Source organism: Rhopalosiphum padi, chromosome 4, assembly GCF_020882245.1.
Source record: "Rhopalosiphum padi isolate XX-2018 chromosome 4, ASM2088224v1, whole genome shotgun sequence".
Classification (NCBI taxonomy): domain Eukaryota; kingdom Metazoa; phylum Arthropoda; class Insecta; order Hemiptera; family Aphididae; genus Rhopalosiphum; species Rhopalosiphum padi.
Window position 1 is genome coordinate 28,930,330 of NC_083600.1, and position 144,179 is coordinate 29,074,508.

A 144,179-nucleotide genomic window follows, 5' to 3' on the forward strand; every position below is an offset into this window, starting at 1 on the left:
TTATTATAGCTTTCGGCTTCTTGTACGGTAGTGCGGCGCGGCGGCGGCCGTTTCTCAAAAATGTCATTATTATTATTAGTAGTAGTACCTACTACTATATTGTTATTGTTATTGCACGCTATTAGTGTTAGGTTTTTTAAAAATTTATCTCTGTCTCTCTCTCCCCACGCGCACATTAAGCCACATTCGTACATTACATTATTATTATCATCGTTCACTTTCCACTCGAGGAGGTACACTATGCTGCTGTGTGTACCTATAGTGTTTTAAAATTCTATATACATATGTAAGTACTCAGGTAGCCACACACAACCGTACATAACTACGCTACACCGCCTTATATGTGACATAGGTAAATAGGTGTACTGCACATAACATATAACATGTAGTCCGCCTTCACCTATCATTTTGTCACTCTATATTATAATTATGGATACAACCTGACCGGATGTGGTCGCAGCAGCGCAGCTGCTGTTGTACAGATGTATTTACAGCTTATGGTCACACGTTTTTTTGCGGTGCAGTGTTTATAATATTGTATATTAATCACTTAGGTTTTTAAGTAGGTATGTACCGTCGGCAATCGCCATCATAAGTGACCACCGCCGCCGCCGCCTCCAAGTGAGCGACCAATACTGTATGAGGCGTGTCGTATGGTAATAAAACAATATGATTGTACGCGAATGTATAGTAATAATATTATACAATATAAATATTAATATATTATATTATATTATTTTCTCTAATACTTAAGAACAAGCAAACACAACGACGAATGTCTTGATAGAAATATTGACTTTAACGCAAAAATACATGATTATCGGATAATTATTGGTCACAAACTAGCTAGTAATATATAACATTATTCAACGTATAGGAAGCTAATCCAGCATAATAAATAATAATACATAATATATATATTAAATATATTATAATACTATGATATAATTCAGTTCGATCAATTTATTTTGCCTATACCCATATACCAATTTTCATATTCTCATTCGGGTACTTGAAATAGTGCTTTTATGTGTCAGTGATGTCAAGTGCATATAGGTAATAGCAGTGGTGTTCCCATGAATTTTTTTGAGAGTATACTATATCATCAAATACGCATGTATTATGGATTTATGGGTATACGCAGTTACCCATAATATTGAAAAAAAATCTTGAGAGTATACGGCGTATATGTAGTATACCCTATGGGAACACCCCTGGGTAATAGATATTTAAGTTTGCTTAACTTAACTTTATTCCAATTATTTTAAAAATGACAGTATACGTACCAGCTATCATTAAAAAGTAAATTCTAACAACAATAAGGTATGTCATATTATAATATAATAGTTCTATAATGTTAAATAAGTAAAGTTATTACAAATTATATATTATAGCTACTGCAGCGTATAAAAACTATCATAGCTGTTTATTCAAAATTACCTATACTAAACATATTATTATTGGATATACTTGCATAATACATATAACATACGTAATATACCTATATGAATTACTAGTTATCCCCATGTACTTTGTTGCCTGTACAAAATGTATCCGTGTTAAATTTGGTTGCATAATGCTAAAATTTAGCGTAACAGCTTAGGTGTGGATAAATATAATATTTTTGGATTTTTGATTTTGTGTATTGATGCTATTTCCGACATATCAACTTTACATAATTGTCATGCTGTTGCTTCTTTTTTTTTGAACATTTATCAGCTGTATTTTTTTACCTATTTTTTTTTTTGTTGAGCTACCCAAATTTGATTTCCTTTTCATTCTTTTTCAAAACCCACCAACTCATAAAGTGTCAATAGCGGGAACCTGCAAAAACAACGAAAAAGTTTGGTACTATTTTACTACATTGACTATATTTTAAAATACAAATTTCTAATAATAACTAATGATTGGTAACATCATCGATGAAAAAATAATTAACTCAATGTGTGTGATAATTTATTTAAAAACCTAATAACTCGATTTTTTATTAACTTATAGAATTAGAAATAGGCTTAAAACCTATGTACAATATAATAAGGTATAACAGATAGAACTGACTTTTGGAATAACTTTTGATCTAATTAATATTTTTTTTTTTTTTTTTTTGATTTTGATGATAAAAAGATATATATAAGTCAAGTAATTTATTTTTAGAATTTTTTAAAATATTAATATTTTTTGATTAAATTAATTTGGAACGTAATAATTTTTTTTTAAATATGATTTTTAAGAATTTGCTGACATGAGTATATATTTCTTAAATTATTTACTCATCAAATAATATAAAAAATTTTTGTCATACGATTAAGTAGCAAATATTTTTTGTTTATCTTAAACTTAAAAAAAATTAAGATAATTGGATTAGTAATCTCAAAAAACATGCGTGACAAAGATTTCCATTTTCACATCTATATAATATATAAATAGATAGATAATACAACATAAATAGAAATATATTTGTAAATTTGTAATATCAATTATCATCATCAATAAATATGAATAATAATGATTATATATGTGTTTGTTTTATTAGTATTCGATAATTTCGGAAATAAAAAAATGCTGTCGAAATGTTATAGGTATATATGTTCACATTTTAGGTTTGATTGTTAGTTTATTGCAGTATTACTATATCGTTGATTTTTTGAATCTACGTCAGATTATCTATGTGATCAATTTTGACTTACATTTTATCGAATCACGAAAATCGAGTATATTTTTTATATTTATGGTTACCATTTATTAAAGTTACAAAAAAAATTAAAACAGGTTAGATTTATAATATTAATGGTAACCTGCAGATGTAAAAATAAACAAAATAGAAAATAAGAGAATTTTTGTATATAATCTTTATAAGTACTTGTATTATATATAATACAAGACTTTGTCATCACATCCTTACTGACAAAGGATTAATATGTAAATCCTATGAATTATAATAGGTATAGAAACTATGAATTTTAATAGAAACTCTTCATTTCATAATATAAATAGGTACACATTACACTCTATAAGAAAATAGGACATATTTATGCAAAATTCACAGTTAAAAGGATGCTCACTAGGGGTTTGTAATAAACTTACAAAAAACGGTTATTAATTTATTTATTATATAGAGTTGCTATTGGCAAATACAAAAAATAAAATATTTGTTACAGTTGAAAACATTTCAAAGTTCAAATGTATAATAGATAGTATAATATATTATGCAAATTATTTAAACGATTAACATAATATTTATAGAAGTATTCAAGTATTATATATAAATAGTATTTATGTACTGTATAATATATAAGGTAATACACATCATCGGTTATTCGGTTCATTACTCATGGCTACAAATTCGACACGCCCTGGCATAAATATATTATTATATAAATAAGGTAAGTCCACTGATTACAAATTATATATTATAAGAATAAAATATTATGTATAGTACACCATAGTATACCACACTATAATAAGTGCAAAATAAGTAGGTATACCTAAATAAATTCATAAATATTACATGCATGATATATATATATATATTATATAATCTGATATTATACTTACTCTTTGCAGGTAGGTATTATAATAATATTAGATATATACTTATATACCTATAGACTATATAATATATATAAATATATTTATGGAATTTACCGGCTTATCACCACAATAATTAGAAATATATACTTACTAGTTATTGAAATAATGTAATTTATATGTCGCATATGTTATATATATTTAAGTATATTTTTTATTATTGATATTCAGCATAAATTATTACTAAAGTTATTAATATAATAATTATTGAAAATGGTTAAATTGAGTTTTATCTTCATATTATGTAGATCAAATTTAGAAAAGTAAAAATAGATTGGCGAACATTTGGTAGTGAATTAGCTATTATATGATATGATGTTTGGGTATCATTATGTTAAAACAAATGTTAATAGGTTTCGTCTTCGATACAGTCAGAATTTGAAATCTAACTATATACAGTTAGAATATTTTTAAAAAATACGTTTTATTTATAATCTGGTGAACATCAGTGGTGTAAATAGGATAAAATATGGTCAGGAAGGCTCAAGCCCCCAGATAATCTTTTTAAAAATGATTTCATATATATATGTATAAATATTGTAATTTGTAACATACTTTGTAAAAATATTATCTTAATAAATTAATGCATTTATTTTGTTAAAAGAAAATCAAAACAAAATAATTTAATATTATAGAATACATTTTTATAATAAATTAAGATATTTAATGCAATTATTGTATATACGTCATCGTCTCATTGTTTTTTTTAAATATTAAATACATTTTCACTATTGATACTATAATGTCATTGTCAAAATACTTAAACTGTCGAACTTATCTTGATTCGTACAAATACACATAATAATTTGCATTGTGGAATATGATTTTTCGCGAGTTGCTATTATGTATACTTACTAAAAGGGTAATTTCTATATCAATTTAATCTTATAGCTATAAACATATATTTATCCAAAGAAAATAAAGCAAACTAAACAAATTAAAACCAATAACGTAAACTTCTCTTTGAATTCGCCACAAAAAATAAATAAATTTCCCGTCTGCGGGCTGGATAAAGTTCATCAATGTACCACGTGAGTACCTAAAATACCTATTATTACCTATATACCTATACAAAATGCATATAGAAATATTATAATATATTGTATATCTATTTATTTAGGTTTACGCGGCGCGTATCAACGGCATAGTACACCTAATACCGGGTAAACTATTATACATTACCTACATACATTCAACATCAATATACGTGTATTATATTGTTGGTATATATAATATGGTTACAATAAATATTCGAACATTTGGCGAAACCGCATATAAATCCGGGCGGCGGCGGTGGCTTGCTCTCGCTCAGCGTGCCAAATGTGGGCGTGTACATCGTATTACAAAATGGCGTACAGGTGGCCAACGGGAAGCCAAACGTCAGACCGCCCACGGTGGGGGGCGTCGTTTTGGATAGCGGTGACGATGACGATGACTGCGGCGGCGGCGGCGACGTCTGCGGGCTCGGCACCGGCATAAACCGGTCAGTGTCGATCGCACGCCGTCGTAACCGCCGCCACCGCGTGACTTTTTAGGAATTTCGCCGCGATGTTCCGTATCGCTATTTTTTTTTCTCGTTAACACGCCGCGTGGATTCTCGTGGTATACACTCAACAGGGGTAGTCTTCTAAAGAATCACACACACATACACACACACACATATATTTGATCTACGTACACCGGTTCCTATTATATCCATACCTAATATTTATATTGTATGCTTTTAGACAATATTATGATGTCGCGTTATATAAGTTTATCCGACTGCGATGATTTACAACGATTATATCATTAGGTATATACCGGGTATACCAATAGGTTAGGTACGCGATAAACCTATAAATATAATATATTGTATACGACGCGACGAGTGCGCGACCGACCCGAATCGAACCTGCAGTAGTTGAACAAATCTGTACCTATCTAATATTACACATGTGTATGTGCACCGCATTTATTGATATATTGTATTAGTGAATTTATTATTATGCGGCCGCCGCCGCCGCCGCCAGCGTCATCGGCGATTGCGACGACTGCGACTCCGGACTGCAGCGACGATCGTAACCCGCAGCATTTGAACACGGCGACCGCGACGACGATGGTCACGTGATTAGGATGCCGCGGCCGTGCAGAGAGACATACGGCGACCAAAAGCCGCCGTACAGTTACATATCGCTGACGGCCATGGCCATATGGAGCGCTCCCGAGAAGAAGCTACCGTTGTCCGACATCTACAAGTTCATCAGCGACCGGTTCCCCTACTACCGGAAAAACACTCAAAGGTCAGTTATCCCCTGCGCAAATTACTATCAAATATACACTATAAACTGTAGGTATATTATATAGTTATATAGTATATTAAGTATATACTGCGTATAACTGTACATACCAACACTGTACGCGCACCTGTGTATTTTGTATGACCAATATAAAGACATCCGTCGTAGATTTATTATTTTGGACACAATATATTAATCAAGTACCTACCCGTATTATATTAAATAATATAATATATACCCACACTTATGTATACGTTATGATTTATTCACCACGACCATATTGTATATATAGACTATATATACCTGTCCATATACCTACGACTATAATAATACTCGTCAAAATAGACGCCAAAGTCATATAGGTGTTCAAACTGTAATCGATTTATTATTGGTGGGTCATCCAATGTATTTCTATGTTTAACCTCTCCCCACCTCTAAAAAGAATGTAGCCCTAATTATATGCACCACTGATCATTGTTTCGATTTGTTTACGAAAAATATAGTAATAATAATAAGCTATATAGGTACTTAGGTGTATATATATAGGTATATATAAATATACAAATCATCGTTTCATCGGCGTATAAAATATCTGAAATAAATGTAATACTTCACAATATTAACACCATTGTGTTAGTGTACAAATCCGCGAGAGGCACCCAATATTATATATTATGCTATATACCTATGTGTAACAGATTAGTTAAACACTTTTTTAAATTTTCATCATATACATACGATACAATCTCACATATTTGTATAGGTGTATTATTACATCCATTTGTTTTATTTTTTGAGTAGTTGTAATACTTTGGTAGTAAATAAATATATATATATATGCGTATTTTTGTATTAGTAATAAGCTGAACTTTTGAATATTTAAGTAGGAAATCGTTTATTTAAATCTTAATAATAAACACATCTATAAAAAATAAAAAATAAAATTAGATAGGTATAGATTATAATAGCGAATTTATATTATATCATAATAGTTAATAATATTTTAAAACGAATGTAGGTATATTACATTTATATATATTTACATTAACTCTTTAATGCATAATTTATGTGATTAATATTCGTCATTTGAATTTTTTGGAAAATACCTAACCCGCCAAAATCATTCTTAGTTGATATAACGTTGCGTATTATCGTGTCTTGTCTTAATATACAAGTTTAAAAATTAATATGGTTATAACTTAAAACAAATAACAATTGAGCAAAGTCATTATTCATTCAGTGGATATTGTTTACCAGAGGTAGGAGAAAAACATGATAAAAACATGAAATGTATCCGTATAGCAGACTATACAAAGTATACATTGCAATGGTCTTTAACCTTATCGGACTCGTGACCCATTTTAATAATTATTTATTTTTTACAACCCGTACCTATATGTTAAAAAAAATATCTAATTAATAAATACCATTATTTGATATTATATTTGTAAAACTAGACTAATTTAATGAATTTATTATTATTATTATGGATATATGTTCGTAGGATTGAATAAAAAAACATTTTTCCTAAATTATTTGGTTTTTAGTCATTAAAATTATGAATTATTTGCGACTTTCAACTCAATTCTAAAGCTCACACGACCCACTGGTTGATGACCATCACTGTCGATATAGACTGTAGACTATAGATACTTTTTAATAATAAATAGGTACTATAATAATGTCATCAACTATTAATAATATTATAGGTAAAATTTTTAATCACTGTCTAAAATATACTTATTTAATATTACATATAAATATTATATTTAAATTATTTTATGATAAATTATCATTATTTCGTCACTCCCGTCCAAGATTCAATGAGCCATTATTATTTGTAATTTCATGAAATTTGGTATTCTATTTAATATTGCAATGTTTTTTCTTTTTAACAACAAAATTTTGAATGACACACATAGATAACTTTAAATTTCACACTGTACACGTTATACACGAGAATGCATTATTTTAGGTCCTATGATTTTTCTCAGAGTCACTTTAAAAAATATTTCATATCGTACCATTATATGGCACCTGTATAATATTATTATATCTTTATATTGCGGCTATTAATAAAAACTACTAACTACTAAAACTAACTAGTCCTGTTATAACGTGACAGTGTTTTGCCGTTATTCATTTTTGCAAATAGTGAATACTATATTATACAGCAAATAGTATTGATAATATAGTTAAATATATCTACATGGTCGTATGTACTTTGAAAATTGATATATATATATACATCATTATTATTTCTCTGTTTATTGATACTTTTAAAATTTTGGTACTTAAATAGTATATATATACAAGTATATTTTATTATACTGTAAAACGAATAGTGTATATATAATACGCATAAGCACGTGCAGTTTGAACACGGTAGGTTCGGCCGACGTTGGTGCGGTCACCCATCCGAGTTGACGGCGAGCGCGCGCGTTCGTGTGGAACGAATTGATCGCTGCGTGACAACAGAAATATAATATATGTTTATATCTGCGTATTGTATATTATATATCCTTACGTAAGTTTCAGCCTATAATATATACATAATATATAGGTACATGGGTTAGGTTAGGTTAGGTTAGATACACTGCATCACAATAGATATGATGTGTTTATATGAATTTAGTACAAATTATATAACTTTCAAACTAAATCGTGTCTATATGTATACCTAAATACATCGTCAGATATCAAAGCATTATTATTTTATGTATATATATATATATAAGTTAATATATTTTAATATTATATTGTATAAATACTTTATTAATCTCCTGTTAAGTGTTGATTGCATGTTGGTATACTATATACTATACTATACAATAATACGCGTATATCTTTGAATAAATAGCTGCGAAATTAATAACTAGATGATTGTAATTACTTGGAAACTTTTTTTTATCATTATTCCTTACATTCATTACAATAAAATATTTGCTCGACAATATTATATTATAAGTTTTATATATGTACAATTTATTTTGTATATATTACGCCTCTATATTATATAATTATTATAATGTTTATCTAATGTGGGTGGGTGAAAAGGCACTCCAGTTGTCCGTGAGAAGAAACTTTTTGAATCCATCTTAATAACGGTCTATACATAATATAGATCTATACGTATTCTAAAATATTGTCTTTATAATCTTAAAATTATAAAAATTTTAATACTTTAATGCACATAAATATTATAAATAATTATTATAATAATAAATTACTCTCCGTGGATCACATATTCTTTAAATGCCCCACCTATCAACATGCTCCAACAAGTTTAAACATTAACACCATATCACCTAAAGAAGCCACTCGGTCCCAGATAAGAATAAAAACATATTGAAATCTTCATTGCGACAGCCGATATCATAGTAAATATATAAAATAACCTGCCAAAAATGCTTATATACAATAATAATTATTGTACCTATATCCTAAGATAAAATTATATCAATATATATTATTTTAAAATTTTTTATTAATATCTAAAACATTAAAAGTTTAAGCTATTATAGCGTTAATAACCTATGTATTTAAAGCATTAAAAATAAAATAATAAATGTTGTTTTCAATTCAATACTTGTCTATAAATAATAAATTTAAATATTTATATAGAAATTTGAATGCATTGTTACGTCTATTACGATGTAATAGTAATAGTAATACACAAATCACAATATCATGTTTATGTTTATATAACTATTAAATATTAAGGTACTGACGTATACTACAGTTCATATTGGTACAAACAACACATTTTAATTAAATACTTCAATATTAAATATTTCAATAAGAACTTTTTTAATTTATTCCCTGTTTAATTTATTAATTATGTAGAAAATTACATTTTACATACATATTATAATATAGTATTAATGATGATATAGGTCCTATTTGTAAGCCACCTACATACATTTTAAAAACAACAAATAAATATAAGTTTATTATATTATCATTATTATTATATATATATATATATATATATTTGACAATAAATTAGGATAGTGGTTTGACTATATACTTAAAATTAAAATGATTCTATATAAAAATAAATTCATTATAAATATAATATATAATAAGATTATATAGAATATCAAATTTAACTGATATATGTCGTGTTATAATAATTTAATTAAAATAGTTTTCGTTTTTTCGATCTGTGTATATGGAATTGTTGTGAATTGTCCATACATTTTTATGTATACCACCTATGCAAAAAAAAAAAAAATAAGTAAAAATGAGGGAACAAATTATTTAATTAAAATAGAATATTAATATAGTTTTCTAAAAAATAATTTAATTACTATAAAAAAAAGTTAAGTATTTTATATTGTTTATAAACAATAGATAGTACCTATAAAAATGTCTATTATATAAAGAGTACTTAAATTTCAAGACATATATTAAATAAATATTATATATTTCTTTTTATTATACTTTTACATTAAATAAAATTATATCAGTATCGGAGTTAATGACAAAATAAAATATAATATTATATTACCTAAAGTACATTAATTATTTTAAATGTATTGATTACATACTATTTCTAACAATCTAAATCTTATAGTTTTATATAAGATAGTTTTTATATTTAATTAAAGTTTATTTGATCACAAATTACATACCTAATATTTTATCTATTAAAATAATATATGTACACCTGACGTATATTCATAATATACGATGTGAATTCACCATCTTTTAAGAAAAATATAACAGGTAGCCAGGTAGGTATGATATTATTTGGAAAACAAGTTTTTACATATAAAACATATTATAATATTAGTATCTATACTGGCTACTATATATTTTATAAAAGTTGTTTTTAGAAATCATAATTAAATTATATTACAATAACTTAATTTTTATTATAAAAGAATTACGCGTAGATATTGGTTTGTTTGAATAATCTATTTTATACGTAATAAAATGATTGTATTAAAATAATTTTATTATGGTATAAATTATATAATATACCTACTAATTAGTGTTTTAATGTATAAAATCCGCAATTTTCAATTATATTTCAACCTGACTTGACTTGACCTGCAGTTATACAAAGTTTTATCAATGCAAATATGCTATTGTATTGCCTGTAGTTATATATTAGTTATATTTTCATTCTTCGAACATACAATAATAATGCCCTATAGACATTCAGTTTTATCTAATCTTGAATAAAACATCATACGAGGCATATTCGAAAAGTAAGGGCCGTTTTATTATAAAAAATTATAATCATAAGAAACAGATTTTATCAGCGCATTTAGTTTTCTACAAACCTACTTTAGTTTTCCACTTAATCGCTACTTACTTCTAAGCATTTTTTAAACCACTGCACCAGCTTATTACCTCTCTGCATAGAAGCTTCTCGCCTGAGATTTTAACCAGTCAACGACGGCGTTCTTGAGTTCTTTGTTGTTTTTAAAACGTTGTACATTAGCCATCGAGCCATTGTTTGAAGTGCAAGAAGAGGAACTATAGTCGATACTTGATAGGTGCTAGGTTAGAAATTAGAATTGTACGATGGGTCGTGAAAGCTGGTCAAAAAATTCCAAACGAAAATCTTGAATTTTCTTCTTAGTTTTGACAGTGGTGTGAGGACGTGCGTTATCGTGAAGGTTAGGTATAAGTCATATACATATTATAACCATGAATTAATTAATTTTTTTTAATTTTAAGGGAGCATATTATTTTTCTATTTTTGAATGCGAAAAAAATATTAGCAACGCGTAGAATTTATAGCTTCCTATAATAAGTATGCCTAAATAAAATGATTTTATATTTTTTTTTTATCTAAAGAATATACGTACTATAATATAATAGAATACATAGCTCTCAAATAATACCTATAACTATAAATTGATATAATTTAGAAAAAATTAAAATATAGATAATTTACTTGGAATAAATATATTATACGGACAAAATAACAATATAGTTAAAATAATTAACATATATTTATTCATTACTAAAAACTATACCAAAACTTTATATTATAAAAAATTATGAGGCAATAATATACTATCTGTGCCATTTATTCCTCAACATTTATTTTACTGTAATTTCGCAATTTTATTTAATTTAGTAAGTATAAAAAGTGGATACCAAAATACACAACATTTAATTGACTACAAATTGCATTATTTCAGTTAAATAAACAAAATAATCACTAAATTAAACCATTTGTACAGTCAAAATAATTATAACACCTCAATAAACGAAAGAACGTATTTTTAGATGTAAGTATGATAATATATACTTAACTGAAATCAACGATTTTGCATATTTTAAAGGTATTTGAAATATAGATTGCAAAATATTTATCATTTTTTAATCTGCTCGATTCAAATTAATGTAATTTAATACTCAATGTACTGTAAAATATTGTCATCAAACCAACAAATCAATTCTCAATATTAGTAAAAATGTATAAAATATTATATTTATTGATGTGAGAACATTATTTGACATTCTATAGACAAGTTGTCAAAATGCTAACGTTGTTTATAATAACAGTATTTTTTTCATTGGGATGAAATTTAATGATCATATTTAAAATTATTACTATTCAGGTCACACATGCATAAATATATAAAGTAGCTATACCAGTATATACATAAATACATAATATATACTATTACATAAAAAAGTATAGGTTGCATAATAATACGTAGTACTTAAATATTGATGAAATTGCATTTAATCTCGATTAAATTAAATACAATTAGTACACGCATGCACTGCATTTCTGATAAAAATAAAACCACATACATATAGGATGCAAACAATTTAAGGTCGAATTATTTTTACGTTATTTATCGATCACGCCCAATTTGCGATCGGATTAGTAAAAAATTGATGATTAAATCATAAAAAAAATTGTTTCTCTGTGTAACTTTATAGATATTAGATATTATTAGACTTTAATACCTACATTTTTTATTTGTTATCAAAAATATTACATTTTTCTAGTAAAGGTTAAGAATAAATATAATATCAATATTTTCCCTGATCTTTTATTTGCAATAGGTAAGTAATAAGTAATAATTAATAACTTTTATGTTTTTTTATTGTTGGTATTTCACGTGATACACAATACGATTATAATAATATAATGAAAGAAATCAATTTGCCCTTCAAATACAACTCGTACCTATAGGATATAATAGAATTTTTAAATTGCCTATTGGCCAGTTTTGCTTTAATACAATCAATATTTGCTCATATATTATTATATGTACATTGTACAAATTGTATACAGTTTTTTATTTCAATTATAACTTGATAATTTATTGCAGAATTATTACGTCGAATGATGGAATTCAATATAAAGTTTGATCGAATATTTTTGCATATTTATATTGTAAAAACCTACTTTATAAAAAAAAGGCATAACCAACAAATTTAAGAAGTTTTAATAACTATAATTAGTGATATCATGTTAAAATAATATATGCATTTAATATATTATGGATTTTTACTGCGAAAAATCAATGATGACAATAGGTACACTCGACACCAACTGTTGTGCAGTAAAGCGATTAGCCCACTCGCCCTTTTTTTTTTTTTTTTTTAAAAAATCGCGTGTTATTAGATCACTAAAATTCACGCCATATGAATAATAACCACTATTATAAGACAATATTAAATAACAATATTATATTATATGACCCTTTTTCACATATATTATAGCATTATCTCTATAATATTATATCCTATCACACCGCGTGTTTCAGGTGGCAGAACTCGCTGCGACACAACCTGTCGTTCAACGACTGTTTCATGAAAATCCCGCGGCGACCCAACCAGCCGGGCAAGGGGGCGTACTGGACACTGCACCCTGACGCACTGGACATGTTCGAGAACGGATCGTTTCTGCGGCGCCGCAAGCGGTTTAAACTGCCGGCCGCCGACCGGGCGCTGTTGGAGGCTACGTTCGGCCGGCCGTCGTCGTCGTCCGCCGCCGCCGACTTCGACACCGATTCGCCGCCACTGCGGCCGTTGCCGATCGGATTTCAGCGGCCGCCACCGCCGCCTCCACCGTACCGGAACAATGTCATGTCGTCGGACGGAGCGACGTCGCCGATCGGCACCGAACAGTCGTTGTCGCCGCCGTCGATCCACGCGGCCATCGGCGGCACCACCGCGGCCTTCGCGACCGCCACTTCGATGGCCAACCACCTGCACCGGCACCACAAGCCCAAACCGTTTACCATCGAGAGCATCATCGCTCCGGGCGGCGCCCGCAGACGTCACTCTTCCGACGACGAGCCGTCGCCACCGGATGTCCCGCCGCCGACATCGTCCCCCACACCACCGCTGCCGACGTCGTCCCCTACGCCACCGCCGCGGACCGAACGTACTCATCGCCGGTACCCGCCGCCGGTGAGTCTGCTACCGTCTCAGCCGCATCACCTAGTCGTCGACCACCAGCAGCAGTTCCTCCACAACGCCCACCACCACCACCCCCACAACGGCGCCGGCAGCAATGGATACGCGGAACTGTACGCGTACTTAATCCAACAGCAGTCGTTCGCCGTGGCCACCGCGGCCGCAGCGGCCGCTTCTAGCATATTTCCGGGGCCGTCCGCGCCCCTGCCGCCGTTCCACTACATGCCCCACCATCACGTCACCAACGCCGCCGCCGCCGCCGCTGCCGCTGCCACCGTCTTGCCGCCGTTCCCGCAGCTGGCCAACTTCACGAACCTTCATGACTGCGGTACGGCAAGTGTAATTTAATATAATACATAATACATAATAATTATTATACAGTTTTATGTGGTTTTTTATGGACACGCTAGGACGCGCATAAGTCTATCTTGTGAAATATTGAGGGGGTTCAAACATTTGGTAGCAAACTGACCGGTTTTGCCACCACACCCCTAAAAATGAATTTTTACATTTAATATAACTCATCATAATAAAATAGTAAAGGGTTCTCATTATTATAATAATTAAAATACTTACAATCATAAAAAATAAAAATTATTAAAGTACAATTATTACCATTTTTAATTTAATTTTATTAATCTATTACACTTTTAGTCAAATGTATTTAAAATAGTTTCATTACTTAAAGCTTTGAATCTTATATTTTTCAATATATAATATTGAAAGATCATTAAATTTATTTTATTGCGTGTATGTTTTTAGCTATATGGTATTTATTTTCCTCTTAGCAGAAAAACTTCTTTCGCACATATAGCAGAACTAATAGATAATGTTAAAACAAGTTGGATCATCTTATAAAAATTAGGAAAATTTTGAGGTGAATTTTTTTTTTAAGAAATTAAATAATATTTTTCCCAATAGAGCCGTATATATTATAAACAAATAGTGACTTAATTGGGTGGTATGTTACCATAAAAAATAAATTGATAAATATATAGCGTAAACTAATAATAATAATAAATTGTCCCTAATCGATTCTATAATCTGTACAAAAATATAATATTGTTTGTTTAATATTTTTAAGGGGCTTTATCTTCAAATTATTTTGTAAGCACCCCTCCTGATCTCCATCAATGCTTGTGCGATAAACACGCCCAATGCTCTGTGGGTAAGAATACTGACAGCGATCGGATTTATACAAATGATACATGTCTTACTACTTACACCAACTCTCGCTTATGTTTATACTTGTGGCTTATCGACGGTATATATTGTACTACTTACTTGATATTTATGTGTGTATTACACTAAAATAATGTTGAACGATTATTTTACCAAATGTTTTCTGATAAACCAATCGTCCAATAATACGTAAATTAGGTACAATCGTTTCCAATTTCTGAGAAATATACGATTATTGTATAGAGACATATGGACTATATGAAAGTATGAAACTGTCTATTCTGACAGAGAATAACTTTTAAACAATTTTTATGAGTAGGTGACTATTTATGCTTTTTACCTTGACGGTCTATAATAAATAGACGCGTAATCTTCAAAAAACAGGTGGTCGAGTCGGAAGTGATCAAGACTTGTTTCACCACTGAACAACACGCCGTATAATATAGGTGTAGGTACTATTAGTATGTCTAAAACCTACGTGAAAATGGAAAACTGCGATGCAAAAACGGTTAGTTATACGTATATCACTATACTTCACTAGATAATCGTGGACCGAATTTCATCGCCGCATTTCAAAACATCTATACATAATGCTCTTATAGAAACGAAAAAAATGTACGCAAAATTTTAAACGATTTCATGTTTTCAAATGAAATATACTGATGTACAATAGATACATAAATAATTTTACAGCTATAAAAACATATTATAAGTTATCTTATATAAAATTCTCGATAATATTATACAACATTAATTAATTTGTAAACTGCATATTATTTATTCACTTTTAAGAACACCCATAGGTACCTATACCATTCAGTTAGGTTATGTTATATTATGATGTGTATAATTAATTTAAACACTTTTAAGCGTTTTCGGTCAACGAATTTTTTTATTATTATACTCTTTTTTTCCTTTATACTTTTTTTAAATGATTCATAACCGTTGAACCCATTGTCCACGTTATAAACGTGTAACGAGCCCACTATTATATTATATAAGCATTAGTGTACACAAGCGCACACGCATACTCACTTACACAAAATTTCGTGTTATAGTTATTGTTGCATGTGTTGTACACGTCGTGTAACGCTTCATAAAATATTATGCATTGTTTGAAAAACTAATATTAATATGGTATGCTTAAATTATCATTACATTTGTGTGCATATGAATACATGATATAGGCACTGATACGTGTACGTGTATGGTGTATTCTTATGATATAAATATACTTTATGGTGTTTTGTTTTCTATTCCGTCAGAAGACATTATATTGTCTATTTTTTATATAAAACACGACCATCGCGCATCGTAACGAAAAAAAAAACACATAATTTAATAAATTTAATTTTGATATTAGTAGGTGTCGCACACAAACTATATGTATCTTGTTCTTTAGACGCCTTGTTTACGTTTAATTTAATACTTTATAATATTATATTATTATTGTGCACTTGTACATTACATTATTACCTACTTAAATGGATATAAGCATGCACACAACACTCAACAATAATACAAGTATAATAATATTTTACCACAGAGCCGACAAGCGCTGAGAACTGAGAAGGAAGAACTCACATGGGGTCCATATAATCATTGATCAAATAGTAATAGTATAATACTATATAATATATAATAATAGAACCTATTATTTAATCAATGATATAATATTATAAATACACCTGCATATCCAGTCGTGTACTCGTGTATTGTTGTAATGTTGTAGAGATTATAAATTTAAAATCCTATTTATTATATACATATAATATACTTTGTAGAAGTTCAATCTTCACTGAAAGTATTGTTAAAAATATCCTGCCCTTATTCGATCCTGAATATTTTTAACAGGGCTCGGGACTTAGAGTATTTGCTTATTTTTATGGATTGATTTAAAATGTACCAGAGTGCTATGGAAGTGTATATCATGTTACAATACGTTCAATTATGAAATTTGAAAGTGCGATTTTTTAAAACATATTTGCTTGCTTATTTCCAGTTTTTCTGATTATTTTTGCTTTTTTGACCAGTTTTTCTACTTTTCATAGTTTTTTTCAGTAAATTCCTCGGAAAATCTATAAACAATATAGCAAAATGCCTCGTAAGTGAAGTTTGATTTTTTTTCTAATATAAAAATTTATTTTTTTATTTTTATTTTTTAGTTAGAAACTTTTCCTAATTATTTTGTTTCAATATTTTTTGTAATTTTTAATTATAGCATTTTTAGCACAGTTAAAAATTATGTCTAGTACCTACTTTATCATGTAAAAAAAAGTTTTTTTTTTTTATTATTAAATATTTTTGCTGAAATTTAAGTTTTTTAAATGCTTATTTGAGTGCTTATAATGATGTTTTTAAGTGCTATAAGTCCCGAGCCATGTTTATTACTATTATCGATAGATGGAAGATTTGCCAATCGTTTGTGTAATTTTAGATGGGAATATACAATTATAAAATATCTATTAAATGAACGTGACAAAATTTGTAAGTTGATTTATAATTTTTAATTGTTTACTTTCACATTACGTTTATCACAGTATAATTGATATTCTGTGGTCGTACAGTAACATCAGAGTGTATATTTGTGGCTACTTCCTATTATACGAATTAAATACGTAAAAATGTAAGATCCACAATGGCCAAAACCCAAAACACATATGTATATAACATTTCTTGTTCATCAACTTAAACGTCGTACATCCGGTACAAGATTAATAATATTTAAATACTACTACTTGATTTACTGACAAATATTTGTTTAAGCGTGGATATTGTTGTCTTATTTTAATAATATAATATTTTTGAATATGATTTCAACTTGAAATTTATAAAAAATAAAAATACAATGTGTTTTAATTATTTATATTCCCAAGAACGATGTCGTTCTCGCAATGAGAGTATAATAATATCTTCTGTATATAAAACAGTTACCTATTTGTGTTTTTAAGTTTAGGAAAGAGGTGGGTATATATGATTACATTTAGTAGGAGTGTGTTCAGTGTTCATGAGAATATAAAAAATACTCTAAATATATATTATAGCATATAGCATATTGTTGGTACCTATATAGAAATATAAATACGTAATTACGATATTGTTATATTATTTTCGGTTACTCGACACAAACGCGGGAAAAAGTAATTCTTTCAACTCGTCCCTCGAGTGTTGATGGTATAATATAAGTATAATATTTATATACGTGTACATACATGATATGTATATATTTTATACTTGTATATGTGAACCTACTGTTCGTGTTCAATAATATCGACTTAAAGTTCACGTTCCACGCAAAGGTGGCTTATAACTTACTAGTTCCGCCACTGGGGACTGCAGCGATGAGGGTACTGCGACCCGATATAAAAATAATAATAAGTGACTTCTCGAAGGGCATTGAGCACTTCCAAACTTATTTTCGAGGGCGTTCTTCAAACTAGTATGAGTGATTTGATATAATAAAAAAAACGACCAGCAGAGAGTGGGTATAAACTGTGTATACATATATATATTATACTCGGGTATACAAAAAATCCTCCGTGAATTGCGTGACTGCAAACTTGATAAAACAATTCGGATCACTTTTTTCTTTTATAATCTATTATACTATATAAGTACTAAATATACATATTACATACGTACTTATTATATTATTAGCCCGTGCGAGATGTTAAATTAAACGGTTAAGAACTATATAATATATATACATATTTATATCATGTATGATTTTTTTTTTAAGTTTTCTACTATTTAATGGGAATAGTTAATTATTTCATACACAGAAAGTGTGCCAAAAAATATACATACACGTATATTATTCAAATATTCTTAATTTTTACGTTAAAAATTAAATCTATTAAATTATAAAACGCTATTTTGTTCGAATTAAATTCAAACCCATATACCTATAATACTGATAATTTAATTGCATACGATTTGGCAACTATCATATTATTATTATTATTATTATTTTAATTATCAAGCACTGGTCGAGTGACTTTCCGCATCAGACCAATTACTACTCAGGCGTATATATACTATATTATACTATAACATATATTATAAGTATATTTGTATTTAATAGTAGTGCTGTATTGTGTATAATTTTCCACGGGTTTTTGTCCTCTTTTTATACTAATATTTGCTTGCTAGTTTCATAATCATATTGGAATTAAACAAATATCAATTATAAGTGGTACCTGCCTACATAATACACATAAGAAATATCGTTATAATAGAGGTGGGGAGCAAGCAATGGCAAGAAACAAAATCATAATTTATCAAACCGATAATAATAACTGTTTCATATTGATGTATGCAATGTGTGGGACTTTCATGTTGCGTTAGCTTTTTTCGCATAATGTAACTATACACACACGCGCGCACGCTTATATATATATATATAAATTATAAACCTGCTCATGGATAGTGTAAAAAATCAATAAGAAGATTAATTGCCTGTTTATGTTTGCACACGATAGGTCGTTTTTTAAAACACACAGCTAAGACAATATATAACGACTTGTATATATTATGTATATTATACATACAGGTACTTCGCTCATGCTGAATATAATTATGCTATATGATACAGAAAACGATTTAGTGAATTTTTGAATAGTAATTATTTGAAGGTCAATTGAAGGATTTATATCTTGCTGTGATTTAATTAATTTCCATAATAAATATAATAATATATAGGTACGTGAGTTAAAATATGTATGCACACACACATTATTTAGCTATAACTTTTTAAAACAAATATAGAAGAACAATTTTACTTTTTGGAAGGGAAGATTGACAGTTATTTTTTTTGTGTTTTTGGAAAATAATGTACTAATACTTAACTAATTTAAAAGGAATAAACTACATAAAATGTATATATTTATGTAAATTACATAATATGCAATTTTTTAATTAAACATCATGCGTTAAAAATATTTGATTTTTAAATCGATTCTAATGTTTTATTTCTTAATTCTTTGATATTCAATAAGTCAATATATAAATTTAATGTAGGCGTAGTGACGTGAGTGAATGACCGATTATCACTAATTTTATAATTTTATTTTATTGTTTTATTTTTATTTATGTTATTATTATTAATCGACTAAACACACTTAAAGTGTTATCACAGCGTAAAAGGGGTTGGAACCAATAATGATAGAATATAACGATTTTCGAAAGGTGAAAAATGGTGTTTATAGGCACATCTCCACTTAAGTTCTTACGAGATTAAGATCATCAGACCTAACGTCAGTTTTGTGGTGTAAAGAAAAGCAGATGTTTTATTTAATAATAAAGGTGTCGGACGCATTACGCGCGAACGACTACACACCACTATACTATATTATAATATATATATATATATATATTTAGATACATATAAACCTAAAATACTTATTATACGCACCTGGAGCCCGGTGTTGATTTTCTTCCGTGTATTACAATACCTATACCTATATATACTACTGGCTTCCGGAGGGGGGTAACGGCAAGTATAAAATCTTAGTGCTGAAGGCTTTATATAAACGTGTAATTAATTGATAATCATCTTTTGGGTTTACACTTTTTTGTTATTATTACTTACGTACCTATATTATATAATGCCTTTTTATACACGTACATAATATAATAAAATACAATAATATAATTGATATTAGTTTTACCATTGGCGCATGTGGAAGGCGCAACAAAAAATACACACATTCAAGGTTGTGTTTGTATTGTTCATATTACAGTGGAATCAGTGGAGTTACACAGATAGTCGACACAAAAATTGCAATTTTTTTTTGTCACCTAATTGGCTTATTTCATTCAAATATTAGTAATATTGGCCTATTGAATGAAAAATAGATTATAAATAACGATTATTTTAAAGGAACTTTTAATCGGTAGGAATATAATATTATATTAGTATTAACAACTGCTGATTAATCATGAGGATTATACATAATACGTAATAATTTTAAAAAAAATTCATTAAAATTAAAATTTAAGAATATAGAAAAAATATGTTTAATAGAAATAATGCTCAATGAAATATTATATTAAACATAGGTGCATAGCTAGGTATGTTTAAACTATAACGACAATAATAATAATAATATTTTCTTTATTACGGAAATAAAATCCAACTAAAGGTTGTTTTTTTTTAATAATATAAAATACATTTTTATAATAGATTTTAGTTTTAAAATTGTATTTACGAGAAACATATTTTATATAGTTTTATTATATAGTTGGGCTCTCTATATTCTAATTATGGACCAATTAAAAAAATAAGTTTCAACCATATACAGAGTAAACTATGTATACCTACTATGGTAGAAGTAACTACTTAAACTTACATTCTAAAACTTTTCAATATATTCTAATTTATATACATATTACATAATAAAAATTAATTGTTACTTATACATGATACATCATAAGGCACTTGCAATAATGCTAATACGTAAAAAACAAAATAAGAAAAAAATAAAAATATTTAAGTACTTTTATTACAAGTTGATAAAATACACATAATATTACATAAATATATTAATATTTTATATAGAAAATGATTGGTAATTTATTTATTTTTGTGGTGGAAGAGAAGGGAGTTGGTTCGATGAATTTAAATATTAGATTAAGTATAGCAGAAATTAAACTTAAATTGTAATACAAAATATATTAATTGTACGAAAACACTTAAAAATCAATATCCACCCTTAAATTTTTTGTACTTTAAAGATTTATTCGAGAGAAGATTTACTTAATGTAATATAATCTTTTGAAAAAATATTTTTTTATGGCTTAATTTCCATGAAAATGTGTATAGCCATTCAAAAGTGGTGGCTATCGCAATATAAAATAAATAAATATTTAGTAAAAATATAATATAATAACTCATACAAAAAAAAAACGACTTAATTGTATTACTTGGTTAAACACTTTTTTTTAAATTCAATAGATGCAATTAATTATATATTTAAACATCGTATTGTTTTTATAAATTACTCTGTATAATCTGGCCGTTATTTTAACACTAATCCATCAGAACAAAACAAGTTAGTAAGTATAAGGAAGAAAAAAGTTGATTTGCCAATTAAAAATAATATGGTTATTAATTTAAATTATTATTAATCTAACCTAAATATAGTATTTACACATCATATAGGTACAGCGTTAACCACTAGATTATTGAGGTACCTTTATTTCATTTATGTGATTAATGTTATCTACGCCTGATAAAATAGTATATATATAGGTATAGGTACGTTATTTTCCGTATGTCATTAAAAATAAATAATAAATGATAAACCTTTGATGAATATACCTTCACGTAGTTTTATTGACTTAGGTCAATACCCATTATATTATTATCGAACATTATCATTTTTCAAGCTAGAACCAAGTTTAATGAATAATATAATAATTGGAAAGTTTAAAGGTTTAATGGCATTTGGAGCGAAATACGCAACATGTTTTAAGTAAATCATTGATAACATTACTTGGTATTATTATTATGATGTTTTTGAAAACCTACAAATAACATTTTATCATATTTCATTTCTAAAAAAACAACACTAACAATTTAATATTTTATATTATTAAATCAAATAAAAATTAAACTAGATAAACACGATTAACTGTTATTTGTTGGTTTTTTTAGTATGATTTTATAATATATATAATACATATATTACAATAAAGTTTCATACTTTTCAATAAAAAAATGTATTATTTAATTCACATATAAACGGCATATTTATAATTCGCCAATGTAATATAATTATAATCAATATAATATGTCATACATAGATTTATTATATTTTTTACATCATGATTATACCTTGCTGTTTAGTATATGCACCAAAAATAAATTGTTCATGATGATCTGAAAGCTTATTGTGTTCATTAAAAAGATGCCTATAATTTTTTTTATTTGTCATATTAATATACAAAAATTCACAAATTTGTAATATTATCGTTGATTATAGAAATATTAATATTTATAATAATTAATGGAACAAATCATTTGTTTTTCTTTTGACATTGGTGAAGGGCTTAACCTTAATAATTAATATTGCACATCTTATTGATTGCCTATACGCCAATTGGCATAATTACGAATTTGGAATCAATAATAGAAATGTATTCAATCGTTTTTCATTAATAAGTTATAAACTCTAGTTTTAACAAATAGATATGTATATCATACAAATCTTTACTATTTATTATACCTACGTGGTATCGAAGCAAAAGAGGTTTACGTATAAGTCACAGTCTGGCTGCTTTATACACAGTCATGTACCATTATATATATATATATATATATTTCATAGGTATATACCTATTTTTTTCCAAACGCCTATTAGTTATTAAACACAGACATATATATCATAAAATATTTTTTCTTACGTTAAAACTTAAAAGCAAACTCTACGAAAAGTAAAATAAAATCGTAGTTTTTCGCATTTCGCCGGCGTAGTAAATAACAATAATAATAATAAAAAATCCGTCGTACTCATTAACTTTGCCGCCTCTTGAAGGTCTGTACTCCGGGGCCATAAAAAATAAACAAGACTGAAAAGTAAGTTTATATTTTGCGGTCCCGTATATTTGTGCAACAGTTCTACACCTATCATCTACACATACGCACATAAATACAATAATAACAACTTGTGTAGGAAAAATAAGAAGAAGAAACCTTTTATTCTTATAACCGCAAATACGTTCACCCGACACCTGGGCCCGCGTGGCTGCGCGCAGACGAAAATTATACGACCTGACCGCTGCCGATGTGTGTCTTAAACATAATATGCTATTGTATCGGGTCGGTCGGTACACACACACACACGCCGCTCGCGTTTATCTTTTTAAATTCCAATTACCCGCCCTACACATACATACACACACACTAACACCCATTATGTTATGTACTATATACTGTTGTACACGTATATATACCACAGCAGAGTAATAATATTATACGCTCATAATATAATATATGTGTATAGAGACATATAGAGTTAGGTATAACATATACGTGTAATATACTTGTGTCGGGTTGTTCGCCATCCGACCGCAAAACACTTCTGTGCCCTCTCGACGGTAATATTATAATATGTATAATGCGTGTACCTATCTTGTATGTGTAGCAGACGCACGCAGACGCGCGAGCTAGCGCACCGCTCGCTAATAATAACGTTTTACCTCTTCTATGTAGGTAATATATTATACTTCCTTTTATGTTGTTTTTTTCACACGCCGTCCGTCAAACTCGCGGTGGTGAGACGACCTATACTCGTACACGATCGGTTCGAAACTACCTATAAAGTGTTATAAAATATAATAATATAACGTTTATCTATATAGTATATATTGTAATAAATATGCATAACATGATGTTTTATAGATCCGATCGAGTCCTCCTCTCTGCGTTGCACGAACGGTAGCGCTCGATGTAGGCATATTATATAATAGCCAGTCGCAGAAATTTGAATCCCGAACATTAAACAAGCGCTACGATTAATATATACAATGGTCTTATGGCGATCATAATTATTATTGGCATACGAGTATTTACATGCGTTATTTATGATGCGTACTGAACGTAATAGCAGCTCAGGTATACGATAATGATCCAAAGATGTATTAACATATATGACTGGAGAGTACCAGCACGTCATATAGATGTGACAATCATTATATGGGTAACATATAATATGGTACTGAAATAAAAAACTATGGAATCTTGTGAAATGTGGTGAAGAATGTAGTAGGTATATGATGAAAAAATTACCTTGATAGAGAGTAAAACTAGCGAAGATTTATTTTTAGTTGTTAAAGAAAAACGTACATAATATCATTCATGAACGTGGAAAAGAGATTGAAAAACATGCAGTTGGACATACACCCCCATAGTTGAGACATACAGGAGATTTGCATTGTACAATCATAGAAGGCATTATTGGAAAACAGATGTCTGCGGGACGTCCTCGTAACTCACATTATATGAGATGAATTAAAAACAATGCAAGAGTCAAAGCTTTTAAAGAACTATAATAAAAGGCGAGCATTCGCCTATAGTGAAGAATTGGAGTTATAAGCTTGCAATATACAAAAATATATATATGTAAATAATGACAATACCTAATCTGCACCGGTGTACATATATATAACAAACTATATCCAAATGTCTTAGTTATAACAGTCTGCCATATTAAAATAATTTCCATATATAAAATTGCAAATAAGTAATAAACGATTAATTTGACAGTATTAATAATATTGCCAATAACAAATATTTATTTTATTTATGTATGGTAATCGCTAATGATTACTTAAAGACTCTAGTTTTGCAAGTGTACCGTAATTGGTAATTTTTTACTACACTAGCCGAGGATACGAAAAGTTATAGCTTTTGTAGATGCTGCTAAATTAAGCACATGAAGACGCTCTTTTATTTCCTACTAATTTTCTCAAAATCTCAGTAGTCGACAATCGTAATAAGCTATGCGCGACGAACATAATAATCTAACTATTTACAAGTTATGCATAATAAACATATTTCGTGTGTTCTTCTTCGTAAAATCGTATACCTTTAGGTAGGTATTCTGAAACTCATCTCATTACTCTATGTATACTTATTTCAGTGACGCAATACCTAATTATATATTGCCTTGAAGCTCTTAATAGTGATAACGTCCAAATCGTTTTACACAGATTAAATTAGTACTAATATATAAAGTCAACAATAACACCGGAAACATATGTTACCCAACGAATTCGTACACAAATAGCCGTTGTGAGAACTGAAGAGGTTTACTATTATTTTGGTAATTTGTATTATTAAAAATCAGGTACTTGTATAGTTATTTTTATTATTTTTTCAGGGGATACGTAATGTTTTGTGGTAATTTCCGTATAGTATTTATGTATATTAGTTTAATACTATTTGTGCTTTCATCTGATATGGTCTTTATTATTATTGTACGATATATCTTTAAGTCCACTAATAATAAAACGATCATATTATTATTATGAGATGAGACATCTATATCGTTATACATATTATCAAAATATTACAAGGTATTCGCCTGCAATAACACGTGTACATTATCATCATGCGTATGTTTAGGTATATATAATATTATAGAGATCGTATAGCATGTAGGCACGTTGTTATTTGTTTTCACACCTTGCGTATAATGTATAATATTGTAAAGGAATGAAAAAAATTTTCATGCTCCGGTAACGTTGGCGTAAAAACGCAAACGAATTTGTAACAGTGCGCTTTTCATATTGAGTACAATAGTCTCGTGCGCGTATAATATTTTAATATCACGAATGAGTGGAAAAATAGCTGATCTTCTTGAATGAAAAAAATCTGGAAATCATACTGTACCTATGTACAACCTATACCTACCTGGTATACCTACCTATATATTCACAAAATCGGTCTTCTATAAATAACGTAGTATCTATACAGTATTAGTGCATTAAAACCCGTTTAAGACGCTCTCGCTTACAACGGTTTCCCTCTTAACACGATCATTTACCAGAGTCCCTTGAAGACAAATTTTCGCGTAATACGAATTCTTGTTTAATTCGTTTTTTACGACTGGTCCCTCGCAGATCGTCTTAAACGGGTTTTACTGTATATATTAAAATATATTAACAACGAAACGGTAAAATCAGTGATTGTACCTATATGTATTAGATCTCGTCATTGCACTTCAACACATCCATCACGTGAGTTTATAATACATCATCATATCATGTTTGACGTGAGATATAATAATATAATATGAAAGGTGTGGAAATGATAGAATGAGATGAGTTGCGTGCACTTGTAAGTTTTAAGATGCGAAAAAAAGACCCCTAAAATAAATCGCAACGTGGGTAGGCATAGTTTGGTGGTAGCGTAAATAGAGTGGCGGCGGCTGTGGCGGTGACGATGATGTTTATCTGCACAACTATGGGAACCACTAGGAGGACACCGTGTATATTATATATATTTTTATATACCTACGCGTACGTACCTATATTATTATTATTCTTATTATTATTATATATATATAATATATATATGTATAATACGTGTCCGCATGTACCGCCGCCGCCGCCGCCGCGGTATACCCGAGCAACCCTATAATTACGGACGACACTCGAAGCCGTCAGTGTTTTCTCTTTTGTCGGCTCTCGGAGCGCACGTTGCGTGGGCGTGGCCAAACACTCCCGCGAGCCTTCCATCGTATACGCAAACACACACACACACACACACATACTATTATATGTTATGTATATGTATATACACACAAATGAACAAACACTGAAACACACGCATACACAAACAGCTTGGACATTCCACAGACACGACGACCATAGTATAAATAGGTGTATACGATATAATAATAATATTCCGATACACCCGTAAGCTTTTTTTTATACATATAAATAATATAATATATATTGTTTGATGTATTACACACACACACACACACATGCGCTGCACCACCGAAGCGATGATACCGCAGTGTGCGCGGAAAAACAGAAAGAATCGTCGTCGTCCTACGCCCTCCCCTCGGCAGCGTGCGGGGGCCGCAAATAATATAATACATCATATATAAGTGTGTATACGCTGCGCCGTCACACGCGGCATTCGTATAAGTACCCATACTCGTATTAAACGGTGTTGTATATTGTAATTTCGACGAAACCATATACTCGTATATACCTATATATATATATATATATGTAATGCGTGCGCAGGATTATGAATATTTGTAAACCCAATATAATATATATATATCGTGTATAAGCATATCTAGCGCGCGCTGGAGCTCTCGATTAGTTTCTTTGTATATATATGCGTAAACTTTATTATATATTATACGGTATATTGTAGTGAATACTGAATTACAATATACATATACAGGAATACGTGCTAGACGCGTATATTAAGCGTATTTAAATTATAAACGCAATATATTATAATAGGTATGCGATCATTTATAACACTATTTATATGTTCCTGCAGTACGGTATATTGTATAGTGTGAGTGGATGCACGTTGATCGATGACCTGCGAAACAGTTAAATGACAGTTATTACAACACGAAACAGCAGTATTCTTTGTCAACCCCAAACGTATTTCACCCTCGAGAGTGTTACTCATTTACATTTTGCGATACAGCTGTCGGTTAACTTTTACGTATAGGCCACGCGGTATTATCGTGATACTGAACTTTGACGCAGTCATTGAAAGTTCATAGTTGTCAGTTGCGTAATATTTACGGGGGTAGATTAGGAAGATATCCCTTGACCTCCGTTTTATTTTATTTTTTTTTAGTCTATATTTATACGATTATAGTTGTGTTTTTTCATTTTATCACTTTATCCGTACTTAGGTAATAAAATGCTGGGACGTTTGGCACCGACAATTTTATTTGTATATACCTCCCATCGAAAAACTCCAAAATACACCACTGATAGAGGATAGTAAGTTGTAGATAAGCAATATAATATAGGTACACTACGAATATCTCTATGCGTTTCTTGACACAAACGTTGCCGCGCAGGTTAGACACAATTATAGCTATTTAACTATTGTATCTTTAAGTTTACATTAATTAATTGTTTGATTTCATTAGATATCTGCACAAATGCACAATCGCATTATTGGCATTATATATTACTATAACGTCTATAACGGATGAATGCATTCGCTATAAGAAGACAGTAAAGGTTTGTTTAATCGATACATTTAATAAGGATATAATTACACATTTACACACAAGTACATAACTAACAATTTTTTCTATAACGTGTGTACTGTGTACATAATATACGTTTACCTACAACTAACGACAGTCGTACACATTTTTTTATTCTCATCGTATTTCTAGATATTTGTCGTAATCGTAATTCGTAATTATTATACGTATCAAACAGATCGTTTTAATAGATAGTTGAGAAGTGTAAAAAAAACTACGTAGGTACTAAAACGTGTGTAAACACCCAAAATAATAATAAATAAAATAAAACTGTTTCTACGTGAAATAACTCACGCCATAAATTTTGGAAATATCGATTCGCTTAATCGTACAGATTTATAGTCGTTATTTTTAATTTTGTTGTACATTATTCTTCACGTACACACACGCGCGCGCACACACACTCGTATGGTTTGTATTTTGTACGCACAGTGCTTAGGCAGAAACTATATAATAATATTATAATATGACGACGACGTTGGACGTCTTTAAGACGCACGCGTATATATATATACCTATCCAAGTCCGAAATAGATTAAAGGGAAAATCGGTGATTCTTTATTATTATTTTTTTTTTTTTCGTTCTCCTCGTAAATTATTACCATAGAACGTATATACATAATAATAATATATACTTTTTAATACCAAGTCTGTTCCACATTATACGTACCTATATAATACATGTGTATATTCGAACGGCGGCGGCAAGGCGGCGTCCTTTGCTTCACACCAAATTTGCCGGGCACACAAACAAAACGCGCTCGCGGATAGGTACCGTATAGAACCGGTTGATTTATATTATATATTATTATTATTATTTATACATATAACTAAACGTCAATGTGCGCGCGCGCGCGTGTGTGTGTGTATACAACTCGAAACCGGTCGTGGGCCACAGGCGCAACACCTACCTACCGTATTCCCACACACACACACATACACTCACGAGCCCAAATATATATTGGATAAAGGGAGACCCGCCGTCGCCGTTCGCCTTTATTACTATTACGATTGTTATTAACATTTTAATGGTTATTAACGCGATACCGCGGCGATGGTGGTCAGTGAAACGCGGTATCCAAAATGTATACACTACGCACACATGTAGATTTTATTATTACGATGAGAGCGAGAAAGAGGAAAACTAGTAAAATAAATATCAGTGGCGATGTGTGTGCGTGTCGGGGTGTCCGCGCGCTCCGGCGTGTGTGCTTGTGTGTATATTATTATTATAATATGTAATAATAATGGTAACGGCCTCGATATACAATATACATGTTATATATTATATATTGCGGTGCACCTATATAAAAATATGTAATATGCCTACCTACCGTACGACGTGGAACCGACGAAATTTACGACTTTCTCGATAGCGTTTGAGAGGTCCGAGTGGTGTTGTTTTAATAATAATACGACTACGGTTTACGATAATAATAATAATAATAATAATAATAATATGATAATAATATGATAATCGTATATTATATTAGCGTCTGTCGATACGCAAACATTTGTTTTGCGGTTTCTATGCTGCCAACGCATTTCCATTTTCCGTTCGATATGTATATAATATTATTATTAAGCGTATTATTTGAAATTTATTATTTATTTATTATCTAGCATGGTCTGTTGCACTGTGTACACACGGTGCGTTCTTTACGATAAAATGGACTTGACATTGGTCCAATACTCCAATGGCTGCAGTTAGCACATAATTATATTCTGGAATTCGGAAATCTATAGATTCTATAGATTCATAATAGTATAGAATGATGACTATAATATCAGTATATCACCTACGAGAACACGCATATCATTAAAATGTTGAAACGGGAACGATTTGGATTTTAAAAATATTTCATCAATAAAAATATCTTATCAAAATGAAATAATATTTATAACTACAAAATCAAATGTAGATAATTGGCTCTTTTTATCAGGGTTTTATTTTTTTAAATTATAGCTCTTTTTTTTAGTTGCATTATAAACTGAATATTAATTGTCTGACATTTCATATTGATTAATAGTTAATATATATAGGTATTATTCAAATAGATAAATTGTAATATATTATTTAATGATTTATTTATTGTATACATCGATATGTGCTTAGAAACATATTCAGGTTTAAGATCTGAAGTTAAAATGTAAAATATATATAATGTCAGTTAACTGACAATTGCCTATTTTTTTAAAGAATCACTGATGATATTATAAGAACCGTAAATTAATTTAAATAATTTAAAGAAATAGGTAACTAGTTATTATAAATTATATAGTATAAAGTAAAAAATCCATTATACAAAATTCTAATTAATTAATTAATTCTATTATAGTCCATGCTAGACATTTAAAAGTCTATCTATTACATGTTATACATATTTTAATGTATAACAACAATCATAATAATGATAATATATTCATTATTCAATGTCTCAGTGAGTTTTTGGTTCAATTTTTACGCTATTTTAAATTTTAGTTATATTATATAATAGGGTAACAATTAATCCAACAATACTATATTATAAAGTAGTTATTAATAATTAACAGTAAACGACGTTTGTTTTTTAAATATACCTAACACTATATTATTCCATATTTATAGTAGCAATAGCAATATAGTATAAAAAATTACCCAACATACGTTAATATAATTTAATATTTATATTGTAATAATGATTATGTCATTTATGATATGTGGTCGTCGTAGCGAGGGTCTCCGCGACGAGGGTGATGATATGAATATTTTGGGTGGTCGTCGTGTACAAAAATATAATATATTATACAATCGAGTTTTTTCATGTATATAAAGTATATAGGTACTGAATAATATAATGTTTATTATACACAATGATATAGCGATCGGAGGGACTGGCCGTGTTTGACCGCATTGATTACATAATGAACTTCATAAACACTACAGGGTGCCGTTTATTTGCGTATTTAAAAACTCGGCAACACCGAATGTCCAATGTTATAATGTTATATACTAAAAAAGAAAAAAGTACATTTATAGTACTTATATATAGTACAGGAATTCAAGATTCGAAAATATTTTTTTGGTTACTTATTTATTTCAAATATACAAATATTCAGATTACAAAGGATGGCAGCAAACACCTAGCGCACCGAATTACATATTATAACAGACATACATGCTTACATTATATTTTAATCGCTGGCAAACCTATATTATTAAGTATATATTTGTCTCTAGTAGGTATGCTTCTTATTTATATACGATCTTTGTTCTTTGAGGAACATTAATTTTTATGCCATATAAACACGTACATAATACACCTCTGTATACCTAGGTTAATTTATTATTTTTAAACGTTGTGATTTTCGCGTGTAATTCGCGTGTTTTACGATCTGAAAATACGCGCATAGGTATATATATTATTATTATTACGTATTGTTTAAAACACTTATTAATCATTGAACCAACAACAATGTATTATGTTCATATAATATAAGTATATAGCGAAGTTCTTTGCGCTGCGGCGTTATTATTTTAATAACTCGTATATAATTATTAAGAACATGTTGTACGTATACAATGAGGGGGGAGGCTTCGATTTATCGTAAGACACTGATTTGACTGTGATTATGATGAGTGTCTTACGTTAAATCGATCGGCCCGCACATATAGCATTAATCATTATAGTCTTATAAAAAAATAAATAGCCACGTATATAGATTGTATGTCTAGGCGTGTGTATGTGTGTACCTGTCAGCTGTGTGAATAATAATATTATACTCTATCGTTTACATTAGACCATAATTATGTCCGATTACTGTTACTTGTAGTCAATTGATTGTGGTACGTGTGTATTGAATGTCGAAAGTTCTCGTCAAGACTTGTTCGAGTAACTGACGCGGCGAACCACCTAAAGCTAACAAAAGTAAAAAGCTGTTACACAAAATCATCGACAGTAATGATATAAAATATTATTATATACATATTATTATAATATACGGGTTCAACGTTTATTGTTATAATGTAATACGTGTGTGTTTATTATAATAAGTATAGATGGTCAAATGTTATGCTGCTGCTGCCGCGCAGTCGACTATAGGTTCATATTATTTTAGTCCCGAGTTACTCGTTGCGGGACAAGTTAATGACGCCTCGGGGCATATACATAGTTTTTATTATTATCATCATCATTATTATTATTTTTATTTATTTATTATTTTACAGCCGTACGCACGTAAACGTGTAGGCGATTAAAATGCAAGAACGCCCGGTTTTTTACTATATTTATTTATTTTTTAATTTTGTTATTTTTTTTTTCACGTCGTCCGTTTCTTTCTATATAAACAAGTTATAATCAACGCGGCGGCTCGACGTAAAAAGAAAACCAAACAACAGTAATTTAAAAAAATATATAGTTACTCCGCTGCGCCGACGGGGTTTGCGCGCACGTCCCGGTGCCGATGTTACGGATATGTATAATAATACTTCATATTGTAATGCGGTCACAGCAACGCAGCCACTTATCACGCGGTATTATAATATTAATATACACCTAAACGAAATGTCAGAGAAGACCTTACACCGCGGACGTAATATTGGCGCAGCGTGTCCCAATAATAATTATTGGAAAATCTATTAAGTATTTATGTGCAACTTGTTTATATAAGTAATTGTATAAATACGACTGAATTATACCTACGACTTGCGTTCCGTGTAGTATTATATTATATATATTAAGCCACGGCGAAACAGTTTATATTATATATTTATCATGATATAATTATGTTATAATATAATCAGTTATGGTCAAATGATTTTGTCACGGAGAGGGACGAGGTTGATTTTGTAACATGCACTTTAATCATTAAAAACATATTTTTAGTATTATAGTACAATTTATTAATTTAAAACACAAATAAAAATGTTAATTAATGGTTAAAAATTGTACCTAAATTAGTAAATCATTCAGCAGTATTCTTTTTGGCCAGTTCATCTAATAATATAGGTAGGTACTTCACTTGGAACTAAGTATCTACTTTGCGAATTTTTCTTTTAGCCTAAAGCACGTTATAAAAGTTATACTTCCACCAGAGTTAACAATAAATTTATTGTTTTTTACAATCTGAAAAAAAAATATGATCTTATTATCAAAAATTGTGAATAAATATTCATATTTTATCAAATAATTTAAATAATTTTCAATTTAGCCATCAATGAATTGATATTTTTACATATACCTAACTTTCCATGTGTTCGAGTCCAAGTATATGTATAAGTACTTTACAAAATTGTAAACATATCCGCATAATAGGTATTTATATTTTGTAGAACTATATAGCGTCCAACTCTTTCCAGTATTCTGAAGACTGGATACAGCCGCCACTGGTTCCGCGACGACGTATTTTTTATACTGCAACAGAGACGTGTACTCGTGTACAGCCTTTATCACAGTAATAATTTGTTTTGGGGTGCAGACGTGCAGTATATAGGTACGTCATACATGATATTATGGTGATGCTGCAGCGCAGTGTGTACGTGTAAATACGCTACCGGACCTATATGGGCAGTGTGTGTGTAAACACCTGGTTAGGTACCGATTGTTATTGTCGAATTACATACGCGTTATATACATAATATGTGTGTTTATGACGAGTCGATGCACCGCGAGTAGAGACTTGGCGGCGGCCGTAATGGCGATGCGGGGGCGGGGGAGCCGAAGGAAAAAAAAAAACCCGTCGCTTCCATCTAATACACAACGCGCGCACGGACCGTCGTCGTCGTCGTCTTCGTCGTCTCGTCGCGGTGCGGTGAAGAAGCATCGGGTTGTGGAATGCGGGATGGAGCGGGCGGCGGGGTACAGACTCGCATCACGTCCGCCGCGTCGGCTCGCGCACCCTAATTACTGGGCACCGGCTAATTGCCCCACACCTGGACCGTACCTGTAGTAACCGTGTATGTAATGCGTACGCGTTACACGTATGATATATACGTTCCTATATATAGGTAGATGGGTAGGTATGTAGGTAGGTAGGTAGGTAGGTAGGTAGGTATAGGTAGATAATACGACTATGCTCTGGCCCGCGCCGCAACACCCATAATAATATTATATACGCGCGTACGAGGAGTATAATATTATATACACGACGTATATCGGACTTGCAGAGCCGTCTCTCGCACAATCCTCATCGTCGGTCGTTCCACAGCACATGATCCTATTTATATAAATATATAATACGGCTATATATGTAGTATACTCGTGTGTGTGTGTGTGTGTGTGTGTGTGTGTGTGTGTGTGTGTGTGTGTGTGTTACTCGGTCTACCGTGTGTGTTTGTCGATCGCTAATGGTTCGCCGACGCGCAACGAAAAAGAAAAAAAAAATTATAAGACAAAACGTGTTCGTGTACCTATATAATCGAGAACATAATATACATGGTTATAACATTACCGCGGCAGGTATACACGAAAACGCGATATTGTATTATTATTATATATTTGCGTATATCTAGAAGAGAAGAAGAAAAAGTGTGATATTATTAGCGTGATGAAGACCCATGTGTAGTATCGCAGTGTGCACTGTGTATACTTATAAACCTATAAATGCACACGATATTATAGCAATGGTAATGATGATTACGATGGTGGTAACACTCGAGGTGTGGTAACCGCCGCGACGGAACTTTTAGCGCGTATAATATAATATTTTATACACATTTCTCCACAGTCTGCGCCGTCTTGTTATTTTTGATTTAATATTATAATATTATTTATGAATAACTGCACGAGATAATTTTAATTAAATTTTATGCGTTCGAGTACGCATCCCGCATTAATCATTTCTATATGGTATGCGTCGAAATATTTTCAAACTCGCGCCTTAATAGTGGTGCTGAGGTAGGTAATGGAGAACTGGAGACTGGAGAGATATTATAATCACGCTTCAGACGGCGATTAACCTAATTAGATTTTATGTTTTAGGTAATCATAATTATTGTTTTTAAAAGTATAATTTTATGGTCTCGTAAATATTATTAAATCTGTTTGATTAAAAATTTATAGATACTTAATAATATATTCCGAAAGTTTAAGCTATACTGATAAACACAATGCTACTATATATAAATATATATATAAATTACTATTTGCTATCATAGATTCATAGCTGTTTTTTATGCGGTTTGAACGTTTAATAGTTTTCGTTTTATCGGATTTAATAAAATGTAAACTTTACATACGATATGTCCGTATATAGATTGAAAAAAGTTTCACAATGTTGCATATCCATTTTATGAATGATTATCTGCACTTTTTACTAAGAGAAAAGTCTTAGCTAAAGAACTGTTATGCTATGTGCTGACTGCCGAGTTAATATTATTTATCGTTACGCCGTAAATTTAATATTTATACAAAGTGCAATAATTTGAATGCCTTAATAACCTAAATTAATGACCTAATGGTGTAATACTGTAGTATTTCGTATATAAACGTGCAATGTCCTGTACTCATCTTAATATACTTCTGATATTATAATATAAAATATATTGTTCTGTTGTCAGTTATACCCACGTACATATTATTGTATGTAATACGTGTTCGTTGATGAGTAATCGACGGACCGTTTAAAATAGAATTATTTAAACAAACAGACAACAGCACAATGACGGGCATCGTACCTATATTATGTACCTACTCTATTTGGCACCACGTTTGTTGGCCAGATTAGTTAACAACGTACCTAATTGTGTTGAAGGCGCACCGTGTTCGGTACCTAAATAAAACATAGTTAAGTATTTGATTAATGTTCTTGTGTATACATTGTGTGTCTTGCTATACTTATTCAACTGCTTTGTATACAAACATAATGTTTACATAATATACCTACATAGATACATCATTGTACAAACGTAAGTACTCGTATTAGTAAATAGGTAGAGTCATATAGTCATCTAGTCATTTGTCATAAAAATCAACAAGTTATTATTAATAATATGCCATTATTGTTTGTACTATCAAGCTATTAAGTTGAAGTAGTTAAACGCGTTTAATAAATGATTGATTTTCCACTAGATTCGATTAAAATATTTGCATTAAATAATGTTTATTAATAAGTAATAAAACTTTAAGTACGTGGCATTTTAGTCTATTACAAAAACGTTATATAATAAATAATGTGTTTCTTTGGTAGAAAAATATTATGTGTGGACAATGGACATAAAATAGCCTTAGTCATGATCTGAATAATAATGAGTGGGAGGGTCAAAAAAATCCAAGATTTTTTTAATTTTACGATTAGTCGAAATTGGTTTTGATAAACGGTCTATTGTAATATAAAATATTATATTAATATAAAGTGATTAGATACAAAAAGTGGAACGTTGCAGTGCTGCAATGTAATTATATTGGAATATAATACTATATGTATATAGGGTGCATCTTAGCCGTGAACATTTAACAATACAATTACCATTTGAATGATATGTAGGTAATATATGCATATAAATAACTTCCAGGTGATCAGGTATAGGTACTCAAAACTCAATAACATACTGAAACTATAATTTACATAAACTAATAAAATGATAAAATTGTAAACAAAGTAAATCTTTTTATATATATATTTTTTTTATGAATTATTCTTAACATTAAATTCGAAAAATTTAAACATTAAAAATTATATCGTTTTATAGTTTTGTTGGTTTAAATGCTACCTACCAGAAAAAAGTTAGAAAATGAAAATAATTATTTTAGTGTTAGATAGTAGTACTATATTTTTTAACGCTTTGTTATTACTAATTTACTGAGATTAATTCTTTGTATATCTGCTATTTTTCCCAAGAAACTTGGTAACCTGTTTTTTTAAATTATTTAACCTCCCAAGTTATTTCAGAGAAAATTCAATAAAATTTTACTGTAATGCATATACTATTTAAATTAAAAGTGGTTTCCAAAATATTTTTTTTTACAATCGGCCAAATTACCTTAATTATTAATTGTATGATGCACGGGTAGGCTGAGTTGTTTTTACTACATGTTTAAAGTTCATGATTTTGACTAGGCACTTACATTTTTGTTGTAAACTAGATACAATTGCTTAAAGAATCAACAATTTAATGGAAACATTATTGAGATCAATTTTCTCTACTTCTATTATATATAATGAATTGGTTCGGCCAGCCTATCACTGAGATTGAGCAAATATAATTTTACATCGCCTGCGCCAAGGGCCATAGACCAATGAATTAGCCCAAGAAAATGTTTTGGGTGCAGCACACGAACTTTCTGCTGCGCGCTTATGGAACCATTTACACATTACAATAATAAAAAAAACCTAGGTACTAGTTTTTACAAAAAAAAAAACGTACTTAGTAAATATTGACTTTTAAATATTATTGCGAGTATTTTATATACTTGTACCTATTACGTATTCATATTTCATAACATAGGTATTTGAAATCAAAATCTGCATTTTTATATACCAACATACATTATTTTATTTATCTGTGGGCTGTAGCCAGTGCAGGATATTCTTTAAGAATTACTTAGTAATAATTAATTTCAGAGCCCATCTTTAATAAGAACGGGATGAGTAGGTATCCACTATCCACGAATCCACGTTTCAAAATTATTTTTTATATCGTAATAACATACAATTTTACATTTAGAATTTTAAGCTATGAATCAAAGTAAAAATTCAAAATAATATCATTATAGTGTGATACAATTATACCAAACAAAAAAATATTATAGTAGGTCGTAATATACTTAACTCTAAAAAAACTAAATTATATTGCATATAATATTTTTAATGTTATACATTTATTTAGACAAACCTGCAATTTAAATTCGGAATTATAAATTTTCTGATAATTTAGGTATTTTAATTTTATTTCCTTCCTCTAATGTGTAACACTCGCATATGTAACGTTTAAATGAACATAGTTATATTTATTCACTGTTGATATAAATGTGCACATGTGTTTTACTTATATAATGCTAAATAGGTATATTTATTGAGTTTATATGGTTAGTAGTTTATGGCCTCAGGGGTATATTATAATAATATCATATACAATGCAATTCTTTAAGTTTTGGGGTTTAAGATTTACCAATATCTATAAACTATACACAATTTATAGTAAAAATATAAATTAAAATATAAATTTTCTCAATCCCACAAGTTGAAAATAAATCAAATCACATTAATAATATTATTTGAAAACGCATTACTTATCATAGATTAATATAGATACGTGCCAGTGATACGATTTTTAAAGGCGACCGAACGCCTCAACACAATTGCTGGCCCTCGAGGGTCACTGCGAGTTGTGACCACGAGGTTCGAAAGTCGATTAGTTCTAATATATTATACATTATAGTTGTTTATTATACATAATGGTTTCATTTATTTGATCAACGTCGGCGAAACAAAAATTATAGTTTAAGTCTAAGCAAACGAATGTGCTTTTAATATTTAATACGCAATATTCACATGATATACTCGTATTACAATTATAGGTACAAGTGTATAATACCGTGTAAATCCACATATAGATACAAGATACAAGTTACATAATAATATAATATTATAAGTACAGGATGCAGTGTGCACTGCACCACTGCGCAATTCAAATGATCTAAATTATAACTGCATATAGGTACCACTAACATCACCTATGGTTTATATACAATATAATACATAATACAATAGTATTATTATGTTCTTAATCATGTGATGTTCTCGTCGAGTTTCTGGCCAAGGATATTTATAATATTTATTTTGTACGGTGGTTAAATATAATTAATAGAATGAAGAAAGTTGTCAGTCATTCCAAATAAAATTGAAATTACGTTTTTTTTTTTTAAATGCTTGCCAAATAAGTTATATCAATTATTTAGATAAGTCGATAAAGTATGTATTTATGTCCCTTTCAAAGAATACAGCTGATATTTGTTCTATTATTTCCAGTATGTATAATTCCAGCCAGTTCTCTTTTAATCCCCAATTTCTCTAGTGCATCAATAAGCAGTTATGTTCAGTTTAAATGTTTTCTTATAAAAGTTAAAATGTGTAAAGGTAAAGGGATATGTTATTTTATTTTTAAATTTACAATAGTAAATCATATATTATGTGTATATAATATATCCGTATTTATTAATTTCAATCTATATTTTAATATAATTTATTAATAGGTTACTGCGCGCTTGATTATATGGTCTACACTGTAAAAACATATTTTATTGAAATTTGAATATAATTTGTGGCAAGTGGCAACCGATAATCAACTAACTTATTTAAATTTTATTTGTATAATGCAATATACTACAATATTATTACCAAAATATAAGTAGTCGCGCATAAATAACGTCTTTGAGAGGTATTGTACACATTTGTAATAAAATGTTCGTAAATTTAAATATTCAATTCGTAAATTAGGCAAAGAAAAAATTAAATTAAAAAAAAATAAATAAATTTGTCATTAATCGATGACTATTACAATAATAATATGGCAATATTTATGTTAGTGTATAATAATATTTAAATTGGACTTTTGTAGCTTGAATTTTTTTTTCAAGTGTACCTACCTACACTTAAGTTTTTAATAATTATATTACTGTAGGTATTATTTTTTTCTGTTAAATCAATTGACATTGATATTCTGCGTGTGCAAATGTATGCATCAATATTCATTGTTATTTAAAATGTATACACTATAAATGTATATAATTATTAAAAATTAGTTATTCCTATGTGTCACTTGACAAACATATTTTATACATAGCCAATTTGTTATATTTACTCAGCATCACATAATAGAGATGCCTACAATTTATTTTTAAATAATGAATAATATATAACATATGGTGTATTTGTCCTCTATTATTTTCGTTTTGCATTTCTGATCACACTAAGGTTATTAGAAAATATTATATTATACCTATTTAAAATTACTATAATATAATACAATCAAATTTGTATAGGTACTTGTATTTTATACCTACGCGTATGTAGTAGGTATATTTCAATAATTAATAATTCATATTATATATTAATAATAAAAGTAGCTATGAAATAGGCCTTGAATCAAGAATTTAATTAAATAAATTAGTATTTTATTATACAACTAGTATATATCTACATACTACATGTACACATGTACAATGTTTAAAAGAAGCAATTAATGTACAATAATTCTGTAAATTATTATGAAAAATAGCATATTATCAGAAAAATAGATGTTTTTAATTTTGGCATAATTTCAAAAAATGTTTCTGTCACTATATGTATATGAAATTAATATTAAATATTTATTCAACGTGTTATTAAATTAACATTTAAATGTGTCGCACGTATATTTTTTTTAATCCTAAACCGTAAAATATATAACACTATTATACACCTATGTGAAAACGACTTTATTAAATTAAAATAACCATCACGCATTCGATTTTTTCTTGTTACAAAGATGTTATCCTAAATGAAGGTATAAGTCAATAAAATAAAAAATTGAAATTATTTTCTTATTTATTTAATATTTACTTACTTATTAAAAATAATGATTTTTAACATTAAAATCTTGTTCTGAAACTATGTTAGCTTCCCTTCGGTTGATTACATTGGTATACGGTATACCAATATTCTAATCTAAATAAAGGTACAATATAATGCATCGCAAGGTGGTTAGGTATAACATAATAGTATAACAGCTACCTCATTAGCGTACCCATAAATCATTTTATTAAAGTTATCATTAAGCTTCAACTTCCATTGCTGACATTTCGAACCATTAACGATCAATAAAATAAATACTGTAATTACTAATAATTATTATCACACACGATAATTATAATGGTACGAATCTCACATTCTCACTAATGAATATCCTAAACAGGTACCCCAAACGGATATTAAATATTATAGAAAAAGTATCTACTTATAAATTTATAATCGAATATTTACGTTAGGTACTAATTACTATAGATATACACGTATTGCATAATTATTATGATTGTATTGTCATTTACATGCAATATTGCAATGTGAGATATTATTGTCTAAAATGTGTAATTTGTTTATTATTTATTAATTATTTTATTATTTAGTTTATTTATTATTATACAATGGGTACCTATATAAGGATACACTGTAATTATAATAATATATACCATCGCGCCACGTGGAGGGTCTCTGGAATATTTAAATATCTTGCAACGGATTAACCAATGAAAATTAATTTTTAACACGCAATTAAGTCGTTAACGTTTTGTTTTTATGATTTATTTATATAAATATTTATTATACTTTTATCAAGACAGTTAATACGAATATAGTTATTTTTTTATGGGTGTACACTTTAAACATAACATATACGTGTGTATATAGATACATAATATTTTAATACAAAAAATTTAAATAATTATGTTTAAATTACCAATGCATTATTTATACAAATTTTTATAATACTGTAAATTATACGAAACTTTCGTTGTGTATGTCGCTATCAGCATTCTACATTAACGATTAACACGTGATGATGTGTCATGTACGATGATGTTCTCGAATACTTATATTTGCTATTTGGACTCGACGAGCATAATATTGTATAGATTGTTTGTTACATTTACGATCACCGAAGTACATTACTTAACATTTTGTATATCACCATACAATTCTCCTTATAATATATTCACTTTTTAGTATACGTTTTTATCATTCGAACTAGCTGATTTTTGGGAGTATTACTAATCTTTTTGTGGTATTCGATAAGACATATTATGAACAAAGTATTTTTTTCTTATGAATGTAGAATTATGTATTTCATTATATACATTCGTTTTTAATTATGTACGTCACAACCCAGATGATATATCTATACGTCGTTTTAAAGGAACTAGTCCGAGCTACCTATCATTATTTAAACGTACTTGGAAAATTTGTAATGGTTTCTTAGATTCAATTCACTGCTCTACCACAAGTCATCACATTTTACGGTATCTATAAAATAATCATCTATGTTTGTAATGTAAAAAATATGTGTATATACCAAGTTATTGCGTTTGAAAATATCATATCTGAGACATTCAAATGGTCTATTCAGAAAATGACAAACAAACGAGTGTCGCGATTATCGTATAATATGCTGCGTTAGGAAATTGTGTTTGTTTTTTTAACTGTTAATTATTTTGTTTTATGACAATTAGCCATGTACGCATGTATAGCATGCGTTTAATACAGTGTACCTACTCACTGTCACACTGTATTTGGAGGTATACGCGCGCGGGCGAGTACGTAGTTCTCGGCGAAGTCGTCGTGCGTACAGTCGTGTAGTCGCCGTATACAGACCGACACACACGGACACGAGACCCATAACACAATATAACGCGCTATAGTTATAACGTGTACGCATCATAATATTATATTATATGGATGTAATATGCCTACGAGACGCATATGCGTGTGTATGTGTGTCTATATATTATTGTACCATTAAATGGAATGCCGTAGCGTCAAGCTGTCTGCTCTGTTCGGGCACTCGGCCGCGTATAGGTATAACGTTACTATATTTATAGGTACCTACGCGTCTGCGTGTGCGTGCGAGGGCAATGCACACACGTCGCGTCCTCTGCAGAGAACGCGGTGAAATAATAATAATAAATAAATAACCCGATGGAATATTATTATTATTACTGTACGCCCAAAGTAAATTACGACCACCACGTGTGTGTGTGTGTGTGTGTGTGTGTGTGTGTGTGATGTGCCTATATAAACGTTTGGCCATTACCGCCGCGACACAAGACGTGTTATAGTTATATTTTATACATACTCATATTATAATATGTATAACGCATATTGTTATTGCTTTGCATCGTACACCACTTCGTGATGTGTTGTGTGTGTGTGTGTGTATATATAGACATATTATAGTGCTGGGCGCTCGACGTACCAAAACGAGCACCACATTATTGTGTTTGTCGACGAAACCGAGAATTCATGACTTATCTGGTTTTATCATGCTTTATAAATTGACTTGTTTTTGGAGCCTTTAGATTATTTCGTTATTTTTTCAAAATAATTATTTTATATAATGTTAATTTTAACTTTTTAAAGTATAACAATTATTCCGTATTCATTATGACTTCCGCCTAACTAAAGATTATGTTTTAAATAATAAATTATTGAAAAATTGAGAAATTACCATTCAAAGTGCTAAGCTGAATCGATCCATTTAATAAACACTACTGATTGAAACTAGTGACTTGGTAATTTAAATCTACTTATTGAGTATACTTTATAAAATATTCACTAAATACACTTCGATAAAAATAATCTTGTTTAGATAAAAATGAAAACGGCACAACACTTTTTTCATACGCTATTTTTATTGTTCATAAAAATATACGTGTTTTCATTTTTCTGTGCTAAATATTTAAATAACCTAAGCAAAGAAACCATAAACTAATCTCATTAGTGTTATTATCGGCATATAAAAAGCTTAGTATATGCATTTTTAGTATTTACATACCAATCATATTACACTATTTAGTATTCATATTTCATACGTTATTATTTGTATTAAATATTATAATATCCAACTTAAATTGCATATAAACTTATTTATTATTATAAACTTCATTATCATATATCCATGTATAATTTATTGTACTCTTGAACTATGAAATAACTACAGTTGTACACGTAGTACAGCACTCATTTATATATTCGAATGCGTAGTGTCGCCAATATAATATCATATTTATAGAGAAAATTTAGTGCGGACCGAAAAAATATATTGTGTAAAATCGATTTCGTATCCGAGGTTAATGGCGTTAATACTGCAATCTGGGATTGCTTAATTGACTCCTGTATAGACCCAGTGATAAATTAATATTTTCGGATATTAAAACAATCCGGTTATCCGTATGGGTGACCTCGCCACGGTTCGTGGCTGTGGATCCTATATAAGCTGTGTATTATTGTGTGTATACCTACGTTGAGCGGTGTTTCAAGGGTATAAAAAATAATAGAGAAAAAAAAACTATAATCTAAATATTAGTTATACGCGTCAATATTATACATGGTATTATATATTATATTAGTCGGCGTGCATTCGTGTACGGGACACATCTTCTGACCTCTATACACACACGCTAATCGCCATATAAAACGGCTTATTATTAGTTTACAGCAACGTTTATTATTATTAGGTATTATTATTTCTTTTCAGCCGTCGATTTGGTTTTACTATACTTTTTTTTTGTACGTTGTTATCCGCTTTCTTGTATATAATAAAGTTGAAATTCCTATGTGTTTTATATACCAGGTATATTATACCTACACCGTCCTATTATATTATATTATCATCATGTTTGTGTGTATAAAAACCAAAATTATAAAAAAAAATCATTTCGTGGTAGCTCCTTATTTTATTCCAAATGAATATGTTATAACATATTATCAGCAGTAAATATCGTTATAGTAACGCATTCTATATAATATAACATAATATATTATACGGTTTAGAGAGAGGGTAATATCGATAAAAAGCAATAGAACATATAATTTGTTTTTCTCTAAAAACCAATACCCGGAAATTGTGTAATACGTAAATTAATTAACTCATTCGTATTTATAAATAATATTAGAATATATCGATGGAATTTTTTATCAAATTTTAAAACCAATTAATGCACAAATTTTAGTAGGTATTATAATTCAATTACAATTTATGAGTGTTTTATCATTAACCTTGTTTTGCATCATTATTAATTTATAAATTTAAAACCATAAAAATGATTTAAATATTTTTATTTAAAATTATATTGTACATTATAATAAATATAATTAACGTTTTATTGAACTTTTACAATATTTAGTTGATAATAATATAGTCTTCACCATTTGTATTTTTAGGATGATAATACAATAACTATACCATGTTATAAAATATAGATACCTATTATTTTTATTATATACAAATCAATTTAATATTTATTATTTGGTTTGGCCTTAATAGATAATATATTAGCAATTATAACGTGTCTAATTTCTCATTAATAACCACAATGCCAATGCGGTGACCGGTTTAAAGTAATAGAACATATAAATGTTTTTAGATTGATTTATTTATTTTAATTGTCAAATAATAAGAAACTTAATTGATTGATTTTTTTTTAATTTCAGGTTTGGAAACAATGGTTGGACCATTAAACTTTGCGAAGAGGAGACGAGACGAAGCATGAAACTTATTTTCTTTGTTGTCAAACCGTTCCGTATAGACTTTAAATGGTATATTATATGTACATATACGTACTGTTGTAATTGTATTATAGCGTTTTAATATTAAAACAAAATGTACAATATTATATAAAACAATTTTTAGACGAAATCCTTTTATTATAATCTGTGTTTATAGAAAACAATAATGATATCTTAGCTTTAATAAAACATTATGATGTATAACTACCTAGTGTCTAGTACCTATTTACTCTATATCTGTATATTACATTATTGTATTTTATGAATTAATATTGTCCGTAGTATTTTGACGATGATGTAGATAGCCCTGTCAGTTGTTATTATGTCTAAAAAAACTATTTAAGAAATATTCAAATATATTAATAATAATAATAATCATGTTTTATATTATGTTTTTGTGCTTCTATTATGAATAAATTAAAATACAAAAATTAACAAAATATACGACAAGTGTACTATACTAATTATCAGCAAATATACACAGCAGTAGTTGAAGAGTATTGATTATTTTCAGATTAACCAACCGCATGTCTTCTATAATATCAATTTTACATACTATATATACATGGTATGTATGGGTTTTGTAGGTATAATGTGATTTTTAAACGTAAGGTATACAATCGATTTGTTGGTCGTAAAATATGATGCATAAACGTGAATTATTATATAATCCTTCGAAAAAAATTAATAATTGTTTCAGTTTGAAACTTTTATGTACTATAATAATAATACACGGTGTTGGATTAATAACAGAGTATCGGAATCGTTTGCGTTGTGTCGAGAGGGGTGAGAAATCGTGCGGCCACGGTTAATTCGTTGAAAACGTATTATTGTTAAAAAAAAATAATATATATTACATAATATATTATAGAGGTACTCCGCCTAATATATTTATAATAGCTGGTGCCTATATAACGGCAAAACTTCTTTTTAATTTCGTTCGCTGCTTTCACGCGAATATAATAAATAATATATGTACGGACACGAGCGTTATATTATAATATAATACGCATATGAAATTATAAGTACGAACGACGCGTTAAATACGGCTGACGTAAAAATAATAAATACTTTAAGCGAAGCGCCACTGCGCGATTCCGACGACCCAATAACTACGCTGCCGAGCGTTTACTATATGAGCACACAATACCATATATATATATATATATATAAACACGCCGCGTGTATGCATCACAAACGCATTGCACTGAACTGTTTTTTACTTGGCAATTAAAAGGAAAACAAAATCATCTCTTTTGTTATAATACCTATTTCCTTTCGTGATCAATTTGACGTCGTTTGCCGCATCACACTGCACATCACTCGTTCTCTCTCCGCCGCCGTTTTTCTTTCTCGTTATACCTACTCAAAAATATTTTCAATTTTTTTTTTCTCCATATCATCATAATATTATATGCTCATCGAGTGTGGACCGCAAGAACGTGTAATTATCACGGGTCAACTGGCGCGCGCAATAAACGCAATTTAAAACATTTTGTATATTAGTGGCCAATATAACCACCTCTATTAATCCACTCCAAAATCCGTCACGACGACGCGCTGTATAATGTACCGCAAACGAGCAAAATAATAATAATGACCAAGTGCCGGTGTACGCACATATAAGCATATTGTCGGGTCATCCGCGATGAGGAATCCCGTGAAATTTCAATGTGGCACGATTCGCGGAATCGAACCATCGGTTCGTGAAGAGGAATAGATCCGCGGTTACAACCGCAACGTCGCGGTTTGGTCCACTGCACCGACGTTGTCGAAAACGACTAGACCGCTAAATGAAAATAATAATTTAATAATACTGATGGAGGTAATAGTGCTCAAGATAATATAATAAAATAGTGTAAAACATGAATTAAAACCAAATATTTTTTATAACATAACGATGATTGTATAAACATCGTCTGCTACAACAATCCGCCCAGTAAACGAAATATATAATTATATTATATTATGTAATAACCTTTAGAGCAAAGAAGAAGTAATTTCATGTAAATACATAATATATTCAGTACAGCTTATCAAATTAAATAATAGAGTTTGACATAGTTCAAATGATTTTGAATAAAACCAGCTAATAGTTGTGTCAACATGTTTTCACATACTTATGTGTATTCACTTCGTTATATTTTCATATTTCTATAGATACATAAAAATGAAAAGCTAAGGCTTGAAAATTTAATTATTCGTAGATACACTATCAAATAATTATGTCGTGACTTATATGATGGATATACAAATAGCGAATTGTAAATTCCTACACGAGAGTTGCCGGTAGAAAAATTGCATACGTTAATTCCTACAACTGAGATTTGTAAATTCTTACACAATAAAAATAATTTAAAAAATACTTAATATAACGTTCCGTACTCAAATTGCACACTAATCTTTCACCGATCGTTTATCTTTGGTTATTGGAATTTAATAGTATGGAGTATAAATTATGTAATAATATATTCGCACTCGTTACAATCAATAGTAAATATACATACATAAAAATAAAAACAGTAACAACTACAAATAGTAACATAAAAACAAAATCAGTCAAATTATGCCGACAAAGAAAATTTGATGAATGACAAAATATTAGACACGCCAAACGACTAAATATTCAATGAAAAAAATTAATAAGGTTAAGAAAAATATTCTAAAAAATTCTAAAGTTTCTAATCGAAGCCACACAAAATATAAAATATTTTTACAATTATTGAATTATGAAATGTATTTTATAATATTTATAATACCAGATAAGCGAATAGTGTAGGAACTTACATTCGCACATATAAATAAAATCAATAAAAAATAAAAAATAAAAATAAGGGAAATATTAAACATATTTAAACGTTGTCTAATTCACTTCTTCTAAAAAGACCATCTAAAAAAGTCAATTGTTTTAAAAATATTATACAATGCATCTGTTATAATTGTAAATATATAATATAATATACCTAATTTTGGCTGACGTAAATTGAAAATGCTTAAAAATTAACTATATACAAGACAATTTTATATGAGCGATATCCAATAGATGTAAGTATATCCGCTGTTGGGGGATTCGTGATGACTGGCGGCAACTCTTAAATACAGTGCTTTGGTTGCTTTGCACCTTTATAACACTTCTGCATTCGAATAAACTGACATTATGTATTTTCAATAAAACCGCAAAGGTTTATTATTTTTGTGCGGTCGTTAATAACGGGCCGTGGATTCGCACATAAACCCATGTTCATATTATATGTGTATAATAATACACCCGTTATTCACATATATTATAATATCATATACCTATTTGTATTGTAAAAGAGAAATGATCAACTCGATGACATCTGCACATCTGCAGCCGCCGACCAACGTCTGCATCAGCGAAATAAATATAATATATTATCATATGTAATAATATAAACTCACTGGACCGCGATCGTATGTGTGTGCATTGGCTATATATAGGTATACGATGTGTGAATATTCTGCGTACGCAATATTATTATATTATGTCGTATTCGGCTTTTGGGCTGCGATATAATGGCGAGTCCGACGCACGAGAGTAAACTAGATTCCATTCCACTCAAAGTGTTTTACTCGACAATATTCTCCTTATTCGGTCAACCGTGTGCGTAATGCGATTATTATTGTCACGGCCAGTTCTGTATGCGCCGTATGTATACCTAAAATAAAATTATAACATACAATTATTGTAACAATATAATGTTTACAATAACCCAACAAACGCGTATTGTGAAAAGGCGATATGTGTTAACATTCGCGCAGTCGGTATATATTATGCGTTTTGAGTTTAAGAAAAATATTCTTGCCTTACGCATATTCATTGATCACAATAATATAATATGCATTGAAACACATGCAAGTCACCGGTGTTACGATCAATCAAAAACATGCCCCGTCGCTTTTATGTATATATAATATATAGGCGCCTACACGGTAGGTATATCAGGTATCATAGGCAGGATCGAGCAGTAATCAATATAGGTAAAAGTTACTTGACTGAGTAACTATTGTGACTTTTAATCGGTTATATATGATTTTCAAGAAACTTTAAAATGTAGCTATAGTTTCAATTTGTATAGAACATTTAAATAAAAATAGCCATGTAGGCATCTATAAATGTATGTAGATATCTATACATTTTTATATTTTTTAATTTTTTAATACAGAAATATTTTGAATAATAAACATCGATATGAAAATTGTCTTTTTGTTTCAAAAATATTATAATATTTGCCTATGAATTTAAAGTTTGAATAAAATCATTATACAATTGAAAATATTCTGTTTTCAAAAAACTTAGTATGCTATTAAACTGACTGTGAAAAATACACACAAAATAACATATCACATTATGAAATTTGTAAAAACAAATTATTTAGCTTAAATGGATTTTGGGTGTTGGATTTTTGAAAAAGCCTTCAAGTTACACGTATCTGGGTTAGTTTGGATAAAAGGAGCAGGTTTAAACTTTGAATTCTAGAGCTTATAGAAACATACCCACTTCTACACGCACACATCACTGTGTTTAATTATAAATTATGTATATAATATCAGAAGTGAATCTAGGAATGAAAAGAGAGGAGTTAAACACAAAATTGAAAATATCCATCTAATACAATGTATTAATTTCGTAGTTTTAAAAAGTGATAAACCACAATATATATGATATGATTATGATTTTATAAATAGATAAGTAAATAAAATTCAATTGTTACGGATACAGATTTTGATTTAGACATACTATGATAAATTTCGGATGCTTAGTAAATTTATATTATTTTATTGTATGTGTTTGATTCCGAACACATATACTACTATACACATATACATATATTACTGTAAATAAGAATTTATTTAAGCTGTTATTAGTGTGCTCAGGCATTTTGGCTACAATATTTAAGTTATTATTTTTTAAAAAATTTTAAATTATTAAATCGCAAGATAGTAAGTCTTTTAAAATTTTAACTAAACATAATAACTTAGTACAATTATTTATAAGTAAGTTGATTGATAGGCGATAACTATATTGTCGTATAGGTCCTGAATAAGTGACAAGTGGAAATACATTAATTGCGTTCGCAATTCACTTCATCTTTCTTACTTTTTCTGTGACTATAATAGACATACTGGATTATTCCTATATTAGGTATATTTGTATATTACGATTTTCTTACACCTTTCTATATGTCAACTGTAATTATTAGCGAGAAATGTATCTATTTGAAGTATAATATACCTATAAGGTGAGTTTCACTCGACACAGGTAACCCTTTGTGTCCAATCTTGTATGATATTCGATGTTATATAATATGTATGCAATATGCATAATGTGCATGTGTATAAATTCAAAGATCGAGAGAACGTTATTAACAGTTTATATTTTAAACAACGATAATTATTAATAGAGAACGCATAGAAAAGGAAGAAAAAAAATTTATAATATTAAAGTGTGTTATTTAAAAGAGACTAATAAGAACAACAACTTTAAACTACATTTAATGTATGTAAATTACGCGCTTTAGTTGTAATATAATACGATAATGACCAAGTGTAACAATTAGCTCGTGAAACGTTTCAACACGTTGAGTTCGCAAATGACGCGACGAGAGAAGGCGCTGACAAGACGGTTGTCCATCTACACATATATATATGTATTATTATGTATGTTGTGTGAGAATTAATTACGCACATTAGAACAGGTTTGCCGTTATTAAATTACCATTATTGTAGTTGTTGTGTATAGTTGATATGTGTGCATAAAAATTTTTAATTTACTTTGGTTACATATTTTTCAGAGAAATTGTTGCTAAATATGTTTTACTTTTTTATTTATTATCATAGTTGAAAATTCGTTGACATAATTTGTCGATTTAACTTTAATGTTTTGCTGTACTACCTCACAGCACGCTGGAAGATTTTTATAGCCGTTTATACATTATATAGGTATATTTATATATATGATATATGTGTATATCACCTAACAACAAATTATACACTTATGTGCATACACAATTGATAATTTTGTAATACTAAAACTGTTAATTATTATGTTCTATACTTATTTCCTCTATATGTACCTACCCTACATAAATCACATAATATTTAACTGTTCTTTTCAACTTTTTAGTAGCCTATAGGAGTCTTTTCTAGTATAGTCATTTTTATCAAACGGCAATAGATAATTTGTTGTAATTCAAAAAAAATTAATTATAGAGACATGATACTTTCTAATATTAATTATGTTAACATTTTCTTTATACAATGCAGTTTACAAACTATTTAGATTAATTTGAAGTCACTAATAGGTTAGTTAATACTTATTTGAAAATTCAATAAATGCACTTCTTAAGTTGATCAACTAAATTGTTTTTAATGATTTGTCTTCAGTTTTAAAATTACACCTACCTATGTAATTTATGTTTGCACTTTTTCATGTGCATATATCGTGTGACACGACGCATTTGGTTGGATATTGGACAGTTATTGCTCTAAAAACTCATATAGATAGTAGATAAGTCGTTGTGTTGCTTGAACCTTTCAGCATTTGCGTTTAACATTAAACTTTGCTGCTCATCGATAGACCCTTATTCTATAAAATTACTGTTATTCATCCAATTCAAAATTTTGGATAATAAGAAAACTTATATTTAGGAAAAAGAGGTTTTTATCGTCGTCAATATAATGAAACATTTACAACGCTTACAATTATCACAGTGTGTTCACGATTTCATTTAATTCTAAATATTTCAACAAGATGACCATGTATAGAAATCAATTTTTGGACGTATTTAGGTACCTAGAATGTACCTACTAAATTTTATGTGTTGTGAAATTTTCAAATTTTTAACACTTACATCATGTACATTTGAAATACAATATGTATTATTCTTTTAAATGGTAATTTATATTTTTAGAACATGATTTGAATCAATTTTTTTTTTTAAGTCGATTTTATAACTAATTTTACTCAAAAATTCAAAATTGAATGCAGGATTTTACATTGAAATGTTATAAAATGTAATGAGAAAAATACAATTATCTACTTAAAAATCAAAAAATTGGACGATACGGGTAAAGTAGCCAGTAGGTATATATTTTGAAAAAAAATTTTTATTTCGTTCTAATTTGAGTGATGCCTATTATTTAGACAGTTTTGAAGGACCAAATTTTTTAGGTCAAATAAGCTTAAAAAATTCGTAAAATCCCATAGGTGTAACTTTAAAAAAAATATATGTTTTATTGAATTGCGCATGTGTGTAATGAAAGTGTTAACAATTTTAAAATTTGATATATTATACTATATTTTAATACATCCTAGGTACCCTCAAAAATGCATTTCATTACAAGGTCGTCTTGTCAAATTATTTTGAGTTATATGAAATCGTGATCACACTGTATATAATATACATATATTCTACAGTTATATAATGGAGAATCTAGTCATAAAATGTCAATAAAAAATACTTTTATAGTATTTGGTTAGACATCAACAGCTTTAATAAAATACCTGGCCATTTTTACATATTCGTAATAAAATTCTTATAATCCCCGATATACATTTAAATATGTTTAGATATTTGCAGTCTTATAATAGTACTTACTTTACATACTCTATAACATATAATTTAACCAGTGCCAGCTTGAATAAATTTTTGTTGGTGGCGCTTGGAAACATTTTATACGCAGATTCCTGGGTTTCTTCCAAATCATTATTTTAATACCTATTTATGAATTATCTATTATAGCTAAAAATTGTATAAATTATTATTTTTTATTTATATGTAATTATAAATTTAATAATTAAATCATAATTCATTGTATTATTTCAATATAATATTTTTCAAAGTGAAAATTATAGTCTTATTGGTAGACAATTAATGATCATTATTTGTGCACTGTGCCACTGTCATGTAACAACCAAGCCATTAAGCGACTAATGAAGTCTGTTTATATAAATAAATTACAATTTATCTGTATTCGGGTATACGTACTCACAAATTATTTATTTTGTATTTTTTTGTTTTGTAGAATATATAAATATATAGATAAATTTTAAGCTCTTGTACTCACTCAATTCATCATACAAGTTTTTAACGGTATATGAAACTTTTCTATGCATTTTAAATATAGATAATTGTCAAAATAAATACGTAATTTAATATACGAATTAAATATTTTCCACGTTTTTTTAAAACTTATTGAACACAGTATTAAACAATCATAAAATATAACAAAGTATTATATTATTAGGCACCTATGTGTGATTTGTATAATACAATTGTGTAACTCGACTATCGATGCGTGAATTTTTCCGGTGTTGAATAAATAATTGTCAACCGTTCTGAGTGGATTCAATTCATTTTCTGTTTGAGATACCTTTAAGACAAGTACCTATATATTAAATGGTGGTATACCTATTAACATATAAATGTATATCCGGTATCCACCGCAAACATATAATATAATTTCGATATCGCGTGATAATGGTGTATAAATGATTTCTTCGTGGGTTTCAGTTGAAATAATTGAATGAGTCGTCCGATGGTAGGCAAGCAAAATAATTGAAAAAAATGTGGTTTTGCGGCAGCGTTACGGGGACCCGGAGCGTCGTGTTAAAATGGCCGTGAAACAGTTGCAGGGAATCCCGCTCCGACGATCGAGACGTGTCCGCCGAATGTAGGTATATGTATAATGATTTTTGTCACACGTTTAGGACCATCCGGTTAACCTCAATCGTTCAACGTCCACCGTTTAAGATTAATAACGAATTCTATACTCTGAAAACCCGTAAACTTCGTATCGGGACAATCGATTGTCACGACTCGCGGAACGCAATGTGTACGCGCTGGTATGTATATTTTTGTGTTGACGTGACGTTATACTGCAATTGACAATAACGAAAACAGTTTCTAAATATTCATATTATAACATAGGTAGATATAGATATACCGAAGTATTTTTTTTTATTTTATTCTCGCAAATCTATACAATTTTTACATATAATAATATTATTATACTTCAATATCGTTTCTGTTTTCGTCATATACAAACGGGCGCCGCATTGTTTGATCGTTCTTTATTTCAATTGTTGCCACAGCTCAGAAAGACGATTCACTATGCAGTGCATTCGCGTACCTACACATATATACATATTATAATATATCTATTAATACTTTCACGTTGTACAGAGTCGTTCAAATCTCTCGCTATAGAAGACGGTCCGTCGTGTGGTCATCATTGATTGTTGAACCGTTTTTTTAGGTTAATATGATTGTAAAATACGTAAATACGGTCAACACGTTAAATTGAACTTTTTATGTATATATATATCATATTTCGCTAAAGTGATTGAGTTTCTCCATAGAGCCAATCATATCTTGCAGGCTGCAGTGAACGTTTTTTTTTTAAAGATATAAGTACTTAAGTACTTAGTTAATCTTTTGTCAATCCCTTTATAAATTTGTTTAAATTTTATCTTTGACACAGAATACATAGATTTATATATAATGGGTCTAAAACTCTAAATTCACTATTCAGTTATTTTTTCAAATTGTTAGCCAGTGTTACAACTAGGCTGTCCTGTTGGTGGGTATTTAACATAATTATTTTTTTAATCTTAATATTTTTTCACATCTGATTCGTTATGCCAAATTTTTGTGTCATATAGGTATATAATGTACCTACCTACCTATATCACATTTATAATTTATCTATAATCAGTTTTGTTTTGTTTTAACTTTCTTAAATTTTGTCAAATATTTTTTGCTATTATAATTACTTAATATATCATTACACAATACTGCTGTTTGGCCTAGGTACGTTATATATTTAAATTATTACATTTTACATATATAAATTGGTATTTGCGTGCAAGTGAAATAAACACTTCATCTTTATGGGTTAATGCTGCTTATATATACAATATGTATTATGTTTTGATATGTTTACATGAATACATCATACATCATTTAATCCAAATTATCAACACATGCCTATTCATCATCTAAATCACAATAGATTTATTTAGAAATATCCTAATAATTTATGATCATGTCCATAATTATTATTAAAATAAAAATTATTTATAATACATATATGTATGCATCATTTCGATCGTGTGAAAAATATTATTTCCTCATCGTTTCTATGAACTGTTACGTTTAGCTTTTTTTGTTTAAAATATGGTGTTAATGTTGGTAAAGATAAAAAACCTATAATATTAAAATAACTAAGCACTCTTATACTATATATTTATATTTACATTTCTTTAAAATACTAGTTTAAAAATTGCATTTTGTTTGAACGGAAAAGTTTTAAAAACAACAAAATTAATGCTCGTAAGGGTACACACTACACGCAATATCGTTTTATATTGATTTTACTTTTAAAATAGGACACAATTAATATAGCCCCATTTGTTCACTTTATTGTTATATTTTTAGTAAATTACGAATTTATTAAGAGATTAGATTTACAATATGCAAGTTATTATAAAGTATGTATAACATTTAACTGTACAATGTTTTGAGCACATAAATTATTTTTATTTACAAAAATAATTTTTAATGAACCATGAATTTTTAACCAAAAATGAAAAATAATATTTTAAAAACACATACTTATTTATAAAACAAATCGTATGAATTTATAATAATACATACACGCAGCCCATGAAGGGGTGGCTTAAATACAAGGGTGAACGAATATATTTTGCGTATACATAAACACACTTTTTCCCATTGATGAATGCACGATAAATATAAGTATTTGTATATGTGATATATACACTTCATATCAGCATAAAATAATTTGTATTTAAAACAAATGTTTTAAGACTTTAATTAGTGATGGCAATGACTTATGTTCTATCTACACATTTACTACACGAGGTGACAATCACCCATATCTCTCTGTAAAATTACCATTGCTCATATAATATAATATAGAGCCGTGCAGTGTCATAATAATATTTACGGTGTCGATTGTATATAATCAAATATTAAGGTAAAATTACAAATAATTTATTGATAATTTAATATTATACAACCCTACAAGGGCGTAGATAGGAAATATTTTTGGAGGGGGTTTTGGTCTAGACCTATATTAATATTACAAAACATTAAAATTAAATATTAATTATCTATCTTTAATTTCAGGGGATGTTTGAACACCCAAACCCCCTCCTCCTTACTTACGTCCATATACAACTTTATATCACCGAAATATTTTTAATAACATTTTTATTTTTTTGAACATTTTATATAAATAAAGAAATATAATATACTTAATGTGAAAATAACTTGTGAATATAAATAATTTATTCAATTATGCTATGTAATATTATACAATTGATAAATATTCATGATATATTAAATGTATGATTTACGTGAGTAGGTATATTATTGTATTTGTACGAGAAGTACCTATACATTTTAGAGTAGTGAAATAATTTTTATATAATCCTCTCTAACACCAATAACTCTTAATAATTACGCTACTGAAATGATGTCGTATAATAGCGCTATAAAATTCATATATTATATCTATTACAGAGAGAAAAAAACGTCGATGTACTTTGGTCATATTTTTAAAATGAAAACTATAAACATTAAACTCTTGTCTAGAGGCCCGTATATTATATAACAATATTGTATGATAACAATATTTAGAGTTCAAACGACAAATACAAATATCGATTCAGTGATGACAGGGTTGTGGTGGTCGTATTATATTATTATACCACAAAAAGTAATATATATATATAATATACTGACTCACGTATTTCTAGCTCCACCGCGCGGTATATGTCAAATTTGCGGAAACCATAACCGGAAACGCGACGTCGATGTTTCCGATTTATTTTTTCTTCCTAGCTCCCTCTCAAATCTCACTCATGAGATTTGCAAGCACGCGCATACACACACAAACACACATATTTAAAAACGTATATACAATAATAATATTGAAAACGGTCGTGTATACGACGGCGATGACAAGGGAAGCAGAAACCGCCATATATATGTTTAGTATAATATTATATAGTTGTCCATTGTGACGGCGACCAGTCTCGGTCTATCGGTTACCCGCTTTACGCCGACATTACCCTATACATATTGTATAAATGTGTGTGTACACGCGCGTTCTGCAACCGAAGACTACATTAGAATTGTACACATAGTACTATATACATATATTATTGCGGATTTATGTGCTATTACATTATATAATGTGTGTATGTGTGTGGGCTTTGGCTTACGAATCTAAAATGGCAATAACGCTGTGTGTGCACAATAATATTACTATGTAATGTGTGCGTATATACCTATATATATATATACCGCGTGCAGTATAAATAATATACAAAATATATAGTGTGAAGAATCGAGAGGATAAGCGGTGGGATAGGGTAAGTCGTGAGTATAGGAAAAACTCATACGACCGTGGCGAATTTTCACTAATGAAACCGATTGTGTTCGGCACAGCCTCGGGGACGACGGACGCCCCCTCATTGATGCAGTTCGCGCAAAAGGGATGAAAAGCGCTCCTCGATGTGTGTTTATAATAATATCAATACGGATATATGACGCACAATGCTCGTGTGTTATATTTATATGTACGTGCAATCTACCACATTATGACGACGTATATTATACCAATAGGTATATATTTACACTTATATAATGACGTCGATTCAAAAACAAGTCGAGTACGGTGAAAAAAAAAGAGTTGTCGGAAATAATAATAATAATAATAATAATAATAATAATAATAATAGAGTTAGAAAACCAGAGGGTCCGCGAATACCGCTGTTGTCCTCGGAAACGAAGCTAATGTAATATATAATAATATGTTTATAGACATTTAAACTAAACAACACTAACATTTGTATATAAAACTATAAAAGTAGGTATATCGAGTAGGTATGACTGTAATTTATATTGGTTGCAAGTGTTCCAATAAAATAAAACATCGATTATATACGAACTACCTATATATATTAAATATTAAACAGGATATTTACAGTTATTAAATTTAGTCGTATGAATCGTAAGATTGATCAATTTGTAAGTGATTTATTATACTTCACTATCGGATATACAAAAATATATTTTAAAAATAAATTATGGTTGAAAACTTATATTAATAATATGAAATCAAATAATATAATACGATTGAAAAATATAATCAATGTCATTTCCTATTATAATTATTTGTAGGTCATACAACTCATACTATAGTCACTATAGTGACTTTTTGTAGTAAAATAATATTATTTTTATTGTTTATTAATGTTTATTAATGTTGTCATGTTGGTAAAAATTTACATAATGATTTACATTTTTCAAAATACATAATATAAATTAATTTATAACTATAAAATAGATATAATATTGGTACCATTTGATCACTACGATCATTATAATAATTGGATCATTTAGAAAAATATATAAATGTTGATAAACTAATGTTAATAGCTACAATTTTTAAAATCATCATAGCTATTTATTTATCAAACCGATTGTTATTCTATTATACAATACTTTTGTACTGATCCTTTAATATAATAATTATACAAAATCAAATAATTTAAAAAATAGGTGTTTGTTTTAATTTTGATTTAGATACATAATTAAAAGGTTTAAAAAAATTACCTACTACATAAACAATTTATATTAAAAAAATGGAGTGAGAATGTTTGGTGAATCACTCTGTACACATACAGCTATGTATATATTTACTTTGCGCTGTTTGACGTTAAATATTAAAACTGTTCGTGCGAGTGTTGAATTACATGCATAAAAAACTTAATTAACATATTTTTCATAAATTAAAGATATTATAAATAATGTTTTCTTTATGTGTATATTAACTTAATTGACACAACTCTTTATCTATTATTAGTATAATTTATATATTATGTTTGACGTATGTGTTTAAAAATAAAATGTTAATTAGTATATGCATTATAATATAAAATACTATAAAATAATAATATATTTTTACAAACATCGTGTAATATATTATAACTTTCATATTTTTACGCTAGAACTAAACGTTTTTAACTGTATGTATTAGTATACTTAACAATAAAAATAGTTTCGATTCAGTATGATTAATATTTCTGAATTACAACAAGATAATTCAAATCATTATGTTTCGTATTAATATCCAATTTTATCTTAATTTGATCTTCAATTAATACCTAAACAAATTATGTAGGTATAATATTTATTTTCAATATATTTAAAATTGTGTAAACTATTTGACCTACAAATATTTTAGTAAATAACTATTAAGTTTTTGACTGAACATGAACATTTTTATAAACATGTATAATACAGAATTAAAACTAAATTTTTTTTAAATTTTCAAATACCTATTATCAGCTTTAAATTAGTCTAAATATTTAAACATTTTCATCGTGTATAGAAAACAATGATTATAACATAAAATATTTTAATTAAGTTCAAGCTATTTATATCACGATGTGATTCACACTGTTCTGAAGTATTGACTAATAGTTATAAATTAATACAATTTATTATCATACATGATATCGAACACACACCGCGGACCAACTTTTTTAATGTTGTTTTTCGTATTTAACGATTTATTATTAAATTCAAATTTAATATATCCATAATATTATAGATTATATTATATAGTAATCTACTCAATAATGAGGCAAAATCTACTATATATAGCAGAGCAAATTAGTGACTTCCGTATTTTTTTTATTTTTTTTAATTAAACTTTATATATTAGGTACCTACTCTTAAATAAAAAAAAAATAATTACTCAAAACGATTTTTAATTTTGTTTCGATTAAAATACAATTGGACGTAAGCAATCAATTGTTAAAAAAAAAAACAAAAAAATGCTAACTGGTTGAAAATAGTTATTTTCAGATATTTGTTGAGTTTTTTAATCGACAATAATTTATCATTCTGAATGGGTTCGTGCGTGCGGTCACTAACGCAATACCTTTACATACGATAAATCTGGAAAATTGATTTTGAAAAAAACCAAAAACAATAAAAAAAACTGCAGTTGTTTTAATTTCCTATGCAGAAAACAATCGATTGTTTCGTTAAAAAAAATAAATAACAACAATAATTAAAATACAAAAAAAAGCTGTTATTATAAACAGACGTATAACAATTATTTTCTTTACGGGTCGACAATGCAGTCACGCGACACGCCATGTTCTCTACATCATTCTGCCTTACCACCTTTCACCCCCTTCCACAACATCCCGCCACTAACCGTCTCGTAAAAGCAAATATTAAAACCCCTTTCGTATCCCTCTCAGTTGGTGTTTGTGTGAGTGCAACCGAAGGCGTTAAATATAATATATAGCGAGCCAAATGTGTCGGTGTTTAAAGTTTGGAGTTTGGACACTTATATATAATATTATATTACTGTATATAGGTACAGTCGGCGGCATGTTCTATTATAAAACACTCGACACTTGACATGTTGTATACATATATTATACGAAAGCAAATTGCACACTTTATATAGCAGCAATGGCTACGATATATAATATGTTACGTCTAATAGTATATTAGCCACCTATTTTATACAGTATGGTTCATGTTGAGTTTTATAGGTTGGAAAATGGTTGATATCGGACCATGGTGACCGGTGGTTAAAGTCAGATTTGCAATAGTGAGTGATATATTATATATGTGACCGAATGTTATATTTTGTTCACGAGATTTGTTGTATTTCATATATATTCATACTATACATATATTGTTCATACAATATTGTACAAACCGATGTATTTCTCGTCGAAAGGTACTATATTTTAAATCTAAACGTGATACCGCATGTGTTCAGTATAAGCGTACTTTTAAAGTCTACAAAAAATTCAGAACCCAGAAATTTTAGTAACTTTCAGCACTTTTGGTATAACGATACGTGCAAACGAAAGTTCTGAATTCAAAATGCTTGAAAGTATAAATATCGGTTCCATAGACAAAAAACTAACTAATCTAAAAATTATTTCCATATTGAAAATAAATAATTAATAAATATAGGTATATTACAATTTGATAAGAAAAAAAGTATGAAAAAGTGAACAATTTAATTTTACAAATAGGCACAAAATATGCATTAAATTCTATATGTTTTTAATTTTAAAAATAAATATTTATCCTATACTTACATTTTGCGTTCTAACTTCTATAAGGAACCACGCTGTATATTATATACTATACACACATTTCTATTTACTCTTTTAATATAAAATCAGGGATACCTAGTGCAGTATATATATAGGAATATGTACAGGTACACGGTATACGTATATGTATATGAGAAGGCATGTATTATATAATAATGTAGTGTCGGGAAAATGAAAATTAACATAACGCACGAATCACGTTCGCATGCATATCGGCGCCACTGCCGCCGCTCTCGACACGAAAAACCGTTATTGTTAATAATTACTTCTGACGCGGTTGTTTACATTAAAATTAATGCTATGTAAATTATTGGCGGGCGAGGTGTTGTCCGACTTCCTATACAAGCCACCGCCACCCGTGTACGTACACAGTATATTATAAGTTATAACACATAATAATATTACTATATACAGCCATACAGGGTGGTTTATTTTAAAGTTCATTTTTTTTTTGTTTTAATAACTGAGTTCTTAAAAAACACATTTTATTACGTAAATACACATAGAAAATGTGTGTTCACAAAAACCAATTTGTTGTTGTTATCATTAAGATTATAGAGTGAGCTGACTAACTGAGTACAGCTTTATCAAAACAGCTAAAAACATTGTCTTTATATTGTTATGATATTTTAATTTGCCTGCCATATAGGTAACGATAATTTTTAAAATGTAATATTTTACACAAGTATACTTATAACTATTGCATACAAATTAAAATATTTTAATAAACTCAACGTTCAAACACAGATAATGATCTTAACTTTATGATTAATAATAGAGAAATTCATTCTAACATTAAAACTAAAGTATAACACGAAATTGAGTCCACTGAATAAAAATGTTCGTTGTTGCGCATAATATTGACCTTTAAATCAATCTTAAAAAAATATATGTGTATGCTTAATGATAATAGCAAATATATAATTAACCGATAGGTATAATATAAGTAATAACCACAATATGTCTAGTGTACAACAGCTGTGACTGCAATAATTGGATATAGGTTTAAGTGATCTTGAAAAAATATACATGTAATCAATTACATTCTATTAATATTTTGATTACTTAAATGATTTTATTTATGAACAACATATTTTATATTGGTGAATATCCATATGTTATTTTTGGTACTTTAATATGATCCGATGTGTATACTTATGTATAAACTTTTTTAGACCCATATTTTATGTACTGAGTAGAACAATGATAGTCTTTACGATTACGTGTTTTTTTTTTGTCTTTTGTTACTTTTTGAGACAGTAAAAATGCTTCGATTTTCCACATTAAGGACAGTTTCTAGTTGAAAATTGGATAAAGTTGGTAAAAACAAAATAATCCTATTACTTTTCAAAAATAAAAACTGAAATGTTAAGGAAGTGGACATTTTTGTACAAAACCAGTATTCGATTTTTATTTTTTTGTGCAACTCAAAAATGATTAACTATATTTATAGATACTTAAAATATATTCACCTAATTTTTAGAGGTATTAGCATTTTTTATATATGATAAAATTTTAAAAATATTGTCTATTTTTCGAGCCATCTATAGAGATTTTTTTGGTATAAATGTTGATAAAAATTATTCACTTACTTAGTTAAAAAGCTTAACAATTTAATACAAGATTTTTCATAAATTTTTCATTTACCAATCAAAAAATATAGAAAATACATATTCACAATATTTTTATTAATGTTCAAGTAAGAATTTTGATGAAATTCATTAAAAAATTGCGAAAATTGTTTATGGTTAGAAATTCATAAATCTTTTTTTTTTGTTTTTAAGATTTGAAAATGAAATACATTATTCTAGTCAAACTGATTTTTATGAACATTTGAAATTCTGTTTCTTTTCAAACGTTTTTTGATATGTTGTTGTAATTCAAAAGTTAATAACCTTTGCTAATAGAAATTTTCAAAAAATGTTTATATTATTATTTTTGACTCTTTTTAAACTATAACTATTTATAGACATATTTAATTTTTAATATTTTTTTATAAATTTAAGTAGTATATTATTTTTTTGGTAAAAGCTCTCTAAAAATTCAAAGAATATAGGTATTTAAAAATAATAAAGATATATAGGCAAGGTTTTTATGTATAAACACTTGAATATTTGACAAAATTCGTTAAAATCACCAAAATTTGTTACCAATTTTATAGTTTACAGTGACTCAATTAGGATTTTTTCAAGTGGGTGACAGTCAGTGAATCACTGTATACAGATGTAGGTTTTTTAAAAATTTTTCAATGGTCATTCAGGTCATTGATCCATAAATACAGCCCAAGAGGGGATATCCAGACACCCAAAAAACCCTCTCCCCGACACCTTTTTTTTGCACCACTGGTATATAATATATAATGGTATTATATTATGATAATTAGTTATAGGTAATTAGTACTTACCTACTACTTACTAATTACACATAATGTATTTATATATAAACGTTAATGGCTTATATAAGTCTGAAATTCAATAACGTCGGATATAATAATGTTGTTCGGATGGTAAAAATTAATGCATAATTGTTTTTAAACGTGAACACGCATAATACATCACAAGTACTAGGAGAATATACGATTTTTTTTTTATTTTAACGTATCCAAGTATAATATTTTATAATATGATATTGTGTAGAATTAAGTCGTAATATATAATTTATGTTTATACGAACAGAAATGCATTTATTTTAAGTATATTAGACTTTTATTAGATATAGGTATACCTACTCTGCAATACAATATCATAATATTGATGGATGCGTGATGTCATCCGTATTATCCATTACGTAGACGCGGTGAAGAATATTATTAAAACACGCGATTACCCTTTTTTATTTGTTACTTATTGGCATGTCAATATTAGGACTCAAAGTAATAAGTTGCATGAAACGTCTCAAGGGTATTATGTAAGGCATTGTTAAATGAATGTTTACATAACTGAAAACCTTCTACTACCCTGTTTCAATCGTAAACTAGAATTATCTCTAGGGATGTTATAATATGTTTTTCTTTCTTTTTTTTTCTTTTTTTCTTTTTTTATTATACCAGCGTGTCGTATTTAGTCTACCAAAACTCGTGTTTTATATAGATATACATAAACCTGTACAATGTACCTATATAATGTAATCGTATATTATATACAATATACATACGACTACTCGAAAAATAATATACGTCATGTGTAATTATGTTGATGGAATATTATTTTTGAATTACATACTTATTATTGCTTTGTAATTATTGAGTGATGGATGTTTCGATGACCTAGAAAAATTCGAAAATTTTGCAATCTGATTGCAAATCATCTATATTACAATATATTTATATATACTGCAAGAACACTGTTATAATATACGTGTATAGATCATATTATGAACTACTATGAACGGTTCGGAGATCAGAAAATATACCTTAAAGTATATAATAGGTAGGTACAAGCATGCACGTGCACGTGTACCTACTCATATTGTATTATTAATTATTGAAAAATAGTTGTAATATTATCAAGTGATCTACATTATGTAATGTTATTAGTTTGGGAGATTTAAATGGTATTAAGCTATTATTTATGTTTAGGAAATAAATTATCTATATTTTTAAGTGTATGTTTTAGATGTGAATAATATGCTATGTACAAACTTAAATTAAATTTGAAATACATCAATAGTCGATAAATATTAATACATAATAATGTAGATATATTTAACACGAATTATATTATCAAGGTTGGGATATGTTATGACTATGAGCATTTAATGTATTATACAGTATACCTAAACGTTAAATTATGAAGCAAACAAAATGATATACACAAACAACATATGTTGATGGATAATATTATTTAGTAGACCCCTTGTCAAAAATAAGACACTTAAAAAATATATGTATAAACATATAATATAGGATGATGTAATAAAAACTTTCTTCTTTATAAGCACGCTTTTATTAATATTTCAAGTCCTTATAATAGTAATTGAAATAAATATATTTTATATACCTATCTCTATATATTACAAGTATATAGTATAATAGAATAATCCACTTAAAAAGAACGAATACTCTATGAGAATATTTGTAATAGAAATTTGCACGACTGATAGACAAATAACCAATAAATTGGTTGCGGTTACCTATATATATAGGATTTATAATATAATATATATAATATAATGTACCTCAATAACTATATAGGTTAAAACGTATGCGGATATGCGTAAAATATCATGTACCTACCTACTATATAAGTATAATATTTCTACACATTATTTAGATCAGAAAATATATATATAGGTTCGAAAAATAAAATACCGCAACATCAAACCTATTTCATCTATACGATATTGGTTTACTTAAATTGTTTATAGAATTTTATGGAACCCATTAAACGGCGAAAATTATATTATCGAATATTGATCGTAACATAATTATTATCGTAAAATTACATCGTTACACGAACATACACATTACACATTCGTATTATAGGCGTACGCGTGTATATTATAATATAGTTGTATTGTGTGAACGAATTTGAAAATAAAACGGTCGGTGTGGTCTTCAAAGGATAAGTTAAAAATCTCACTGTATCGTCCGATCAGTATCGATATAATATTATTATACGCACCTAATTAGACATTAATGGCCGTTTTCGTGACCACACGAGTGCCGAAAGAAATGAAAAATACAATCTATACAGGACGCGCTTGCCTTTCAAATCGATCGAAACCGGTTGCACTTAATTGGTCGGCAACGGTGTAAAAAGAAATACTTCAACGGTGTAATTTCAATGTACCAATATATATATATATTATTTTCTTCAGAAAATAAGTCTATTATGACGCTATTTAATAATATTGTTTATATTAATGGAAACGAAAAATATGATATAATGTTACGTGTATTATTATTATTATGTCTCATATGTACTATGTAGAAACCTACACCAATATATAATATTATAGGTGATATACATAATAAAAAATTAAAAACGATGGCCAGATTTATCGACGGTAATAATTTATTTATTTTACGATTTCGACGAGACGACTAATAATAATTATCAAATTAATTATAATTGATTAACAATATTTTAATAAATGCCGAATTCGAGTAGGTATAGCACAAGAGCAAGCTATTCACGTATCTACCAATTATAAAAGAGTCTATATACATATATAGAATATATTATGTTATCTTAAGAGTCAGTGAGACAGCTAGTGACACCTTCGTTGTAACAGTCTCGAAATAGTTTTGGGCAGTATAAAAATGATTAGAAATAAATAACAATATAATGGTCCTCCCACGCAACCACAAATCAATGTTTAATGACGCATAACGACTTTTCTGGAACAACGATTAACCGAAATACCTAATACATTTGTCAATATAAATAACATAATTATCTAATATTTAAATTCTTATCAAGATAATTTAATACAATGAATTTATTACATTCATTATAAAGTAAAGTGAATGAATTAAATTGTCTGTATAGTATATAGTTAGCTAATTAAAAAATTACAAAAATGGGTCAGTATACTGCAGACTAACATTATAAGAATTAAAATTAAATACAATATCTAGTTTATTCAGAACTCAATATATTTTATAAATAATTTAATTTTAAGAAGTTTAGGACGACACTGAGTATTACTCTTACAGCCAAATCCACCAAGAGTTCAGTATAAATCATGTACCTATTTTTTTTTCATTATTATTATTATACAATTTACCGTAAAAATGTATGTAATGTGACATGTATTACAGTAAAAATTATTGAATAGAGTGAATTCAAACACTCTTCGATATATTATGTTTTACTAAAAGAAAACCCGAAGAATTGACAAAAACAATAAATATAATATTATATAAAATAATAATAATTAGTTCTAATAAACGTCGTGCATTCCTAATATTTATTGTGTGCGATTGACCTATACATCGTGATTGGTTATACAGTTGGAAGTTTATATACCTATAATACATGGACTATTAACATAGCTGGGTAGCATACCAAATACAGTCGATCGTAAGATTAACATCAAAATAATCCTGATTGAATACGGAATCTTCGTAATAAATAAAAACACACATTCACCCAAACACTCGCGCACACTCACTTATACGACTTTAACTATTAAAATTCTATACCAGTATAATATGACTTTGTACATTATTATGTATCTAATTTAACGTTTCACAATATCCATCATAATTATATTATGATATATAATGTATACTATACATATTTGACAAGAAGCCTACCTTATAGGTGTATGTATTTTATAATGGGCCGTTTGAAAAAATAACGTTTTCTAGACGACTACTGCGGTCACCGCAGATTGCAGTTTAGTTTATTCGCAAAATATATCGTAATATATTATACTACACCACATACATACGTATTCATATATATATATGGGTACTTACGTATGGCTACCGACGGTGGCGTGTGTATAATAATAATAATAATAATAATAATATAATATATCTCGTGCTGGACCTCGGCTTGTTTTTGCACGTACACGCATTCTTTAGTTTATCACCCATAAAACACAACAGCCGTCCAGCTCTATTATAATATACGTCTCTTTCTTCTTATAATAATATGATATATAATAACCAATAAAAATAATCTTTATTTTCACGCGCATTTAATAAAATACCCATCACACATATACATATATAAATAAATATATATGTATATATATAATATGTCTTTCGTACTTAAACGGACGCATATAAATACATATTATAATAATATAAAACATCGTATACATATATATAGTATTATACAGGTATAGTATGCACACAATACACATAAACATTATGCGTTATTATATTAATTGTAAATGCAACCTATGTAACGTCGGCGTATAGTAGTCGGTGTACAATATATATATATATATATGTATTCATATGTATATTATAATATTATGTACATTATTATCCGAGTGGACGCGCTGTTTATAAATACCAATATATCAACCGCTTTTCAAGTGTGCATAAATCTTGCACATTTTACAATATTATGATCACAATTATTATTGTTGTACCGGTGACGATTTTATATATCTACAATATCTTCGCGGTTTTAGACGAAAGTATATAAAATAGGTATAGACTAAAGCGTCAATGAGAAAATTATCGTTTTGACGAGGAAATTCTCTCACATATTATTGACATGTGTAGATAAATATCTATATACATATCTACTCGTAGTACATCGTTATATTACACCTAATGTTATCATATGCGCGCAATTAATTAAACACTAAATATGTAAAAAATGATAAGCAATAATATGATATACATTTGAACTTAACCGGTTTTCACGCACATCAGTTACTCGGGAGCAATAGTTATACATAATATATAATATATATACATGTATTATACTGACTGCAATAATAAATCAAACATAATAAGAATTATTATTTAAAACTGCATTTACGTTGTCTGCAGGTGTAGGTAGTATTAATAATAATAATAATAATATTAGCTGTACTACAGTACTTCCATCGAATTGACCAATTCGCCGCTATCACCGCAATATAGTAGGCATTATCAATTATCATACTTAGCTGAAAATAAATTTCAATTAAACGCTCGGATGGACATTTACGTTAGCGTATATATATCATAATATATTTATATATGCAATATATGCCCACTTAGATGTAGGTAATTAATTAGCTCACTAAACATAATTATTATATACATATATTTCTCTGAAATCTATGGTATAACATTGCTAGTTTTAATTATTTGAAAAGGAGATTTCATTTGAGCACTTGAGTCAGCACCAATCAGTTTATACAACGTATAAATGTACAATGTATAATTCAAACCAAAGCCAATTAAATGCATTAACCGCATTTCCACATTATACATGTATATAATTATGAATATACTTTTCATTTATAATTTATTGTTAGCTTCGCTTCGATTTCACGAGAGATGATTTTATAGACTATCACTTCTATGCTAAACGTTTCCGTTTTTTATTTCTGTTTAATCAGCAAAAATAAAACTAATCTCGAAACTTCAAACATGAAGTATCTTAGATATTAATCTAACCCTTTTTTTTTTTTACAAATTATAGGTACTATACGACAGATGTTAAAAACAATGATAAACATTAAATAGTATTATAAACACAAAATTAAATGCAATACAAACTATGTTGAAATATGGCACAGCCCATGCACTTTTATAATATAAGAAAAGAGGAAACAATAATAAACCACCTAATAATCGTTATTTTTTGTGTAAATAATCTATTTCATTAACATTAGGTATTGGTAAATTACTATAGGTATATTAAAAAAAAGTGTGACTTTAAAACTATGTGTTCTTATTTATATATATTTTTTTTATTAATGCGTAAGAAATAAGGACAATAACTTATGAGAAATATTATATTAAATGTTTGAACTTTCTGGTTTTAAACATTTTGTCATTTTCACGTCAATATTTATAATTATATTCCAGGAACTACTTTTTGTAATTTTTGCACTACCAACGCGTTATCCAATAAAATCTTTATAAAATGTTTATTACTAGCGTAACGTTGTTTACCTTAGTGTGAAAATATTTTCATTTATCGATTACACTTTAGTTGAGTGAGATCGCGATTATGGGTATCTTGAGTACTACATATCCGATACCGATCGTAGTAGGCTCTGCACGTCGCGGGCTTGAACGCCGTAAGTCGTAACCAACCAGGTACCTATCGGTCCGATTAGACTATCTTTTCGCTAATTTTCTTTCGAAACACCATCTTTAGTCTGTTGTTGTACGTTAAATCTTCTATATATTGTACCTTTCGACATCATCCTTTTTGACCACCGCTGCGAGTCTGTACGACGAAAATATAATTTTTAAGATTATAAATATAAAATAAAATATTTAAGATATTATAAATATTTCTTAAAATTAATTAAATCGCAATGCGAGACTTAAACAAAAGTTATGGTTAAGTTTATACACTAAATTATTGACGATAAACCATGATATTACTATAAATAATAATAAATACATATTAAAAAAATATATTTGTACATATGTATAGGTCTCATCATATATTAGGTATACATACAATTCAACTGGATAATTCTATCCTGATAAATTTAATATATTATATGAATTATTGAGCTTTTCCACTTTTCTATAGTTGTCGTGGACACGCTCGTATTATACGACACACGCGCGTGCATATATATATATATAATATTACTGTGCTGTTTGCACACGCTTGTGCATCGAATTTACCTGCAGCTAGTGAGAGTGTGTGTTTTTTCGTTATTATTTCAAAACTGTCTGTACACAATAATATTATATTGTAATACAGGTAAAGGTGTATACCTAACTACACTAGTCCACACGGACGTAATTATCGTGTTTCAATGCCGACGTCGACGGCGGAGACGAGTCGTCTAAAACGGTTTCGATGATAGCTGTCGCTGCAGTGTATAACGCGCGCGCGCTCATTCGCGGGGAACGCGTTTCGGGACGCCCGAGGCGGTGTTTGGCGATCGCATTTATCCACAAAGAGCTGCGTCGGCGTCCGTAGCCTGTTATTTAGACGCGGACGAGCTGTAAATAATTATACGAGTTTCGCCGCCCGCATGAGTGTGTTTGTACGATGATGTGCACACACACACACTACACCGACTTATCGCTCCCACAGTCCCACCCTCCACGACCCCCCACTACTAAGTTTCCCGCGTGTGCATACCTATATAGATAGAGTGCATATAGTGTTGTATTACGATGGTATATCATATTAATATATTATCATGTGCATTGATGTTACGTAATGTACGCATATGTATCAATCTAAATAATATGTGGAATTATGCACTTACAGTGTAGTGTACTATATATATATATACGCGTATCATGTATTCGTGTGCAACGTGCATAGGTACTGTGTAATTTGTATGCGAATTACGTCCCAAAAAAGATGTTTATTTTTTTATTTTTTGGTTGATGGTAAATTCGACCAGTGACTTGCGTCCCGTTTCGCGAACACGGCACTCCTTTGTATTTTTTTTCTTCCTACTTTTAATAATAGTCACAAAGTTGTGTTTCCAAAAAGAATCGAAAGTTTTTTGTTGAATTTATACTATACAATATGCCTGTCAAATAAGTTTGTGAATCAATTAATTTCAAATTAAACTCAATTTTTTACCCAATAAGTCGTCAAGTACAAGTGAACATTTATAAATATTTTACAATTTTAAAACGTTGATTGTACTTACTTGATTCCAAATTGGACATTTTTCAAAACTAAATGATATTTCTTACCTTCAAATTTGATAATAGATTGGTTATAGACTTATAGTAGGTCACAACTATCTGCCTTCTATCGCAAATCATATTTTTATTCACTAGTGTGTATTAATAATATAAAACTTTAACTGCGTCGAGTACCTATATATACTGTAATGTAATAACTAATATAACTATTTATAATTATACATGTCTGAAGTTTCGGTATATTTAGTGTGTACATAAAAATGTTTATTCTTTGCAAACTACAAAATAAAATCAAAAAGCATTAAAAAAAAAATCTATACTAAAATTAAAATGTTAATGAAATGTTTAATTAATCAATAATAAAAGTTTAAATTTTTGAAATTATATTTTTTGGCTTATTTTTTTATAATAATAAGTAATAACGTTATATAATGAACATAATATACAATATACTATTATTTTACCGACAAAAAATAAAAAATCGTAATAATAGTATTTAAATTTAAATTGGTATGTACCTATGTTATATTATATAATATGAATTTATCTTTCATATAACTATCAAGTTGACCTTATTGTCATTGTTAGTATTTTTGTAATATCTCTAACTTTTTTAGTGCATTTATTTATTATATGTTTTACCAAAACTTTTGGTATTTTTCAATACCATATTGGTAAAACAGATTTCCCAGTTTTTTACTACAACATCTATGTCATATACCCCTGCATAATGGTTTTATAACCACCCGAGCATCATTAATTGAACATCGCATCAAACAACCTGCAGTATATAGGCAAATGTAAGAGAACTACAGATGATGACTAATTATTGTAACAGATTATTTTGGAGCCAACAAAAATCAAATCTATATACTCGTAGGTAAACTTATTATTATTTTGGATATTAATTCTATACATATTTTGTCTTATACTATGTCTGTGGGTTAAGGATTTCTGGGTAATAAAATTGATGATAATAATAATATTGCGGGTTACATGAAAAACGTATTATAATATTATGTGAGAGATCACTGAGATCCCCTTGAAAAATTACAGATGTCGACGGGTTTTTAATAACACGCACAATCTATAATATTATAATACTGCTATAATAATATGTAGGTATTAAAAACTATTATAGGTACCTATATATTTATTTAAATATTTATTTTTCATTGTTGATATCGTAATTATTAAACCCGCAAGGATATTATAAGAATAATTGTCTATGTAATAATACATAATAAAATGAATACGTATTACGTATACCTACACCACGTTTGAATATATGTATATGAGGTTCAGATATAATATAATATATTAACATGTCTAATTGATTAGTTAAATTGATTTAATAAAAGGTCACCCGGCAACGCCCTTCTGTCTCAACTGTCATTTATAAAATGGTACAAAATATTCTGAGTGGCGCTATACTATTACTTCCCTAACTTGTCTGGATGTAATTACTTTCAGTCCTAAACCAAACATAAAATATTTAATTACGGTATATGTTTTGTTTGTATTATTGTGAGTTGCGTTAGACATAGACATTATAAGTTATCAAAAATAAGTTGTAAAAATTATTACAGGCTGAAAGCGAATTATTATAAAAAAAACTGAAGGCAGGTACAAGTAGAACAATACGAACGTCGGACGTCATGTACAAAATAATGTAATAATAAATAAACTTCCGAAGTTGCTTATGTATAATATATTATTATATTAATTATTATCGTTTCGTTTTTATCTCGTATTTTACAACTATTAATAATTATGTATTAGTATTTATGGTATATATATACTATTAAAAATGAAAGTTGTTAATTTCGCTTGAAAACGGAACAGTAAATTATTATAATAATGATAATAGTAATAATAATAATTAATGGTCCGCACATGTATTCTCTGTAAATTAGCAAAAGTCACCTTGTAACATTAATTAATTTTTAACATCTCAATAAGTGATTATTATAATATTACGTATATACTTACACTGTACACCGTTATTTATTGTACATAATATGACGTGTACAAAAATATGGGTTAGGTTACCTGATATGGGTTTGTAAATTTACATCTTGAAGACTTATAATAGGTACATACATAAAAATGCTGTTTTCATAAACTGTAGCAAAACTTGGTATTTGATTGATGTAATCGCAAAACGAAATTAACTAGAAAATAGTTGCATAAAAATTTTTTAAATAAGTATACATAGATACCAAACCTAAACAACTGATCATGGCCGCATTTCATTCATAAATATAAAGGATTATATCATTATTATATCAATATTGTTGTGGTACACTTCCATTTTGATTGGTTTCCCGACAAAGCCTATCCTCATTCTACTATATATAATACTATACAATATGCAGGTACGTATATATTATAGTGACTTGTCTGTTATGAAATTTACTAACACTCGACTGTCACGGTAAATAATCGATCTTGTAAACACCCATCATTTGTCAATAATTATTATTGTTTACCCCGCGCGATAAGAGCATATTATTATAATCGACAATCTTTCGGCATTGTAACGTTGCACCGTCGTGAATAAGAATCTAATCGCATTTTAATTTATTCATTGACACAAACCGTTCGTATGGAAGTTGCCGTTAGGTATTTATCGTGTATAATAGCCAATATGTATGTACTATGTACTATGTGCCTATGTGCTATGTAAGATTACACTTACAGGCACAATTTTCCTCATACGTATAATAGTAATGTATACATTTATAATACACATCGTACTTATTATCATAGGAATTATGTAATATTATAGTTGATAATATGTTCACACCTACGACATATTAGATCACCGAATATGTATAATTAAACCTATACAATTTTAAATTTACATATTTATATTAGAAAAATACACTTTTGTCTATTAGGTATTTAAATCTAACGCTATTATGTGATTAATGTTTTTATACAATTTGCATTTTTTTCCAAAATGGTAAATAATATTTCATTAAAAACACGACCTATAAAATATGTCTGTACACTATATTATGCTATCAGCAAAATATATATTTAAGATAGACATCAGTAGTTGATCTTAACGCGTTAATTTTGATATTATTTTTATATGTGTTGATTTCACATTAATCAATAATTTTGGCTATAGTGAAACGTAGAATACATTTTTTAAATACATTTTTAGTGATTAATATAAGTACCGCTAAGGTACTATAGTTGCCACCTACCTGTGATTAAAATTTCTATTTTTTTTTTTATTTATGTAAAGTTTATACTCACGTTGATGGAAAAATCAAGTACCTAACATAATATGCTTAATAGGAAAAAAATTGAATTGAGTCCAGCCTAATTTTAGGTATTTAAATTGAGTTAAATTTATTATCATCTCTTAATATATTATAATTGAGTTAGTTGAGCAATAGTATCACCTAAATAATGCTTATAAAGTGACAGGGGACTCAAATCAAACAACCAAAAAGTGTTTTTTGATATATTTATTATTCGACGTGTTAAAATAATTCTTAACAATTTCCATATGTGATTCCAAAACAATCAGTTCAAAGTCCATATCACTCTCTTTAACTCGATCAAGGGTTGTTATTTTTAGCATTCAACAAAGTTTCAATAAATTATAGATATTAATTACCTTCTACTGTCAATAATATTTTTCTATAAGTAGGTTTTTTCTTTCATTTTGCTAAACTCTTGCTTAATTTAATGCTTACTTGGTACGATTTATTGTATACTTGTGGTACTTTATTACTATACGAGTAGTCTCAGTATTATTACATTTCTTATCCACATCTTATTTATAAGCATATAGAGTAAGTGCACATTTGTATTTTTATTTTGTTTAAATTACGTATTGTCCACCAAAGGATAATCGACTTTTTTTTTAACTTTACGATCTTTGTCAGACGAAATCCAGGCTAACCAATATAAGCTTATAATATAAGAGTATAAGACAGTATAAGACACTCTCCGAGACTCAAGGGATCTATAATTGATATAACTTTTATTGGAATCAATACAGTAATTTCTGAGATTAGCGCGTTCAAACATATTAATATACTATTCTATACATGCAGCTGTATAATAAGTATTATTATTTAGAGCAGTATATATTAACGATTATAGTACGATAAATTGAAATGATTGTGCAGTATTTAGTAGTTTATCATATTATAATAAATATTGAGAATAATAACTAAGTTGGAACGTATAATTTAAAGGACTGCGTAATTATATTTAGGTATATGATGTGATCTGCAGTGGTATCTGTACGAGAGACGATAATTTGTCGGTAGATATTTGCATCGTCGACGATTCGCCAATCCGTTTTTGAAAAGGGGAGGACGAACCGGAAAAAATACAACTCCTCCCGGTGCACATAGACATGATAATATTATGTATATATATATATATATATATATACAAATCTAACGGTATCCGCAAGCGCCGAGTCGTATATACACGGAAGCCTCGAATTTCCATATAATACATAATAATATATATGTATACACACGTATACATAATGGCGGTTATACATATAGTATATATACGCGGTAGTCGGTCGTAAATAATAACGCGCCGCATCCCTCGGCCGACGGGTAGTCGTATTATACACATACATATACATTATACAATGTATGATACGATATTACGTAATTTCACGCACCCTTTCACACGAGCCAGACCCCGACGCCGCGACCGCTATAATATAATATATTTTACCGCTACCGTGGTACATAGCGCCGCCCCGCCGACGATCTGCTGCAGAGCGGATTGCGGTAAAATAAATCGCAAGCGACCGTAATATATATGCGACGGGCGCGCGTATATACAACACTCGTTGTGTATACGCGTGTCTTTGTATATACTATTGTACATAATAAATATATATATATATATATACAAGTATAATATTATGACATATAATAATAATAATAATTGTAATATATATATGTGTGTGTGTGTGCGACGGCAACGAGTAACGACCGAGTTGCGTATAATAATAATAATAAATAAAAGTACTATAACGCCACTAAAATATATACGTTATAATAATATATAATATTATATTATACACGTTGCGAGTATATATAATATATATACTTGTGTTTTTGTTATACGATTATTTTCGAGCGCACTAACCCGTGCGAATATAAATCAGAGACAACTTTTTTCTCTTTTTTTTTTCTAACCGGTGGAAGAGACTTTAGGAGAGGGGTCTGGAAACTCTGGGATATGAATTTGACAGAACTGGGGGGAGAGGGGTTATAAAGAGGGATAAAAACGCGCACAAATAAAATGCTATATAATAATATATATAAAATATATATTACTGTGTATGTAGTCTGTACTCTGTATATAACATATATAATATAGATATACATATATACGAGTAGTATGCACAGCACGATGTTCGCAATTCTCGCTGTAATAACGGCTGCAATGGCCAATGAAAATAAAATATAAATTATAAAATCTCATTTCATAATAAATTATTGCGCATAAATAGTATATTATTATCATTTCAAAGGCTGGCTATAAACTAAGTTAATATAGAGTAATATATAATAATATTATATATACAAATAATTAATTTTAAAGTTAAAAGTTACAAGTTAAATATAGGAAAAAAAGTAACTAAAATTAGTTAAAATTCAATATTTTAACTGAGTATTAATGATTTACCTATATATTATAATAATATGCTAAAGAACGATAAATCTTATAAAAGTATTTACCTTGTATGTAGTAATAATATATAATATTATATTTTTAGTAAGTAAATATAATTCAATTCAACCAGAATCTGATTATTTTAAATTTGAAAGTTGTGTAAATATTATAAACGATAAATCACAAATGTTGAAATGTGCATAATGCGTAGTATTTATTACTCTGCATTGAATAAATCATTATTTTAATTTTTAATCTTATCTTATTTAAGCTTTTATATTTTGTTTTACAGCATATTGGCTTCCACTGGTATAATATATTATAAGCAATTATTTATAAGATTTTTTGCATTTAAATTATTTTTTTTAAATCTTTGCAAGTTTATGCGTAGTAAAATAAAACAAAAACTATTTTTAAATAGCTAAATGTAATTTAAAAGTTGGCTGCTTAACTGCTTAAAAACTTACACATCCGAAAAAAAATTATGCTTTAGGTGGGTGCAGCAGTTCTTGCACCAGAACACATAGGTATTATAAAAACGAATATAATAAAATTATGTACCTATACTTATTTTTAATGCAGAGCAATGGATCAACGAAATAATAAAAATGGAGATTCAATAAAATATGAATAATATGTAATAAAATTTAAACTTTTCCATTTTTTATGTTCCAAATAATATTACAGATAATAGAACGAAATATAGGTACATATAATATGACCCACGTTTATGTATATATATCAACACATACACGCACATACACACACACATATATGATACATGTGTTAGTGTATATAATATACATATACCATACATATAGAATAACGCAAGTGTGGTAAAAGTTTCAAAATTCCTCTATTAAATATTTAATCTCTGGATCGTGCACCTGCTCAGGTCGGTGATTAAATCATTTTATGTTTAACCCATAAACCTTTTACTAATCCACGTGCTTTGTCATATATATGAGCCGTGACACACGTTTATCCAAACGATTTCCACGCTCGGTATAACGAAACAGAATTTTATGTTTCAATATCTGGGGCTGCTAACCATTCTTTCACATTAAAACATTCTTCACTTGTAGAGTCGTTCGCACTGAATTTATATAATGTATCCTTTACTCCCATTATACACATATAAATGTATGAATACATACATAGTATATATGCTATATAATAGTTATACACGTTTTATAATACATAAAAGTGTACAACATACGTGTAAACTGTAAACACTAAAAGTATAATATGTGCCATACCGACCAGAGGTGATTATATAGGTATACGTATCTACGGAGAAAATGACTCGGCCGAGAGAAACATATAATATAAATTATAATATTACAAGAGAATATTATGTCGTTATTTTTCCGCATTTATAGAAAGAGGTTAATCAACTTTATCATACTATAAACAACCATTTCATATTCTAAAACTATTGTTATTATTTTTTATTTTTACATGAAGGTATACTGCAAATATGTTTTAGTTATATAAACAAAGAGAAAAATTGTATGTATTCTGGTTTTACATTAAAAAAAACATACATATAATATATTGTGAATATTGTAATGTTTGGGTTTTTTCGTGTCTGCCATAAAATTCGAAAAAAAATATTTTCTTTAATTTTTAACATAGGTATACAATTTTATAACTTTTATGATAATTTTAAACATATGAAAAAAATGTTAAGCTTGAAGACTGAAGTTTAAATTATTTTTTAATTTGACATGCACACCTATAAAATGTTAACTTATTTATCATAGGTATACACAAAAATTAATAACATTTTAAATTTTTATATCTTATTATTACTGTAAATTACAAGCTAAACAATTAATTTTAATCATATTATAAAGAAGAGGAAAATTATTTTTGTTAAAATTATCACTAATAAATAATAATATAGTACCAACCTATAGTAATTTAAAATATTAATAGAAATAAAGGCTGCTCACTTAACCACTCTACAGAATTGAATATATTACTCAACTTTTACATCAATTATTTTTTATTATCAATATTTAGATACATGATATTAAATTTTTTTAAATATGTTTGCTTTTTTAAAACTATTTATAGACATTTTAAATTGTTGATTTTTTTTTCAAGTTATAAAACTTGTAATAAATTTAGATTAGATATAAATATAATAATATAATAATATAATATAATATATTATATATATATAATATCAATCATAGTTGCTTTCAAAACGATTCAAAATCTGTTCAAAAATATCTTAATTAAATGTACACAATGTTAGAGCATTATATAAATATTTTGATAGATATTTTTATATTAAGTTCAAAAATCAAAATTAATCGAAATAATCCATAATTAAACGAGACATAAATATTTTTCCCCCTATTAAGTTTTATTATTTTGTTTTAATTTAAAATACTAATATTAATCATAGAAATTTGAAACTTGCCACATATGTGATGTATTTAATTAATTTCATTACATATTCATAATATTGTAAAATAATCCATTTATTACCTATCTATGGACTATGACTGACATTTGAATATATTATGTGGTCAACTTCGTTATACTTCATTATAATATACTTGTATATATCTAGAATAAGTTGATAATAGGCTTGAATGTTCTTTTAATAATGTAAAGACTCTAGTGTTGTATAATTACACATAATTTGATCAAATTTAAATTGATTCCTTGAAACTATAATTTTTATTATTAATTATTTTCCTGTATATACGTTATAGATTTTAAGTATTACCTTCCGGCTTCTTTATTAACTATATTATTTAACAATTTTAGAAGACACCTACAAAGATTTTATCGTCACACCGCCATTACACCAATAAAACGGATAAACGAATGTCTATTCCAAAACGTATCATTAAACATTTATTTTAAGCAAAAAAGTTTAAATTATAAAAAAATGATATTACATTATTATAATACCAACATTTGTCGTGTATAATACGCATACGGAATATATTGATGGCAAACACATCACACATAGGTACTATTATAAACACGTATACCTAGTCATTATTTATGTAAAGGCTAAATATGGACAGATGGTAAGACTGGTTAAAAAGTGTATCGCGCGCCTATATATTATAATATTATAATCGTCGTCCTGTTCAGTTTGAAATTCCTATTAAAACAGAAAACCACCAGTAACTATATATTATATATACCGCGGTATGTAATATACATATTAAACTAAACACGTTTAATTATTATATTTGTAAACCAAGGGATAATCATTTGTACTGTATAAACTGTATAATATGTTTATGACTACACATTATATTAATTATTATTGTACTTATTATTATACCGCTCTACTGCAACGTTTAATTAAACATATTATTATTTAGGTACAAACGTACCATATGTACTACCTATATATTATACGCGCTGCAGTCGAGTTAAAAATGAACCAAAAGATATGCGCGTACTTAATATACCGTGGTGGTGTACAATTATTATTTTTCGTACCTATACACAATGCATGTATAGGAAAAACCACATATTCAACACCTTAAAAATATTAATTGTAAAAACGATTACGGCGGCGGATCCACACGAGTACAAATAGTAGTACCTACCTCGCTGTGTACAACGGAATAATATTATTTGTAATACATATAATTTTGTAGGAGCTTATAACATATATATATATACGTGTTTTATTATAATACAGCGATGGTCGTATAGAAACGTCTGTAGGTACCTACACATAATGAGTATGTGTCCGACACGTTGACATAGGCCATATATTATTATTATTTAATGTATACATTATACACAACAATACGCGACCAAGTCGGAAATTAAACACACACACGCGAGGATTACGCGGGGCTACCGCGGCGTTGCTGCGTACGATAATATTATAATGCGCGTGTGATATATTTGTATTCAAAAGTGAAATTATTATTCGTTAAAGACGCCTTTATAAATGGGAAGTATATAAATATTCGGATAAAAACGTCATTTATAAGTTTCTACGGCGATTGTCGTCTTCGCGGCAGTATAGTATATGTGTGCGCGTAAGTACCTAAAGTATACACATTTACCTACACAATATTATGTGTATATATATATTGTATATAATGCAATGTGAGTATGATAATAATAATAATAATATTATTACCGTTACCGAGACGATAATCCCGACGAGCGGATTTATCATATTATATACAATTTATGTTTATATATTATATATATATATTATTTAAGACATAATAACGAAGACGTGGTTTAATATACCTATTACCTCCTACACCAATATATAATAAGTATACATATAATATTATTATTATGTACGTGTATATACGACACTGCATAGGTACCTACAGCCGGCTGTGTGTGTAATAACATTGTGTACCATATAATCCTGTGCACAAATATTTGATTTACACCGCGGTGGCGTATATACCTATAGGTTTACCTATACACGCACTGCACACAAGTGTGGGTAGTATATATTATGCTTTCGAGTTTTTAGGGTGTACAAAAACACACACATAAACATACCCGCTCGACGAGATAATCACTATAAAGGTCGTGATTACAGGGTGTAGAGCCGTATAGGTGATATATATATGTGGAAAACACGTTTTGGCCTGCAAACCATTGGAGGACTGCGATACCCTCGTACACGACATGTATACGTGAATATCGTGTTAGTATATATAATATGATAGTACGTATGGCGTATACCCGCAAATTATGTGATATTATATATTATTTTGGTAGCGGCACTATATCTCGACGCGCGCGGGCGAAATGTGCGTCATATTATGTACCGTAATGTAATACGCGTATACCTACATATAAGCCGCCGCCACTCTGGGGATGATGTTCCTACGATGATACGTACGCCTATATAATAAACCTGGGTAAGTGTATACAATATAATCTGTATACCGCGGTAATTGCGCGCCGAGCCGGGTGTCAATATAATTACTACCCGAAAGGTGTTTGGATTTTTCAAACGGCGCCCCCGGCTGTTGGATCAAGTGACGCGGCGCGAGGTGGGGAGGGAAAGCGCTTTTTTTTCGTCTTTCTATCTGTTTACAAAATATTTATCCGTCATTACCGGTTCTCGTGTCCGCAGTGTGTGTGTAATTGCCCGTCGTACACACACACACACTCGCCACCACCTCATGTATGTATACAAGATTTACGTTTTTTTTTTTTGTTTTTGTTTCGTTTAATGTGCCGGTGTATTATTTGATCAGATCGGAAAATGGCCGCCGGTCAAAGCCGACACTAAAATAAAAGGACTCGGTCGCGGGCGCGCGCGCGAACACACACACGCACACACACTCGCGCACACGTACGCGCGTTAACAGACGCACACTTTGTGTATACGGGTGTTGCGCGATCCTTCTTTGCGTCCAGCTGCCGCAGCGACGCGGCCGGGGCACGCCCCTTATTCTTGTTACTCGAGAGTCGGAGACATGACTGTAAATAATGTAAAGTACCGCCGGAGTATAATATATGTATATTGTATAAGTATGCTATATATATATATATATGTGTGTGTGTGTGTGTGTGACGTGTGTGTATATGTATATTGTAGGTAATACGCATTGCAATCCGTTCGATGGGTACATATAGACATATTATATTAATATTCTTGTCTGTTTTCCCGCCGTCAGTCACACCATTGCAAACTTGGTGTATCGTGTGACTTTTTATAATGTATGATACATATTAGCAGTTTTATCTAGTAGTATGTATACTTAATTACATTTTTTAGTTATATAGAATAATGATATACAGCAAGCATAATACATACAAAGTGATTCACCATCATGCATTTTCATCCACACTTATTTGCAGTTATTTAAAATCTAATTTTTGAAACGTTTAAACATTTTTAGATATATACCTACTGAAAGATCATAATATTTTCTAATTCTTGAGATTTTTCGCTATACTTAAAAACTAAAGAGTGCCGTGCGGATATACAAATATCTGGTTTATAAATGAAAACCCCCTTTTCGACTGTAAATTATTTAGCGGATTATGTTTTTGAAAATTTTGATATATAGGTACTTTTATTAAAGGAAAAGGGACGGGGGCGGGTTGAGCGTGCTTGATGAATGGCTCTATAAATACATAAAGGGGAATTGGAAATATGTATAAATTTGCGTTTAAACTTTAAACATTACAGTTTGTATAATATTATGTTTTAATAATCAAAATATGTGATAATAATAACTAATACGTATTAATATAATATTATGTAGATACGAAATGACGAAATAATAGAAATAATATAATAAAATATAATAATTATTCAAAAACAATAACTCACTCATTCGCATTTTCATGATACAACCCGTCCCCTCAGAAGTGATTGTTTTAATATAGTATGTATTAACTTGATATTATTAACTCTTATAACATCAAAGAAAACCGATGTCTAATAATTTTAGTATTAACTATTATATTTATCAGGTTGTTGAAATATATTAAGATTAAAAAGTAAGAGATATGTTATAAATTATAATTATAATCATAGATTGAATTCCCATATTATAATTTATAAGTATAAATAGGTACCTACTATTAAATGTTAGCCTTAAACTACTTTAACTCAATATGTAACCAAATTAATTTCTCTATTATCAAACTATACAGTAGAATGTGTGAAACGAAATCAAGAGAAGGAGGATTAAAAATTGCTTAGTACAATAATGTTCTTGATGTGGAAGATCCCCCCTTTCATATACCGCCTTAATTAACATCTTGATTTTTTAGTCTTCTATTTTTTTTAATTTATAGAATGCTTATTTTAAAAAAACATTGCCCAACTTCCAAAGAGGAATCCATCTAATGCCCCCAAATTCAACATAATATACGCCACTGATATAACGAATGGGATTCTGTATTGTGCTGGTTGCTAGTTTAACTAACAAACCATTGGATTTTTAATTTTTTTTTTTTTTTAATGACTTATCTATTTATGTCTCATTACGTATGTCTAATAAACTGTGCAGCTAGATATATATAATAATCTACGTAACATAGACAACTTATGATTTGTAAATACTATTATTATAATCGATCCATACCCGTCATTTAACCAGATTTTAAAATAATGTATATAGTATTATCACGTCGTATAAGATATAATGTCTATTATTGCTGGAAAGCTTGTTGTATTATAGTATAGGACCTTGATCAACTTTAATTGCCAACTATGCAGAGCCAATTTAATTGTAGATTCATAAAGTATATAATAATATTGAATATTGTGTTAAACCTTACAATTTACTATAGTACTTATACAATAAATGTATATCAATTAGAATTAAATCGTATACCTAATAGATATTATTTACCTTTTCATGCATTAAAAACGCTAGTTCTTAAGCTAAAGTAATACTACACTAATACGTCACATCTGTATTATATACACACATACACTCAAACATAAATAATTTATCATATTATAAATTACAATGACCCAAGTATGGACACGCGTATACTAGACTGCAGGATCGTATCAGCCGCGATCCACAGTTGATCGAGTTGACGGCACGTCAATAGACAATTATATATTAATATATTCTTATTTATTATATGAATCATTATTATTATTATTATTATTATTATTATGCTGTTATAAAGAAAAAACAATTCGCTTTCTAATATTTACAATGTCTATACATCTTACATATATTATATCGAGTTAATCGACGAACGTTATTTTATATGATAGACGTCGATCGACCACGTCGCAAGTACTAAATAACATATTATTACTATACATAATAATTGTACTTATAATAAGCAGGAGATGGATATATTATATTAATGTCTATAGATGATGTTATCGACAAGACTACCCCGATCGATATTTGATCTACCTAAGTGTGTTATCTCAATAGAATACGTCAGACATGTCTAAAAATAATATTTTAATAATGACTTGTATTATGTATTTATAACATAATATTATGTAGGACGACGTGTGCCTCTATACACACATTATATCTAAACGAATGTGCGAGCTGCTGTTATACGTCTATCGTGAGCGTAGTGCTTTCTGATGTGGTTGACAGGCTTTTTGCATATATTAAATTGGTCATCATATTCATATTACATGTAATAGGTATCACATACTATAGTATGTGAGCATATATTATAAACTATTATACACACCATGGACGTGACTCGTCGTTGTTATAATCGATGTATCAAACATTAGCTGTATAAATACAATTTAACATATATTATTACACCGTGTGTAACCGTATAGGTATTCTATGTACAATAAATAGTTATTTTAAGTTATGCATATATATAGTATATACTACTTAAAATACATTATATTATGTATTTTTAACGGCTTTTTAATATGGTATATATATATATATATATTTCTAGTATATTATGCACGGTGTCGTATATACCTACAATATTCTAGTGGTATAGAGAGAGAAGAAAAAAAAGACGTCATGATTATGTTTCATGCTAATGGATTTCATGGACAACGCGCGTATATATACATTAAAATATAATATTCAAATAATATTTGAAATCATTATATGTTATTGTAAGACCTCTCTTTCGACACTGCAGCAAGTGTCCCACGGATTGAATAATAACGCATACCTGTTATACATTAAAAATGATACGCTGTGGAGATACATATAACTATATATAACTTATCTATCCAAAACTCATCTTATCGGATCAAAAACTAGAAAAATTACAAAAGGTGAATTTTATACGTCCCACTCTACTGTAGTGCATTAATATACCTATTTTTCATTATAAATATTAAACACGATGACGGAGTCAAAAATGTGTTTTACAAACAATAATATTGTTATCAACACATATTACGTATTTAAGTTGGTATAATTAATGTAATGAATAATTCAATTTTAAGTTGTATAATATGTGCGTGTATATAATCAAAGTGTTATATATAAATTATATAGAACTATATAAGTATCTGTGTGCATACTATGTGTAAATAGTATTCTAAAAGTACATACGACTTTTTGAGTAGGTAATTAATAATAGTAATAATTATTATTATTATTAGAGTAAAAAAATAAATACAGAATAGTAAAGTTACGTGTGACGTGCGAGTTTATTCTTAAATTATTACCATATTTATTAATTTTGCCCTGAAATTTTTTTTATGAAATTTATAATTATTGTTATTATCTATATTAACGATCATCTAACAATATCTACATCATGCGAACTTCGCTGCAGATTTCATAAATAGTACGATGAACTCATCAACTACAATATAAGAATAAAATCATTTATAAGATTTAAACAATTAATGCTCGAAAAAATAAAAAAATTATTATAATAGGTACACTGGATCAACAACAATACAAATTAAATGACTAAGTTTTTCCGAGAACTATTATTTTTTCCGCGGTGTGCATTGTGCAAGATAATCGCGAAATCATGTACTGTGTATTATTACATTGTTTGGTGTTGTGTAGATCGTAATCGGTGTCATCGTGTATAATGTTATTCTATTTGATTTATTAAATTTGTTAATTGCAAAATGATGAAAGAATTTAGAACAATGAATAAATACATTATAACATATTATTATTAACGTTCAAGTATCAATATTTTTTTTATAAACTAATAATATATTGATTTGAATTTTTAATAAAAAATCAAAAAAAAAAGGGTAATATTTTTTTATTATTTTATTGTCTCTATATTATAACGTATATACCTATATTTTTCGTAAATATATACTTTATAATTATTATGTATTTACAACTGTTATACATTATTCATTATTAATTAATTATTATCAAATTTATAGAAATTGAAAAATAGATTTATTATAATAATTTAAATTCAAAAATAACAATTAAAACTAAAAACGTAATGTTATCAGTATACGTAAATTATACTATATAGTTATAATAAATGAACAAAAACAATCATTATTTTTAAATTGAATAATTATTCGTTGTTTGTGCGTGAAATATATTAATTTGTTTTTTTTTATTTTGAAGTAATCGAGCATTCAATATTCAATACAACGCTGTTGCCTGTTACTGAAAGTCAATGCCATTTAAACAAAAAAAAAAAAAAAACGATTCAGCGTCAAAATTGAAACCACAAGGTGATTGAGAGTTATTTTCACATTTAAGTATCTATGCGAAACACGTACTTATATCTAAAAAAATCTATTAAATATTGTAGTGTATAATACTTATATTTAATTTGTCCTCTAATGAATTGTTTATCGTACATTTAAATATAATATATATGTACAGATATATCTAATGATAGAAATTACATACTATTAGTAAATATAAGGATAGGTATTTAGCATAAGAACTATATTATTATAATCGATTACAAAATAAATAAAAATATTGTTCGATAATATAATGTATTATTTGTAAATACGTTAAAAAAACATTTCGAAAGAGATTGACGTGTTCGATACTTTTTATACGTTTTAAAATGTGTATTATATTCACCCCTTTGATGAAAAAATATTTTTTTGATATTACCTATATTGGTAGCACAGAGCATGTGTGTCAGTGTGTGTGTGTATGTGTGTATGATGTGCGCCGCGAACGCGGTCTCATTGTACAGTCGGACGAAAACGATACAAATAATATTATATATAATATTATATTGCTTTTTTGTTTAAATTCTCTCATTGTTTATATTTATATGGAACCCGGAGCCGTGCATAATCGGTCCCCTAACATTCCCGAAACGAAAAACGTATTGGATAATAATAATAATAATAATAATAATAATAAAACGCGTCCGGGGACCAAAACAAATCGAAATGGAAAGAGCACAGAAGAGAACACACCACACCGCAGCAGTCACACGGCGATTTTTTTTTTTTATTTCTCACTCGTGCAGCAGCAGTGTGTATGTGTGTTTCGATCGCGTGTAATCAGAGTTGTAATACACACAGACAACAAAGCCCCGTACAATGGTAATAATAATAAAAATAATAATAAATACGATTCGGTATACACAGTAGCCCTCTCGCGCACGTACAAATATATATTATATATTATATATAAAGGTATAGTATATACATATATATGTACATATTATATAATAGTATTAATATAATGTATGTATACGGAACGGGCGGCAATAATAAGAGAGAAGACGTTATCCAGATGGGTGTCACACACACACACACACATACACACGAATACGTATAATATGTAATGTACGACCCTCTTCGTCTATACACATACAAGTCGTATTATATATGTAATATGATGTGTATGCGATTCGATTCCCCGTCACACATATGTGTCGGGTGAACTTATTGCTCGCGGCTCGGCGGCGGCGGCGAGTCATTGTCATTCGTGTATATGTTCTCGCGCGCGCGAGCGTGTGTGTGTGTGTGTCCGCGTCTGTGTCCGTGTGCGCGCACCGGGGATGGGACCGGAGATAAACGAATTGGTCACGCGCGCGGTATATACCCCGGTCGCTGTACATCCGTCGTGTGTAGGACAAAAACCGCACCCGGGCGTGTGTTGTCATTGGTTGATTCGCCACGACACATAGTTCAATATTTACAATGTCTGCTGTCGTCCTATTATTACGAGTATATAGGTACCTATATATATATATATATATGTGTGTGTGTGTGCGCCGTCCACTGCTCTGCCCTCGTCCGCCACTGTGGCGTAGGTATATAATAATAAATAGTTATATAGGTACGAGCACGGCAGTGTCTGTGTGTGCAGCGCGTCTAAAATCGACGGTTAAGAAACCGTCCCAAGGTCTCTATGTGTGTGTGTGAGATCGGCGACAGGTACAATAAACCTCCGACCCCTCCCCCCCGTACGATCGTCGCGATTTGTCATACCTCTGCTGCAGCAACAGTAGATATATATATATATATACAACAATATATTATATATACGCATATATATTTGTGTATAGCGAAATCGCATTGTATTATTCGCATCTATCGATATAATAATAAAATTTACTATTATATGTATGATGTATGTATACCTATATACTACCTTGTAAAACGACACTGCACCATACTATTACCCGAACGCGCGCACGCGCGCGCCTTTATGTAAGTCGGTGATTCAGAGGGGGGTCGGGGTATCCACCGTGAGATTCGCACGAGCATTATTGCAGTTTTATGACTATATATTATATACTTGTATAGGTATGTATATTGTATATTATGTCTAGGTATACTAAATAAACGTTAAGCGATTATTTTAATAGAAAACAATCGTGATCACAAAAAGTAAATTTAATCGTTTAAAAATATTTTTTTACATAATATACATAACATCAGACCCGGATTAAGGCATAATCAGTGTAGGCTGCAGATTACACAACGACGGATTAAGAGAAACCACATATGCTGTCCTGATATTATTTTTATTAAAATATCTGAAATCTAAATAAAAGTAGTAAATTAAAGCCGATATCGGGCGGTATTACACTTACTTGTAGATTAGTGTATTCTTTTTATAATTTTGGATACCAGTTTTAATTTTAACATAATATGTATCTTATATTTAATAATAATAAAATGAATTTTCAAAATTATTATTATCACTTAACGTAATATTATAATAACGTTATATGCTTACATTATATTTAATGTCGTAAGCATTTTTTAATATTTGTATACAGTATACACATTATATTCCTTTAATTTTCATTATTGAAGAGTACCTAATCTATCTTGAATAGCCTACAATTTCCCTATATATTTCCCTTATATAAAACGTAATACATTATATTTTATAACAAAAATACTATCTGGCTTTCGTCACTCATTACCCACTACACTACTGGCCACTTGACAACGAACATTATCAACATCGTAGGTGTTGTTTATAAATAACTAGGCAAATTTTTGACAAAAATATATAGTTACCTATTTTATAATATTATTCGATATTACTACATTCGTTCGAAACGTCGTACAGTACCTGCCTTCCTATACCTACCTATCCAATAAAAACTTTATATGCTCGCGATAAGTTTCATTGCGTAGGGTAACGCAGGGTAGCATAATGGCGAGAAAGATTATTTGGAGTATAATCAATGCCTCCATCGGCGATATAGAAAATGGTAGAATATCTACAGGTAAATCATTTATTTAATAATATCTATTAGCCATATTGGGGTTTAATTCCAATAGTTTATAAAAAAATGTAATGGTTTATAAAGTAATACAAACATATTTTTAACCTCTGTAAGTTTCAACCCTCAGCATATAATTGCACTGTATATACTAACCGTTCTTTCCAGACACAAGGAGCGACGGAGGTGAGACTGAACAGCGGAAAAAGGAAGCACAGTTGGACCGGATGTACACTGACCGAATACTGCAAGACCCGGTATGGACAGCAATATACCGCCGGGGCTGGACAGATAGGATAGTGGACTTCCAGTGTTTATAGGAGCTTTAAAAAATCAGCGATGTTCAAGCCCAGCAGCCGGAACAACCAACCAATTGGTGACAAAGACGGCGGCAAGTGGTGACCAACAGATGAGTGGAGCTGCGGACCCGGGTCTCGCTAGCCGACCGTCCAAGCCAACACCGGTGGTAGCCACGGAAGACCTAATTTCCGTGGCGTACTACTCACTAACCGGGAAGGTGAGGACGTAGGCTCAGCGGGTGCGGTTTCGTAAACATTTTCCAGAAGCTGAAAGATTAAAAAAAAGGCCATGCGGCAATTCGTTAACGAGTGACAATACCAGTTAGCTATGCAGCTTGAGCTGATTTTGGACCTGGAGGCTTTGATGGTGGACCTATTGGCCAATGAGCCAGTACCGGCCACCCCTCAGGAAAAGGAAACGAGTGAGACTCAGAGCCGACAGTATACTTTGATTGGTCCGATGAGGTAGACAAATATTTATTAGGACAAACAACCTACCTAATTGTGTTCTAAATGTTATGTTTATAATAAAATGTAAATTATTATTGTTGTAATGAAATTGTTTCTATGAATAAAAATTACATTAAGATAGTTAGGAGTAACTTTCAGAAAATTGAAGAATGAAGATAGTGATAAAAGGTTATCAGAATACTAATGAGCAACTGACATTTAATGGAATGTTCGGAGATCCTTATCAAATGGTGAAAATATTGTAGCATCGTAGGTGTTATTTACTTAATATTATGTATAAACTGTATACATTTCTAGTTCTAATATCAATAATAATATAATATGATTAGATTTACATATTTTTATTTTTTAGGAACCTAATCAACTAATTATCAGTAGTAGGAACAATTTAGTAAAACAAGCCACGGTAACATAGGTAATTTATTATTATCTTTGTCAGCTACTATAATACGTATTGCGTATACAATCGGAGTCTACAGGTTAGGTTAGGTATAATAATACCATACGAGGTGTTTCAATGAATGGATACAGGGTTGAAACGAAGAGGGGTTCATCATCGGTTGGTGGATGGTTTCAGTGTAAAGTACGAAGTAAGTAGACAGTTAAGTCTTTGTGCTAAAGTTGAATAAAACGATAAATAGGCTATTTTTACCTTAGAACTTTTAAACTTTGCCATTCATTTTTATAAAAAAATTGTTTTTTTAAGTTTTAAGTTTTTTATAGAATTTAATGTTAATAACCATTTTTTATAACACTCACTGAGCCAGAAAAACAAACAAATCAAATAATCCATAAATAAACAATATATAGGTAAACGTAGATCAATTGGTTATAATTTATAATCTACAATAATTAATATACATAAATATATATAAACTAATTCAATAATATTTTTAATGAAATATTTTTTAAGTAACTCTATTAAAATATTTAAAATATTAATATCTTCAAAATGCTGTGTAGGATAGATATAAACATTCAGTGGGATACGGGATCTTTGTACGAATGTGTTAAAAACTTATATACTTTAAGGTTGTTAAAACTAATAATTATATTTACAAGTTCAAAACTGTAATTTAATAAATCTGCAATTACAATTTTAATTAATATTATCAACATTAAGATGATAATATTATTTAAATTTACATAATATTATACAACAATTATTTATGAATTATTGGTAAATAATAAAATATAATCAATACTAAGTAACTTTTATTTTGCATTTTTTTGACTTTGTTATTGCATTTTTATTTTTTTAAGTCATTTTTATATAATAATAGATGACATTCAGATAAACATTTAGTTAAAATTCATTCTAAAAGTATAAAATAAAATATTATTATTTTATTTTGCCTTGTCGTGTACTTCTATTTTTATTATTTATTATGTTTTTAACGATCAGATAAATATTCATGAGTCATTAAGAACTATTATATATAGTGCTATATTTTATATATTTTAAAGATAATAATATATAAACATATAGATATTAGGTTGGTATAGATATGGTACTATTATATAAATTTCATCATATTATAATAGCATAGTATAATATACAGAAAACTATTTTAAGTACATAATACTAACCACAAAAAGAAATAAATATGAATTTTTAAATCAACTTCATTAATTTGAAAATATTATGCAATTTTTGTTTTTCATGTGGAAATAACAGTAGGTATATCGGACAATCGCTTCAATTATATACATTTCCCTCATATACAGCGTGTTACCGATGTATAAATTGGTATGTGCAATATATATATATACATAAAATATATACGCATTGTACCACGTTAATTCACCATATTTGTATTGTATTAATAACATAATATATATAACACAATTATATTATGTACATATGCATTGTATTTATATAATGTAGGCACCTATGTATAATATTCGACCAATAATAATATTTTATATTGTCACATCGCTCAGTTTCTGTTTAGACCAATGAGAAATATTATCATTGTGTACAAATACCTATAACTAACCATAGTGATTTCAATGTCGCCATACAGTATACACATGTATACATACTATTATATAGATAAAGAAGGTTTACATTTCAAATTAACAAATAAAAATTGCGTGGTTGAAGCAGCAGTGCAATAATATACACGAAACAATTGAAAACCATTTATTATATCTATCATATACTTATTTTATATTATTATAAAATTATGAAATGTTATATACAATGTTATACGTACACTACATTATATAGGTACATTATACATTTACATTATATGCATTATACATGTATATACAGATACATTACAATCATTAATGAGCAATAATAATGTTCGTTGTACCAACACATTCTCAAAATCTAAAAAAAAAATTGTCTTATATAAATATAAAAATCCTAATATAACTATATAAGTAGAAAAAATATGTAAACAAATTATATGCCCTTAAATGTGGTGACCATTTAACGAGTTTCCACCCTGCTTGCCTTTTGGCAATTGCAACACTATAATACACAATTTCCATATTTAAAATTAACCAATATTTGAGTAATTTATCAATGTATGTTTAATAAACATTGATGCGTGATTTTTGAATTATTATCGCACGAACGTGAATAAATTATGTGGACAAACTGCGCTATAATTGATGTATTTTATAGAAAACGAGATTTACATTTTGATTATTCTTAAACAATTAATTTTAAAAACACATATTGAAACTGGTTAGGTACCTACTATTTCTACGTTATAAAAATTATTAATGGTAGCCCATTTTATTATTAATATTTAGTTAAATAATATGCTGTATAATAATGTAATAATATAATAATGAACCGGTCATTAAATCGTATATAACTATATAGTAAGAGTTTATTATATAAAATATATTCATATATATTTATATGCATATTGCGTAGGTACATATCTAACCGAAAGTAAACAGATTGCTAAAGCCTAAATATCAAATTAAAATAAGACTCCAAAGAAAAATACCCACAAAAAATTATTGCAAGTGGGTAGACTTGTTTCTATTATTGGTAATTTAGTTAATTACGTATTTGATTTAAAAATTGTTCCAAACATATTAAATTCTGATAGCGGAGTGATAAATCTTTGGTTTAAAAGTGATATTGTGAGTTTTTCTTTCAGAAATTAAAAAGTATCAAAAATACAAAAAGTTCAAAATTTTATGAAATTTGACGAATTACAAAAATATGTTAAAATAATTTAAGTAATAATCTAAATAATTTTTGTTAAAAATATACTGAAATTTAATAATAATAAAAAAAATGTTTAGCTTAAATTTTAAAGTTACACACTTTTTTACGAGCATTTCAATTTCAAATTTTAACCAAATTGTATATTTAAACTTAAATAGAAATAAAATTTCCTTTTAGTGAATTTCTTTTCAAATTGTATAAATAAATGCTTAAAAAGTGTTATGCACAACCGCCAATTTATCAACTATTAATTGGAATCCAAACATGATTAAAGTGATTAAACACAGTTGCTTCGTGAAAATCACGAAAACAGCAAAATAACTATAAATAAATAATATAATAAATGCGAATCGTATTACACAAGATCTTGATTAAATAAATATTGTTATTGTATATAATACAGTTAATACATATAATTCCATTTGAATTGTTTATCAAACACACGATAAAGCATTTATCAGCACTTATTGTTTATTTATGTCCGTGAATAATAAATTGAGATGATGTATCAAATATTTTTGGCATTTAACCAAAAATAAATGTCATATAATTATAGATTAATATATCTTCATTCCGTGTACATCTATATAGCTATAATAATCTAACGTACTTTAGATATTTTATAAACACTGTTATAATATTGAAATGTAATACAATCAGGGAAAAGGGAATACGAGATTTTTAATACATATTAGGGCCCCTCTATATCGTGGTGGCTATTGCAAAATGATTGCTGTCAAATTATTTCTGAAATGCAACAAATGTTGTCAATTTATCATACATAATATTTATATACTTATTACTGTGGTACGTGTGTGTGCGTGACATGTATATGATGCACAATTGTTGTGTGGGAACAAATAAAAGTAAAACTTCTAGAGGAAAAAAAACAGACCATATACTAATAATAATGGCTACAAGCGCAAGAGAGGGGCTTGTGGAACTAATGGCCTCTCCTTTCCTGTCCCTCTGCATCGTCGATGAGTGTATAGTATTTTCGCTTTTAGTAGATTTTCGAGAAAGGAATCAACGCCCCGTGACCACCCGGTATAATGCAAACATTGTATTTTAGCAAAGTCATAAAAACACATTGAGTATAGTATATATATATATATATATATATATATATAGATATAGATATATATATATATATAGATATTATGTACGTACGACGTACCTAACCGAAATAGGTTTGGTGTACCCATATACATAGGTACGTCTTATAAATTATAAAAAGTTCTTGTTCGAGTTTCATAGCTACCGTTCAATATATGGCATTATATTATTATTATAATATGATTTACGTTAAATTCTGTGACACAATTACCTGCAGTATTTTATTAAAAACAAACCAACCTCAGATAGTTGAGTAATTTGACATGATATAAAATAATTATTATCATATAAAAACGTAATCTAATACCAATAGAATAATAATTCTATTATAACAGTCTAACTTCTCTCCGTGTTTCCCAATCACAGCTCGAAATGAATCAAATTATGGTTTGTGATTTCCATACATACGATCTGTTCGATTAAGCAATAAGCACTGCTGATATTGCGTATTTATTACATAAATAATAAATACGAATTCATTGTTTGCTTTTTTGTGTGTGTGTGTGTGTGTTTCCGAAGGTATACATAGAAAATCACCACCTAGCCAATGAATTAAACAAAGTCTACATTGCGATTTTATTTAGGGTCTTATATAGGTTATATAATATATATAATGAGTCATAACGAATTACTCTTAGAAATCGAAACAAAATTCCACAAGAAGGAGTACCATTTAAAAAGAAAACAGTTATAGTTCAAAAATTCTCGGAAAATCTTATTTAATTCAATTATGCAAAATGTTAGGATACATTCAGTACAATCATTTAAATGTTGACTAACTTAAGCGTCTCGGAGTCCAGCAGGTTTAAAGTAAATTAAATTTAGTTTTGTCCACGCTAATTATTGTAATCGTTTAAATAATAGGACGTTTTTTGTTTAGACGTTGAACCAAATTTTTGATCAAAAACACTTCTTAAAATTATTTCATAAATATAAATATATGATGACAACTAGGTGAATATAATAAACTTATTTCTAACTATTGTTCAAGTAAAACACATGTAGGTTCCAACGATTTTATCTAAAACATAAAAATAAAAATGCTTGAATAATTATTTAATGTTGTATTTGTCTATTGTAACCCGGTATTTAACGCCGTGGTATCAAAACCATAGACCTTATTATACTATAAAATCTACGATCAAAACATATTGTTTTCACATATTCCATTAATCTTCATTCAGTTAGCCAGCTAGTAATTGGTAAATGGCTTCTACTTGAGCTTTTAAAGTGCCTTGTAATAACTTAGGTACACCTATAATAGTTTTCACTACTATTCTTCGCTATGACAATTAGCAATCTGTCAACAGTTTATTTATCAAGGAGTAATTTATGATTCCAGTGTAAAACTATTGCATTTAATTCTGATGTTGAAAACGTTTTACGAATATTGTTTGTTATAAAACAGTGATGGATCAAACTGTTCTAATATAGAACCAAACTCAGAATGAAAGTAAATCGAACCAAAATATTTACCTATATTTGTATTTTAAATCAGTATTTTCTTGTTTTTTAATTTCCTATTTTAATAATATTTTATAAAAAAAAATATAAAACTTGTTGGTACTTAATGTTTTTATCAGAAATAATTTTATTGTATGTTAAAAATTGTTATTAATTAATAATTATTATCATTTATTATATATTTTTAGTTGCAAATTTTACACATTTTACAATGTAAGTAAAATTTTCATAGTTTCAATCTTTTAAAAAAAATAAAAATGCTAAGTTCGAATTTTAGTCCGTTAAAACATTTTAATTGCTCAGATCGGTTTGAGTTAATTTGAATGATTATAAATTTTGTTTGGTTCGGGTTCACAATACATTGACAATATTTGGTTCGAGTTCGGTTTGACACCAAAAAATTAGGTTCGACTCATCACTAAACCATACGCGATCGCGATACCGTTATATGAAAGACCTATTTACAATTAAACCACTAAATTCGACTTTAAGTGCTTCTGATACTGCAATTATTATGCTCACTACATCTTTGTCACTAATTTTACAATGGTTATAAGGACTGAAGATAATTTTGGCGTCATGATTTCTTTTCTACTTCGTATTTTATCAGTGATTGTAATTTGAGTTAATGAAGTAATTATAGTATGAGAATTAGATTCCATATAGAAGGACCAGGTAAACAGCTAGTCTATAACAGTAGTATTTGGAACTTCGATAAAAATATCTTCATCACTGCAATCAGTAGATTCTTTTTCACTTTCGAAATATATAAAATAAAATGATTTAATAATTCTTTAAATATAAATATTAAGGTATAATTAAAAAAAAAATAAACTTACGTTTGTTAAAAGTAGCAGCACATTATTCGTAATAACTTTTTTTTCTATTTTTTAATTTCTTTTGTCTTTCTTATATTTTTTAACTTCTCTCGTAAATGCATAATCTACACCAGATAAATATCCAGGCTTTCTTTTTTGGCGCTGTTAAGTTAAAAACATATTGTCTTACATCATCTGCAGAGTATTGGCCATGAATTAAATATTCATGAAATAAATAATATTATATATTATTTGATTATTTTATTTAATAAAATAATCTTCTAATTTTTCTGTAAACTATATTTCTTTATTTTGTTGGTTTTCATTTTTTCTTGTTGCATGTTTTTGTAAATTTCTCCAATAATTATACACATTTTCTAATTTGTCAATGCAACGTGGAAAATCTCTTGTCGGTATTTGCGCTTTTTCCCAAAAACAATTGTTTCTTTTAAAACTAAACAACAACTCTGTTTTAGATTAAATTTCACTTTTCTGAAATTATAAAACAAAGCCTTTAACACCTGCATATTTGATGGTAACTTATTACTACCTGTAATTTGATAATCGCCAATCAAATATATTTTCATATTCTAGCAACATTATAACGAATCTTCAAAATATAAATATCATATTAAAAAAGAAAAATATATATACCTACTTCTTTTATAACATAAAATGTATAAGTGCAATAATGAGACCTACATGCAGTGACTTCAAAATGACTAACGATAAATATGAATATTCAAGGATGCACAATTTTGATTAACATTTTATGTAAAAGGAATTAAGATAAAAACAGACTATATATAACAAAATATGAACTGTATTCTATTTATATCAGGTGATAGGTGTATTATATTCAACATAAATAATTGTTTATTATTACTTGATATAATTTTTAATTAAATGTATTGTTTATCATTTATAATTTTTTTTTTGATGACATGCTTTAAAAATATTAAGTAAAACAAATAAAATCCATAATAATATAATGATTATTAAAGAAAGTTCGTAATAATTATTACTGGTCAGTGATCACTATTCACCCCAACTTTAAGTGTTAAGGTTATCTATATGTTTATAAAATATATGTACTTATAAATAATTATTAATTATCAAATTATTCATTAACATTTGATATCGAAAAAAATATAATTCTTATAAATAATAATTTATATTATAACACATCTTTGGTGTATGAGAGTGACAAAAGTGTCAATATAGTAATGGATCCCAATGCCATTACACTACTTTAGTCATAGGTAATCATTTAAAATTAATAAATCATAATCGTGTACTTCTGTAAATAATATTAAAGATTTTTGATTTATCGATTTATTTAACATATATTATAGCTAGACGTGTATTTCAGTGATCGCGTGATTATCTTATAATGTTGTTGATGTAATATCAATAATGTGTGCATCTGATGGTAAGAATAATAGTGACGGTTAGAAATATGATATACCCTCGGCCTCTCCTGCACAGTTGTTGGAACAGAATTTATAAGTATCATCGTGAATACATCTTAAATTGTCTATTACTACCCTGCCGATAATGTCTACACACGCTTGTAGTTGTAGCTCACGCATTATAGGCAGTTTAACAGGTAACCTGTACCTGTTTAATATATTATACATATTATGGTATGAAGTATTGTATATTTAAAAGCCCCGGACACGTCCGAAGATGGTAATGATATATACATGTGTTTAGCATAATAAAATATAAGACGCACGTCGTCCGCGACTAAGTGATTATCGCAATGTAGTCGGTAGAACAGAGGTATATAGTTCACTACAGTTTACATTTGATAATGTATGAAAAATCGTACTCAATGTACTGCGATTGATATTTATACCCACAGTCTTAAGGTATTGCAATATTAGCAGAAAATTGCAACCTAATTGGAATGTCAGTTTGTTGTATTGTAATGGCGTAATGCCATTTTATTATTATATTATTAATAATGCAATATAAATGAAAAGTAATTTATTTTACCATTTAATATATAATAATCTCTATCGTAAAATATTAAGTATTATACATGGCTCCGTTACTGCGTGTAACGAATAAGGATACAAATATATCAATATATAAAATCTCAATATTCCTGACTTCCTTATGTGGGTAGGTACCAATCTTATGTACCTAAAGGTATTAATCCAATTTCATATGATAAATTGATAACATAAAAATCTATAGTGAACTCCTTAAATAAATAATATTTATTTATTTACGAAGAACAATTAAATAATTTAAAGTTTCATTAAAAATAAAAATATTAACTTTGTGTAAGTGAAAATATAATGACTGCAGTTAAGTTAAGTATAAAATAATTAATTATATAATATATCTAATAAATCGTTCATCATAAAAAAAATTTACATATTATTATAACTAATAATGACACGTCATGAATTAATTATTTTTACATTAATTTAGTGATTTTTAACTATTAAAGTATAATGAATTTATATGTGATTAAACAGATAATATTTGAATTAAACTTGAGTTTTAGGTAACCAGATTACCAGATGTTAGAACTTCATTCCCATTCTTAAAATTATAAGTAAGTGCTATTTAAATGCTATTTATGAAAAATTATAAATTATCATAGAAACTACTAAAACATAGTTCAAAATGTATTATTATTACGTAAAAATCATAGAGTTCTATATTATAATGTCACGATATTCTGCTAATAATACAAAAGATAACGCAAGTAATGTAGTCAAAAAATTCAAACGTCCTAAGAGTTACGAACAATGATATTAGATATTTTCCATTTTATAGAAAATCATTTAACAAGACAATATATTATATTGTTCAAGTTAAATTTGTCATTGACGTACAATTTTATTTTTACTCATATCAAAGTCACCAGTTCTATAACATTTGTTTGAATATAATTTTCAAACTTACCTATATGTGGAAGTTATTTATGATATTAATATATCGTTTTATATATTATTATGTATACATATTATATTCAAAACTATGTCTGTTGATTCCGGCGATACATAGGTTGTGTATGGAAATAATCATTTTGCAAGTTGATGTTATTATATTTTTTTTCATATTATACCCATAATATAATGCGCTGGTGATGCGGAGGAGCGGAAAACACGACCATTATTATATACAGAGGTACACATTCGCGTCGTCTCCGCCGCCGCCGCCGCCGCCGCCGCAGTGCCGTGAAATCATATTATTTTTCAATTGCACGAATGTCTCTCCCACGTGCCCTCGGGGAAGCGTTATTACAGTACCTTTGTGTAAATGGCGGCGGCGGCGGCGGTATAAAAACGCTCGCGCTATGTATATATATATATTAATGTATCTGTCTCATTGCGTTCGCGTCGTAAAAAATCACAACGTAATTACCACCAACGCCGCCGCGTATAAGGCCACAAACCGTTTAAGCGAGCATAATATGAATTATAGTTGTACATGAGTACATTTAATATACTTTTTTTTCGTATATTATTATTAATATATATAAATGTATACACATATAGGTATATATGATGCGCTTCGTGCAGTGTAATATCTCTCGTCCGTCTGTCATTCGGTCTTAATGGGTCTGTGCTCCCGTCCGTCGTCGTTGCGCGCGTATATATATTATATACAGAGTAGTGTGCGCAGACTTAGCCTACTGCGGGCTATATATAATATATATACATGCAATTATTACGTATGTAAGTATAAAACCAAACGTAATAATAAATCGGACAACCCCGTGTAATTACACTGAGAATGGACGCGAGCGGTCGCGCGCGCGCGCGCTCCTATACACATCACGAACGAACATTGAACACGATGTACGCCGCCACACCACAATAATAGTGCAGTGCCTATACATAATAATATGACGTAGGGATTGCCGCCGCGACGATAATTGTTTTTTTTGTGCTCAATGACAAGTACAAATAGGCTAGGTAATAATAATAAAAACGCAATAATTGTTTTTTTTTTTTTTTTTTTTTGGTCGATTTTTTTTCTTTTCCAGTCCACCGCCGCGGGAGCCGACAGATTATATTATATATTATGTACATTATACGTATGTTGATGTGGGTAAAATACGCGTTTTTCACCTTAAAAACGATTTTGCCCTCTTCTTGTTTGAGAAATAGCATAAAACGATTAGACGACGATATTACGTATACTGCACTTATTACATACAGTATTTCTTATGGCAATGTCTAATTATGCATAAGTATATACTCTATCAGTAATTCGTATTGGGTATATTATATTATGGTATATGCGTGCATAGATACATACGATATAGCTGGTATCTGCTAACGTGTGTAGTTAACAAGTTCAAAATTAATAAATGTAACGCTTGAAACTTGAATTTTGTCATTATAATTATTTTTATTAATTATATTACTGAGTAAAAGAGTTGAAATTATGATTTACACTTATTTAGTTAAACTATTTCTATATAATAACTATTTAAGGACTAATTTTAATATTCATCAATAATCTCCTCAATAAATATATAATGAATCGACACAATATTTCATATTCAGGGTGATCCATTTAAAATAAGACACTAACTTAAAAAAAAATACTACTTTAATATAATTTTAAATCGTCACAAAACAACATTTTTACAAAAAAAAATATTTTTTTTTATTATTATTATATAAACAATTTTCAGTCATTTGTACTTATCTCTTTTATGGATTCTAATATACATGTTTGTTGGTCATCTGATTCATCTTACGGACTGGAGAATCTGTAGTAAATAATTATAAGTAGTAGGTACTTACCTATAAGCTATAATTTTGTTAATTCATGGAAATATTTCAAAAGAAAATATTGCTGATAAAGAAAATGGACATTTTAATAACATATAGACATAGGATACTTTCTTATACTTGAATGAAAAGGTATACTTGAATAAGTCAGATGATTATTAAAGTAGTTATCACTTAATTTGATATGTAAAAATATTATTAAAAAAACATAACATCGTTTTATCGTAATATGAAAATAAAATATAAGTAATAAAAATAAAGTTACAAATAGTTATAAATATAGTTAAATAAAATATACTGATTATAAAAGTTGTTTAAATTAAATACTACTATCTAATAATAAAATATAAAATTATTAAATAAAAAATATAGATTTATTATTTAAACTGTTGGTTAATTTTAAGACTATTTATTTATTTCAAATTTGAAATAGATTAATGTTTTTGGACAAATATTCTAAATTATACTAAGTGTTGTAAGATAATATTATTATAATTTAAAGAAATATGGGTTTCGTCAAATCGCGTGAACATAAAGATTGATGATAGAAACTAGAAAGTTGTACAATAATCATATTTTTTTATTCTTCACGGTTAATTCGATATTAGTGAGTTATAATAATAATATATTTCTCGAAATTAAATATTTTTGATACTAGAGGGGAAGAGTAATTTTCAGAAATACATTTATAGAATAACTCCTTAATCCTTCCACTGATGTGTGCCACTGTCAGATAGAAATCATTTTTAGTATCTTATAAGTACAAAATATTAGTTAATCAATTCAATTTAACACGATAATTAGTATTAGAGATTAGACCTACTATGTGGTTTGACCAAATTGAGAAATTGTGGCTTTATACACCTAGGTAGTAAATGTTTCCGATTAAACAAAACGTACAATCTCAGGTTAGGCTCGTTTTTATATTTCTTGGAGTTTTAGACTTCAGATCCCAATTAAAGCAAAATTAGATCAGCAGATCGAGTCATTTCTTTATCGTTCTTAGTATGAGAGCATATTATATTATAAACACTCTTAAGGTAACGATCAATTTGAGTCGAAATATCCGCATCACGTGTTCTGTAATGGGTACAATTCGTGATAAGTAATAACTAATAACAGTAATAACCAATAACAATAACATACCTATAATAATAATAATAATAATATTGTTATTGTCGCAAATTCAAATATTTGCTCGGGTTCGCCGAAAGCCGAATGAGCGCGCGTCGATTGATGTGTATTAAACGCCGCCGAGACGACACTAGGGATAAAAAAATAATCGAATTTTTCACCGTTATTATCATTAGTAGGTATATCTATAAGATTCGCACGTGATTCGCTCGTTCTATTATATCTTATATTATGCGATAGAGTAATATTTTTCTGTAATAAGTTTAAACAATTATATCTGCGGCTATGTATATAGGTACACTGTATATATATACATCACGAGTGCACACTATATAAATATGTATAATAATGTATCTATACGTATTATAGGTACGTATGTTAACCTACGTATCCGAATCGGCTATTGTGTACAAACTCACAATTATTATATTGTACGATCAAACCTTACGCGTTGGTTCGGCGAATAATAGTAATCGAAAAAATAAAATTAATAATAACAATAATTTGTTTTCGTTCATTATACAACCAAAATATAATAGTAATAACAATAATATAAACCCAATCACCGTCACCGCCGACCGATAGATATAACGTTATGTTATATACCTACCTACCTACATACATACATGTACATAAGCATTATAATGTATTATATGGGTGTGCATATAATATACACTCGCGGGAACTCTCTGTCGGTGTCCGCGTTCGTTTGATCTCATTGTATATGAATAATTGTAATTTGTTTACCATTGATTATTGTTATTATTGTTCTATGCGTGCCGCGTATCTGCGAGCGAGCGCGCGCGCGCGTGTGTTTGTCTGTTGGTCTGTATGTGACCGAATAGTGCGAAAAACGATATTACGATTTTTTAAAACGTATATTTCATTTACCACAGTGAGTCGCGTATGATATGGCGAGTCGAACGTTTTCGATACGTCTAGAGCGGTCTAGGAGAAGGTGACGGCCAGTAATACAACTGAAGACAAGTCTCGTATTTTGTCAACAATTAGGAGTTAAGCAACCGAGATGGAGCATCAAAGAAGCGGAAATAAATTAGCAGGGGAAACAGGAGACAATATAATACCTTGCAAGGGTTACACTGACGGTGAAAATAGTATGGACTTACAGACTGGGGCCCATTTAATACATATTAAATGTTAATGGCGTATTACGAAACGGTGATTTACCATATAGTATAATGGCATATACGAATCAATTTCACTTCCACTTTGCACGAAGGCAATTGACGGAGACCTGATTAGCACTAACATCAACCATCAACCTTTTATGTTATTTAATATTTCATAAACATTTTTTAAATAAATCTGTTTTTGGATTGAATACGACTTTTTTTCATAATCGTGAAACAGTATAGGTTTTACCTATATAGGTTGCTACTAGAAACCTATAAATAATATAATTACGTTACCATAACAATTAACAACCAAATTAATGAAAAAATAGAATCACAAAATCTGTAGGATACAACCTATGCATATTATGGAATTTTTACGCGAAACCACTTTCTGACAAAATTGCTCTTCTTCTTATATTTAAACTTATAACCATTAACCATATTGATACTAAACATTTTTCACAGAATGTTTATATTACTTATTGTTATTACCTTACCATTTTTATTCATTTTATAATTTTAATTTTAATTATTATACATTTTGAACTATTTATAATTAATAGACTGAAGTTTTTGGAATTATTCTCTATAAACATCAATAAAAAATTTGCAGTAGGTACTAAGTAAATAAACTTGAACATTTCATAAAAAACTTCTCATAAGTTAAAATTTAAATTTAAAAACTAAATGATCAAGTAGGTTACTATAGATACTATCCTGTATTCAGATGTATTGTATAGGTATCAACTATATTTCGATAATGAAAAAGCCACAGTAAATTTGTATTCAATTATGTGTTACAATTTGAACTTTATTCGCTTATACAAATATTGTGACTATATTTTTAATAGTCCATATTCTATTTATTTAGAAGCAATTTATGAATGGCCGAGTACATATTTTTTAAGCTTTTTTTACCCAAAAAATTCTAATAGTGAAAAACCTTGAAAAACTTGAAAATTTAAAATACATACTTATAAATAATTCAAAAAAAAGCAAATTTATTTTAATAATTATTTCATATGTATTAAATGCTAATATATAATGAAAAATATCAAGTTTCTACAGTTATTCATTATTGAGTGGCAAAAAATAAACCAAAAAGGTTTTATCAAAAACTGGTTTTGTGTAAATATTCCTGTTATTCCATAGTTTATTGCCCCGATTATTCTGAAACAAAAATTTTAATTGATATTAATTGTAATAATGTAAAAATAATAGAATAAAAAAAAAACAATCATGAAAGTTAAATATTAAAATATGATGGAAATGTACCGATTATTCTTAGGAGATTTTTCTCTACAAGTGCTAGAGAATGTTATAACCTGACACTTACCACAAACAAATATTAAAATTACGCTATTGCATTCCTCCAAATATTGGAAAACTTTCAAAATTGTTTACTCGAACGACTCGAACATTTAAAAATTTGAATTTAGTAGGTGTTAAGTTATCTTAGATAACATTGTTCAGCACTTATATAATAGTGTAGGGAAGAATCCCCTAAAATGACACATTTGCTTCATCGGCGTTCATATTTCTCTTTTATTTTACGTTATTACAATATAAAAATTTGTACCAATTTTCATTGAACACGTTTTCTGCGGTAGGTACGGCCGTCAAGGATGTTCGGTAGTAAAATTATTTTTCGGGAGAAAAGAAAAATATTATACAGATACGTGTATGCTATGTGTATAGCGTATGCTGCGGTATTTTATTAATTTTCAGAAACGTTCTCTATGATATTTATTACCGTTAACGAGAATATGCATAGATTACCGCCATATAGAATTAATAGCTGGGTTTATGATATAATGGCTGGTGTGTGAGGTGCGCGATGGGGTAAAATAGTTAAATGATTTAACACTATGACTCGTACCTATATATACAATATTATACACTGTACGAGTACGTTCAACTGACGCGTAATGTATATATATTTATACATATAGTCACCTATGCACCTATATATCTATGACGGAGATATGTTTTTCTACGAAGAAACGTATGAGAAACGATACGATTATAATAATATACATAACGTAATATACTCAACCCCATACATTACGTATACGCGTTGTCTAAATAGCGTATATAGTAGGTATATGCAGCTATAGTGCAGGCGACCTCTGCGGTGAATTATGTGCGTTCGAGTAATATTCGCTTTACCATAATAACCATTATTGTATTATATTGTAATGGTAATAATAATAATAATTGTCGTGCTCTTCTGTTGTATCTCGTGTTGTACGATAATATTTTGTCATTTGGGACCATACGCATAGTTAACGTCGTCGTACTTCACCGTGATCCGCACCGTCTATAATAGATGTATACGCACGCTTATCATTATTATTATATTATACATTATTAATAGTATACATAGTAATACTAATAAAACACCCCGCGCGGATAAACTATCCGTGTACTCCGTCGCAGCCGGTCACGATAATAATATTATGTGTGTGTGTTCTTTCCCGTGTTTTTCATATTTATGACGATTTTTCTTTGTGCGCCGTCCGCTCCGCGTTCGACTAAAGCGTGTTTAGTCCTATATATTACATACGAATACTATTTCACATAATACGGTATAACGTTTTTTTTTTTTTAAGTGATAAAACCCATTCCCCGGCGCCGTAATAATTGAAAAGGAATCGGAGAGAAAACGAGAAAAATAAACGACTCTAGATTCACCCGGACCGTCGCACATATATAATATTGTATATATAGTACACATCATAACGCGTATTTAATATATTATATTATATTATATTATGCTCGTTTCGAAAATTATTATTGCCGCTACCAGACGTATTCGCTTTGTATTAATCGGTTATTTACAATGCAGTTGTTGCCCTATAAAATACATATTATTTCGTATGGACATCGCCGACGATCGGTTAGGAAAGAGAAACCACACCGGCACAACAGAGCCGCAGATGCTGAGGGGCGAGGACCGTTTTTAGTATGCCCGGACGGAGAGTAATATTATGCACGGCGAGCACCTATACGCACAGAGCAGGTAATATATATAGAAGAAGAAGAAGAAGAAAACGACGGCAACGACGACGAAACGGTGGTAAACAACACACGAGTTTTCCTTTCGAATGCAAATGACGTCTGAATAAATTATATTGTATATATATATTAATATTATGCATATACGCGTATAGGTATATTACATATTATACTATAATATAATATAATACGATGGTAAGGCTATCAAAACCGTATTCTCGACGAATTACTCGCTTGTAAATTAGAATATATACCGTGCAGTATAATATATTGTAATTATTATATTATAAATTTCGGTAATACGAATATTTTTCATCGTTCAACGAAATAATATTCAATTTATCGCGGCTATTTGCAGGCAATAAAAAATATTTATCGACGCAAAAAATGTAGAACTGATATGATTATACATATATACAGGTATCACATACATACGTTTTATCTTCAAATTATATAGGTAGGTACATATTATTTTAACCTTCATATTATTATACATTATAACATCTTATACGAATGGTCACACAAAAATACTAAATGTTTATGTCAAAAAATATCTTACTAACTATAAACATTGATAATAATGAGCATTTTATACAGTATAAGTGGTAATATAGAAATAGAATAAATATAAATATTTTGATTTTGTTTGATACAACGATGACTACTGTCTATACTGCAGTTATATGAAGATACCATCACACTTGGTCGTTATTATTATATAATTATCAGAGCAAACTTGTACATGATTTCGGAGTAAAACTTATCATACTTCTCAGTTCTCATTTCTAAGAATTTATCATTACAGTTTTAATATCATATACGTATATTTCAGTAGGCATCTTATTTATAATTTATATGTTATGGTGGAATAACGTCACTGTGTAACAATTATTATTTTTAATTATGATGCTACTAACAAATTATATATTTTATTATTTCATTGTTAATGAGTTATATTTATTCACCGTGGTTTCTTTTAAACATTACACGTGACGTAAATCCTTACAACAAATGTTAAAAGTTATTTATCTAATTAATATAATATATTTAGTACATATATACAAAATATGCGATGTTATACAATTGTTTTAAGTATTTTTATCATAATTAGGTGTTGTCGGGTTGAATAATAAAAAACTGTATTACTTAGTTGAATATAAAAGCAAATATTATTTACGATGACTTTATATAGGTACGTGTGTTTATTTTGTTTGAAAAACTATATTTTGATGCAATTGTAAATTTGTATTGTTCATTTATAGCGTATCAACAATTAAACTGAATTAGAAACCCTGAAGTGAATTACATATAGTTATCAAATCACAGTGACCGTGAGTACATATACTTATTTTTATAGCTAGTACACAATACACATTATAAGTGGCTGAGTATAAGTGTGTTTATCGAGTTAAAAGAATAATATAATTGTTTTATTAATTATTATGTTTACGTATAGATCTATATCGTATAAATTTCATAAATCGCATAACATAACAATTATGTATAACTTTATAATGCATTAAGATATTCATTTTGACTATTGAGATATTTTTCATATTATAAAATTGTTTAAGGAATTGTAACGCAATAATAAAGGTTAAAATAAAAACTTTGATTAAATTATGTATCCATCAACTGACCGATGTTCGCTCATCATTACCTTAATTGTGCTTAAATTCATACTATCCTACATTATAAAATACAATCTGATATTTTAAAAATTTTAAAAATGTCCTTTTACAAAAAAATGTTAATACTAAATGTATTTATGTTTCTTCATTATGATAATAAATAATCAAATTATTGGTAAAATTTTAAGTTAAATTATATATATAGCTTATTGTATAAAATATAAACGGCAGAAACCAAGTATATTTCACATGCTCGCGCGCAAAGTGAACTTTCCTAACTTTTAAACTCCACAAATGTTTACAAAAAATATTTTTCGATTTATAGTAATATACATATCATTTTTTAAATAGTTTATTTTATTGTTTTAAACTTTCAAGTATATCAAATTAACAAGAACTTAAAACATTTGTCATACTATAGTCCACTACTGCAACTAAAAATATGATTATCATAAATCCAAACGCTAATTCAGTCAATTGAAAATATATATTATTTTTTTTAATTGAAAGTATAATATATTGTATAATAAATAATCAATATCATTAAAATAAAAAAAATTAATAGATAAACATTTATAGGTATAGGTACTATTGAATAGATCTATATGTCATTTACATAATAACATTCAAGAAAATAATTACAAAAATAATTAGATGTACATTATAATACACGACAAATATTATCTAGATTCTAGACTATAATCGTATTCAATAAAGAATTGAAATTTTCACAACATAGATAGTGATATTAGTTATGGAATATTTTCATTGTTTTGTGAAAGATATCATGCAAGATACCAAGAATTTAATAACATTCATCTTTTGAGATTTTTCGCTATTATGATGATGATTTGATAAGCACATTTAAAATAAATGCACACATATTAAAAACGAATGTGATATTATCTGAACATACAAAATGGTGTTTTGTAGGTCTTTCCTGCTAAGAAAGTTTTTAAAAACATTTATAATTTGAATTATAATAATTAGTGTGTTATTATTTCATATCATGCCTAGATAGATGTATATTATTATGTACACTAGTACACAGCACTGTAAACAGTTAATGTTTATATCATATAATATTTTATATGTTTATTATGATAAATATTATTTATAAAATATATTGAGTTCTATAATATACATATATATTTATTTAAACATAATTTAATGAATAGACAAATTATATAATTAAATACATCATTATATAGACTTTTAAATGTAAATCATATAGTTCCTGCTTCCGGTGTACAAGGTCACAAATTGTGAAATTTTTTTAAGTTTGAAATCAGACAATAAGTATTGACATAAATAGGTACAAATTTTACAAATAAAAAAATTTGTAATATTCATATACCTATTACCTAATAGTTGAATAGAATCAATTGGATATAACATGTACATACTAAATCAAACTAAATAATCAGAAAAACCCTATTTTTGTGTTACCTAACCTATATTGTGTACATAACAAAAAATAACAAATATTAACGAATTAACAACAATTGTCATATAATGAAACAATACTTTGCTAAGCACAAATACAGAATAAATGTAGGCTATCAAATGGCGTCGATATATATATATATATATATCATAGTGAGCCGCTAATTATTCGAGAAAAAAACATTAATTTAAAACGATCACGAATTTGACATTATAGTCTCAAAAAAAAAAATAATAATAATAATCAACAAAATTGAATGTACCTATATTGCGTGTTCGTAAATCATAAAAACTCTTGTACAGTACACGTACAAATAATATAACATAAATTGTGTATATTATATATATGCGCATAATGTAACGATATACAGTGAGATCTATGTAGTACGTACACTATATAAAGTCGTATAGTGAAATTGAGCGCGTCGGCCATTTACAACGGGCACGTGACAGACGTTTGCCCGCACGCGAACATTGCGATGAATACTATATAGTTGTGGCTGCGACGCTGCGGCGGTATGCTTTTACTGCGGTTGATCATAAGAACTGAGATATCCGACAGAAAAGTTTTTCCGATTGCGTAGGTACTTATTACAATATTATATCTATATAGGTGTTTCAGAAGGTGAAAAACTGAAATTTACTTTGTAGCGATATTAAATGAATCGCTGTACGGCTACGCTATGAAATATTATTATATACCATAACCATGCAAGGATAATCGAACTGGAAAGTGCCGGAACATTGGAAATTCCAAGACCTTCTTCAATACCCTTACATTACAAGAAAAATTTCAGCCAGGAGATTAAAATGAACAGGGTATTTATTCATGACGGATAAATCGCAAGGATCGATAATGATAATTTAACCGTAAAAAAAAAACAATAACACGACGGGAAAGCGGCCTTTAGGAAGACCTGGCTTAAAATGGGAGGATTGCAGTGTTATTATATAGAAACGCAGGAGCGGCGAAATCTAGAGCATAATGGTGATGTGGAAAGCAATGGAGGGTAGAAATAAATGGAGGAAAATATGCTTGGAAAGCTAATGTCTTAAAGGCCATTACTTAATTTTAAAAAAAAATAACCCATAACCCATATAAATATTCAAGTGTTAAATACCACAGTCAGTACACAGCAGCTGCAGTCACTTAATATGTCGGTTGGTAATATAATTGTTTAGTATTCATACAAATATTTGTTTTACATAGTTAGTTATATATATATATATATATAACATAATTAATATACATTTATATTGCGCTTTGCACAAAATCTACATTTCATAAAGTATATAATATGTAGTATATTAGTATATATCTATATAAAATTAATTGTCCAAGTATACGATTAAAGCTTACAACTTAACAATATTTTTATTTTATGATAATTCCCTTTACTAAATATTTTATAAAACTAAATAATAAAATCACTAAGTTTATAATAAACCTTATTTATGGAGTAAAATTGAAGAATTTCCATTCGCTTAAAATAAATGTAATACTACAATAGTTACGTAATTTAACACAGTAAATTAATAAAAACATATACTAATATTGTAATCATAATATATTGTTATTAAAATGTGAACATAATAATAAAATGCATACAATTTATCTGGTCACACCTATAGTTTTCATTCCAGATATGTATATACAACTGGTATAGTTATATGTGCACTGTAAAAGATAAGACATAAAATAAGTTAATCAAAAAACTATTATATTAATTATAAATGTAGATAAAATAATTTAGAAATTTGATGCAGATGCTAATTATAAAAGTTGCTAATTATTTTATATTTTATATATAACGCATCATAGTATAAATTTAAAAAACTATCATAAATTTAAATTTATACGTCTAAATTAATTTTTCAAAAGAAGAATTTTTAAATAAAATATGTATGATTAATTGTTTTTGTTTACGAGTATGTAATACATTTTTATCAATAAATTATATTCTTTAAAAAACTGGAAATAACTGTTTAAATAAATCTCATCTATATATACTATCAATATTTTCAATATATTTTATTAAAGCAAGTTTCGCTTCTTCACTTGTTATGATGAGTTGTATTTGTGCCTTGTGGGTCTTCAACTTTTTCATTATCATTATAATATTATAAGTATTAGGTACATATTAATTTAATTTAGATACGTAGGTTAAAATACATTTTTAATGAAATAACTTTGAGGTATTAAAAACTTTCACAACTCATTTTCTAGTTAACATAATTATTTAAGCATTAAATTTAAAAGGAAATTTAAAAGTGAATTTTAATTATTCGAGATATCGAATTACCGAGAGTCAACTATATTTTATTATACTTTGTTAAATTATTATTATAGTTTTAATCAACATTTATTTAACTAGTTGTTTATGTTTTAGTAAGCAGGTTATGATACTCAACCAAATATCTAAAAGACAGCAATATTATATAAACATTTTCAAAACAATGTTTATATTTTTAAATTTTTAAATAAGAATAACATATCTATAATAATGTTGTAGGATTATAATAAACAACTATTCAATATACCAAACTCTGTCACTATAAAATACATTATTTATAAGATTGTCAACTCCTATGATTAAAATTGTATCACAGATATTAATTGTAAAACTTTTTTTTAATTAACCTGGAAAAAAAACAAGAATAATAAAAATAAAAATAAAAAAAGCAAAACACTGTGAATAAGGTTCCTCAGCGATGCTCAAATATGTTACAATGGGTTGTAGAACAATGTGCTCACCCCTTTATAGAGTCATTAATGATTTTTAAACTATCGGAAGTCGTTACATCATAAGTCAAGGCTAATATTAGGTAAAGTGTGCTGATCAAATTGTGATTGATTACATACATTTGGAGGGCGAGAACGAAGGTAATAAAAAAAATATGTTTCTAAGAGTCTAAGTTTTTATAACATTAATTTTTCGTCCCCTTTCGTAATTTCCGTAGTCATTATTTTAATTCGACTTAGGCCGAGTCGGGCATTCAAAGATTGTCTGATGATAAATCGTTCCAAGCTCGGTCATGTTCGTTTACTGTAAAATTAAGCAAAAGGCAGCTGAAAAACATTGTACATTATAATAACAATCGATTATAAGAAGTAATTTTTATTACAGAATATATTAAAATATTACCCCCTATCCACCAGACCTACGCAAACAAATTCAAACACAATATTCTCGATAACTATTATAAGTGAATATGGAATAATAATGCGGTAATATAATATATTTTTTAATTTATAATATTGTTTCTAGGTATACCTATACTTATATATGGTAAACTATATTAGCTACAAAGTTCGATGGCACTGAGAATGCGTGGCTTAAATATATTATACTAATTTATATTATATAATTTTTGTAGTAAACTTTCAACAGTCGTAATTCGGTATAAGATAGTTCATTATTGATTGTATATTTAATCTGCAATATCCAATGGATATAGGTGTATGTATTATACTTTACACATTATCTAATAATGCGAAAATATTTATAGTATGAAAGTGTAATGAATCTAATGTATATTTATACAATACACCTATTATATGTTATTATGTACACATTGTACACAATATTTTATAACCAGACGGTCGGAAGTAAGAAATTGTTCGGGACAAATATGTTTACCTTTTATACGCAATATTACACCTGTAAAATAAATATATATCGTTTACTGAACTTATAATATATAATGGTAGTTCTACATGTTTAATACCTTATACCGCGATGGTAATTGGTTAAATAATTTTATCTGAACTGAAATTTACACACACACACATACATATATATAATATATAGACAACAATGTAAAGTGTACGAAATCGAAATGAATAGATTTTATACACTAACACGTATATATATATATAAATATAATACAAAATATAAAGTATAAACACCATTGCGACCGAAATCCATGTATATTGATATTATGGGACGTCGCATGTATGATTATACATGTATATATATATAAAGGTCATACGGATGACTAAACCGCAAACGTGGTAACTCCGCTACAGGACTATAGAATATTGAGGATATATAATATAATAAATAATGTAAAATCGTATATAAAAACGATTCGGTTCGGATGCTCGAAGCCACGAAACGTATGTTATAATATATTATTATGTGGATAATGTTATTATAATTAATGCGCGCGAGTAAAAGGCGCGACAACCACCGATAGTCGGCGGCGGCTTTGCGAATCAAAGTCCCGGTGGCTTGTGTGTGTCCTTTACAGCAGCCGCCGAGTATTAGCCGCCCGATGCCGTACACAATGGACCCACGAGACTATACAAGAGAGACGCTTTAACGCGCCCTGCTGAGCTAAACACACAAAATCCCTTTGGTCGACACCGACTCGATTGACTACCATATGAACGTATACGCGCGCACACACACACACACACACGCGCACGATTATATATACGTCACTGCACAATAATCGTATCATTTGTATTTTTGTTATTAATATTATTATGTACACGCACGCGGCGGACCCCACTGGCCGCCCACTATATTATATATGAATATATTTTATAATGTACATATAGTATATCGTGTATGTGTATATACTGATATAATACCTACCCGAAACACTATTAATACATGTATATATTATGTTTTTTTTTTTAATTGTATTTCTTTTCTTTGCGCAGTATTTGTGTAAACTATAATGCCAGTGTTGCTGGTCGCTTGTGTATATGCGTGTACGCAGCAATCGACAATTTTTTTGGTACGTAACATAAGACGAATGAGTTATATTTAAATAACTATGAAAAAACAGTATGTACGATAAAACCGTGTTAATTACAGCTATTGATTCGGCATAGGAATCGTCGGCAACGTCAGTTCGTCTCGTACAACGTTGGTTTATGTTTTACCTTGTATTTACCTAATTTTCTATAATGATCTTTCATGCCAATATTATTATTATCGAATCAATTTTGGTTTTCTGCGACCGAGTATATACATTATTATTGACGCGTTTACAACGGTTTTTGAGTCAGACAAAAAAACACGAATATCTACGTATTACAATATACATATAGGTACTGATAGAACGTATTGACTGATGTATTATATGTGTTTGAAATACCTAAGTATTGGTGAGTCGAAGGTAATGACACGATTGTTATCGATTACAATTCAAACGGTATAAAATAAAATAGTATAAACTTTCAGCGTTGTATATTATTATAGACAGAAATTGTTTTTTTTTCTGAAAATTAAAAAATATCATTATATTCATATGTTTTATAACATATGACTGAATGCACCGTAAACAATAATAATACGTATAATCGCGAATAAATTCACATTCGGCGCGATACAATAACAATAACACGTTGCGGACACGTCGATGACTTGAAACGAAAACTCTTTCGCCGCCAATACAATTCGAAAACTTTTTGTAAACCGATGACATTTTTCGTTTTAGGTGAACACATACAATATAAAATACAATCTCGACAGGTTGATCAAATCAAATTCACTTAATATAATATAATATAGTACTTATATATAATGTAGTATATAATATGTAATATGTATATACTAAAATCGAATCACAACGTCTGAATGCACCTTTTAAAGTCTGTAAAACGATGTTCAGCGTCGTCGGCGTACATAATTATAATACATTATATAAATTATATTTATGACGACAATACGTATTATTATATCGTAATAAAGAGTCGGTGTATATATAATGGTAAAACGGCGAAGCGAGTGATGGTCGCGGCCGTTTTGTCAGGCGCAAATTTTGATTCCGTCATATTATACCGGCGCAATACATATACATAATATTATACATATATATTATGGTATACGGCTGCAGCATGTGGACCTATATGTATATTATATATGAGTATTATACGCACGGGTTAACCTAATCTCACACATGGTTTGACAGATAATTGACAACCGTGTGTCCAGGTGATCCGAGACGTGTTTTCTTTTCAGACGTCGGTGTATCTCGACCCCTCACGGTTGTGACTTGTGCACCTTTATATATGTATGTATGAATATATGACACGGATCCGAATCACTGCAGTGGAGAGCGATGCGCGTAATTTATACCGGTATATTATTGTGTATAACTATATATATACTTAGAAGTTATGTTATTATATCGAAGGCGTTCGACCGCGATTAAAATTTTTATGAGGACGTCGCGTCATATGCAGTGTGTTTTTCTTTTTATATTATATATATATATATATATATATATATATACTAAAGACATGTATAGGCACGTAGTACATATATATATACAGAAAACGTCAAATGTTGGACACTGCCATATAATAGTTCTTTGGAAGTATATTTGGTACTACATATTATTAATGCGTATTCAAGTATATATATATATATATATACCATGTAGTATACAATATGCAGCGTGCTCACTGAAATCATCCAAAATCGATAACAATAAAAACGCCATGTCCTGCAAACGAAATAATTTGTTGTACGAGTAGAAACTCATTGTAAGTACAAATAACATAATAATATAAAAAAAGTGTACCGAAATCAAATACAATATATATATATATATATATATATTATATACCAGATTTAATTTGTATTCGGAATAATAAAAATATAATGTACAATATAGCACATTATTATAATAATAAAATAACGTGGCGGGAATATTAATAACTGTTGTAAGATATAAATAGTATATTTTAACAATCGAATTCAATTGCAATATATTAAAAAGTTATATGACAATGAAAATAGAAATCGGAACAAAAAATAAAAAATCCGAATTATTAAATCTTTTAATTTTGAATTCTCGAACCGTATAGTTTTATCTCAATAAACTCGATAAAGTATTCCGTTTATTTTTATAGTAAAAATTATAATATTAAATAATACGAGTATATCATACTGGAACAATTTTAAATAGAATATTATTTTAATTCGACGTGGTAACGACTTATATATTTAACTAACCATAACATAGTTACGAATACATTTTTATAGTGTTAGTGTTAGCGTTATCAGTTGAAAACTTCTAGTATAACATCGTCCTTTGTAAAAACACATACAATATTCACGTACGTCCTGCATTATTATTGTAATACATTATCCAATATAATATAAACCGGAACATTATCACAGGAACAGAACGATCCGAAAACCCGACGGACGTGAAAAGGGTAGTCGCGTAGCAGTATATATATATAATATAGTACATACATCAAACATCGTGTTTTATATAGGTATTGTATAATAGTCTGTCGTAGCAGCGAGTAGTGCGGCGGAGGTCGTAATAATTATTGTTCGTTTCCATCGCGGAACCGTGGCTAACGCGTTATACACGCGCATAGGGTGAACGATAAAAATTGTTATTTAATTAGAATATTATTGTATCTGTCGAGGGCGGTTTGTCGCGCGACGGCGGCCGCGGGGGCCCTTCGACCGGAACTTGATTCGTCGTACTTTATCGGGGTCATTATTGTCGTTATTATTGCCGCGTATATATATACGCATCTTCCGCACAGCTGTATTATGTATACCGCATATAACCACCACGAGATATATTTATATGTATATATATAGTTCTGATGAACGTTATGAATGGCCGATGGGGTTGGTGTTTGGTGGTGGCGGTGTTCGTTTTTTTTTTTCGCAAAATAAATCGGGTACACGCTCTGTGAAAAGTAAAATTATATTTCAAGCTCGATTTAAAAATAAAAGCCATGCCGTGTACGCGCACTGCAGCCTTTTCATCGTGCACGCGCGTCGTGCACCCTCATCATCCTATGTTTAGATATAAATATATATATTACATAATAACGTTTCAAAAATAATAATGAAAAGCCACTTTATGTTCACGGCGTGTTGAACACCGCCGCTCCGTGGAAATGAACTACTGAAGTCGTAGTCGTCGTCGTCGCCGCCGCCGCCGCCGTAAAGGCGGGAACTATATTATTATTGTTATATATGTGTATGAAATAAATCCGGAAAATATTATTCCGATTGCATTTAAAAGGGAAATTACTTTTTAGCGATCGCGCGTGGTTTTTTCTTTTGTCCAATCGATTCTACGTGACTTTTTGAATATAATAACATTAATATTATTGTATGTATACTCATATATATATATATAATATATAAAAAAATGTTCTCGTCTGAGTACGAAAACTCTGACGTTCCCTTTTCTCTGCCTCTTGCGAACAACCCAACCTACAGCATTGAGGCGTATAATATTATAAAACATTTCTCATGTATACAACAAAAATTATTTATAAAAGTATGAAAATAACTCATAAGGCCTAAACCAGGGTTAATTCTTCTAGGAAAAATATTTAGTTATTTTTTAACTATTCTGCTGTAGTTTTAATTTCTATTATACACATTAGTACATTATAAATACCTATATACCTACATATAATAATATATCATGATTCCCACATATGTGTATCCATGTTTAATCTGCAACTCTTATTTATTTGACTTATTTTTTAGTGCCAATTTCTACTTAAAGACAACGGAAATTCAAGCGCGACCTTGGTATACCATGACTGTATTAGTGTCACCTTTGGACCACCAACGCACTGAAGAAAAAGTTTTTTCCTTGTACCAGTTGAATACCAGTTGAACTCGAGTATTGCACTTCTTATAAGATCACGAGGCCTATCCAACCGCTTCCTGTTTTTGGCTACAAACAACCACAAATTATGTGGCTTTCTTTCATCAATAAGTACATCATCGGTTCACGGTTGAATATAGTTAAAACATGTTAGCTGTGATCTCCAAGAATTTAAGTTGTGTATACCAGAGCTTTTGGTCAGTTCGTCATTGAGAACTTACAATATGATAACCAATAACCACGATATTTTAGAATTGGGTTACCATATTGTTATCCTTTTATTCGTTTCTTACGGTCAAGAAGGATTTATAATGTTGCTAAAATTCTAGTATCCCAGCAACAGGGGTTTGTACATGTACAAACATTAAGCCGCACAAAAAATTCATATGAAGATAAAAAAATTTTGTCATTTCATAAAAACCCCCTCGTCATCAACACGTAAATCTTCCGAGTGCCAATCCCACTTATATCCTATAACGCACTGTGTATATACATTTCACGTTTTTTCACACGTGCCAATACTTAACAATACCTATCGAATAGAATATATACATGTACTGTATACATAGTTGGTATAGATACTATACAATATATTATTATACCTACAATCGAAACATTCAAAACTTAATTATTATGTAACTAAATAATAAATGTTATGTATAGGTATTGGAATTAAATTAGTAATATTTCATTAAATGTCACAATCGCATAACAAGTGTATTTACAATTGTACGATTAGTTACGTTCTAACTTCTATCATGCAATTCCAATATCATAAACTATAAACTCTAAAATAATAACTTTAAAAATGTATATAAAATCGATATAATATAATTATGACGAATAATGAGTTTTATACATAATTTACAGCTTCACAATAATTAGTCGTGCATAAATAGTAGCGAAACATGTACATTTCACACATAACCAACGAATCCGTTAACAGAATTCTAATGTTAATATATATATATATACATTGAAATCATATTAATTATAATAAAGACCACCAAGTAGAATTAAATGTTAATTACCTTGTATATTAAAAAAATTAGCTATCACAAAATGTATTTAAACGTTAATGTGTTTAAAATTACAAATATTGTTTATTGGGAAACATATACGTACGTACTAATATTATAGATTATCAGAGATGCGGTCAGATGATGTACATCATTTGGGAAGCGCAACACCGTTACACGTGCGCGGTCCGCTCCGGGCTCAGTCATCGGCGGCGAGCAAAAGGGAACCGTTTTGTACTCGCGGGTGTATAGGTACATATTATATTCATCATATTATACGTTTAGTTTTACCAGCGTGAAGCTGCTCCTCGAGCGCCCGAACACTTAAAATCATATATTACACGTAGATACACACTCATTTATATATATATACGATTATTATTATTTTTTTTTCAATAGGTACACGGATACAAGCTGTGCCAGAGTTGATTTTGGACGACAGAGTTCCGTGGTCGAGAGGCATATTATAATATATAGATATGTTCGGGGGTTGTGGTTGGAGGGGTGTTCTGGAACCGATTACAAATGAAATTTCCCATTGTTGTGTTTGCTTTGATTTCGTTACGTTTGAAGAGACGAAATGTTTGTTGTTTTGTTGTACGTATAAATATATATGTATATTGTGTCGTCTACGATTTCAATGCCACCGCTGTATATATATATAAGTAAACCATTTGTACAAACGTGTATATGTACCTACGTGGCTAGGTACATAGAGACTGTGAGAGAAACACACATCGCGGGAACAAAATATTATATTATATATACATATAAACAGAAAGAGATGGATAAGATGAAGAAAAAAAAAATTAAAGAATAAAATAAAATATAATCTTCGATTGTTATTACCAGGCGGCGACGACCATTATACGGAGTCGAGTAGGTATACGCAGTCGACGAATTCGACGACGACTACGATTGTTATTATTATTATTATTATATTGTATAGTCAGTCGTTATTGTTATTATTATTATTATTGTTGTTATTGTATAACTCTTTGTTGTGTGATTCTGTAACACCTCACACCTCATTACCTGTCCTAACACGGCGGGCTATCATTGTCCGTGTACAGTCTTCTGCGCAGGTGTCTTTATAAGCGTTGTTGTTTTATATATATTTATTATTATTATTATTATTTTTTTTTTTTTGTTTCTCGTCAAAAAATATACAGACGTAACGTATTTGTCTTTGCCCCGGCCGACTTGGTAAAATATTTGTCGACACGCTGCCGTCGTCGGATATCCGCCATGCCGCACACCACGGTTTGAGCAGGATACATACATTTCTGGGATACCCCGGCGCTCGGACATGACTACTCCGCTGTCAACGCCTCTACCCTCCCGTTCGCCATCGTCCTATGACCGCCGTTCCTATAATTCTTCCTCCAATATACCCACTGCTGCGAACGAGTCAACTGTATATACTGTATAGTGTATACACACGCGTAGATAACTGTATTATCGACTTCACTCAGTTGGGGAAAATTGGTTCTTTTCAAAAAAAAAAAAAAAATTGTTAAAAAAAATTTCACGATAAAATAGAACATTTATCGCCACAGGGGGTATACGGTATACCCATTTCATTGCTCAGGTTTTTTTAGCACAGTGGTTAAATATAGCCCATGTCGTTCTTTGAAGAAATTACATCCTGCATGCAAATTGAGTTGGAAATGCTATACCTAACTTGTATTAAAAAAATATTTATTGAAGTTTTATATACATATATATTAATAAAAGACAATGTGGGTGTTTAAAAAAGAAATTGCTCACACGGGGTTTTTTGAATAGTTATTAATATTATTATAGTTACATTTTAGACATGTTTTTAATATTTGATCAAAATCATCCAAATAAATGTGATAAAATTATGTAGTTTAAATTTGACGGAATTTAAGACAGAGGGTAAAAATTCACTGGCATTATTTAACGTTTAACGTGTCACGGGTATTTAGAATCAGCCTGTAGTGTATAAATAATATATATATATATATATATATATATTGTATGTTTTATCTTTATATCTGTATATTAGCGAAGTTACGAAGTCATATTGCGTGTACTTAAAATGTCGTTGTAATATTAAAACTAAATCAATTGACATATACATCAAGCTACGATTCAACAGTTGTCAACTAAAATCAATATTTATAAATTATTATGTAGAATATTTTGAAAGAGTATCAAAAAATTACCTGTTTTTACCCTAGTACAGTTTAAATATAACCTTTTTTGAAACCTATAGTTCAATTTAAATATTGTGGTTTAAGCGTACAGTTCGTCAATTTTCTATGTTATTACGTATATAATAATATAATATATACATAAACTAGATTTTCATTACAAGTGTTTACTTGGCGTTTACATAAATTATTCAATTTTTAAGCTCAAATCTCCGAATTAGTAACGATACGCTCGCAATGGTTAATTATGTTACTACGGTACACAATATAATGTCCAGACATTATTTAATGCAGTCGTTATAGTTGCATAACATCATAACACTCATAACGGCCACTCGTGCGTTTTGTAATTGTATTCGTCCGAGTTCAATTTTACGCAATTGTGTTAAATTGAATGCTTTGTATAAATATGGAGAAATTAGATATGGAAATTATAAGCAATTTGAGTAATAAAATAAAAATAAAAAACTTAATCACAAAACGGAAAAAATAATGAAAATAGTTCTATTATAATAAAATAACGAATATAACAAACTTATGTAATAGAAAATAATGAAGTTAATATTATTATTTGTTATACAATTTATTATTATAATAATTTCCTTATAATATATTTACTCAACCAGTGAACTATATTTAAATAAAACAAAATATGTTGTAGAACATATTATTGTTTATTTCATTAATTACTTAGAATATGTTATGGCAGTAAGTTCATAGTAAATTGAATAAATCCAAGTTACACGAAAGGCACTGATTTTAAAATTATTCGAGCGAGCTATAATAAATTTATAAAATAAATTTCCTATGTTGAACCACAGATTGCAAATTCTATTTAAATGATGCCAATAATAGTATATAAATGAAAAATAAAGTTAAAATTAAATTATGATTCCCATCAGTCATCATGACGTACAATATTGAATATATTATACGTAGTAACTAGAAAACGAAATAAGAAAAATTAATTTTGATCATCAAAAGATAATAATACTGCTAGTATTTTCTTCTTTGATTTGATATAGATCTCAAACAGCGGAAGAGGATCGGATAGGAAGAATCAAGCAATTGCAATAATATACAATATAACTCAGAAACCCAGGTCTCAGGCTTATAATAAATTAACACTATATAGTCTATTTAGATTGAGTTCGTTGCGATAGTAAAATTACATCGACTTAAATCTAAAATATCTTTTATGCAAAAATCGATTGAATCGTAACAATGTATACATACTGTTTGACAATTGAGTTTGCATGTAGTAACAATAATATTTAACTCTAGAACTAATATAATGTATATATATTGCTTTTTCTATTGTCGTATTTTTATTTGAATTATAGTATTTGCAATATAATCTCCCGTAAAAAAACTAACATTACAAGGATTTTTTTAATATAATATTCCATTGTACATTTTATAATAAAGGTAATATATATATATATATATATATTATTCAACTATAATACTACTTTTATTTCTCCGATAATAATGTCCCTTAAGAAAACAAAATTAATATACAACTACATATTATATAATATACGATATCCAGTCGTAAGTAATAACAAGACTACGAGCCAATATAAACTGTAGATATTGTTGTATGTGCATTTATGTATAAACATATTGATATGTCGTGTATGACTATGTATACTAGCTATATGCACAAATAATATAGATAAAAATATAGGGATACGTATAATGAAAAATTGTAAAATTGTTTTTGTTTACTTTATATAGTCTTACTTAACATATTTTGCAATAAGTAACGGTTAAATTTGAATTCTTGACCTGCAATTATAAAATTACATGCTATATGTTGTAAAAATCTGATTATTTTCCATTTAAATATAACCTCACGGTACACTAATTTATAAGTAAATATCATTTTTACCTTTCGTAAAGTCATTTTCCCTCTATGGCTCTATTAGACTTTACAGGCTCCTGAAATGCTCACTAATTAAGTAGGTATGTTTTAAAACAGATAACTCACTTAGACTCGACTCGTCGTATTAAAGTAAAGCGATGGCAGTTTAAACCAAAACCATTAAACTTTCTGCTTTTATTTGAATATAAATTCAAAGATCAATCTTACAATAAGTGTATCCAGTATAAAATATTACTATTGTCTATAATAATATTTTGGTACTATTCTTATGGAATCTAAATGTGGTCAGCCATCAAACCTTTAAATCTACAAAAAAAAAAAAATATATTAATCACTCCATATACTTTAATAACAGATGCACGAAGTCTCTAAGGATTTTATAGTCAGGCCTGAATTTAAATATCATATCCAAAACTCTATATCTTCCTTCTATAAACGTTTTCTAGTCTACTCTTACCTACAGCTTCTAACCAAAACTTTCCTATTTGCAAATTCAACACAGATAATATTTCTTGACATCCATCCAAACGTTGATGATACAGACACCTTTTATATCTTTGTCAATTATTAAACATACATTTGTATTTTTATTATGTTACAGCAAAATGACTTTATTATTTTATTATATATATATATATATATATATATATATATGTGAACAATTGTAATACATAGTACTCTTGAACTTTTATACATGCATACGACATACCTCGTATTTATCATACTGTATATTATGCCCATTGCTCTGCAGTAAGTCAATATAAGTGTTTTAATATTGATTAATAGCTCCATGTATTCTTTTCTATTTATTTTAAAATGTATTACATATCAATATCATATTAGTACCGATTGTACTAACCTATAGCCTAACTCTTAAAATAATTAAAACTTTACCGACCAAAAAGAAATCAGTCGCAGGTCATTAGTATGTCTTTAAAACATAATTTAAAAAATAGTATACATCTGGGAATGGTTAGCATAGTTACAGACACAGTAATTAGGACAATTAGGTAGATAATCATTAAAACTTCAAATTGTAAGTTAGCCATATTTAAAATCACTGATAATAATGATTTAGTTAAAAAGGACATACAACTTTTGAATACTATTTGCACTGGTGATAAAAACCGGTATGGGTACAAGTTACAACAACAATGCAGTGAAATTAATTTAATGGTAAGAAAAATAAAGTTAAAATTTACAACATATTATATATAATATATATATATATATATATATATATACCTGCGCATGTTTAAAATATACATATTATTAAACCATATAGGTACCTACACACATAATAATATGTAAAAAAAAAAAACCAATCGTAACGTTACTGTCAAATGATAAGTAGCAGTTATGAATACGATTAGTATAAATTGAATTAAAAAAATAATAATAATAAAGTGTACCTATACACCTATGCTACTCGTATATATACGTTTAGGCGGAGCATTCAACGCGTTTATATGAGAATATATATATTTTATATTCTATGATTTACGAATATTATATATTATATAATATATATGTGCACGTTGTAATAAGTGGACGAACAAAAAAAAACCGGACCAATAATGTATATAGTATATTATTATTATATTATATACACGTTCAAAAGATACATATCATTATGAACGAATAAATTTAACGAACGAAAATATTATAATGATAATGATACGCAGTTTACGCGGCGCGCACGTATGGACGAAGACTGGCATAAACAAACGGGCGGGCTCGCAGTATTATTGCATCGTGAAAATTAAAAATTCATTGCAAACCGTGAAATAATTTCCCGAGAAACGCGCGCGTAAACCTATTATAGCGGGTACCTGCACATATACACATACATATATTATAATGGCCAACACAACGCTAATAATAACAATAATAATAATAGGCACTCACCACTGTACGGCGTATAATATGCGCTCATTGCGCACAGTTAATCATCGTCCGCGCGATGATGTGCACAGTGTGATTCGTCTATACACAGCAGCCCCGCGCTCTATACTATACACGCGAGTCGCATGGAAAACCATATAATATACAATAATAATAATATGATATACCTACTCTGTACGGTTCCGATGTGCACACTATACGGCGGCCGCGGCACGTACATGTCCGTTATACGTGCGGCATAATATTTTTATATACGCGCGAGCTGAGGTGCACGAATTCTCGTCTCGTGTAGGTATACAGCGCATGTGTACACGGGTTATTTCCACGAAAAACTAATTATCAAATGTGGCGTAAATTATTTTTTTTTAGTAGTAATAATAATTATTGTTATTACAATGTGATCATGATTCCGTTTTTCTTTCGGCTCGAAATCGCCGCGGCGTGTACTGCACAAGCCACACGCACAATAACAATAAGACGTTACACGGATGGACACCTTTAGCGAAAACCGCTGCCACATAATACGACCGCGGCCGATAGCGATTTTCGCACGGTGTGCAGTGTACACTGTTGCAGTCCTCCTGTTGTACGTCGCGTTATTTTATCACACTAAAAATATTAATAAAAATAATAATAAAAAAAAAAAAGGAGGCGGACACCGCTGCAGTATACTCAATCATGTCACGCGTACGCTTATATTTTATAATAATATGTACGCGTACAACGGGTATATAATATGTGTGTTCGGTCGTCAGAACGCGGCGACTTCAAGCGCCTCTCTCTCTGAAAATAATATCCGCGTGTACGCGCGCACATATGAAAAATAAATTGGTTAAAATGAATAATGAATGGCCGTGGTAAAATATAAATAATATAATATAATATATGCCTGCATTTATATATTACAACATCGCAGTTCGAAAAATATCGCGTTTGTCGGTTTTTATACCGCGACTGCCGATGAATACATTGCAGGATTGCTGCGATTTGGAAGAGAAAAATCTATGGGTTTGGAATACATTTTTACTTTACCACGGCGAGTTTGAAAAATGGATTTTTGTGTGCTCAAAAAAATATTATGTGTATTACTTATAATACTATTACGAACGCTGCAGTTTTAGTCAGTAATATCTGCGGTAGTTGTTATCCTGTACGACAAATTGGCTCGGTATACATAGAGCTAGCGACTTTTTTAAAATGAAAATTATTTACCTACAATATTATACGAACAGTTAAATACATTTTTTATACACGCACACATACACACTATTATGTATCGTATTTTTCTATTATCTGACAACAATACAATAGTATATTATAGTATACAATATATATAATCGAATATACCGGTGGACACAAATCTATTTGAATATACACATATTAAAATATAGTTCATCAATATTTTACAAAGTATCTATAATAAGTGATTTTAATATCAACGCTTTCTATTACAAAATACCTTTACTTAATAGGCAATAGGCATAGGTGCAACTTGGAGGGGGGCTTGGGTGGGCCTAGCTCACCCAGTGTTTTATGTTAGGTAGTGTTAATTATCAATATTAGTGGTGTAGGGTCACTGATATCAATTTAGCCTACCCAGAAATAGAACATATATGTTTCTATTTATTGATCATATACATAATACTCGCGGTATAGGTACTGGCGTACTGCATGTCTATATAAAACCTATATAATAAAACTATTGAGCAAATATGCCTATACCAGGTCATTTCAGTCAAGAGATGGCCATCACTTTAAGTCTTTAACCATACTAAACACAATCAGTATTCAGTGCGGAACGGTTTCCAAATACCTTAGTATCCATTTATCAAATTAATGTGATTTTTATTTTTTAGAAATTTTGACGAAAAACACGAGTGGCAAATAAGATGACTGTCATTATACGCGTCAAGTACGAATAATTAGGTATGATTAGCTAAAAACCAATTTCCGGCTATATCGAATAAAACAACTCAATACGACTGATGAATTTTCCGACAACGTCAACAACAAAAATAAAATACTAATATAACTATATTAAGGTTCCAAGATCCAAATTCTAATCAATATTTTACCATAATGAACAGTATTTTGTAGATATATAATTAAAATATAACAGGTAATATGTGAATATAAATATTAGATATAATCTAATATGTCACTAGTGATAATTAAAATCGTATAATTGGTACCTACGTAAATACATATTTATAGATGCAATATGATGAAACGTAATATAGTTTTTATACTCTATAATGAAGATAACATTCATAAATAGTATTTATTAAATACATTATGATACAGTTGTTAAAGTTCGCACTCAATAAAATATATTCAAAAACAGCAGTGTAAGACGTAAGTCTTCATTATCATTTAGTCAAAATAATCTCGAAACAGAAAAAAAAACAAAGGTTATTTTATTTTGTGTTTCATACAAATTTGTGATAACCAATTCATATAGTGTCCATGAAAATGCTAAATCCTGTATAAATTAAATCACTTACTTTAATTTTCATTTATTTATGTTCGTTCGACTGGCTGGGCAATAGTCGTGTACTCGTGTGTACCTATTTTAAAGTTTATGAATAGTTAAAATGGAGGCGGGTGCATACTATTATTATAGCCACTGCCGCGAGGACAAACGCAATTATTCATTATACTAAGTATAAGCATTGTCGTGTATAGTATTATGACTACTGTGACTTGCATTTCTATATCATTTACACAGTCGTACATTGATACAAAACATGAAATTTAAAATATATTGTACATTTTACCTGCACTTTTTTATATTAGTACTTTTAATGTTCAAATACATTACAAATTGTAGCATGAAAAATAATTATTTTGTCGAATAATTGATAGTTTTATATCCGGTAGTTGATAAAAATGAAAATATAAAACCACGTATTAAGTACGCTTTATTACGGCACTGAGGTAAATTTCGAATATATTTCAAATATTTACACATATTCACAAAACCCGTACCCCTTCATTTCGTATGACATATACAGATTTGGTGAAATAGCGTTATTTTCCGTGTGTGATTTTTATTGCCCATTGACATGAATGCGTACATATATTATTACACATATAATCCAGATTTTGATCTGATACAATGTTTTTATTATTATTAAAACCGCTACCCTTGCCACTCAGCTTTCTGAAAAGAAATCTCGCAACGCAATAAATTATACGCTTTTGTCATTATTATATATTAATAAGTATAATAACATGCGGCGCTGCTGTAATTTCACTGTTATTATTTATTTTACTGTCGGTTTAAGGCATAAAGTATTTGATTTAAATTGCTTTTGCCCATGTTCGTATTTATTTTAAAGGTATTTTTTTTATTTTTATTTTTTTTTTGATTTTCCACACGTGAATAATATAAATTATATATTATAGCTATGAACATAGCAGTTATATATTTGTTCAATACGTTTTCACATTCACATGATGTATTTTTTATTTAATTAAAGTTTAAAACCGCAAACTTGAAAAATGTATACCTAATAATATTTTATTTGATACAAGTAATTTTATTATTTATTATTGTTGAATTCCATAAACAAGTTTACAATTTAAGCTGTTTGCAGTTCATAAGTTTTGACGGTGTTTTATAGCTCTAACATGTTTTGGGCGGAATAAAATAATTTCCAATAATTACCTCACGGATTCATTATAATATTACAATTATTTACAATAAGATCATTTTATTGAGTTATACACTGCGTCGTTTTTACCCTTCTTGTTAATAATTATGCCGTTTTGTTTGTTGTGATATGACACGTACTTTTAGTATATAAATTATCATAAAGCCATATAATATGTATGCCATATAGAATTGTTTCCAATGTTCGTGGTTAGCGTCAATAAATATTTTGTTAACTTAAAGATTTTTATAGTTAAAACATTTTTACGATACTATTAAATTAAACACATTATACACCTGCTGTAAATACGCTCATCATAGTACCTATAGATATTATAATAGTATAAGATGAAACAAAATGTACATAAAATAGATACCAGTAGTTTAGTATAATAGCTAGTACCTATTTATATCCATGTACGTAATATATATATATATACGTAATATTTTATATATATTTGTTTTTAATGGTTTGCATTACTCAGACCCACACATAAATACCAAATAATAAACTTTAAACATGACGTACCGTATTATATAGCTACATAGCTGGTTTATGTGATTTTACAGTAGGTACATATTTTATTTATATTAAATACCTAATATTATGGATGATTTTACTCATATAAAACAAGTAAGTATAACGAGAAGAAAACCCCAAATGAGAAAACAATACATCACATATACAATATACATGAATATAGATTTATTAGATTTATATATCTCCTGTAAGTGTATTGCTTGTGTACATAGTTATACTATTTAATAATAGTTTTTAAAGTATACATTTTTACATAGATATAATCAAATTATAATACAAGACATGATAGTTAAATACACACTGTGGTAAAGAAGAAATAAATTAAAGTACAAATCATAGAATTTTTTGCATACCTATTGTATTGTTATAAGATTTTTTTGGTTATTTTTTTATGGAATTGAACTAGGTAGGACCCTATTTAGTGCAAAAATCTTTGACCAAATTAAGTGTTAGTCTATAATACATAAAAAATATTTTTATTTATTTTCCTACATATACCTATACATTCTTAATAAATAATCAACCGATACACACCATTTTAAATAACAAATGTTTAGCCCAAAAAAATTCGAAGGAAGTAACACGATCATTGAGGCTTATCAAATATTAACATTTTTAATCAGAGCCTGATTAAGCGATTCGGTCAGTGATTTTATGAGTTAAGGTAATTTTATTTGATAATAATGAATTTATTTATATACAATGTTAACATATAGCAATACAATAATTAATAATTCTCTTTTTCTCTCTTTCTATTTGTGGATGATATGTTTGCAAACCAATAGTACACTGTACCAAAAATGCTGTTTGTATAAATCCATTAATATTCCATCATATCGAATAAAAAGTATAAAGGTTATTATAGTATTCACAACTATATATTGCAGTATATAAGGGTTCGGATGTATTATAAGTTATAAGTTATAATTTATAACATTAGGTAAAAAATAAACTTACGATTTGAAATAGGTCATTTAGGAAGTTACGAATTAGTGGCTTTTTCATATAATTCCGATGTAAATACATAATAATATTATATATTAATGTATTACAAACATTTGGTGATAGTATTTTGATAATAGTAAATAAAAATTATTTTAAAACACATGTAAAACTAAATGAACGCAACTGTTTTTGATTCACTCGTATAGTCGTAGGTATGTCAAATATTCATATTCATCATTCAATCATTGCTCTAAACAGTCTAAACAATACGTTTTATTTGGTTTTCTTTCATACGTACTATGCTAGTGAGTATAATAATAGATTTTCTATACAGTACAATTAATATACACGTACTATATTATAATATATATATATATATATATTGTAAGTGCGCATTAACTTGCACACATTTACACACGAATGATTTAAAACGATACACTGCACTCAAACACATAGTGTTGTGCCCAATGATGATGTTACTGAAGTCATCAAAGTATAATGGATATAATATAGGATACTTACATAATTATTTATAGGTATATATATATATTTTTTTACATTCTGACCACGTATATCGCTACCCTCTGCGGTTTAATCCAAAAAAAAAACCCAAACAATGAAAAGCCCCATTGGGAGTTATATAAAATTCCATTGTCGATTCGGTTAGCCAAATTGAAAACCATAGTATAGGATTGTTTTTTGTTTTTTTTTTTTTTAACGCGAATTGACTGATCGGAGACTGGGGTAAATACTTTTTATTATTACGTATTTTTTTTTTCATTTTGGGGTTTTTTTTATTTTTTTGTTTCAATGCACGTATAAAAACCTTACGGTATATAGGGTGGATGCGTGATTTATTCTAGGGTCGTGTGCGACAGACAAATTGCACGCATTGGTATACATAGTATATAACGCGTATATCCCATATAAATACATATATATATATATATATATGGGGTGCGAAAAAAAATCAACCCAAAACATTTGGCCATCGTAAAAAGACCACTGAAAAGTGTATAGATAGGTATTATAATGAAAATAAAAAAAGGGCACATTGTTAAAATACCCCTTGCAAATTGATTTCAAATGTACATTTGCAATGCATTATTGATTATATAATAAGTTCTTAAAAATTAATATCATATACCACACCACTATACCAACCTTACTGATTACTAACATTAATACCTTTTGACCTTGATGGATAGTAATAATTTGATCTAAACGTTATACAATTTCTCATTAATCATTTGTATCAACGTGATTTACTCATATATTAGCATTTACCCGAATTTCATATATCTTCAGGGGACAATTATTTTTAAATGGTTTTTAAAACAAAATATTTATATAATAATATAATCAAGTATAATTATCAATTTCACACACAACACTTTGTTCTTGTTGTATTTCTATAAAATATATATTTTGTACTTGAATATTATATGTAATTTCAAGAACAACTACATTGAAAACATTTTATATAATTATGTTTAATCCAATTTAAATTACGAAATAACTCAATAAAAATTAAAACATAATAATATTATATAACTATATATAAGTGGTACCTATATGGCTATATAATACTTATTTCCACAAAATACAAACACTTTTTACATCATTATAATCAAACATCAAACTATACCAACTCATACCGATCACTGCACTGTACAATGAATATTTTATTAGATTTTATTTTAAAAGATCAAATCGCAGTATGATGTATTGTTTTAACACTAAATCATTAACAGTTTATATAACAAATTTCAATAATTTATTATTAAGTATGTTATATTTATATTTATGTATATCTAAAATATTACATAGGTACATTGTAGTTCATAATCAAAGAACAATTGTATGATGTTATTGATAGTATTATTAAATATTATACCTACTATAGTCTATAATATTTTCTAATCTAAAGTTTATTGGCACCTCATTCCCCGTTATTGTATTATTATCTTTCAGATGAAAGGTTTAATTTATATTTTATAATAATATGTATTCTCGGCAACTTATTTAAAAAAATAAAATTCAATATTTACATAATATGTGTATTATTATGTTTCAGAAGTAACTTTTAGATAAAATAAAATATAATTAAGTGCAGTTGCAGTATTATTTATGTTTACTCGTATATATATATAGGTATAATTGATAATAACGTACCTAAGGGAGAGTCCAAGAGGCCTTTTGCTCTCTCTCCTATTAATCGTGTTAAGATATAAAAATACAAATTATTCAACATGAAAAACTTATATCGAAAAATCATATATTCATATTATATCTTAGGGCTTAGACGTTATAGGTACATTTTACTAATATACAATGAGGTTTAATCGGCGATAATGCATAAATTTGCAATATGTACGCTGCAACATAACTGTATGAATATATTTTATGAAATAATAAAAAAAAAGTAAATGAATTCTTCACATATACAGTGATTATTTTAACAAATAAAAGATTCAAAATTTCAAAAACTAAACGTTTTAAAGTAAACAGTTTTTAAAATTCACATTTGATGATACTACAAAACAAAATTTTTGACAAGATTACATTTTGTACAACTTTTTACCGTTATTTTTATATTATTTATTAACTATTTATTTTTAGCCATCCCCCTTCATCACACTGAAAAATCCCGGATATGCCGCTGCTTTTAGTATTTATAGTCATTATAAGTTTTAGATGAATAAAATATAAAAAAAAAACAGCATCAGCTTTTTAAATACTATATAGTACCAATCGTAACTTTTTAATTGCAGTCAACACGCCTACGGTCCAAACAGATTTTTTCGCGCATTGACTGTGTAGCGTGTGTTATCAGTTTATCACGTCTAATCGTTATCAATTACGTGCAGTCTATTTCCAACTATTTTTTCTACAAAAACCTCGACAAAATAAAAGTAGCTCGGAGGTGCTAAATGTCAAGTAAACAATTGCATTATAACCGCCTTGATTTCTATCCCGCGGTGAAATTCTGCGGTGTAAAATATACGTAGTGGCCGCTTATTAATAAATAATAACATACATTGACGAAAAATCGGTCAATTGACTGGACAGTGGGTCCGCCAAAAAAAAAAAAAAAATGTTGGACCACCCTATTCAGTCACACACACACACACATACACGAACGCACTAATTTACGGTTTTCGGACGTCATCCCCGAGAATGTTAACAAATTGCTTATATTCTTCGGTTTGCGCCAGCCCCGTCGGCGTCGTATGTGAAACGAACCGAGAAAAATTTTTCCCCGCGCGCGTATATATATATATTTTGTTTCGATTCACACGCAGATCCCTATTGTGCAGCATCCGCGGCATCGGGCGTGGAAGAGGTGGTCGTGGTGGATATATACCGGGCGATTAATATTCGTCGTAGGTGTGTGTGCGTGTGTTTGTGTAACACACATATACACATAATATATATGAACGGCGCGGCGGCGTATATCAGTGAGAATATTATTGTGCACGCAAAGAAATAATAAGAGAGTGGGAGAGTGTGAAAGAGAATCCCATCTTCAAAAATCATCAACACTATCATTGTCGTCGGCTAGGTGGTGTGTGTGTGTGTGTGTTTTTTGTATTAAATTTATAACAAACACCAAAGCGGCGCGCACCGACAAAAAGCCGATCGTACACACACACACACACATCTAAAGGCACGCAATAATAATAATAATGATAATAATGTAATGTATTATTTGTTATTATACGGTGCGAATCGTGTGCGGAGTGTTACTATAATATAACCCAAAGGATGCCGCGCGCGTGAGGTGTTTGTGTGTTTGTCGGCTATATTGCGCGTGGTGGTAGACATATATTCACCAGCCGATGTTTACCGCTCACCCCGGGGGGTTTCGTCGGGATTTTTATTTATTTCGTTTTATTTTCAACTCCTAATTTCTCGACGAAACGGCGCATACCTTCACGCGTATATTAAACATATACGCGCGTATATAATGTGTATAATACATAAAATTATATATATATATAGAGAGAGAGAGAGAGAGGTGCAATGCACGAGTTGTTATATAGGTATAACGCGTTATATTATATAGGTATATAGGTGTCAATGGGACGGGGAAATTGGCTGCTGAATATAATTATACGCATATATATTGTGAGTGTGCTGTGTGCGTTTCCACCCCTTTTGCGCGCGCCATAAGGTCAAAATCGTCGTCATCCTGCTGCTGCTTCTTTTATGATATATAATAAGTTAACGTGTGGTACCGCTGCGTCTCCTCCGATGGGCTTACATTACGATATATATATATATATATAGGTATTTACCTACGGCTGAACCTAACTCGTTGGTCACGCGCATGTTAATATTAATATGTCTGATGTCGACGGATGGCCCATTGGTTTCCAGTCTATATGTAGTTCCGAAGTAGACATACAAGTGTATACACGCCAACTGCAGTAAATAGTATATTCGTACCCGCTTATATATATATATATATTCACGTATAGTTCAATTTTCAAAAATATCGCAATTCTGTATTTTACATTAGGCCATGTAGTGTTGTCTTATTTATTTTTATTCATTCATAGTAAATACCTCTATTCATTATTATTGACATACCAGTTGATGGATACGAGCAGAATTATACTAAAAAATCATTCCTTCAACAACAGTGAAGTTTAGATCAGATGGTGAAATATCCATTCGATCTGTCAAACCGAGTAAAAAATAAACACAAATAGTATACATATATATATGCATTAGCAAATCAAAAATTACCCGTAGAAAAATGTGTAATAATTGTGATAATTATATCAACCCGCTCAGAACGCAATTCTTATAATTTCATGGACAATACGTTAATTATTGTATAGTTATAGTGTGCTTAACTATTTTAAATAATTATACGTACAATGAAAATATCGTATATTATATACATTTTCTTCACTTGAACGTCAATATAATCAACAATACAACGCATGGAAATGTATAATTCATGAAATGTACAAATTTAATAGAGATTTTTGTCGGTGAATTATATTTACTTTCGTGTAATAATAATGTATTATTTATTAGGTTTCGGTGTATTATTTTAACGCAATGGCCGATGCATCGTGGATAGTTTCTATAGCCAACCAACCAAACGAAATGAAACATTTCTCTTTTCTTGTAGATTTACTCACTCGTGGCTACAGTTTTTCTTGTATCGATAAATACTTTTCACACAGTTATAGGTACCTGCAGTAATAATGTTTCTACAATACATTTAGGTGTACTTTTCTAATATTTCATTATTTGTCTGTTACATAATTACCTATATTTTTTTGATAGCACCTACAATTTTATCTGGTTGCAATAATATTATTTTTTTCTTTAGTTTACTTGAAATAATTGTTTTTTTTTTCATATCTATACCATTCGTAATTCGTATAATATAATAATAATATTATGAAATCGGAGAAGTGTTGTCGAACTGCACGGACGATTCTACATTAAAAGAAAGAAAGAGTGAGACAGAGACAGACACTATATACAAGGTTGCGTATTATTATGTGGTCGATATTAGTGCACGCGATGATGCGTCTATCATCCTGTATGTTATATATTTATATGTACACAAGCAAGTGGCTTCGGTGTATTTAAAATGCATGTACAAGTACGAATTAAATCCGACACGCGAATCAAATATGTACATAATATACTATATTATACACCTCTGTGTCTATATGTGTGTAAGTATAGTCGGACATCGCTCGCGTACGCCTGTGGAGTGTATATACACGCATCGCCCTGGCTGTTTTTTCTGCACTGCCTGATGCATAATAATATAACATTCATTTAGACGTTTAACAAACACTAACTCATTATAACAATAATAATACGTAGTAATGTAGTATATTACATTTTATTTTAATCAGTCTGCGGGGCTATAATATTACGTCGAAAAAACATTCAGCGTACAAGACTTCCAACAATTTATGCGTATTATAATGCAATTCCTATTATCTGTATTCAATATTTTTATAATAATATGTGTGTATAGTGTATAGGTACCTTCTGCGCCAATGCATCTGGATGGATCACGAGTAGACGTCAGTTGCAGACACTTGCGCTATATTTAGTTTCGTGTAATAATATAGTGTATATAAGCCGAATTTTAATCATTTATTTGTTTATTAATCACAGGGTTTGAAATTGTTTAATGCGTTTCAAAAAATCATTCAACAATATACTTAAATCATATCAAAATAGAATATTATATATCACATTCAGGTGGCAGCCAATTGAAGTCAAATAAGCCAATAATAGTCGTTTAATTTACTCATATTTTTTTATAACAAATAATATACAAATAAAGGCCGTAACTGGAAATTCATTTTTGGGGGGGAGGGGGTGAATATACATGTATTATACAAATAAAGAACTGTAACACAACTACTAAACTTATTTATAAATTATAATACGTTTACATTAATTTAATGGCTTCTTCTTATGACCATGTCTTGTCATTGATATTCTGATTTTATAATTTATTATTTCCAATTTACAATACAATATTTTTTCCTTTTCAATAGGTGGTATAGATATATCGTATAATATATAACCAATATAGGCAATAATAGATTCGTATATAGTTCTTCCATGACCAATTTTTCAAACAATAAGTCAATAAATCAGTAAGCTTGAAGACTTTAATCCTACTATGGATGCCACTTCAAATAAAAAAAGCTATATTATGGTAACTATATATTGTATTACAATGTAAAATATAACCCCCAAAGTAGGTTCGATAAGGTAGTTAGATAGATATTAATATAATGTTTCGTTTACTCTTAAAGTTATTATCTAGATTCTAGATAAAATCACAACATATTATGAGTTATGACTATTATCAGTATTAATAGTATTTATAATTACGTGATTTGAACAACATTTCGTATTTCCATTTCGTTAATCGTAGGTATAGTAATAAGGACGAGCTGTATAGGCATATAGCCATATAAATTCATGTATGTAAAAAGTACCTCTTCCCCTCCATATTAACATAAAATGTCGCGGTCGTATACATTCATGTAATTTTCCAGTTGAGACCGGTTTAGAGAGGTTTCTGGTTGCTATGATTTGTTCTGATAATTTCTCCATTTGTGGCTTATCTACGTCCCAACCTTACTAAAGTTATTTCGGACAAGAAATGATGTGTAGGAGACTTCATGCACGGCTTAAATAAATATCGAAGTAACGTATTTTGTAGTGTTTACTGTTTAATTCATTTAAGATCTCCGTGACCGTGTGACTATCATATTTAAATTATTTAGTTTATAATTTATATTGTAAATATCTATTACATTACAATTTATAATCATTGTTTTTAATCACGTTTTTTAAATCTATTTTAAAATATATGATTTATAAATATATATTCATCAAGTCGCTATCTATAAAAGTAGGTAATTTTAATTATTATTAATGTTAGTATATTACAGATATAATTATTATATAATGTTAAATTCATATTTCATATCAAATATGAACTAGGATAATATACATATATAATTATTTTAGATCATGAACTTTAATGTTTACAACATCCACAAATAGGTTATAGGTATTTTACCTAGGTACTCACCATATTGACTATTAAACTTTGTTATATATTATCTTTTATTGCATTTGAACTATGAAGAAAAAATTAAACCCGTATTATAACAAAATATAGAATACGAAATTGAAGTACTGATACAGTGATATTGATATTATTTAATAAAAATCAAATATTACAAAGCTTTACGAAATAATATTACACAATTCAAAAACATAAGTGAATGCGTTGAATTAATTTGAAAAGAATTGTGCATATTAAAATGTATATAAAAATATGTATAATAATATTATTATATTATTAGTTTGGCAATTTAATAACATGTTATTAGAATGTCCTTGATTAGTAATAAATTGTCTTAACATTTATATTCAACTAAAATACATATAACGCCATAATGATTTGTTTTTCTATAGACATAAACTCAATAATAGGTAACATTATTTAAGTCCTCAATTAATGAATCTTGGTACATGGTTATTGAATTGAAAACAGGCTCATTCGTTATTATATTATGTTCAAATTTCTAGTTCCTTTTAAGTAAAAATAATAAAATCTATATTTGATACAAAGAAAAATTCAACTTAAGTACCTACACATAACTATATTTAACAACTGGTTAGAAATTTTTGGAAATAAAAACTTGTTTCAATCTATTCTTTCTTGAATCCTGGACATTTTCAATAAATTGTGTTCTTAAAAATAAGAGAAATTTAAAATCATGGCATTTTTATATTTTTATTATTTTATATACATATATATATATACACACACTTATGTATTATAGGTACATTTATACCACCTGTAAATTATAATATAATAATTAGGTATAGTGATGAATTTTAAAAATTTACAATATAAATATTTGTGTGGTATATATTCAAGTTAATTAATTAACCAAAAAAAAAAATTATTGCTCTAGATCCGTCTCGGACTGCCAGTACCAATATCGGGATATAAATTACAATGTATATTGTATACACTATACACGCATGTCGTACAACGATAAAATGTATTGGTATTTGATTGTATTTATAGTATATAGGTACTATGCTATTCTTCAAGACATCATACACAATAATTGTTTAGTCCATTAAAGAACTTTAACCGACAACATTCAAATTAACTATGTAAGAATACCACACGTGTTAAGATGATGATATATCACTCTTTTGATTCGAATTATTATTATCATTATTATTGTAGTTGTTATTATAATACCGGTGTAATTTCAATAACGTTCCATAACAAACCATTAGTACGCGGACGCTGGACCGATTGAACCCTACAGGCGGTTTTAATAGACATATGGTAAAATTCATATTATATTCATTTATATATTATATACACCAAGTTAAAAATCCATGCATCTCTATATACGCTTTTTACTCGCCTGCCTTATTATTGTATTTATCTTGTACATCGATAAATTATATTTGTATATTTTTTTAAATTATTGACACTTCATATTTGTTGAAGACTTTTAAATATAACAAAATTTAATAATTATAATGAAAGATTCCATTCAAAATAATTTTATTTAAATTTGAAAATGTTTAATACATCTTAAATAAAACTTGGTTCAATGAAGACAATGTCTTAAGTTTTTTTAGATACACGGAGTTAAGTTAAACCATAAATTCAATTCTATTAAGTATTTACTATTATTATTTCTCTCGTCGTTATTACAATAATATACATTATGTATTTATGTATAAAATCAAGACTTAACAATATAGAAATTGTATTCGTATACCTATTATAAAAATATTAATTAGTTATAATATGAAATGCAAAATTGTAGTAGTTCTTAAAATTAATGATTTTTAGTAATTATTTTTTATAAAGTATTGAAAGTATTAGATTACTCGAGGATTTACTATACTATTAGGTATTTATATTTTATATAATCAATATAATGATACCTATTTAAACATTTCAGAATTTACCAGTTATATCTTGTTATTGATATCTAAAATAACTATAATATTAAGAAAGAAAACGTTTTAACCGTTATAATATCATAAATCACAGAACTTCAGCACCTCCAAAAAAATTACAACAGGAACAGATTCGGTGATAAAAGGTAAGCATAATTATAAATTTCCCTCTGAAAACTGATTGGCACTTTCATATTTAATCGCTAATATTTAACTAAAGCAACGTTTATCTGTAAATTAATAGTGTCTATTAATACTTAATAGATATAAAATTACACAATCTCTATATAGGAATATAATTTTTAGTGTAATATAATTTAACTAAATAAGTGAAAGTAGTAATAATATTTTACGTTTTAAAACCCGTATTGAAATTTTTAAATGAAAAGTGGTAAGCATTTTCCTAAATTTTCTATTTATATCCTATTTATAAATTATAATTATATATATATATATATACGTATTTATTTATTTTAGCGGGCATACGTAAACTGCGCCCAAATGATCTTTTTTTTTGTAAACTGCGCCCGAAATTTTATCTACGTTAAAAAGGTATAGTGTAAACTGCGCCCGAATTTTTATCTATGTTAAAAAGGTATAGTGTAAACTGCGCCCGACTTATAAACTTATTAAATTTTGACTTATTAAGGCTTTATGTTTGACGATTGTGTACTTTTACAAGTATATTATAGAAATTTTATTTTCGTCAAGAAATACCAACACGTTATCGAATATCTATATTGCAGTAATACTAAAACTGACAACTGATGGTTATCACTACTTCCGGTATAGTTCTGCTAGTTACTGTACCTATCATATTCATTTTAATCAGTAAAGTCACGATGGCTGAACAATTCATGTCGCAGCGCGAAAAATGCTTAAAAATTATTTCTAATTTTAAATTTCGTAAAATTAATCGGCCTCTAAGTTCGGGTGAGGTTAAGTGGCGATGTACGGTCAAAACTTGCAGAGCATTTTTAAAAACAGTAGGGGATGACGACAGAATCACTGAACAAAGTTTAAACCATAACCACGAATCAATGAGTGATCAAAACCTTCAAAAGCAATTCGTGACTGGTGTCGTAAAACGCAGGGCGACTGAAGATATATAGATTTCGAAAAAGCTATTCATTTTGCATGTAAAACAGTTTGGCCTCAGATAAAGATACACGGATGTCGCTTTCATTTAGCACAGTCTTGGAATAGAAGTATCCAACAAAATGGTTTAAGTAATGACTATAAAGATAAAAATAGTGATATTAGAAGATGGTTAGTTCAATGTTACGGTTTACCATTTCTAAGTTCAGGAAGTGTATCTGAGTATTTTGTAAATTATTTAATGAAATCAAAGCCTGATGACGAAAGAGTGACACGATTTGCGGATTATTTGGTAGACATATATATAAGTGAAGAAGCTCAGTATCCACCTGAAGTATGGGCTCAAGCATCAGCAGAGCCAACTTTAACCACAAATGCATGCGAGTCTTTTCATTCTCACTTTAATTCCAGCTTTTATACAACTCATCCAAATATTTTCATTTTTATAGAAAAATTAAAAGAAATTCAATTAGAAGTATATATTAAATTAAATAGTATAAATGAACCGTTTAAATTCCAAAACTCTAAAACCAAAAAAAAACGTGAAAATTTAGAAAAATTAATCAATAAATATAATAGTAATCAAATTTCAATTGATA

At 28.7% G+C, this 144,179-nt stretch overlaps 1 protein-coding gene across 2 annotated transcripts; it reads left to right on the top strand.

The window, feature by feature from the left end:
- The first annotated feature begins 5,042 nt into the window (after nt 1-5,042).
- Nucleotides 5,043-46,831, top strand: LOC132930148 (fork head domain-containing protein FD4-like). 2 transcript variants are annotated; one of them, XM_060995847.1, is made up of 3 exons: nt 5,043-5,870; nt 13,619-14,606; nt 46,382-46,831. In XM_060995847.1, the coding sequence occupies exons 1-3, from the start codon at nt 5,704-5,706 to the stop codon at nt 46,406-46,408; spliced, it is 1,182 nt and encodes a 393-aa protein (XP_060851830.1). In that variant the 5' UTR covers nt 5,043-5,703; the 3' UTR covers nt 46,409-46,831. The 2 variants fall into 2 exon arrangements, with proteins under 2 accessions (XP_060851830.1, XP_060851829.1); XM_060995846.1 differs by having other exon boundaries at nt 5,044-5,870; nt 13,619-14,601.
- The last annotated feature ends 97,348 nt before the right edge of the window (nt 46,832-144,179 follow it).

What these genes read in the sequence shown, in the direction of transcription:
- LOC132930148 (XM_060995846.1), top strand. Translation starts at nt 5,704, where the DNA reads ATGCCGCGGCCGTGCAGAGAGACATACGGCGACCAAAAGCCGCCGTAC. An exon ending in TACCGGAAAAACACTCAAAG is followed by an intron (nt 5,871 to 13,618) that starts GTCAGTTATCCC and finishes CGCGTGTTTCAG; the next exon opens with GTGGCAGAACTCGCTGCGAC. An exon ending in CACGAACCTTCATGACTGCG is followed by an intron (nt 14,602 to 46,381) that starts GTACGGCAAGTG and finishes TTTTAATTTCAG; the next exon opens with GTTTGGAAACAATGGTTGGA.